The 144,179-nt window shown below is 45.1% G+C and overlaps 3 protein-coding genes across 5 annotated transcripts; all 3 read right to left on the bottom strand.

Moving 5' to 3' along the window:
• Positions 1 to 28,444: 28,444 nt before the first annotated feature.
• CHSY1 (chondroitin sulfate synthase 1) lies at positions 28,445 to 101,237 on the bottom strand. Its single transcript, XM_032175552.2, has 3 exons — positions 100,876 to 101,237; positions 84,747 to 85,242; positions 28,445 to 30,422 (listed from the first exon to the last, which is right to left on the bottom strand). The coding sequence occupies exons 1-3, from the start codon at positions 101,193 to 101,195 to the stop codon at positions 28,830 to 28,832; spliced, it is 2,409 nt and encodes an 802-aa protein (XP_032031443.1). The 5' UTR covers positions 101,196 to 101,237; the 3' UTR covers positions 28,445 to 28,829.
• Positions 101,238 to 118,243: 17,006 nt separating this feature from the next.
• On the bottom strand, positions 118,244 to 125,119 carry SELENOS (selenoprotein S). Of its 3 annotated transcripts, none has more exons than XM_032175548.2 (7): positions 124,982 to 125,119; positions 124,181 to 124,315; positions 122,932 to 123,038; positions 122,267 to 122,356; positions 122,097 to 122,172; positions 120,451 to 120,543; positions 118,244 to 119,334 (listed from the first exon to the last, which is right to left on the bottom strand). In XM_032175548.2, exons 1-6 carry the CDS (start codon positions 125,055 to 125,057, stop codon positions 120,464 to 120,466), a joined length of 564 nt encoding a protein of 187 aa, XP_032031439.1. In that variant the 5' UTR covers positions 125,058 to 125,119; the 3' UTR covers positions 118,244 to 119,334; positions 120,451 to 120,463. The 3 variants fall into 3 exon arrangements, with proteins under 3 accessions (XP_032031439.1, XP_058283659.1, XP_032031438.1); XM_058427676.1 differs by having other exon boundaries at positions 119,197 to 119,330; positions 124,982 to 125,095; XM_032175547.2 differs by lacking the exon at positions 118,244 to 119,334 and having other exon boundaries at positions 119,883 to 120,543; positions 124,982 to 125,095.
• A 4,456-nt stretch (positions 125,120 to 129,575) lies between these two features.
• Positions 129,576 to 143,963, bottom strand: SNRPA1 (small nuclear ribonucleoprotein polypeptide A'). Its single transcript, XM_032174809.2, has 9 exons — positions 143,809 to 143,963; positions 141,365 to 141,512; positions 140,210 to 140,288; positions 135,860 to 135,906; positions 135,108 to 135,210; positions 134,264 to 134,343; positions 133,776 to 133,851; positions 133,013 to 133,106; positions 129,576 to 129,848 (listed from the first exon to the last, which is right to left on the bottom strand). The coding sequence occupies exons 1-9, from the start codon at positions 143,888 to 143,890 to the stop codon at positions 129,790 to 129,792; spliced, it is 768 nt and encodes a 255-aa protein (XP_032030700.1). The 5' UTR covers positions 143,891 to 143,963; the 3' UTR covers positions 129,576 to 129,789.
• Between the last annotated feature and the right edge of the window lie 216 nt (positions 143,964 to 144,179).

The raw sequence follows: 144,179 nt of genomic DNA, 5'->3' as shown, positions 1-144,179 counted from the left end.
AGATAAAAAGTCAAAGCTTTATTGGAAGAAAGACCACCTTTGTCCTGTCTCTTCCTCCTTCCTCTTCTTCCTGCCTGGAAAGGAGACACGATGCCGGTGGTGGAGCAGTCGTCCTGTGACCATGTGGCGTGAAGAGATGTCACTCACCAGCAGAAGGGAGCTGGAGGAGTGAGGGAGGTTAGGAAACAGGAGAGTCATGCAATGGTGCAGCTTAGGAGAGCAAGCTCACCTGGGAAATCAGACCTGGCGCTGCCACAGAGGCACCAAGGCAGGGCACGCTGAGAGAGAGGAACACAGCCCTAGGGGAACGTAGAAGGAAGGAGGACAAGGAGGGGAAGGAGATTTGTCTTTCCAAAGAGGGTAGTAGCCCAGAGAAACAGCCTTCAAGGTGCTTTATTTTCTGTTTTCTCCTTTTTCCTTTTTCTTTTTTTTTCTTTTTTCTTTTTTTTTTGGAGACAGTCTTGCTCTCTCTCGCCCAGGCTGGAGTGCAGTGGCATAATCTCGGCTCACTGCAACCTCTACCTCCCGGGTTCCAGTAATGCTCCTGCCTCAGCCTCCCAAGTAACTGGGATTACAGGAACCAGCCACCACGCCTGGCTAATTTTTGTATTTTCAGTAGAGACAGAGTTTCACCATGTTAGCCAGGATGGTCTCGAACTCCTGACCTCAGGCAATCCGCCCGCCTAGGCATCCCAAAGTGCTGGGATTACAGGCGTGAGCCACCGCGCCTGGCTGAAGGTGCTTTCTAATATCACCCATCATCTATTAAACTGAAATCTAAATCAGCATTACATTGTTGTAACGTTAGCCAATATTTCACTATTGCTTTGGCCAGGCAGACTGACTTTCCCATTGAACATGGAAGTCATGAAGATGATGAAGTTCCCAGACAACCCATTTTGGAATTCAGAGGTGAATCCAGAGGGGAAGCTGATTACTGACTCAGGACACATGCCCTGGGCTTGCAGGCTGGATAGTCCCTGGGGCCACCTGAGAGCGGAACATCAGGCGGTGGTGATTGCAGGTGTGAGCGGAATCACAGGGCTCCGCGGTGCACAGGAAAGGGTAAGGACAGCATTATTTGTTCCCCCCAGTTTCACATCTTTTGAGAGGCCATACACAGAGCACCGGCCTTTTGCAGCACAGTTCTCTGTTGTTTCATCCTTTTGCATCTTCCAAGAGGCTCCTGTAGCAGGATGAATAGAATCATCACTTTTTTCCAAATGCCATCCCTGCACCCAGGACAATTATGGGACTTTCTGAGGCTCTCTGGGAAGGAGGAGGACTGGGGATGGGAACTCACACTTCCTGCATGTCTACCATGGCCGGAGAGGCCACAGTGCCACACATGTTTGTGAATGTGACTGATCTCCTTTCATTCTCACACCTCCCATAGGGTTTATTCTCCTGTTTCGCAGATGAAGTAACAAGTGAATAGAAGTAATGAGCTGGGCGCGATGCTCATACCTGTAGTCCCAGTGTTTTGGGAGGCTGAAGTGGGAGGATCACTTGAGGTCAGGAGTTCAAGACAAGCCTGAACAACACAGTGAGATTCTATCTCTACAAAAAGTTTAAAAACCTAGCCAGGCGTGGTATGCACCTGTAGTCCTAGCTACTTGGGGGGCTGAGGTGGGAGGATCGCTTGAGCCCAGGAGGTCAAGGCTGCAGTGAGCTATGATTGCAACCACTGCACTCCAGCCTGGGCGACAGTGTGAGATCCTGTCTCTAAAAATAAAAAATAATTGACCAAAGTCACCTGCCTGGGGATCAGCAGTGCTAGGATGCAGTCCTAGGTGTTCTGGCTTTGGAGCCCTGCTCCACCCCCAGCCCCAGCCCGTGGGTTTCTTTTGGTGGGCGCGTGTGTATGTATTTGTCATCTCACAACATGAAAAGCCTGTACAGTGCAGTGATTAAATTCCGGCTCTGGAGTCAGCCTGCCTCCCTCTGAGCCCCGGTTCCACTGCTCACTGGCTGTGTGACTTGGAGCAGGTTTCTTGACCTCTCTGTGCTTCAGTTTCCTCATCTGTAAAATGGGAGTAATGAGAGTAGCATCTACCACAGAGCTGGGATGGGAAAAGTCCTATGTGAGCTATTTTTATCTGTTGTTGTTGTTGTGGATGCTGGAGTGGGTACCGGAGCCTGCGAGCCTGCACAGCTGGGAAGGGCAGTCCCAGGGAAAGCGTCCCGAACCCTGCTGACCTTAGGAGCTCCCAGAGCCCACTTCAGTGAAGGCAGGCGTGCAGGGCAGCGGTGTCAGGCTCTGACACCCTAGACACTGTCCTCGCAGGAAGTGGTTTTGGTTTTATCCCACTTTTGGTCTGAGTGAGCAGACAGGCCCTTTTGGGCTCCTGTCCCCAAATAGCCTCCCACCCTGTATCTGAGGGAAAGTGAAACTGTCCATCCTCAAGTCCTAAGCAGGCCCCTGCTGAGGCCCTGACCTCCCTCTGAGGTGGTCGGAAGAATGGGCTTGGGTTCCGGCCAAGCACCCAGAGAAAGGTCAGCCGCACTTGCTGGATGCAAGTGGGTCAGGGGCCGTGCTAGTGTGGGGACAATGGATCCCTCAGCCCTGGGCCGTGGGGCTCTGTCCGCCCATGGAAAGGCCCAGACCCCAGTGGGCAAGGTTCTGGGCTGGTGGCCTGGGGGGTGCCCTGCACTGTCTGCCTGTCCTTGGGGCTTTACTGCCACCGGACTGGGCGTCTCTGTTGTTTCCCTGAGGGCACCTTTCTACCTACACCTCCAGCCTTCAGGGCCTGACCACCCTAGCTGGGCTTCCAGCCTGAACTGACAGGCCCACCTTCCCAGGGCACCCTCTGGGCCTGACCAAGCCAGTCTTGCCTGCAACCCCTGAGAGGCCAAAGCAAGGCCCTGGGTACTTGAGGCTTCCCGACTCTGGTTAGAGAACACCGGTTGCTTCATTCCTCCCCCACCTAAAGTGTGAGCTCTGAGATGGCAGAGGCAGGGTCTGAGACAGTCAGAGCCCCCATAGCTCCGTGCCAGGTCCCCAGACCCAAGCCCACAGCAACAGGCACAGAAACCAGTGGTATACAAACAGTCCCCAGACACCCTTATCAGTCAGATACCACAAAGCCTTCCTGTCTGTCCCAGCCTGGCCCCATAAAAACAGAGCTGCTGATTAGAGCCTTCCAGACACCAAGGCTAGAGCCTTTCAAGGGCTGAGAGACATTCTGGTGAGCTTTTCCTGCCCCACTCTATCTTTAAAAATTACAAGGGGTCAGGCACTGTGGCTCACGCCTGTAGTTTCAGCACTTGGGGAGGCCAAAGCAAGAGGATTGCTTGAAGCCAGGAGTTGAAGACCAGCCTGGGCAATATAGCAAGACGCCATCTCTGATAGATACATATATTTGGGGTTTTCCAAATTAGCACCTGTCCTTGAAAAGAAATTTGAAGCTGTCTTTTTAAAACCATAAAAATATTCATCATTTACCCAGAAATTTCATTTATGAGAATGTAGCTTAAGGAAATAATGGAAAGGAAGGAATAAAGTGCTATTTAAAGCTACCCACTGCTGGGTCTGTCTAGAACATCTAACCTGACCCTGGAAATGACCCCATGTCCAACATCAAAAAGATGGCTAGATTAGTGCATGGCTGCACACCGGCACGGCTAGATTAGCGCATGGCTGTGCACCCACATGGCTGTATTAGTGCATGGACGGCTGCTAAGGATGGCTATATTAGTACACGGCTGTATTAGGCACTCGACGGTGTCCTGGATGGCTGTTGAGAATATAAGTGACCGGCCGGGCGCAGTGGCTCACGCTTGTAATCCCAGCACTTTGGGAGGCTGAGGCGGGCGGATCACGAGTTCAGGAGATCGAGACCACAGTGAAACCCCGTCTCTACTAAAAATACAAAAAAAATTAGCCGGGCGTGGTGGCGGGCGCCTGTAGTCCCAGCTACTCGGAGAGGCTGAGGCAGGAGAATGGTGTGAACCCGGGAGGCGGAGTTTGCAGTGAGCCGAGATTGCGCCACTGCACTCCAGCCTGGGCGACAGAACGAGACTCCATCTCAAAAAAAAAAAAAAAGAAAAGAATATAAGTGACCAAGGTACACAAGCGGCCTGTGCCCAACGGGAGTGCAACGTGCCTGCATGTGACCAGGCATGAGGGCACATGTCGGGATGCCGGGATTGCAGCTCACACTCCCTCCTGGCCCCCTTTCTTGCTTTCATTCGTTTCTTTCTCTCTTCTTTCCTTTAACTGAGGCCACAAGGACTTCTGCCTGTCCTCAAGAGGCTGGGAAGACAGCCTCCGAGTGGCACTTTCTGGCACGTGGAGAGAGGAGGAAATGCATGAAACCACTTCCCAACTTTCTTCCTCATTTGCAAACCCTTGCTCTTCCTCTCAGCTCCTGTGAGCCCCAACACAACTAAATAGCATCGTCATTATCATCATCGTCACCATCGTCATTGTCATCAAACCCAGAGCCAAGCTAAACTTCCTCCCTAGTGAGTCCACGTTTTCCTGCAGGCCCCGCCCTGAGGCCCCAGCTCCTGAGAGACCTGTCAGTCACTGGAAAGTGTCTCAGAAGCCATCTCCACCACTCGCTGGGGCTCTCCTTCCCTTCCTCAGGGGAGCAGAGGAGCTAATTGTCCCAAGGCCAAGCCACCTGCTGGGTCACCCAAGGAATACAGGCCAGTCCAACCGGGGACAAGCAGGTTAGACAGAAAAATAAAATTCCAGGCCCAAAGGGGAAGCTGACAGCAGTGCATCAGGGGCACACCCACCCAGGGTGGGCAGCAAAGTAGGCATGGGGGGGCTCCAGGGCAAATCAGAGCTGAGTGTTCCTGGCAGGTGTGGGCAGGGACACGCATCTCCCAGGGAGAAGACTGGGTGCCAGTCCTTGACCCAGAGCTCACTACCCAAACATCCAAGTCACTGCCTGCTCTGGGTGAGGGGTGCTCAGAACCACAGCTGGGGGAGGGTCCTCGAGCACAAAACCAAAAAGCACCAACCCTAAGGACGAGATCAACCAGCCTGACCACGTTACATTTATGAACTTCTGTTATCAAAAGACACCAGAAAGGCCGGGCACTACGGCTCATGCCTGTAATCCCAGCACTTTGGAGACCAAAGCGAAGGGATCACTCCAGGCCAGGAGTTCAAGATCATCCTGCCCATGGCGAAACCCCATCTCTACTAAAAAATAAAAAATAATAATAATAAATAAAAAATAAAAGTAAAAAAAGACGTCATAAAGAGGGAAAAGACAAGTCACAAGCTGACAATATTTCAACAATTATGAGCAACACAGAATTTGTATTCAAACTACAGAAAGAACCCCTCCAATCTAATAAGGAAAAGATAAACAATATAATAGGAAAATGAGCAAAAGACTCAGAGGGGCATTTACAAACGAGGAAACTCAAATTGCAAAGATGTGAAAAGCTGCTTAGCCTGAAATGCAAAAGAAAGTCAAGAGGAGAATGGGAAGCAACAGGAAATACATACCTGTCCTGAGAGGAAGCACACGTGCTGTCGGGCGTAACCATAGTGGAAACGCCTGCACGCGGGCACGAAAGGACAGAGAGTGTCTGTACAGCACGGTCCAAAACACAAAACACTGGCCATGGTCCAAAGAACCCTCAAAAGGAAACTCAACTATTTTTCCAACTGTACAGTCATCCAATGGAGTCTAACATTCATTCAATAGATACATGTCAAAAAACATAATTTTGAGCAACAGCGAGGAGAACACAGAATTTAAAAGAATACCTGCAGCCAGAACCACCACCCAAAAGAGGCCTCCAGTCTCAGTAATCTGGGAGGCTGAAGCGGGAGGGTCACTTGAGCCCAGGAACTGGAGACCAGCCTGGCCAACATACTGAGACTCCATCTCTACGGAAAAAAAAAAAAAAAAGAAAGAAAAAGAAAACGTAGAGGGTGTAGTGGTACATGGCCGTAGTCCTAGCTACTCGAGAGGCTGAGACAGGAGGGTCACTTGAGCCCAGGAGTTCGAGGTTGCAGTGAGCCAAGATTGTGCCCCTGCACTCCAGCCTGGGTGACAGAGAATGATCCCAAATCAAAAAATAGAGAAAGAAAAGAAAAATAAACAAACGAATACCTTGAATCTGATCTTATTTATATATTAAGTACAGAAATAAGAAAAACGCTATAATGCATTAATTTGAGATGCATATGTTCACCGATGGTAAAGGGGTAAGTGTTCATTTCATGACTACTACACTACTACTATTTATTTATTATTTATTTAATTTTTTTGAGATAGAGTCTCACTCTGCTGCCCAGGTGGAATGCAATGGTGCGATCTCAGCTCACTGCAACCTCTGCCTCCCGGATTCAAGCAATCCTCCTGCCTCAGCCTCCCGAGTAGCTGGGACTACAGGCACACACCACCACACCCAGCTAATTTTTGTATTTTCAGTAGAGACGGGGTTTCACCATGTTGGCCAGGCTGGTCTCGAACTCCTGATCTCAGGTGATTCACCCACCTCGGCCTCCCAAAGTGCTGGGATTACAGGCATGAGCCACCACACCTGGCCTACACTACTACTATTTAAACTGGGCCTAAAATGATGTCTGTGCATATAAAACACCGCACCATCGTTTGGGATGGAAAAGACTGAAGTGATTTGTGTCCATCTGTAGGAACTGGCTCAATAAACAAAGATGCATTAAGGTTCATTGTGCAAAAGTTAAACAAAAACAACCACTCAGTAGAGGCTCTCTGCATAAACAGATCCCCAGGTATATTGACAAGTGTGAGAAGTAAAACCAGACATAGAATAGGCCAGGTGCGTGCCTTCCTCTTCTCTAGGCAATGAAGAAAATAAGAACACCGTCTTGTTTGTCTTCGCCTGTTTTTGCTCACAAACCCAGGGTGACCGTTTGTCCTGTCTCAGTTGGTGCCTGCCTTTCTGGCACAACTTGATCACACCTTTCACTCTTAGCAAGGTCCTGGTTTGAAGGATAAATTACATGGGCCACCCTAATCAAAACCCATTTCACCTCCATCCCTAGCACACAGCTAGCCTGCATTTTCCCATCTGTCTTGCAGGGGGTCTGGCCATGGGCGCCAGCTCTAGGCAATGGCGCCTCAGTGGAAGTTACGCCATGGCTCTCGGACCTGGACTGGAGAGCTCTGCCCTGTGAGATCCTTCCTCCTCCAGCGGTCTGGGTGCCAAGGCCCAGGGCAGCCTCAGAAGCCCTGAGCTGAAGCTGGCAGAGTACCTGGCAGCCGGGTCCCGGAATGACTGTAGGGAGCTCGGCCTCCCGTCCTCGCTGCCTGCCTCTGCTGATCTGCACTGTCTAGGATTGTTGGGGTGGGTAGAAATCAACTTCAATTGTTTTTGAGCCATCAAGCATTTGGGGGGACTATTTGTTGCAGCAGTCACCCTAACTAATACAACTAATTTTAGTTTTATTTTATTTTATACTTATTTTATTTATTTATTTTATATTCTTACTTGAGGACCAGGATAGCTGCCTTTCATTAGGCTTAGCGTCCCTGGGTTTTCCCTCTGCACCCAGGAGACCATGGGGCTGGAACGCTCTGCAGAGGGGGATTGGGAGACTAAGAGAGAGGTGCCCACGTCTCACCAGAAGAAACTGAGTCTTGCTAGCCAAAGGACAGAGAAGCTGCAGGGAGCTGTGGTCTCATATGTACACGTATGTGCACATACACACACATGCCCCTGGTGCACATGTGGACCTGATTCATCCGCATGTGAACTTTCACCTACACACGCACCTGTGCACCCATACACAAACCCCTGCACCCACACACACCTGTATACCCCCGCATGCTCCTGTATACCCCACACACACCTATACACCCCCACACACCATGCACACATACACCTGCGCACCCACACATATACCCCTGCACCCACACACACCCTTGAAGTCACATACCTGTTTGCACCCACACGTGCCTCTGCACACTCACATCTGTGCACACCCACACACCCCTGCGCCCACATGCACTCCTGTTCCCACATGCACACCCGTGCACCCACGCACACACACTCCCTGTGCACCTACACACACACCTCTACACACACATACCTGTGCTACCACTCACGTGTCCACGCACCCACACACACCCGTGCACCCAAACACAACCATGCACACACACTCCTGCACCCACACATTCCTATGAACTCACATACACACACAGCTGTGCACTCACACATATCTGTGCACCTACACACACACTTGCACACATATGCGTGTCTCTGCACCCACACACGCACCCACACATACCCCCTGCCCCATGACTACAGAGGTGACTTGGGCCATCCCTAGAACCCCAGGTGGGAAGCACCGATTGGATCAGCCTGACGAGTCCAGGTTTGGCAGTTGTTTCCCCCCTAATTTGAGCTGCTTGCAAACAGGAACTAGTTATCTCTTCTGGGGTTGGTGAGGAGTGCAGATGAGGGGTGTGCAGAAGGAGCCCAGCCCTTCTTCATAGGCCTTTCTGGGAGCTGCAAGGACCCAGGTGCCAGGTTCCCTTGGCAGCAGACCCATCAGGGTTGGGCTGGGTGGGACAGAATCTGCCAGGTCTTCCTCCGGCAGGAAGTGCCCTTCTCCTTGGCCCCCCAGCATCTCCGCCCGCCTAGAGGAGATCTGGGCCTTGGGAGGAAGAAGGATGAACTCTGACAACTAACCACCCCACTCCCACCCTTCTCATTTTCTTTAAAACTCTCAGCAGGCCCTCCTCCTCGACTCCCCCACTATGAAAGTAATAGGTGTTTTTTGAAGGGAATTGGGAAACATTAAGGTTCAAGGAAGAGCATGAAGATACCCACATCCCATCCCCAGAAGCAATCAGGGCACTTCCCAGGGAGGCCAAGCACTGAGGGGCAGGCCATCGCAATGCCAGGGTTCTTTTTTTTTTTTTTTTTTTCGAGTCTCGCTTTGTCGCCCAGGCTGGAGTGCAGTGGTGCGATCTCGGCTCACTGCAGCCTCTGCCTCCTGGGTTCAAAGGATTCTCCTGCCTCAGCCTCCTGAGTAGCTGGGATTACAGGCTTGCACCACCACGCCTGGCTAATTTTTGTATTTTCAGTAGAAAGGGGGTTTCACCATGTTGGCAAGTCTGGTCTCAAACTCCTGACCTCAAGTGATCCTCTGGCCTCGGCCTGCCAAAGTGCTGGGATTACAGGTGTGAGCCATTGCGCCCGGCCTATTGCTGAGGTTCTTTTGTTTTTGTTTCTGTGATGAGAGATATAGAGCACAGAATGCATCACTGTAACTACTTCTTTAGCTGTGCAGCGCCGTGGCCTTGAAGTCTACGCACGCTGTTGTGCTGCCGTCACCACCATCATTCCAGACAGAGCCCTTCTGGCCGCCATGCCGTTCTGCTGCTCAGAACTATTCCTCCCATTGTTCAGCCTCGTCCCCACTGCTGGAACCCACTGAGCCTCACTCAGTCCTCTGACCCTCACCTAGGAAACGGGGACACAGTTGTTGAGATGATGAAGCAATACTGTGAAAGTGCTTGGGGTAGTGCCTGGTGCCGGCTGAGCCCTCTCTAAGGTTAGCTGTTGATCCAGCATCAGCTTCATACCTTCTGAGCATCTCTCCCAGGCTGAGCTCCAGAGTCTGTGGGCAGTTCGAAGCTGCAGAAGTGGCCCTCTGAGAGCACGCTGGGGAACCGGGACACCCACGTACGCAAAACTAACATGGCAACGACTGGCAGAGTAACGCGGGGCACGCAACTTCCTGTGGGATACCTGGGTGTGTGAAACGCTTGTTTTTCAAATAAACGTTTCTAAACTTTAGCAAATCTGTCTTGGACTGAGCAAGTAGTATCAGAACGCGCTGCTCCTCAGTGCAAGCCCAGCGCTACACAAGAATAGGGAGTGGGTCTCCCCGCCCTCCCAGAAGGGGTGCTGTTCACAGCTGTCTGCTTTTCCATCCACACACCCCTCCCCAGCTGTGAGCCAGTTCAGCCTCAGTCATGTTCAGGGTCACACGGGAACTGGGGGCTGATTTTTTCTGTACAGTTTGGGAAGGGTCTGGGTCTTTGTCCACTGCAGCTGCCACTCTGGGGCTGTGCCACGGGCGAAGGGATCCAGCATTTGGGTACATTGTGCACACCCCCTCTTGGCCCACAAACTGAGGCCCCACACTTTCACACTGAACCACACCCCTGAGCAATGCCCAGCCCCCTCCCCTGTCTCAAGTGTCTCAATTCCAGGGCCAGCCATTCCCCTACACGCACCCCCCACAAAGCATGCATCCTGTTCTCTGTTCCACTGATCCACCCCCCACCCACCACCCCACCAAGAGACTGAACCACCAGGGCCAGTGGCTCCCCACGGACACCCGGAGGCGGCTTCCCCTTCCTGGGCCGGGGGTGGAAAACCCTCTAGAGATGTCACAGCTGCAAAAGAATAAAGCCACACACTCAAAACCAACAACAAGGAAACACCAAGTCATTTTTTCCATCGCCACTCACCTTTTCACACCCTCTCTCTGGAAGCCCCTGTGGATCTCCATGCTCCTTAGCCGGGGCTGGGCCTGTGCCCGAGGCTGCCCCGGAGGTGTGGGTGGAGGATGTTGTCTTGGGCTGCCCCAGGGGCCTTGGTCAGGGGCTGGGCAAGGAAGGGGATGCTGGATGTTTTCCTGGGCAGCTCATATCAGCTGCCACAGGATAAGCTTTCTCAGAGTGTTAAAAGAACACTCTGACACACAAGCTACACACAGAAGTGTATAGTACAGAGGTTCCCAAAGGGCACAGCAGGCAGGAGGTTGGAGAGACCAGAGCACGTGGAAAGCCCCCTTCTCACCCCCTGACTACTGGGGCTCCTTAGAGGGACCAGCTCTTCAGGCCAGATATAAAACAGAAAAGAGCAGATCTGAGCTTGGCAGGACGAAAATTGGAAGGACAGACAGTTGGATGCATGGAGAGATGGAACTGGGAAGAGGGATTTGAATTAGTCAGAATGTTTTCTGTTACCAGTGACAGAAACACAATTCAGGCCAGCTTAGGTGGGAAAAAAGAGGGTTGGGGGATGTTGTGGAATCTATTGGCTAAAATATCCCCGGGTGGGCTGGTTTCAGGTATGGCTGGATCCAGGACTCAAGCAATGATCTCAGTCTCTCTCTCTCTCTCTCACTCACATTCTCTCTTCACTTTCCTTATCTTGACTTAGCTTTCATTTGTGCGTTGACCTTTCATGTCTTCCTGCAGATGGGTCATGCTATCAAGGAAGAGACCACCAGTAGCCCAGGCTTACATCATCCCAGCGTGGTAATCCAAGCAGAAAGAGACATTTATCTAATAGCCACATAAGGGCCTGATTGGCTTGGATCACAGGCCTACCCCTTGAGGCAACCCCTGATACCAAGGTGACGAGAGCACTATCTCTGGGCAAGCCAGGGTCATGTTCCAGTGATGTGGCCAGGAGAGAATGAGACCATGACCCACAGTCCCACCAGAACTATTGCTGGAGATGGAGGAGGGTGGTTTTGTGCAGACAAGAAAGAGTCAGTCTGCTACAGCAATCCAAGCTGATGGTATGGAATAAACAAAAGGCCAGAGATGGGAACAGCCAGCCAGGGCAAAGCATTCTTGCTGGGAGAAGCAGGAAATGAGAGGGAAGGTAGGTCAGGCCACCCACAGAGGGTCCCGGACACCCCACAGACAGCTCATCCTCTCCATCCACCACTCTCTCACTTTCTATCAAAATCGCCTCTGGATACAACTCAACAACAACAAAAAAATAAACATCCCAACTCAAAAGTGAGCAAAGGACTTGAATAGACATTTCTCCAAAGAAGATATACAAATGGCCAATAAGCACATGAAAAGATGCTTAAATCACTAATCATTAGGGAAATGCAAATTAAAACCATCTGAGATACACTTTTCACTCAGTAGGTTGGCTACTACAAGAGAACAAAAAGAAAATAACCAGTGCTGGTGAGGATATAGAGAAATTAGAACCCCTGTGCCCTGCTGGTGGAAATGTGAAACAGTGTAGCCACTGTGGAAAACAGTACGGCATTTCCTCAATAAAATCAAAATAAAAGTACTATGTGATCCTGGTCAGGCGCGGCTCATGTCTGTAATCCCAGGACTTTGGGAGGCCGAGGCGGGTGGATCACTTGAGGTCAGGAGTTCGAGACCAGCCTGGCCAATATGGTGAAACCTTGTCTCTATCAAAATATACAAAAATTAGCTGGGCATGTGCGCCCCTGTAGTCCCAGTTACTCGGGAGGCTGAGGTGGGAGAATTGCTTGAACACAGAAGGCAGAGGTCACAGTGAGATGAGATCTCACCACTGTACTCCAGCCTGGGTAACGGAGTAAGACCTTTTCTAAAAAAAAAAAAGAAAGAAAAATTACCATGTGATCAAGCAATTTTACTTCTGGATATATGCCCAAATGAAATGAAAGCAGGATCTCACAATAGCCAAAAGGTGGAAGCAATATGCATATAATATAATATTATTCAGCCTTAAAAAGGAAAAAGATTCTGACATAAGCTATCACATGGATGAACCTTGAGGACATTACGCTAAGCAAAATAAGCCAGGCACAAAAGGACAAATCCTGTATGATTCCACTTGTATGAGGTACCTGGAACAGTCAAATTTGTAGGGACAAAGTAGAATGGTGTTGTCAGGAGCTGGGAGCAGGGAGAATGGGGAGTTATTATTTAATGGGTATGGAGTTTCAATTTTGCTAAATGAAACAGTTCTCTGAATGGATGGTGGTGATGGTAGCACAACAACGTGAACGCAGTTGTCTGAGTCAGCTTGGGCTGCTGTGACAAATACCATAGACCCAATGGCTTAAACAAAAGACACTTATCTTCTCACAGTTCTGGAGGCTGGAAGTCCGAGATCAGAGTACCAGCGTGGCTAGGGGCTGATGAGGGCTCTCTTCCTGACTTGCAGACAGCAGCCTTCCTGCCTTGTGCTCATGTGGACTTTCCTCAGTGCAAGCACGTGGAGAAATCTGATTTCCTCTTCTTATAAGGGATCTAATCCCATCATGAGGGCTCCACTCCCATGATGTCAACCAAACCTAATCACCTCCCAAAGATCCCACCTACAAAACCCATCATATTCAGAGTCAGGGCTTCAACATGAATTTGGCGGCGAGACAGTCTGTAACAGTACTTAATGTCACTGAACTACACACTTAAAAATGGTTACGATGGTAAATTTCATGTTATGTATATTTTACCACAATTTAAAGAAAAACTATACAAGTAAAAAAAAATCACCTGCGGAGTGAGTTAAAGATTCAGATCCTTGGGCTTCATCACAGTGATCTGATGACTGGCTCCGAGCTGCAACTTCGGAGGGGCTGATCTTTTATGAGCTACAGGCAAATTCAAGACACAATACAGTTTGAGAAGCACACTTTAGGCACCAGGGAGCCACGGAAGGTTTTCAGCAGGGTGGTGGCAGGATGCAAGTTGAGGGTGATATGATGGTGTGCAGAAAGAGGTTCTAAAACTGTCCTGTCCACATTGGATAAGAGGGGAAAGGTGGGGAAAAGAAGGGAGCAAGTTATGATGGGGATGGGGTGAACAATCTCCAGAGCAGAGTGAATGCTCCCCAGAGCAGCACTGAACAGAAACCCGCTGACCTCAAGCTCATTGCCAGCCCAGCCAGCAGCCCCCTCTTAATGAAAGCGGAGCGAGTGCCTTCCAGCTGGCTCTCTCAGAGCCACACTGACAGAGGTGTCTTGCAGCAGGACCATCTGCAGACACAAAAAGAGCAGCTTCTTCCGCTGGAGGAAACCAGCCGGCATCACTGGGGCCTGGCCAGGGACAGAATCCAAGTTTCGGAGCAACCAGCAGGGACAAAGGCATCTGCACTGTCTCAGCCAACACCTGCCAGGAGGGAAACAACAAACCCTCACTGGGAACTGCATGGCTCTGCTCCCAGCCCTCTGGCCACTGATGACCACTTATCATTCAAGGGGACAGACCCTACGGGGAGGAGCAGAGCTGGGGCCCTCCAGAGGCCAGCCTCTCAAGAGCCATTTCTGGTGCTACTGGAGGAGCGAGGCCCATTCTGATCCGGAGACACCGCAGCATCTGTAGAAGGAAGAGGCCTGTGGCCCCGCTCTGAGGCCCAGCCTTTGCCAGGCGAGATAAAGAGATCAGTTTCTCCTGGGGCCTCTCTCTGCTCTCTGAACACTTTCCAAGGCACCAAACCGGCTCTATCTAGAATGATAAGGAAGTGTGTGAACTCCAAGCCCCAAGGACAGGCACCCTCCTCCCCTCCAAGGTGAGTCCAGCCAGGTGGCAGTTGGATGCAACCGGAGAATGGTAGCAGAGGCAGGGGGCAGGGCAGGGCGTCTTCTCTGCCATATAGAGAACATCAGATGGTGGCAGGGGCAGATGGGAGTTTATGTTGGCTCTTGGGTCCCACTGCCAACAAAGTGATCACTTGGAAGAATGATTTCAGAAGGCCGATGTCTGTGCACTTTGTGGCAATCTTCAGCCTCCGATGTGCCCCTGAGCATCCCTGCCTCCAGAAGGCACCTGTCCAGGCCTCCACTATTTATCTCCAGATAATCTTAGGTTTCCTTTTCTCTCCCCATTATACGTGCTTTCTGTAAAAAACCTTAAACAGTACTGTTATGGATTAAATTGTGTCCAACCCCCTCCCCAATTCATAAGTTGGAGTCCTAACCCCCAGTACCTCAGAATGTGACCTTATTTAGAAATACAGTCATTGCGGATGTAGTTAGGCTAAGATGAGGTCATGCTGGAAGAGAGTGGGCCCTAATACAACATGACGATTGTCCTTATGAAACCGCCTTTGCAAAATTATGACTGAGACAGTGAAAGAGATCTAACTTAATCAACTCCATCTTGCTTCTAACTTCCAAGCTGTCCTTGTTCATTCCTGGACATAGGCTGAACTAATGGGAGAAACTTAGTTTATGGTTTGAAACAAAGATGATGGTAGGCTTTTCCCGAAGTGGACTTCCTTCTTTCCTGGGGACCAGATGGCCTTTGTAGGACTAACATTAGTCAAAAGATTAGAAATTATGGTTTAGGAGCCATGCAGCTGGAGGCTACAAGATTCCCACCCTCCCTAAACTGCTCCTAAGATCAGTGCTTGAGATATTTTGCTGACCCTGCACTTGATGGATCAGCTGGCACCACCCAGATCGATAAACTGGCTCATCTGATCTTGTGGCCCCCACCCAGGAACTGACTCAGTGCAAGAAGACAGCTCTGACACCATTTGATTTCATCCCTGACCAGTCGGCACTCCCAGCTCACTGGCTCCCCCAACCCACCAAGTTATTCTTAAAAACTCTGCTCCCTGAATGCTTGGGGAGACCGATTTAATAATAAAACTCCAGTCTCTTGCACAGCTGGCTCTGCACGAATTATTCTTTCTCTATTGCCATTCCCCTGTCTTGCTGAATTGGCTCCATCTAGGCAGTGGGCAAGGTGAACCCATTGGGAGATTACACTTGTACAAAGCAGAAATTTGGACACAGAGACATGAGTCAAAGGAAGACAATGTGAAGACACAAGAGAAGAGGGCCCTTTGCAAGCCAAGGAGAAAGGCCTGAAGCAGCCTTGCAGGCCCTGGAGCAGCCTTGAAGACCCTGGAGCAGACCTTGCAGACCCTAGAGCAGACCTTGCAGACCCTGGAGCAGCCTTGAAGACCTTGGAGCAGCCTTGAAGACCCTGGAGCAGCCTTGCAGACCCTGGAGCAGCCTTGCAGACCCTGGAGCAGCCCTTGAAGACCCTGGAACAGCCCTTGCAGACCCTGGGGCAGCCTCGAAGACCCTGGAGCAGCCCTTGTGGACCCTGGAGCAGCCTTGAAGACCCCGGAGCAGCCTTGCAGACCCTGGGGCAGCCTTGAAGACCCTGGAGCAGCCCTTGCAGACCCTGGGGCAGCCTTGAAGACCCTGGAGCAGCCTTGTAGTCCCTGCAGCAGCCTTGAAGACCCTGGCTTGCAGACCTTCCCTCACAGCCTCAGAAGGAGCCAGTGTACACTATGAGACAGTGTATTTCTGTTGTTTAAGCCAGAGGTACCCAGCCTTGGTACTGTTTTCAGCAGCCCTAAATCCCCTCTATTAAATGCCTTAGTGCTGAAAATGCCTGAAGTGGTCGTCTTTTTTGTTTGTTTGTTTGAGACGGAGTCTCGCTCTGTCACCCAGGCTGGAGTGCAGTGGCGCGATCTCGGCTCACTGAAAGCTCTGCCTCCCAGGTTCAAGCCATTCTCCTGCCTCAACCTCCCGAGTAGCTGGGACTACAGGTGCCTGCCACCACGCCCAGCTATTTTTTTTGTATTTTTTTAGTGGAGATGGGGTTTCACCATGTTAGCCAAGATGGTCTCGATCTCCTGACCTCGTGATCTGCCCACCTCAGCCTCCCAAAGTGCTGGGATTACAGGCGTGAGCCACCGTGCCCGGCCATGAAGTGGTTTTCATTTCCCTCCCTAGATCCTGAGTGATAGAAATAATTTGGTAAGTCTTATTTCAGACCTTTCTGCAGAGAACTTAAACACCATTTGTTTCCTATTTAGGACTATAAAATTGACACCTGTTCATTGTGAAAAATTTGGAGTTACTTACGAGTATACAAAAGAAAATAATCACTTAGCATTTCTAAGGTTTTTCCATTCAGTCTTTTCTCTGTGGATGTCTGTAAATATATATGTTCTCTTCTAAGCTGGGATCATAATGTGAATACAGTTTTATAACTTGCTTTTTATTCTTTTTACTATGCGAGCATTTTCCCATGTTGTAGAATTGTCTTCAGGAAGATAATTTTGAATGAATACAGAATATTGTACTATAGTTCAGTTTATGTTTTAACTCATTTCTTTTGTGAGGTAGCTCATAAATACAAAAGAGGCCATTAACATATGTACAGTTTAAACAATAATTATAACATGAACACCAGGAAAAGAAACAGAACAGACCAGGAACCGTGGCTCATGCCTGTAATCCCAGCATTTTGGGAGGTTAAGACAGGAAGATTGCTTGAAGCCAAGAGTTTGATACCAGCCTGGGCAACATAGTGAGACCCCATCTCTACAAAACAGTTTAAAAGTTTGGCCAGGTGCGGTGGCTCATGCCTGTAATCCCATCATTTTGGGAGGCCAGGCGGGTGGATCACCTGAGGTCAGGAGTCCTAGACCAGCCTGGCCAACATGGTGAAGCCCTGTCCCTACTAAAAATACAAAATTAGCCGGGCATGGTGGCAGGTGCCTGTAACCCCAACTACTCAGGAGGCTGAGGCAGGAGAATCTCTTGAAACTGGAAAGCAGAGGTTGTCCTTGACTATTTTATAAGAGCTGTTTTAAAGTTCTTATCTGCTAATTTGACCTCCTGGTTCATCTCAAGGGTTTACTTCTATTGCCTGATTTTTCTCTTGACTATATGTTCCAGTTCCCTGTTTCTTCATATGCCTTCTAATAAAAAGTTAATAGTCTTTCATGGCAGCCAACCAGCAGATCTTGGCAAGAAGTGCTAGAATTTACAGGGCTTGATGCAGAGTCCAGAGTGAGGACGGGAAGCTATGACTAAAACTCTGCCCAAGGCACTAAGAAAGGCTTGACTAAGAAGGAATTCTGAACATCATAGATGATCTGTTGTATAAGCTCTGGATTATGTTATCTTCCTCTGAAGAGTATTGATTTTTGTTAAATTCCTAACTAATCATCTTGATTTTTGTGGAGGCTTGGTTTTCACACTTTATTAGGGAAGGTCTGTTTTGTTTTTGCCATTGGTCTTAGATAAATATAAGACCTAGTCTTTGATCCTAATATATAACCCTCTTGGGGTTTCAATGGAAATCCAAAGGTGTTTATGAAGCCCCATATAATTTAGTGGGACTCTAACTCCAAACTCTGACTTTCTTGCAATGGGAAATCTCCAATTGGCTTTTTCCAGCCCCCCAGCGATTACTTTCTTCTGGGTTCCTTGAAGTCTCCCCCATGCAAACATGGTTAGGAGTTAATTGAGACTGAGAAGGGGGTTAATATGCAGACTTGGGAGTCCCACCCTTTAGTCTCCCTTCTTTTTGGGATTTCCCTCCTCCACTTCCAGCTACTCTGGCAGCTTTAAACCCCATCCTACAAGATCTCAAGCCAATAATAATGGAACTTTTTGAGTTCTAGCTCCTAAGTGCTATGGACTAGAAAGTGCCCTCCAGGAAGGGGCCGTATAAGTAACATGCATCTCACCCAATGCAGTTCCTTTTTATCAAGCATCAAATTCTCTCCAGTTTCTACCTGATCTTCGTTATTCTCCAGGGCCTTCAAATAGTTGTTTCTTTTTGTCGTGGTGGTTGCTACTTTGTCCATAGTTTATAATTGCTATCTGTGGGAGGAGTAGTCTGATATGAGCTACTGCACAATTCCTGAAACTAGAATCTTCTGAATACTATGTATTTTGAAGAAAAACGATTTTACTGCCTCTATATTGAATAGTATGTTTATGGAATCTTAAAAAAACAAACTTTTAAAAGGCAGAGAAAAATTAAACAGGTAAACTATGAGCTTTACAGTAAAACATCCTATTCAAGTGGCTGCCATTTCTTGGTACCCTGCCAGCAGTCTAAACTGAGGATCTTAAATCTCTCTGGCACTGCATTTCCCCTCTCCCCCCAACATGGATTTTGGAATAAGGCTGATCTGGTATGAATTTTGGATCTGCCATTTATTGGCTCCATGACCTTGGGCACGTCACCTGAGCTCTCTGCGCTGCCAGTCCTCATCTGTAAACTGAGGTCAAGAATTCTGATCTCACAGAGACAGGGGGAGCAGTAAATGAAGTAACTTATATGAAGTGCCTGGCACTTAGTAATGGTTCTGTAAATGTTAACTTTATGATTCAAGAGTGAAAGCATTCCATATCTGTGAAGTCAGGATCTTGTTCTTACATTGAAAGCTATTTGATTGTTTTCACCTAAAAACTGAATGTCCCAGGCTGTCTTTATAGAAATATCTAATTTTAGCTGTTATTTTCCTTTGGCAAACCCAGCTGAGAGGCTAGAACAGAAGTGAAGGGTAACTAATCTTGGCTGCACACCATAACCTACCAGACCCCCGGGGGGGCCACAAAGCTGGGTGTGCATGGGCCTGGCCAGCCTGGTGGGGCAGCAGGCACCCAGTAGATCAAGACACAGTCCCCAGCTGGGAGTGAGATCCAATCACGGCCAGTGGAAAGGGGCCTGGGCTGAGGGTCGGGGAGGCACGGCTAAAACCCTGCCTAACATGCCCAGAGAGAAGGTCACATTGCCACCGAATCAGGAAGTGCGCCCAGGGTGGCGAGGGCCGGGCATTCCAGGCACAGGAAGCCCCGGGGGAAAAGCATCGCTTCCAAGAAGTGATTGCCTGGCTTCCTCTTCAGGAGGAGGAGGGAGTGAGTGGGGGGCTGTGGTGATGGGGTGGGGGCTGTGGAGAACGGATGAGGTCAGAAATACAGGCGGTGCCGGTCAAGAAGAGCCTCAGCCCAGTTAAGCCAGGAAGTCTGGGCCTGAACCGGTTCAGTCTAAGCAGGAGAGTCCAGATAAGATTTGTTTTTCTCTTTTTTTAAGGAAGAGGCTGGACTGGAGGAGCAGGAAACGGGCAGGGCATGCCCTGTAAATGCAGCTTCGTCAAGAGATGAGGGGGTGGGCGGAGCATCCTAGGACCTCATCCAGGAGGGTTTGTGGGACCTGGTGACTCATGGGATGTGGGTCTGGAAGGAGTTCTGAGCAGCTGATGCTACCAGGTGGGGAGATAGTGGGGAGGTGACACCAAACTGAAATGAAGTGACAGGAGGAGGGCCAGATTCTGTCAATTCTCCCATCAGTCTTGGGAGATACTGGTAACTAAGCCCATTTTGCAGAGCAGGAAGCTGAGCTCTGGCACATGGAACTTGCCCAGGGTCACACAGCTGCAGGCGCACTGGCACAGGGCCTGGCCAACTGCCTGTGGAGTTGATCCAAACCAATGCTACGCTGCTAAGTCCAATTAAAAAAAAAAAAGGCTGCTTTGAAGCATGTGCCATTTCTTGTGGTGTAAATACTCCCACCTCAGCCAATTTCAGTGACCAGTATGATGTCATCGAATGTGGAGCTGGGGATCCATTTTCATGAGCCATTCCCTAGCTGGCTTCAGAACACCACTGACTCCAACTCAGGTCAGCCTGGTTCTGAGGCCCCTTCTCCTTCCACAGTGCCAAGCACACAGCTCACAACTAATCCAGGTCTTGGTATTTGTATTCACTGCCCTTTACCCTAGTCTCTCATGGGTTTTATATACAGGTTGGTGTGTACAGTGGGGTACAGGAAAACATCTGACCGTATAACAGAATCACTATCTCTCACTCTGCCCCCAAGCCCAGGCCGCTCTGTGACTTCAGGATGTACAATTTAGTTAATTCTTCTGGGGCCATATTCAAGCATCAAGCCTCCTGCAGAGGGACATTCTGCTGAGAGCTCACAGCAATCCCTGCAGCACGGTTGGATTTGGTTTTAGTGCTCACTGAGGTGGCTGCAGCTTGGTGAAACTCTGACATTAGCCATAACAGCTACCTGCTCATCATTCAGATCCCAAACACAGTGAGGTCTTGTCCCAAATAGGAATTGTGTTTCTGATGTCAAAATCTGCAAATGGATTCAATTTGCACAGCAGCTGTCCTCAAAGTTGGCAACTCGACATCCTCTCAGACAATTCATTTTAAGACAATGTGCAGTGTTTTAGTCCCAAACCTACAAAAGTCTATATGCATCACATTTTCTCCCAAATCCTGTGGCCTGTGGATATTTTCCTTCTAACTTGAAACTGACTGCTGTGGAGGCAGAAGAAAGGCAGATCCACGAGGCCAGGCAAGGCGGGTAAGTGGAGCCGCGCGCGGACAGGGCCCTTGTGTGGGTGGAAAGGGACAGGGCACGGGGGCAAAACGGAGCCATTCTGTGACAAACTCACCTCCCAACGCCACTCAGGGCGGTTGGCTGCAACAGCAGCGACTCAGAGGGAAAGGCCACTGCACCAGCCCTCAGCTCGGGGAGAAGGTGGTGAGATGATGCCACAGGGCATTGAGCCAGGGCCCCAGATCAGGTGTGACGTGGAAACCAAGCATCCTTCAGGGACGGCCTGGCAGCACAGACCCGGCCTCTGGGCAGGCAGAGCAGTCAAGGCCGCCCAGCAGCTGCTGGTGGACCCTGGGAAACCAGCTGGGGTTGCACAGGGCCCTCCCCTCCCACCGAGCTGATGGAACACGTATGTCACCTCCTCCTGAGGATGCGGCCCAGATGGTGAATGCGCTGACACCCGCCTTTGAGAAGCCGGGCTGCTGAGTTCCTGCTGGAAGGCACATCCTCTTGGTAGAGAGGCCCATCCCCAAATCTAATTTTAAAGAAGGCCCATGAATCATTACCCTAACTGCTCATTACCCAGGGGCTGCGTGGGGAGCCGCCTCAGACCTTTGGGCTGCTCTAGCGCTGGAGAAGCCGGGAAGGCACGTGTTGTTAACAACTGCTCTCCTGGAGCCCACGACCCTCTCTCAGAAACCCCCAGCTCACTGGTGCTGCCCTTTCTGCCACAAGATGCACCGCGTCTTCCCTTCATCACCTGATACTCCTACAAAAGTGCTCATTCACAGCGTCCCCAGGCCCCTGGACTCCAGTCCACCCACAGCCAAACATCATCTTCAGATCTAATAATGTGCCGTGCCTTCCAAGTAGCACAGAAACCACATGATGATAAATCATAACCAATATATATTTTCTATACAACATTATATAAAATATACCAATCTTCAAAACCTGCCTAGAACATAGGTAAAGGTGGTAATTCCATCTATGCATATCAAAATGTATTCCCATCTGTTTGCAAGTGTATACTTTTCCCACTAGGAAATCACTCCTGGTTGCCCAAACGGAGGCCCGGTGCCTCTGGTCATGTCCACATCTCGTCCAGTACTTCCGCCACCTCGCCAAGTCTGGAAAGAGCTGCTCTTATCTCAGGCTACCCACTTCCACTCCACACCCCTGCCTGTCCCATCTCTTGGAATGAGCGCCAGCTTCCTGGCAGTGGAGTGTACCTCATTCCCGAACAGGCCCTCTGTCTGGAACGCGCCTCTTCTCGCTCCCTGAGTCATCAATAAATCTGTCTCACTTTGTCCTGACTCAAGCTTTGCAGTCACAGAGTTGGGTCTGTGGAGTTGCCGTCTTCACAGGATGGGGGATCCAAGACACTGTGTGCAATATTCTCACAGGATGAGGGATCCAAGACGCTGTGTGCAATATTCTCACAGCATTTCTTAAAAGTCATTTCACTTTTCAGGCTTATTTTTAAAAAGGTTTTATTAGAACTAGCTAGTAGGTACAAAATGTCAACATTGACCAAATAAAACAAAACGCCAGACGACTTAGTGTTATGTCAGAAATGGCCAAGCCCCAAAGTCCCTCAGCCCTGGAAGAGGATGATCCAAAGTACGAAAAGGGTGAGGTGGAAAGATGCTCCCTGCATCCTGTGACTCAGGATGGAACCACAGGACGCTGGAGATGGCCAGCAGGAGGGGAACGCCCAATTCTAGGAGAGAAGGCAGCCTTCCCAGGCAGTCTCACAGTACCAATGTGTTTTAAATGGATGGAAAAAAAGCAAGATGTCAAATTGTATGGTAGGTGCACCCTTACATCAAACGGTACCTACCGCAGGCCCTGACGGGAACTTGCCAGAGTGGGAACAGGGTGGTACAGAGGAAGGGCCTGGTCTTTCCTTTCCCTTCTCTACTTCCCTATATGGATATCCTCTGCTGCAGTTACATTGTTATTTACCATGGAAGAAATAGAATCCATTCAAAAATCCAAACTGCAGGCCGGGTGCGGTGGCTCGTGCCTGTAATCCCAGCACTTTGGGAGGCTGAGGCAGATCCATCACTTGAGGCCAGGAGTTCAAGACCAGCCCGGCCGACATAGTGAAACCCTGTCTCTACCCCGTAGAGGGTTTCAACATAGTGAAACCCCATCTCATTTTCATAAAAATATGAAAAATCAACCTGTGGTGATGGCACATGCCTGTGGTCCCAGCTACTTGGGAGGCTGAGGCACGAGAATCGCCTGATCCTGGAAGGTGGAGGTTGCAGTGAGCCGAGATTGCGCCACTGCACTCCAGCCTCGGTGACAGAGGGAGACTCTCTCTAGAAAACAAACAAACAAACAAACAAAACAAAAAACAACATCCAAAATGCTTCCGTCACAACACTAATGGGATCACTTGAAAGTGCACTTTTAGAAATGATTCGTTTCTAGCTTCAGACCTCAGGGTGTGCCCAGGGCTTTTGAGGCTATAAATGAAATTCCTCTTTCTGAGCTTTTGCCTAAAACTCAACCCAAACTTAATTCAGAATGAATGAATCTGAAGGTAGCTCTAAGGCTTGGCTAGAAGCATTTCTTTTCTCCAGTAGGGTCACATGTGGAGCAGTGAGCGAGGCATGAGCCAAGGGGATGAGTCGTGGTAAGTTGGCAAGGGGAAGGGGGCAGCAGCAGCCTGGGAGCATCGCCGACTTAATTGTGATGAAGAGAAATTCATTACAGATAAGCCAGCTTCATTTAAGCATTTTCCAGAGCTTGCCCAACCACTTTGCTATTAAGTGATTTGATCAATTTCTTATTATATTTTCTCATTAAAAAGCAGTCAGGCATAACTGACTACTCTTACAGTTTTAAAGGAAATGTAGCTAGAATGTTCTTTAAAGGACATTTCATTTTTGTCTGTATTAGTAAGAAATGAAGAACCTCATAACTGAAATATCATGAATGGCAAATTAAACGTATTAAGAAATATCTGACAAAAGACATTTAAGTGGTTTAACTGCACTGATGACAAGCCAACCCCTAATCTGTTTGACGCCAACAGTTTCCGGTGAAAATCTACACCCCCTCCCTCACCCCTACATCCCTGCAGAAAACCAAACCAAACTCCGAGGCATCTGCTCTCTACCGGAAGCCATTCAAAATGAGTTACTGTAACTTGATCCACTGCATTGTAACCTTTACATTTTCATTGCATTTATAACGTTAGATTAAGCAGATTTGGTGCAAGCATTTTCATTTCAAGCACAACAGAAGGGGCCATCTTTCAAGGGTTTAGCAAGCACAGCGGGACCCACCGTGGCAGGCCCTGTGCAGCCACTTGAGCTGACAGACCACCCCCCCCTCCAGCTGAAGCACATAAGCTCTTTTGCAGCAGAGATTACAGCAAGTTATACAGCAGTAATGCAGCCTAATTCCCCAGGGCGGGCGTCCGTGCAGGCACAGGGAGGGCTGGCTCTTGGCTTCCTCCGTGATGAGGGCACAAGAGGAAACCTTACCACCTGGAGCCTGGGCAGGAGCCCCTCAGTGCAGTAGGCAGGTGTGTCACCTTCCTGGAGTATGGGTCTTGAGAAACTAGACCCTAAGGGCAGGGAGAATGCCTCTGGAAGCCGCCGGTTCCCATAACCTAAGTGTCGTCCTTACGAGATGGAGTGTGGTGCCCGCAACTCACTAGCGTGTACATTTGACTCGGTGAACACACTGAGTAGTGAATGGAGGTGGCTGCAGGAACACCTAGACCTCTAGGTGATCCTTCAAGTACATGGCAAGGAGGCAAACATGACAATCATTTTGCTCAGGTCAACTGCTATGTAGATGGCCAGTGAGCGCTCTGAGCCTGCCGGGCTGGGGGAAAGAAACCCGGGTCCACTTCTGGGCTCAGTCAGGGCCTAGGCTTTGATGCCTTTGTGAAATAGCAGGAAGGGGCTCAGACATACTTTGCCTATAGGCCTCAATAACTTATCAGCAGGGCCATGAAGGCGTGCTGGGGCTGGGGCAGGAATAAGATGAGACATCCGAGGGTCAGAGTTCCTTCCATCATCTGAACTGTCGAAGGGCCCAAGCTGCAAGTTTGCGAGCACCCTCCCTGGCCCGCACACCCCGGAGTGGAGGGAATGCACCACATTTGCTCCCGAGGCCTGCCTGCTTTTGCAGCCAGGAGGGACTGTCTCATGACCTTGTGACACATGGCCTCGTCTCCACAGAAAGCCTTGGAATGCTAGGCCCACATCCATGCTCTGGTCTCATCCCAGCCTAGAACAGCAGTGCAGGGAAGGTGACCCACCTTCTGGAAGCAAGCTGCAGGTTCCCCTGGTTTGCCTGTGCTGTCTGCCCTATCAGGCTCTCCTGGTTCCACTCCAGGCAGGGCCCCTGGCATCCAACCACAAGGCCGGGATCCCACTGGCAACCCCTCCCCACACACTTCACTGGGTCATGAAGCCACATCCATCTTCTGCCCTGAGGCTCCCCGCCAGGGTCCACATGCTCAAGAGAGAGGGAATTCCCTCTCATTTGTGTGCAAAGTTCAAAAATGTTGTCTATGCATCTACACGTACACTTCTGCCTTCCTGGCCAGGACAAACTTGGTGGCTCTTTGTGGGAAGTCCTGAGCTGGCGCTGGGAAGAAGGAGGGAGGTTCCCCTTCATGCTTTTGTGATTGTGCCCTTCTCCCCTTCTTCAGCCACATTACACACTAGAATTTTAACATACTGTTCACAGGAGTCACAAAGCAGGAAGCCACAGTGGAAGGGTTAAGTAGGAAGCTTCCAGAGATTCAGGGGGAAGGGATTAGTTCCAGGCCCAGTAGGGGCCGCAGGTCTCAGCCTGTGCAATGGCAGGAGTACTCAGTGCAGAGGGCGGGAGGGCATGCCTTTGGCAGGAGGCACATGTGGAGAGGGCGCTGGAAGGAGTAGGGCAGTGTGGTTCCCAATACGCCCGGGGACTGGCAGGAACAAGAGCCCCAGGCCTCCTTGAGGGGCTCTAGTGAGACAGATACTGCCACATGGTCACAGAAGGAGGTCCAGCTGTGTCATCCCACAGAAGGGTCAGGGTGGTAGCGGAGTGGACAGTGGGGTGTTTCAGCTGCATCCTGGGAAAGAGTCAGTTTGTCCAGATGGAGGGAAGTGTGTGCCAGGGCCACAGACATGGATGCCCCCATGACCTGGGGCGCAGCGGCTGGAGGAGGTGCCCTGTGGAATGGGGGATGACAGATGCGGGGACAGTAGCCAGGCTGAGGAGGGCCCGGGTGCCAGTGGAACTGATGAGTCTACCCTCTGGGCAAAAGAACAGCCAGGTGCCCGAGAGGAGAGTGGAACCTGGAGGCCAGTATGCGGAATGCAGGCATGCCACTGCCAGGGCGGGGAGCTACAGGAGAGTTCCCACCGCGTTTCTGGAAACCGAGCCTGGAAGGGAGGCGGCACTTCCACGAACACCAACACTGCTATCAGGAAGAGGGACAGCACTTCCATGAACACCAACACTGCTATCAGGAAGAGGGACAGCACTTGCATGAACACCAACACTGCTATCAGGAAGAGGGACACACTTGATCAGGAGTGGGAGCAGGGAAGGAAATGGCAGGTTTAACCAAGGTCACCGAAATGCTGGATGCACACTCAAATGTGTCACTCACACCACCTCCCAAATCCCCACAGTTTGTTACTATGGCAAACAGGAAAGAATTTATAATACTTTGTCATTAAGATGCATATTATGCTCTTCCTTGCCGAAGAATAAAAATGTCTCTGCTTTTTCTCCAAGAAAAAACTGAACACTCCCACAGAGTAAATGGCAATTAGGCTGAATTACGGCAATTCTTTCTGTGAGTGCAATGTCATTCTGCTGGGACTTAACTGTCATTACACTGTAAATATACCTATCCTGGGGGCAATGCTTGTCCACACGCGCTTGCTACCTTGGCATCAAAGATCTCACTTCTTTTGATTCTTGGGTTATATTGCAACTGTGTTGATTTATCCTCTAACTAGATTGATCCTGGAACCCCAAGTTGTGTCACAGCCCCACGCCTGGCACTTGTTAAAATGCAGATTCTATGGGGCCTGGGACAGGACATTTCTATCCAGGAGCCAGATGGGGCCTGGGCCTGGTTTGAAGATCTTTGTTTTGAAGAATGTGGAGTCAGCGAGTTGATGAGGAACAAAGGACGAGCTCATCTGAGAAAAAAACGGAAGGAAGCACTTGAAACTGGGTTTCGTTTCACTCCCAAACTGCAGTCCACAGAAGTATTTCCCTCAAATAACTTGAAAAACTTTATGAATTGTGTTTAAGTTTTTTACTCTCCAAATGTAATACAATTCTTCAGCTAAAACAGAAATAATGAGACAAAATGGTTCTGAAAAGTACAATAGAAAAATATTGTTCACTGGTTTATTTTTCCAAATGAGCATCAGGCTATTTACAAATACGCAGATCTCCAATGATGTGTATTAAAATGGCAAGTCTATCACCGTTTGAAATCTAAATGAAAAAAAATTTTATTAAGGCACATTTGATCTGAGAATTTAAAAAACTAACTTTCTGGTATAATGACAGATTCATTTCATTTTCGTCCCCAAAACACATGAGCACCAAAATTGTCAAAGAACACTTAATATTTAGTAAAACAGTAAGGAATATAAAAATCAAGGAGGGGAAAAAGCGTTTCCAAAAGGAAATCTTTGGAGATAGGTTTACTGCAAATAAAACAGACTAAACACACTCCTGATACACATAAATAATACTAACTAACAGGTATTCAAGAAATGGCAGAGCTCTGAACAACAGATATTAAATAAATTAAAGGTATTTCAGATACAAAGGATAAAACAAAACAGTAATGAAAGAATGAAAACCATCTCCACCCACACAACACAGACAGGATGAAAGGAACAAAACCAAATACATTTTTCCCCAATGTTTTGATTGGGGGGGTTGTGTGTGTTTCAGTTTGTGTACATCAGATTTATTGTAATAATTCATCTTTGTCATTCTAAACATTAATATTTTACCCTTTAAAGAGAAGGGTCAAGAAGAGAAAATGCCAAATCCTTCTTGAAATTTAATGCCAGGTCTATTTAGGCCGAATGAACTACCACGAGAACGGCCACATATCTCACTGTGCTTTCTTCACGCCCCTCGCGTTAAAATCTATGTGGCCAGCTGGGCTTGGTGGCCCACCCCTAGCATTTGGGAGGCCCAGGTGGGCGGACTGCCTGAGGTCAGGAGTTCATGACCAGTATGGACAACATGGTGAAACCCCATCTCTACTAAAAATACAAAAAAATTAGCCGGGCGTGGTGGTGTGTGCCTGTAATCCCAGCTACTCAGGAGGCAATGGCAGGGGAATTGCTTGAAGCAGTGAAGTGGAGGTTAAAGTGAGCCAAGACTGCGCCACTGCACTCCAGCCTGGGTGACAGAGCGAGACTCCGTCTCAAAAAAACAAAAAACAAAACAAAACAAACAAACAAAAAACCTACGTGGCCATGCTGAGCAGAGTACCACTGAGGGGAAATGATCAACTCTGGAAAGCTCTCCGGAAGACGACGATGAAACAGCTATTATCACATTTCCTTATCTTACAACTGGAACGTGAAATGGCTTTAAAACAATTGTAAAAAAAAAAAAAAAAAAAAAAAACCACACACAAAAGGTAGAATCTGTGGAATGTTAACAATCACAACAGAACATTTACCAGAGTTACAGTGTTTTGTTACAATAATACTTTGCAGGAATGTTCACGTTTTCTGCCATAGGACTGGAGCAAAGGGTCTCAAAAGAAAACATTTTTTTTAAAAAGTTTTGTTCATCAGGTACATTTCAAGTCAAAGTTAAGCAGGTCTGCTACATAATGTTCAGCAAGAAGATGTGTTCAAAGGCAAACATTGATCACATTCTTGTTCAAAAGCTCAATCTTAAAGGAGTCCTATGTAAGAAAACCACTTGTAAAATATATCCTTGTATACGGACTTCAAAAACTGATCATACAAAAGATTTTTGAAAAATAAATTAGATAATTAAAAATGTCTTTTCCAGCAAAGCTGGACATTAGGCCGTCCTCACTGAGCCATTATTATTGCTGCTTTTACTGTAACTTGGATCATTTTTTTCTAGCCACATCTCAGCCAGCTGCTGCGTGGACCCATAGGTCGATGCTTTGGACCCCAAGCACATTTTGTACTGTTTGGGGTCGAGATTGGGATCACAAAAGACAGGATGGTGGACGTGGACTACTCCTACTTCTTGGCTCCTAAACGTCTTCAAACCTGCCTGGACAACCTTGTTGAAAAGGTCCACATCCTCCAGCCCCCAGCCTTGGATGGAAACATCAAAGCCGCCCACTCGGACAAGATCTCCCTTATAAATACACGTGATGCCAAACCCATAGTTTCTCCAGAAGCCAGTTTTCTGAGTAAAGGCAAAATGGTTGTCACTGGGAACTTTCCCACTATAAACGATCTTTGGGTCATACTGGCTGAAGATGATTGGAAAATAGATTTGTTGGCCCAGAACTGTATTTGCTCGACATCGCTGAAGGAATTCTGTAGTAAACACGAGGTCGACGTCGCAGAAGAAGAGCAAAGATTCATTGTTAAACTGGGAAGATCCTACTTCCAGGGCCAGAGCTCTTGAAAACTCCCCAGACACAGGCAAAATCTGCATGTCGGCTTTAGGGTACTTAATGCGGTAATCTCTCATCAGTTCAACTTGTTTGGCCTTGTCAGGGTTGGAGTCAGAATTGAAAAGCAGAACCACCAGCTTGACGTTCTGATTAGGGATAAGACACGTCTTCTCAAAGTTTCCCATAAATCTCATAAACATGTCGAAACGCCCAGACAGAGGAATCAGTATGTTTATCTTTTTATCTTTGGGTTCTTTGTGCTCACTCTTGGACCCAGGGAGCTGAAAGGGGACAAGCTTCTTCAGGGAGTTTGAGAGAAAGGACAAGGATCCCGATTCCTGATTGATTCTCTTGGCCAACTCCTGTGCATCCAGCTCCTCGTGCTCCACAAACTGGATCTTGCTGAAAGTCTGCTGTAAATACGCGTGCCTCCTCACAGGGACCGTCATTTTCTTCCCTTTGTGCTTTTTGTACAGAAGCAGCAGGTCCAGGATGTACTCAGCCCCGTACATGGGGTTCACCCGGCGGTAGCCGTACTGGATCTCCTTGAAGTCAATGATGCGCCCTCTGGTCTTGGCGTTGGCATTGATCATCTCCATGACCTGCATGACAATGTCGTCCAAGGCTTCCCTCTGAGCAGAGTCCATGCCTCTTCGAGGGGGCTGGCCGTCAACTGCCGAATACAAGTATTTTCCAGTCAGAAACTCCCATTCCAGAATCTCCTCTCGCTGGCGGGGCTGAAACCTCATGAAGGAAGGAGGGATTCCCAGCTGGAGGTCCTCTTTATGAATCTCTGTGTTGCTGTATTTGCTCATCAGGACAATTTCGCGGTGCAGCTGTATTGTGCGATGGCGGAGCTCGGCTATTTTGCGGCTCAGCATGTAGCTGTGGAGCCTGTACTGGTAGGGTGGGTTTTTGTTGGGGTGTAATGTGATAGCTTGGTGAATTTTACTGTTATGGAGATCTCTAATGTACCCCTTTTTGTTCTGTTCATAATTCTCATAAAAAAGCTGCTGCATCTGTTACGGGAAAAAAAGAGATCACAAATTTAGTATTGTATGATTGAGTGCCAGCACATGCTAAAGAAAATGCAAATACTAGAAATGTTTCTGAATGGACCACAGCACACAAAAGGCCCTAGATAAGGCCCAATCAACAGCAGTCCAATGTGGTTAGAAGAATTCACAGATAGAAACTGCTTAAGGAAATAAGGGTTAATAACCAAAGTTGGCCAATATACTTTTACAGGCAAACAGAATTATGAAGAAGTTGTCCTATAATGAAAACGTATAAAATTGAGATCACAGCACACCACATGAGCACGCCTGAGAGATAATGCCACCCCCGTCCCACTACGCCTGTGAAAGGGACCCACAGAGTCATGCGTCCCTGGCTGAAGACCTGAATAGCAGACCCTGCGGCTTCTATCTATGGGAATAAACTTCCTCCTGAGAGCCAGAAGAACTCCAGGCAAACAACCTGAGCGAAGGAGTGCCCTGCTTCCAGGGAGCTAAGGGAAAGCCAAGCAGAAGCAGGAGGAGGCCTGGCCCTGCGAGGACGCTCATCAGAGGCAGGAGGCGGCCTGGCCCTGCGAGGACGCTCATCAGAGGCAGGAGGCGGCCTGGCCCTGCAAGGATGCTGTAGGATGAAGCAAGGCTCGGTGAAGTCTCTGGAAGCAAGCACACACTGAAAATCCTCTTCACGCTGCTGGCCTCCCAGTGTACGAGGAAGGTGCCCCTCTCCCAGGGCTTCTGTGGAGGCAGGAGAGGTCCTGCCTGCTCAGCATGGGGTCTCTGGCACCAGCACTGAGCTTGGTGCCTGGGGGATCAGAAAATGCTGGCAGATGGGAAACATGCAGGACGCACAGGACTCACCATTCCACCAACTCTGCTTCGGCCCCGTGGCACAGATTTTGGGACAGCATAAGCTTACGGGCCATCAGCCAAAATGGGTTCCCTCAAGTTACGAAGGGAACGTGCCTAATGCCTCGGTACATCTGGGCAAGGAGATGAACGTTTTTACAAAGCATGTTGGAATGTAGAATAATAGTTTGCAAAAAATGTTCAGTGAAAGCATTTGAGGTTAGTATCTGGCAAATTAGTCTTGTTTCTTTCAAGTTCATGGTTGTTTTTTGTTCATATCGTTAAATACTAACTCTTGGTAAGGGATGATACGCATTCTGGCTGACTGGTTTATTTGCCTCTGGACAATCATATGCTGACTTTTTCCTGAGCCACTGCAGCTACCGTAATAGTAGAGAAATAGAAATTGGCACTTTTATACCTTATTTCTTTCTCTCATAAGGTAAAAAGAAAACAGGGAACCAGCATGCCTGCCAGGCCCCGCACAGAGCTGAGGTCTGATGAGCGCTGATCTTTACCTCCTGGGCACCCGCGAGTCCGGTCTTAGAGAAAGAATTAGAGCGGAATTATAGGTCCTCCAAAGTGCCGCCGCTGTTTCCAACTTTCCCTCCCACACTGCTTACGCTCCCCACATGGGAGGTGCACACATGGACTTACCACTGAACTCACTGCCACACTGTGGCACACTTTTCTAATTAATTAGAAAAGGTGGTCAGGTTTTCTATGGGGTAGGAAGCAGGGCCTCCCTAGGCTAGGAGGAGGGACTCTGACTCTGACTCCATGCAGCACACAGGGCACACTTTATATGGAATTTTACACGCCCCTTCTGCTACCTATTATCAGCTTTACTGTCGACTACAGGAAAGCAAATCTCAAACTCTTGTTTTAAATAAACTGAAGCCAAGAAGTAACCTGGGGCTTGCTGAGAGAAGGCAGTAAGCGATGGCGCAGGGACTCCTTCACGCCCTGATGGGCGGGCCAGATACAAACAACATGAAGATAAAGGCCCTGCCACAAGGCTTGGATGAACCATGTTACGTATCTCTCTTTTTACTTTGCTTCTTCTGTGGGTCACAACAAAAGAAGCCTTATGAACTTCTTGCCCAAAGCACCCTTACTGTTCACTTTCTAGCTGGGCTGATTCTTGGGTACAAACGGCAGGGCTACAAGGTGGCAAATGTAATGTGAGGACTCAAAGAGAAGAAAGGTTTAGAAAGATTCTTTGCAGGCTCTAAAACCTTGAAGCAAATATAGTCATTTTACAATCTTGTTGGGGCATTTGGGGGCACAGCAGTTACAAGGACCTGCTATGGTGCCTCAGAAGATGCTCCCAGGGTCCAGGAAGCCACGCTTCCTGTTTCACCAAGGCCAGCCTTTGTAACGTGACTTAAGTAACTGTGCAGGCCACCAGACCCCACCGCTGACTCCACCTGAGTATCTCATGGTAAGGAAGGCTCTACCATGGCAGAGAACCCACAAACCTACATGCTACCTAACTGAGAGCTAGCACAATCATGACTGTCTGCTATATGATAAAAAGCTAGATAACAACTCTGGCAGATATTCTATATATATTTGTTTCAAGTATATATTGTTTCCATTTCATCTGCTCATAATTTCCAAATTCTTAACAATGAACATGAAGAACCGTAATATTGTTTGTGGAAGGTCTCTCCATTTCCAAGAGTGTAAACGCACATTAATTTGGCCTTACAAGCTGTCTTCTACAGTGAGGTGGGAACAGTCTGAAGCATGTGCTGTTCCTTCTTTGCCCTGCAGGAAGCTCATGCTGCCAATCCCATCTCCCCATGTGTCTCTGACCCTTCTCTCTCCAGCCCCACTGGGTCACGCCACAGCTTCCCCGTGGGTCTGCTTGCAGAATTCTGTTCCTCCCTCAACCGTGCTTCAAGACAGTAGCACAGAGGTATTCTTAGAACACGCACTGGAGACTTTCGGCTAAACAGGAGTGGTGGAACTCATGATTTTCTCCTCTCTTCCCAAATGCAGTGGATCCTTGAACAACGTGGGGGTTAGGAGTGCTGACTCCTCATGCAGTCAAAAACCCATGTATGAGTTTTAATTCCTAAAAAACTTAACTACTAATAGCCTACTGTTGACTGGAAGTCTTACCAATAACAATCAATAACACATCTTTTGCATGATGTGTGAATTATATACTGCATTGCATTCTTACAATAAAGGAAGCTAGAGAAAAGAAAATGTTACTAAGAAAATGTCATGGAAGGAAGAGTAAATATACTCACGGCACTGTATTTATTAATACTGTGAGTTTACACTGTCTGTTTACAAGATCAATTGTCTGTATCTGAAATGGATGGGCAATTGCAGCCGCAGACCTCAATCTACAGTACCTAGCAAGCAATTCATCTTTTTCTTGTAATGTCAAGACTTTTCTGTTTCTTGGGAGCCACTTCAGTATGGTTAGTGGTACTTCATATGGGTCCCACGGTGTTATTCGAAGTTCACAGTATTGCACTAAACCTGATGAAAAATACAATTAACTGCAAGAGATCGCTTTTTACGGCAATATGCAATTTTCTGGAGAGACGAACTGTTCAGGTGGGGATGATTAGTGTCACCCAGCATTTCAAGCCTATATTTGCAACACCTGAGCTCACCACGGCAACAGGAAGTAGCTGTGAAGTCACTACAGGAGCAGAGTATGTACTACAGTTGTTTTATAGTTATGACTGAAAATACTGCATCTTAGTCCTCTGGGTTTACTTCCTTGATAAATACATTTCCAGAAATTATACCCAAGCACAAGGTAGTGAGGTGCAAGTCTGATAATGGGGAAATGGAAATTGCGGGACTTGAGCAGGACCCTGCCCTCATATCCCACTTGCTTCCCAGAAAACTTATCCCACTCCCCACCCCAAGCAGGAAACCAGAAGAGTCTTTTGGATTAACTGAACAGTACCATAGATACCTAGAGTCTGCCAACAAAAACATCAACCAAAAAGCTGGATCATTACAGCAAAGATACTAGTTTTAAAAGCCTCTGCTACACAGCTTCTCATCAGCTTCTCAATGCTTCACTCTTAAATGAGAATCAACAGTCAAGGATCATCAGGCAGCTGAAAAAGGGTTCCAAATGGGAATGATGAAAGCAAAACAAAACAAAAGCAAAAACCTTGGCGGAACAGAAACAAACGCAGTGAACAGAAGAAAAACTCAACAACAAAAACAAAAAGCTACAATATAGTCAAAGGGAAGAAAGACAGTGCATCCATGCAACCAAAACAGAATACAATAAACATGAAAATCAGAGGAAAAAACCCTTGAAACCAAACACAAAACAGCAAAACAAAGGAGTAGAGTTTGAACATAAAGCTGAAGAAATCCCTAGAAGATCACAACGATAAAAAAAAACAGACAACAGGAGAGAAAAGTATTCATTCTAGGAACAAAAAGCACATAGGAGGGAAAACAACAATATAAAAAAATGGATCCAGAATTAAGGGAGTCAGGTGCCTGGGTTAAACTCTAAGTATCCAGTATAAAAAGTACAGTATAAAAGTATCCAGTATAAAAACTACAAGAAAAAGCAATCTAAAAATTTCCAGAGGAGGAAAAAGGGCATATACAAATAATCAGAAATGGAAATGGCACCAGACACAGATAACACCACTGGAAGCTGAAGAATGATGCCTTCAAAAGTAGGAGTGGAAAATTATTCTCAGTGTAGAATTCTCTTCCCAAAATATCCATCAAGTGAGAAGAGTGAAAGATGCTCAGATACTCGGGACTCAATTTTACCTTGCATTCATTCCTTCCCAGGAAGCTACTGAAGGGTATGTTCCCCTAAAGCGAGGAAAGAAAGCCGTAAAGAAGATGACAGGATCCAGGAAACTAGACGCATGGGCCAGAATGACCATGCAAGGAGGTACCACACGGACAGACCTGCAGCAGCTGCGGGAACATGTGCAAATGGGGGAGGGTGTGGGTGCTCACTGCCTCCATCTCCAGAGTCCAGCTCAGTGCTTGATACATCGAATTCATAACAAGTGAGGCCTTTAAACAGAACAAGTATGGAGAAATTGTTGAATGACATCAATACAGAAGGAAACAGCTGATGAGGACAGACACGGTATCTTATACATGGTAAACAGTATACAAGGATAAGGCTGGGCTCCTCTGGCCAGGATGTGTTTTAAAATGCAAAAATCAGTAGCATATTTAAAGAGAAAATATATACTACTCTGGGGAAATGATGTAGTGGTCACCTTTTTTTACTCCCTAGACCAAATATGACTGCACACTTTATTCCTGGCCATCCATACCCCACACAGGGAGGGCAGGCCCCCATGGGAGGCCTCTACATGACTGATTACTTCTCACACACACACTAGGACAACAAGTCCCCACACATTTTCAGGAATCCATTTCACAAAATGTTTTAGAAGCTGCCTATGGTTGTTACTTTCACAGAGTGTGTGTGCTAAGGGGGTAAACATGGAGAAAACAGGCTGGTAGAAGCTGTAAAACAGGCTGAGGGTTTTAACTACAGTGAAAGTTGCTGTAAGTACCTTCTGGCTAAACTCTAAAAGTTTGAAATAAATGTGACATATACATATATATAGATAGACAGATAGATAGATAATTTTTTTTTTTTTTTGAGACAGGGTCTCCTTCTGTCACCCAGGCTGGAGTGCAGTGGTGTGATCTCAGCTCACTGCAACCTCCACCTCCCAGGGAGCTGGAACTACAGGCGTGCACCACCACATACAGCTAATTTTTGTATTTTTTTGTAGAGATGGGGTTTCACCAGGTTGCCCAGGCTGGTCTTGAACTCCTGGTTTCAAGCAATCTGCTTGCCTCGGCCTCCCAAAGTCCTGGGATTACAGACGTGAGCCACCGAGCCCGGCCATTTTCTTTTTTTAATGAAAAAGAAATCTGTTATAAGATAAAAAGGTGTGTGTGAGTGGTGTGCATGCACATATGCTTGGGTGAGGGAGCACCTGACAGAAAGTGAGCTTAAAGCCAAGTGTATGCCCAGACTGGCTGGTGGCCCCTGCTCTGTCCCAGAGGATTTACTTTTATTAATTTATTATTTATTAATGTTGCTACGGTATATAAACAATTCAGACAAAGAAGTTCCTACCTGAAAGACTGGGTGGAACACATACCTGTAATGATCTCTAAAAAAATCTAAACTGACGTCAAGGAAATAGCTCCCTTTCTAAAAGAGGCTGATGCGGGTTTAAGCAACAGGTGAGCAGACACTCTGTCACAGGTAAGGACGAGTACCTCCACCTTAACCAAGACCTGCCCAAATGGGCTTCAGGTGGTGCCCTTCAGCCAATTTCTGTACAAAGCCTTGTCATAAATGGCTTTGGTGTAGAGGCAGGGAAACATTTTCTTGTTACCCTCAGTGTGTGGAATGGGAGACGGAGAGGCAGAAATCAAATATGCTGTCTTTAGAGCTCTTTAAGAACAGGAAACGTGAAGTATAATGCAAAGCAAAAATGTCAATGAGATATTAAAGCCAGGTTAGGAGAGAAATTCATACATCATCTGTGTTTCTGAATGGAGCAGGAAGGAAACCTCGAGAAGCCCTGACCGGCCCCACCAGGCTCCAGGGCCATGGGGCCCCCAGGCGAGCCCCTGCTGAGTGTGGATGCCCTCCATCCCCTTCCCCGCCTTCCCAGGTGCCCCTCCCATGTGACCACATAAAAGATCTCAGTGCTTGTGGATGGAGTCTTTGCCTCTGGGGCACTGCGGCCATTTGTACTGAACTTTGGAATCCCCTGCAATGTTCTCCTCAAAATATCTTTTTTTTTTTTTTTTTTTACTTCACCAAGTTTCTAGCTTCTCTGCTGTGATTTGGGTTTTCCCTATTTCCTACCTTTCATTTTTTCTTTGAGGATGCCTATTTAAGAGACATGCTGTGGGTGAGATGAAACTGAATCATTTTGCTCTAGGCACGTCAATGAGAAATGGTGGTCATTAAGCGTTTAACGCCTACATCTCCAACCATCTTCCTGCTTTCCCTCATATTATGGGCTACGTCACTGCTCACCACTGGAATGCCATTAAGTAGGAAAGACACAGGTAACATTTAATTACTGAGCTCCAGGCAATTTCCTGCATTCAATAGGAAATTGTTGAAGTCCCTGACCCTTAAGTAGTATAGTCCGGCCAGGCATGGTGGCTCACGCCTGTAATCCCAGCAATTTGGGAGGCCGAGACGGGTGTATTATTGAGCTCAGGAGTTCCAGACCAGTCTGGGCAACATGGTGAAACCTTGTCCCTACCAAAAAAAAAAAAAAAAAAAAAAAAAAAAAAAGCCAGGGGTGGTGGCACATGCCTGAGGTCCCAGCTACTTAGGGGGCTGAGGTGGGAGAATCACTTGAGTCTGGGAGGCGGAGGTTGCAGTGAGCCGAGATCGTGCCACTGCACTCCAGCCTGGGTGACAAAGTGAGACTCTGTCTCAAAAAAAATAAAAAATAAAACGTATAGTCACATACTAAATTGCAATTTTCTTGTAACAGAAATAAAGCTACTATTTCTCTGGAAGAAAGTTTAGAATATAACAATTTCAAGAATAAAGCTGTAAGACCTTGGACAAGCTACTTGAATCAGTTGAGTCTCTCAAGTTTTCTCATTTATAAAATGACTGGGCTGGGCAAGGTGGCTCACGCTTGTAACCTCAGTGCTTTATGGGGCTGAGGTGGGAGGACTGCTTGAGCCCAGGGATTCAAGATGAGCTTAGGCAACATAGTGAAATCCTATCTCTACAAATAATTTAAAAATTAGCCAGACGTGGTGGTACATGCCTGTGGTCCCAGTTGCTCAGGAGGCTGAGGGGGGAGGATCACGAGCCTGGGAGGTTGTGGCTGCAGTGAGCCATGATCGCACTACTGCACTCCAGCCTAGGTGACAGAGCAAGACCCTGTCAAAAAAAAAAAAAAAACCCACAAAAAAGTGACTGCATTGTACTAGACAGAGGATCTGTGAAGGTAAAGAATTCAAAGATCCTATGTGACCATGTCAGAACGAGCCACAAATCCTCTAAAGCCCTGCTCTGACATTCTTCTGCCCACCTACTCCTGATATGGCTGAAGCTGCAGCAGTATCTTCATTGACTAAAACTATATTTGAAGCATTAAAGGGTAGTAACACATCCCTATTAACTGTTTCTATCCTGTGAAAATTAATCTCCAAATCTTCTATAAAATTAGTTAAAAATATGAGATTCTTAACAGTTCATTTTAGTAACTCCAGGAATAACAAACATGTAATGACATTTTTGTTATAAAGAATATTTTGGGCTGGGCCAGTGGCTCCCGCCTGTAATCCCAGCACATTGGGAGGCTGAGGCAGGCAGATCATTTGAGGTCAGGAGTTTGAGACAAGCCTGGCCAATGTGGTGAAACACTGTTTCTACTAAAATTACAAAAATTAGCCAGGCGTGGTGGCGTGTGCCTGTAGTCGCAGCTACTCAGGAGGCTGAGGTGGGAGAATCGCTTGAACCTGGGAAGCGGAGGCTGCAGTGAGCCGAGATGGCACTACTGCACTCCAGCCTGGGCGACAGAGCAGGACTCCATCTCAAAAAAGAAAACAAACAAACAAAAAAAACCTCCAGAATATTTTGAATAGTACCAAATTCAAAATTTAAGAGGATTTTATTATCATAAGGTATTTCAATAATCTATAATTTGGCAGATCACTTAGAAGAATATTATAAAACAGAAAGTTAGAAGTACTGCAGAAGAAAACACAAGTCAATATAGACAGGTTAATTTAATAATCACAAGAGTATTCCTTGCTTAAAAAAAACTCAGTAAAGAAACCTTAAGATGCTTTAGTGGCACTGATGACTTCATTTAATTTCCACTGTCCATGAAACAACCCTTAATCTTTGTTATAAAAAGTGCCTCCATATCCTTCAACTCCAGCAAAGCCATCTCCCTTCCTGTGAGATGTTTCAGGGCTCTGCGTCATTCTCCAGTAAATCTGAGAGGGGCTAATACCAAGGTCACGCTATTCCCAGGAACTTCTAGCCCAGCTGGGAATAACCATCAACTACCCATATCTAATCTTTGCTTAACAAATACCTTCCACAGTCTTCATTAGCAAATGTCCTTCTTGTCCTCTGCAAGGAGAGCCAGCATTCTCATTAAGCCCTCATTCTTCCTGTTAACTGTTTACATGACTGTCCTTCAGCACATACATAGCTCAGCCTCAGCTACAGACCGTCACTGCTGCAGAGCAACAACTTCCCATTCGGACTCAGGCAGTGTTTCAATTCATTACAGAGAAGTGGTTTTCTCACCCTTTTGTCCTGAAAAGTGGTTCAAAGAAAGTAAGCGTTGTCTAAATGTCAAGAGACCGTAACTGCTGGTAGCCAGAGTCACAAGTTTTTAAACATTTAAATGACATTCTCATATGCTTCTAGGTAGGCTTTACAGGTAATTTACTGTCCCAAGCAGGACCTTTTGAGATGAAAGAGTGGGTCTGTTAATAATTAGGCCAAGACCACCAGCATAAACTGGGCCTGTCCCAGACTCTCAGGACATATGGTTATCCTACTGTCCCTACTAGGTCTTTCCTAATTAGTTTTGTGTAGGCTTTGCCAATTTTCATCTAATTAAGTTCAAGGATTACGTTTTTGTATTTTAAAGACTCCATTCAAAAAACTAAAATTGTCATGGAAATTAAGCTGGGACTTTAGTGGTTAAAAAAAAATGAGAATTATTATGAATGATTCCTGAATGGTTAGTGACTAATTCTGAAACCTAAACACCTTTTAGAGAAGCCTGACTCATTTCAAAATAATTGAGAATTAAGCTTAGCAAAGTAAAACAAAAGCTGTTGATAGTAATTTAAGGCTTCTGCATAAGACTATAAGTAAAGTGATAAAACTGAAACAATAGATTTTGCAAGTGAACATTCCATGTCTAAATAATCAGCAGAGACTGTGGTAGGAGACCCTTATCTGCAGTCAGAAAACTATCTAAACTCCCATGTCTTCCCTTCACAAACATCTGATCTGGGGCAATCAGTTGAGTGCACCAGGCATCACCTTAACAAAAAAAAATAAAGTGGCAGACGTGGCAGCATTATGCAGGATGAATCCATGCAGAACCATCTTTAAATGGATAAAGTCCTGTGCACATGCGGCACTCAATATTTACTGATCACTCTTGTGACAGGCGCTGTACCAGGCAGTGAAAGCCCAAATGTCATGTACAAAGAAGAAACAAGCATGAACACAAGACAGAACCGGCGAGCGTGGCGTTAACCGTCCCAGCCCGCGCCTGCCTCGAGGCAGCCACCAGGCTTCCCTCCAAAGGCGTTTCTAAAACCTGGCTCACCCAAGTACCAGGTATGGCCCTCTGGCCTCCACACCTGTGCTTCTCTCAGCACCCTCCTCACTCCAGTCAACACGGACCACACACCAACGTCACACATGACCCAACATATCTCTATGTGAGAATGTGATACAAGCTCTAGTCTAGGGGACTGCCAAAGCACAAACTAAATCAAAAATAAAATTAAAAGCAAACTTACAGGGACGAGGTGGATGTAAGCCAGAAGGGATGGAACTTGGGGGGACCAGGACATGCCACACAGGCTCAGTGCAGCCGGGTTTAAAGGGAAGCTAGAAATCCAGCTGTTCTGTGTCAAGTCTAACTGAAGTGCTGGCAACCAGTTCAAGTGAGAGAGAAAGGGAAAGGGACCAAGAAAAGGAAAAGAGAGAAAAAAGAAACACAAGCCCAAGTATATCTGTGGGTCAAATATGACCTAAATATGACCTACAGATTCTTCCTTCTAGGATACTTTTTCATCTACGCCTGACTTTTTGTAGAATGTTATTCGACATAAAGACATTCAACGCCGTGTTAACGTATAGCATTTAATGAAGCAACGTCTTACTTAAAAAAAACCAACCACCCCCACCACCACCTAAGACTAAAGCGGCGCTGGGACAGTGGAAGCCTGGTGAGTGGGGACAGCGCAGTGGCGCTGTGGGCGGGGGGCAACGGCTCCTGCAGCCCGGCTCCACCACTCGAGTCCTCCGAAGAACAGCAACTGCTCTAGAAGCCTTGGGGTGCCCAACCCAGCTTTGGGTCATGCGTTACACTCAGAACTGTCAGTGTTTCTGTCATTTACACAGTGTTGAGTGGGATGGGGGTTAAATGCCACAGGTTTGGACCCTGGGTTTTGAGCACGACCCCTGTGAGGCTGAAGACTCCACGTCTGCCATCTCCAGTTCATATGAAGTCTGAGGGGGGACTCTCACTTCACACCCACCTCACAAAGGCACCATTCTGAAAGTTTTCTTTCAAAACAGAGGGTAAGAAAAACACTGGCGAGGGGACTGAGGGAAGAAAAGGGAGTGGGTTTTTTTTGGGGGGAAGGGTGGGTGGGGAAGGGAAGCCAGTAAAGCTTTAAATTCCACAGTGTCAAATTCCCAGGGAAGCAATATGGACAGTTTTCAAAGCATAGGCAACCAACACAAGCAATCCCACGGAGAAGTGACAGGTTTTTCAACCCTTGGGGCTCGAACAACTGGACATCCAAATGCAGGAAGATGAAATGAGACACAGATCTTACCCTTCACGGGATCACAGGCCTAAATGCAAAAGGCAAAACTACAAAACTCCTAAAGGAAACAGGAGAAAATCTAGACGACCTTGGGTTTGGTGATGACTTTCTAGACACAACACCAAAGACATACTCCATGTAAGAATTGATAAACTGAACTTAATTAAAGTCAAAAACTTCTGCTCTGCAAAAGACACTGCCAAGAGAATGAGAAGACAAGCCACAGACTGAGAGGAAATATTCACAGACTTATAAGACTTATCTAAAATATACAAAGAACTTCTAAACTCAAAAATACGAAAACAACCCAATTAAAAAGTAGCCAAAGGCTTTAACAAGCACCTTGCCAAAGTTATACAGATGGCAAAAAAAGCATGTGAAAGTCATCATATGTCGTCAGGGAGATGCAAATTCAAACAACGAGATGCCACTATACACCGATCAGAAGGGCCGAGAGGAGTGACGTGAAATGCTGGTGAGGACTTGGAACAAGACGGACTCTCACTCACTGCCGGTGAGAATGCAAAATGGTACAGGCACTTGGGAAGACAGTTTGGCAGTTTCCTACGAAACTAAACATACTCTTATGGGATCCAACAAGTGAGCTCCTTGGTATTTACCCAAAAGAGCTGAAACGTTAGTGTCCACACAAAAATCTGCATATGGGTGTTTCCAGCACTTTTATTCATAATTGCCAAAACTCAGAAGCAACCAAGATGTCCTTCAGTTGGTGAATGAATAAACCGTGGCACATTCAGATAATGGAATACTATTCAGTATTTTTAAAAAATGAACTATCAAATCATGAAAAGACATGGAAGAAAGTTAAATGCATGTCACTAAGTAAAATAAGCCAAACTGAAAAGGCTACATACTGTACGATTCCAACTATATAATACTGTAAAACAAAACAAGGCAAAACTATGAAGACAGTAAAAAGATGACTGGTTGCTAGAGGTTAAGGGGAAGGAGGGATGAACAGGCAGAGCACAGAGGATTTTTAGGACAGTGAACTGTTATGTATGATACATGTATGAGGGTATTTGTTATAAACTTGTTTAAACCCACAGAATGTTCAACACCAAGAGTGACTCCTATTGTTAACTGTGGACTCTGGGTGATAATGATATGTCACTGCAGGTTCACTGATTGTAACTAAGGTACCACCACTCTGGTACAAGGTGTCCATATTGGGGGAGACTGTGCATGTGTAGGGGCAGGGGCCACTTGGGAAATCTCTGCACATTCCACTCAATTTCGCTGTGAACCTAAAGCTGCTCCAAAAAACTTATTTTTTTTTTTTAATGCAACCTATTAGGGAAAAGATGTCCTCAAATTATCTATGTTAAGTAGATTGTAGGGGGAAACTGGTAGTACTTTTTCTCTGGCTTCTCATTTATAACAAATTCATTCATTTTCCTTCATTCATCCATCTACTCACTGCTCTAAGCAAAAAAAAATTTTACAGAAATATATAAAATACACTAAACTTCAGATCCTTTGTGGAAAGAGGTAGGTGGAAATAAAATGCAAGTAATTAATAATTAACAGTGAGTAGGACTGTTTGTTCTTTAACACAGTATTCTAAACTAAAAAGCCCTATACAAAAAGAATAGAGAAATATTTTTAAGCATCTGCTATGAGATACCATACTTCTCTCTCTCTCAACACACTCATTTAATCCTCACAATTTTAAACTCCTTGAGAGCAAAACTCATTTTGTTCTGGGTGCCAAGCACTTAGTAATTGCCCTCTAAGTACTTGCTGAATAAATGAATGAGTAGATATTATACAGGTAAGGACAAAAAGATTAATCACAGATAACAATGTAAGTTGCTCCTGTCAATACATAAACATTACAACAGAAGAGATGTGCCACGCTCAATAAACAAGAGCTAAGAGAACACACACTCTGCACAGGGCCTTTGCCTGCTCAGAAAAGACATCCCCATCCCCACCCCCACCTCCTACCCCTCAGATTCCCAGACAGCCAGGCAGGGGTCTGGGGCAGACCAGCCAAGGCAAGACAGCCAACCTCAACCCCAACTCCCCCCACTCCCACACAATACGGCAACATGAGCTAAGACAAGGGGACTTTCGAATACAGAAGAACAAGAGCTAAGACAAGGGGACTTTCGAATACAGAAGATCAGCATCTTCAGAAATACGAGAGGAAAACCATCCTTCAAAGAGGATCGACTAGAATTCTCAGAATTCAGTTCTAAACGCCTCCCTAGTGGCTCCACAGAGGTTCCCTGAAGGTAGGTCTCACAGATTCTTTCCACACCCATAGCACACAGCAGAGCCTGGCATTAATATATTCCCTTAATAAACATTTATCCAAAGGATAAGATGTAATAGCTGAGGGTAATCATCCTATATGTATTTCCAAAATAACCTACTTCCCTGCACAATCTTTCAACTATACTTTTAGCTAAACACTAGGCAACATGTTTAAACTGACAGCCAGCCCTTTCACCCTTCAGAGGCACCTGATTGTAAAAAATGCTTATTACCACTCCTCTCCCATTGAAGTGAAATAATTTGTGTGATTTTATATAATAACATTAACAACCAACATCTCTCGGAAGCTATACCAAGGACCTACCCTGTATGCACTGAAGTAATCCGACGAGGTGGCTCTGTTACTATCCACATTTTACTTTCAGGGATACTCTAGTTTGTGTGTTCAGTGACTTGCTCACACCCCACAGCCACTGCACACAGCAAAGCCCAGGTGGGCTCTCAGCTCTCTCGGGCCGATTCTTGACAAGACAACTAGAAATGCATGCCTGGCAAGCAGGCAACAAACAAGGAATGTGTCAGACTGAGAGCTTTGGAGAACCACAAAGCTGGGGAGACAGCAGCGAGGGCAGGGCTGCAGCATCACATCCTCGGGTCAGGGAGGGCCTGAGGGAGACCAGACAGCAATGAGGGGGCCAGGGAAGCTCTCCAGAGGGAACCAACCTTGGAGCAGACTGAAGAATACGCTGTGCCCCTTCAGAACATTCATCTCTTCCTCTGGGCAAGGGGCCACACTCTGGAGCAAGGAGCAAGCATAACAGCTGGGCCACCAGCCTGACCAGCTGCCCGGGAGCAGGTGAATGCTCCTTCCTCTCCAGCCGCAGTCACACTGTGTGCACGCACATGTGCGTATTTTAACGGCATCATCAGCAAGAAAGGTTTAAACGCTGGAAATGACTATTCACAGTTTCTGACCAAGTATGTTTACTCCATGGAACCAAATTTGGGTCAGATAATGCATAAGAGTAAAGAGAAGAGTGGGAAAGTCCTCTATTTAATGTGCACACAATCCCAACACTCCTGGCACCAAGGAAGACAAGCTGGGGACAGCACCGTGTTCCAGACCAGGAGACTGTGCATCTTCACGCTCCTTCCTTGCCTGACAAAACCTGCTCTCTCGGCCATGGAGACCACTCTGAGATCACTTCTGCTTGGTGAGCAGGTGGGGCACCAAGTCCCAGCAACAGAGGGCACCAGCAAGGGCAGGGCCATCAGCGTGGATTTCCACACCTCCCTCTACCACCTCCTTCCTCTATGTGCTTAGGGGCAGTCAGATGCCCTGGCCTTGGCCAAGCACCAGGGCAAAGTGGGATCCAAAGGCCACCAGCATCTTTTAAAAGTGAAAGTGACTCAAAAGCATCAAGTAACTTTCTCTGTGCCCTCTTCATGCAGCTATGGAGCGCCTTCAGCAGGAAAGCCATCACTAGTAATAGCAGAGTTAAGTAATCTAAGAATGGGCAACTTTTGTTTTATCATTAACATTAACACATAGACCACCACGTGCTACAAACTGAAAGAAAAGAAAAATTTCATTGGAGGTAAACCTGTTTCAACTAATTAAATGTTTCTACTCAGAGCTCTGTTTCTTTCTTAGCCTGTTTGTGTGTCCATGCGTACGCACACATTTTACATGGGTACCTCAACTGAGAAACATTTCAGTAGGCTAGGCAACATTTTAAAGTATTTCAAAATGGTATTTCACAATTGCATTTTCAACTGTAATTTCTAAATTAATTTTAGATCAGAATTACGTAGCCACAACAGCTATCCAGCCATTAATTTTGCCCTTATATTCCTTGTTCTCTATTTGGTATTTTGCACCATTAAATAAAGCTATATAATAATCAGGTGCTGAATGGAAGAGGATGCACCAGCTGCTTCTAAACAGTGCAGTGGTCTTCAATCACTCACAACCAGAGCTTCCTACTTTTCCTAGAACAGATCTGCTGCATGCTACATGATCTCCAAGTCTCCACACAATTCCATTTTCTAATCTTGCCTCTATTTCTAAATTAAATCACAAACCCTGACTTTTTGTATGCATGGGTTGGGTTGGGAGACGGGAGACAGGGAGAGCTGTGAAGGGTGGGAGGATCAACAGTGGCGTCTCAAAAAGTCACAATTCTATTTTCAAGAGTACACTTCTGATGCCAAGAAGATGAGATCTCATGCACTTCTTCCCCAAGTTTTGAACAGATTCCACAACATATGTCTTATAATAGACTGGCTACAATGAAATAAAGACGGATTCATGAATGAAAAGTAGTCTTAGAAACAGCATTTCATAAGCTCACCCATAACCCACGTGACTCAAAATGTCATCGAGTAGAAACATTTACATCACTTATGATTAACTATTTTTAAACCTTCTTTATTATTACAAAACAATATATACTTATTATAAAATTCTGGAAATGGGAGGAATCACTCATAATCCTACTCTGACATTTGAAAAATATTCCTTCTAATACAACATATTCACATATAAGATTACAAAACTAATTATACTTTGCAAACTATACAGTACTTACATACTTGTATATCACACCTGAGCAATAATCGTATTTTGGATCATCTTATTTTCCTGAAATAGTTAACAACATTAACTGCTAAATAAAATCAAGCTATCCTATCCTACTATTTGTGTCAGGATTTCAACCAAACAAAAAGAGCCATGAAAATTATAAGCTATAAGAACAAAAATTTCACAGATGTGAGAAAGCTTAAAGGCTAACGGTAAAGGAATAAGTCATGTGTCAACCAAAGGCTAAAAACGTTTTATTACATTTTTTATTTAAAAGCTGGCCAGGCGCAGTGGCTCATGCCTCTAATCCCAGCACCTTGGGAGGCTGAGGCGGGCGGATCACGAGGTCAGGAGATCGAAACCATACTGGCTAACACGGTGAAACCCTGTTTCTACTAAAAATACAAAAACAAAATTAACCAGGCGTGGTGGTGGGCGCCTGTAGTCCCACCTACTCAGGAGGCTGAGGCGAGAGAATGGTGTGAACCTGGAAGGTGGAGCTTGCAGTGAGCCGAGATGGTGCCACTGCACTCCAGCTTGGGTGACAGCAAGACTCCGTCTCAAAAAAAAAAAAAAAAAAGCTGTCTCCTGGGAGGAGGTAATTGCAGGAGAGACTATCAAATCAAATAGATTCAAATTCCAGTTACATAGTATCAATACCCCAGTTAGTCAATATAAATTATATATAAATATTAAAAATGGACATACAGGCCAGAACAGTGGCTCATGCCTGTAATCCCAACACTTTGGGAGGATGAGGCAGGTGAATCACTTGAGGTCAGGAGTTCGAGATCAGCTTGGTTAACGTGGTGAAACCCTGTTTCTACTAAAAATACCAAAATTAGCCAGGTGTAGTGGAGGGCGCCTGTAATTCCAGCTGAGGCAGGAGAATGACTTGAACCTGGGAGACAGAGGTTGCAGTGAGCCAAGATCACAGCACCGCACTCCAGCGTGGGTGACAGAGCGAGACGCAGTCTCAAAAACAAACAAACAAAAAAAAGACATATATGTAAAATAAGCATACCCTAACTAAACAACGTAATTCTCATGAGATCCATAAGTATAAATTACACTAGAAGAAATGAAAACATTTTTCTTTGCTGGCTCTTGTTCAGGCACTTTCTGGTGTCCCATGCTGATGGGAAGGCCAGGTGTCAGAAGTGGGAGGGTTTACTGCACAACCCATGTTTACTGCAGAAACCAGGAAAACTCAGAGAGGTAAAAAGAAACATTAAGCCTATTCTGTCTACCTAGTGAAAACTACTGTTACTATCTTAGGGTACAACTCATGTCAAACTAACTTAAGAGAAGCCACAACACTGTAATGCCACCAAGCGGGATTACAGCCCGAGATCCATGACTAAGACTATCAACTACATACACTAGGAACCATATACACTATGCGAACTACAGGACGATTAGCCAACACGAGCGATAAAGCCATAATTTAAATGTAAATGCCCTGGCTTCAAATGTATTTGTCAAACATTCAATATAGGCTGGGCATGGTGGTTCATGCCTGTAATCCCAGCACTTTGGGAGGCCAAGGTGAGGGAACCACTAGAGCTCAGCAGTTCGAGACCAGCCTAAGAAATATAGCAAGACCTCATTTGTATTTGAAAGAAAAAATAATTTTTAAGAAACCCTTCAATATACCACATTGGGTATATGTGACCCTAGCAATTCAGTGAACTACTGGTACATTCCTAGAACAAAAAGGGGCATAGCATGTTTGGTCTTAATTCTTTTATTCTTTGTTTACCTAATTCACAAGTACACATCTATACAGATATTCAAGAATCACAAATTTTGCTTGATTTCTTCCCAAAGAAAGTGACATTATGCAATTTGAGATTTTCCAGCCAGGTGCAGTGGTACAGGCCTGTACTCCAAGCTACTCAGGAGGCTGAGGCAGGAGGATCACTTGAGCCCAGGAGTTCAAGGCCAGCCCCATCGGGTGGAAGGAGTGGGGAGAGGCAATGCCTGGCAATTTAAGGTTCTTCCCTCAAATTATTGATATATTTGACTGGAAGCCCATTAATTATGTTCCTTATTTAAAGGTCACGTTAAGCTTTGGTAACTAATCACAAGACATTTCCATACCTGCCCAAATGTAAGTTTAATCACAAATGCATTCCCAAGCTCACCTGTTATGGCACAGGAAGAACTAAAAGCCATGTAACACAAATTTAAAGGAAGGAACCCTAAGGGAAACGTTTCCATCTGGACTGATCTGCTGGTTTATACTCTGAGAAGATTCCCAAGTCCTTCTATCTACTATTACAGCCAGAATGATTTTCTAGGAGAGACAAATTCAGGGCAAACATCTAATAAGGACACCCCAAACTATGGCATTTACATAATGTTAAATTATAAACAATTTATAATGTTAAATGATAAATTCCTTACATAATGTAAAGCTATAAATTTATATAATGTTAAATTATAATACGGCAAAACCAAAACTACAAATACAGGTGACCGATGCCTAAGAAGCCAGGATTCTTACGAATGGAAATACTTGTTAGACGCCTATTTGAATTTCAAATTAGGAGCTTTTTAACCTAAAAGTCATTTAAACTACAGTGTGTAACTGCATTTCTTAAACATCTGACCTTGGTATACGCTAAGAATTCCGAAAGTGGTATTTGGATGCCTTATATCTGAAACCTGAGAAACAAAAACCCAGCCCACCAAAGACAGGAAAGGCTGCTGGGGACTCACTCTGGGACGTAAGGATTTATTTCCGTCACGTCGCACAGACTGCGACCTCGTCACCAATGTATCTGTCCCCCTTCCCCTGTCATGACAGACTGTGGTCTGACTCCGGCTATGCGGCCTTCTGTCCAGTTAGGTGTGAACCAAGACCCCCAGCAGAGAGTGAGTGAGAGACCTGCTCCCCTTTCGGCTTGTGCTTAAGACCTGGCTCTGAGCTCTGTGTCCCCAGGCCCTCTTTCCTCTCCTGCAGCTGTCTGTCACCTGAGCACAGTAGCCATGCTACTGATGGGTCAAGGACAATGCCACAGGAGACAGAAGGAAAGCAACATGGAAGACCCTGGACCCCTCAATGACCACAAGGAACAGAGTCCCCTGAAATCCTGGAAAAACCATCCTGTTACTTCTGGACAGAGAAATTAACATCTATCTCTGCTGCATCCTCTCAGGTGTCTGTGACAGTGGTTCAGCCCTCTCGTAAGTCTTAAGTTGGCTACTATATTAAACACAGGAACCCATGAACAAACTATGATTTAAAAGCCACTTTTCAGAATCACATCTCACAAAAAACACATTAGTAACTTCTACTTTCAGAGCGGCATTTTACGTATCATTTCATGTCACTGCATGCCAGGCACAGGTTTTATAGGTATTGCTCCCATCTTACAGCGGAGAAAGTATACTTTGAAAAACTGGGTAACTTGACAGAAAACAGCAGTCAGTAGTACCAGGCCCAAAACAAAAAACACTTCTATCTGTAACTCAGGGCAGGGGCCGGCACACTATGGCCCACTGGCCAAAATCCCCCATTAAAATTTTTACTGGGACACAGTTACACTCACTTTTGTTACTGTCTACAGCTGTTTTTGCATTACAGTGGCTGAGCTGAGTAGCTGGGAGCGAGATCCCACAGCCTGCAAAAACCCTAAAACATTTACCCGCCAGCCCTTTACACAACACAGAGAGTCTGCTGGCCCTGATCTAGCGCCTTCACCTTTATGCTGGAGCCCCACTTACTGGAGGTAAACCAGGCACGTGCAGACTTTGCCTAAAGAAACTCATTCCTAAGTGTGGCATCCTCCTAAGCAGTTTGCCTTCCTATCTACCACTGAACTGCTCCCTGCTCCCACTCCTGCTGCCCAAACCACCATGTCTGACCTGTGCCCTGTTGTGTCTTCCTGACACCAAGACACTCTGTTACATTTGTGGACCCTGCGCCTCCGGCTTCCTACCTTTTCAATTCTAACAGAACTCCTTCAAAAAACATCATTGCGGCCGGGTGCGGTGGCTCATGCCTGTAATCCCAGCACTTTGGGAGGCCGAGGTGGGTGGATCATGAGGTCAGGAGATGGAGACCAACCTGGCTAACATGGTGAAACCCCGTCTCTACTAAAAATACAAAAAATTAGCCGGGCGTGGTAGCACGCGCCTGTAGTCCCAGCTACTTGGGAGACTGAGGTAGGAGAATGGCTTGAACGCAGGAGGCAGAGGTTGCAGTGAGCCGAGACTGTGCTACTGCACTCCAGTCTGGGCGGCAGGGCGAGACTCCGTCTCAAAAACAAACAAACAAACAAACAAAAAAACACATCATTTCAGATGAAGCAATTCTGGAGACTGGTTGCACAACCTACATACTTAAATGACGGAACTGTATATTTAGATGTGACATGTATTTTACCAGTTAAAAATAGATTTTCTGAAAAGTAACTTCAAAAATAAAATTTTGTGGAAATTCTGTAAAAAATAAACATGTTTTATTCAAGTTAGATGAAAAACCTGGAAGTGGCAACGCTGGAGCAGGAAACACGACGCATCAGATTCTGCGTGGCTCTGTGGTTATTCAGTCTACTTTGGTTTTGTGCATAAAAGGCAGTTTCAAGAAACTAAAAACAGACATAGCACTCCCCAAAATAGAACCCCGAAAAACCACGAACAGCAGAGTATGTTCATTTTATCCCTGTGCCTAACAGCATTACAGCTGCAACTGGAGCTAAGTGAGTCACAAAAGCCCTGTGAAGCGTCATTCTGAATAAGATACGAGAAAAAGTGACTTCTTTCACACAATTCGTTTCACCCAACAAATGTTTTGTGAATACTCACTATATGCCCGGTACTGTGGCACAGTTATCCAGTCTTCTACAACATAAAATAAATACTTCATTCCAAATATCCCTCATCATCCAGGAACTAAGATGACATTCTAGGTTGAATAAGACGAAATGCTGTCACCATATGTCATCATTTCATGAGCCAGTTTACTTCTAGAATAAACTTTTTTGATTTTCATTTTAAAGAGTATCCACGTAAAAAATAAGAGATGTCTTTATGCAAAAATGCTATCTATTAACAAAATTATTCAGGTTTGCAGTGCTACTGCATTTAACATGACTGGGAAACACAACGCGAAGAAGACACGGGCTAGAGCCTGCCCTGCTTCTCACAGGCTGTGTCCTTGAGCAAGTCTCCTGACTAATTTGGTCCCAGTTTGTCTCCTGCTTGATTTGGACCAGAAAAGACACGGAAGTCTTTTCTGGGGTTACAATTCTTTTCTGGGGTTACAATTCATGGCAAACTGACAGTACTAACAAGGTTAGGAGAATTGTTCAAGAACGGTTCTTAAGTACCATGAAAAGATGCACTGATAAGAACACATGGCTGCTCCCTGCCAGCCCCTGCACCCCCAGATGGGTCAGGGACCAAACGCTTGCAGATGCAGCTCCCGAGTCTCTCCGATGTACCCACTCTTCTGCAGCCCGCAAGCAAGCCTCTCAGCTATGATTCTCTTCATTTCTTACCTGGCTGTTGCAGAAATCTCTTATGTCTCCTCTGCCCCAGCCTCACCTTGCTCTGAACCTGTCAGGGTGGTCTTTCAATATGGAACCCTGGTCATGTTGCTTGCTGGGAATAATTCGATCCACTCCACCTGCTCTGCATACCTCCTATGTCTCCTCACATTCCAGCCACCCCTCCTCCCTCTGCCAGGCCTGATGTTGCCAGGCCACTGCTCTGTGGCTGAGGCAGGAGGTTCTCCCTCGCCAGGTGTGCGAAGTCAGGTACCCTGGGTAAATCCTGTCCTCCTTTCCTGCCTGGGCCAGGGTCTGTGGGAGCCTGTACACCTTCTGAGACACAATATCCAATATCCCACTGCCCATTGCCCTCCCAGGGCATCCCAGAGTGTGTCTATAGGTGGCGGTGGCGAGGTGGCCAGGGGCAGCAGGGAGAGACAGAGAGAGAGCAAGTCAGAGAGAGAATGTGAAATCTCCTTTAATTCCTCTTAGAGAACAGTGATTCCCCACAAATGGGTATAGAGTAGAATCATCTGAGATTGTAATGCATGTCTGGCAAAAATCCACTACGTAAAGAAAATAATGAATAATGAGGCTGGTGGTTAAAGAAGGAGTTGCCTATTACTCCCCCGACTCTCAGCCTTCCGTGAATATCAACGTTAAGGCACCCTGGCAGGAGGAACCACCAAACATCCTATAGAACAAGGCGGGAACGAGTGAGCAGAAGAGAAAGGCTCACATAAGAAAGATGCCTAAGAACGAGGAGGAGGCTGATGAGCCCGCCCAGCCTAACTCCTTCCCATCCTTCTGGGGCTGATCTGATCCATCTGATTGGTGGAGTGGCAGGGCTCCTTTATCCAGCAGGCGGCTGGGCAGCGCAGTCGGAGGGGAGGAGGCAGGAAGACTCTAAGAGGAGTTAAACCTTAGCTAGGGCTGCAGCTGTGAGTCACTGGATGGCGAGATGACAGAGGATGACAGAGGTTGGAAGTACCAGCAGCAGGGAAGAAACACAGACAGGCGTTCCCTGGCAGCTCTGGTGGCCCTGGGCTGGTAGGGGCTGCCCTTCTTTCATTCCAGCCAATGTTTCTTAGAGAGATCAGCCTAACCAGATGGAAAGGAAGGCTGTTACCTTCCACCTTTCCTGAACTGTGTTCAAGAGAGAACTGGAGGCTGCCTTCTTGTTCTCCCGGTAGGTGTCCGGGAGGGGGTTAGAAGGAATCTCAGGCCAGCAGCAAGCCAGCCAGGGAAGGGCCCACTACAGCAGCTAAGGAAGACAACCCTCAGCTCTCAACACACTTCAGCTTTCAGTCGGGGCTAAATTATGGGTCAGACTGCATTCCATGAGCTTTAGCAATTTCAGAAGCTGCTGATGACAAGCTCTGGTCCTATCAAGCTTGCCAGGGTGAAAGCAGCAAGGCTGCAGGAGGGGCAGTGGGATCTCAGACACAGCAGAGGCTGAAGGGGAGGGTGCAGGGCATTTCTGACCCCTTGCAGCACTCACTGGCAAACATGGAATAAGGTGGCTCTCATTCAGGATTTTTTTTTTTTTTAACTTTAAAAGGCTAACATATAAATAGTAGTTTGCAAATTTAGGGATTTTGGGAGAGGTGGTTAAGACTAAAAGATTATAAAATGAGGACGAATAACTTAAAAGGCATTATGTAATGGTAATCAAACAAGAAAAAAAAATACCATCATGAACCAGCTATAATTTGGGGAGCATACCATGGTCTTTGGGTTTTATACTGGATGTAGACCTAAATTCCACATTTCTTAAAATCCATTCTGCACTGCTATAGAGAGGTCACTTGTTTCCAGAGAAAAACATTACTAGTGCTGGTTAGCATATAAAAATAAAAATGTGACAATGGGATTCAGTAATGGCTATTTTCAAGTAAACAAACAAGAAAACAACCACAAATCAATTTTATTAACAACTGATTACACCTAAAGCCAAGCTTGAAAGTAGCAATGTACTGGGTTGCAGAAGCCACAGGCCCCTGAAATAGGGGGGGTGAGGGAGTATAAAGGCAGCGCGGGCACCCACAGCACAGTCAGTAGACCCTGTCCACAGTCCTGACAGGCCACGGACCTTTTCCCTAGGCTGCCCACTCCACAGGTCAAGGCCATACATCCAAGTGTACAGGAGGACAAAGGAAAAGAGACACACTAATTTCAATACAAAGGCTTCCCACAACTACAGTCATTCAAACTTCTTCTAAGAATGGAGAAACAGAATTCTTTAAGAATTACCAAAAGCCCCCATATACGGCTGCTCAGTATAAAAATCACCATCTGGTGCAGTTAACAATCTCATCATTTGACAAACATCATTAACTCAGGTAAAAACCATCAGTGGGTGCCAAAATTAGTGGATGATGCTTACGGGAAGAAGGATATCTCATGGCCTCAAAACATCTCCTTATATTTATTAGACAACAAAGGGAAAAGTAGCGATTTTACAGAGGAGAATCATGGCAGGAGATCAAAGTTAACACTGCCTGTATGGATCATACACCAAAATCATGTGCTCCTGATGTGAGGCACTGAGGACACATCATTTAGCCTGGGGAAATGTCAGATAAACCCAGACTGAAGGACAAATAACTACAAAATAACTCGTCTGTACTTTTCAACAATGTCAAGGTCATGGACAGCAAAGACGAGGTCAAGGTTAAAGGGCACTTAAAGAGACATACCATATAAATGCTGCATGTGACCCTAGACTACACTCTGGAACACCTCAAGTTCTTTATTTTGCTATGAAGGACATTACTAGGACAACTGGTAGAACATGACTAAAGTCTGTAGATTACGTAACTGTGCTATATCAACGTTAATTTCCCTGATTTTGATTACTGTGTTGTGTTTATGTAAATGAATGTCCTTGTTCTTAGGAAATACACACTGATTTAAGGGCAAAAAGAGCATTATATCTGCAACTTCCAAATGGTTCAGAAAAAAATAATGTAGGCCGGGCACAGTGGCTCACGCCTGTAAATCCCAGCATTTTAGGAGGTCGAGGTTGGATCAGCTGAGGTCAGGAGTTCGAGACTAGCCTGGCCAATATGGTGAAACCCTGTCTCTACTAAAAATACAAAAATGAGCTGGGCATGGTGGCGTGCACCTGTAATCCCAGCTACTCGGGAGGCTGAGGCAGGAGAATCACTTGAACCCGGGAGATGGAGGGTGCAGTGAGTCGAGATCGTGCCATTGCACTCTAGACTGGGCAGTAAGAGCGAAACCCCATCTCAAATAATAGTAATGTACACTTATAGAGAAAATGAGAAAGCTGATGTGGTAAATATTAATAATCAGGGAATTGGGGTGAAAGACTTATAGCAGTTTTCTATTAAATTGAATTTTTTCAAAATAAAAATTGCCCCCCAAAAAACAGTGGTTAAAAATGACCATCCAGCTGGGCATGGTGGCTCACACCTGTAATCCCAGCACTTTGGGAGGCCAAGGTAGGCACATCACTTGAGGACAGGAGTTCAAGACCAGCCTGACTGACATAATGAAACCCCATTTCTACTAAAACTACAAAAAAGTAGCTGGGCGTGGTGGCACACACCTATAATCCCAGCTATTTGGGAGGCTGAGGCACAAGAATTGCTTGAACCCAGGAGCCGAAAGTTGCAGTGAGCCAAGGTCACGCCACAGCATTCCAGCCTGGGCGCTAGAACGAGATTCCATCCTCCCTCTCCTCCCAATCCACACACAAAAAAAGACCATCTGGTGGAGTTAAGAATACTGCCACTTCGCGAACATCATGGTAATTAATTGTTCGCAATACTACATACTCTATCCACCAACAAATCACGAAATTATGGCTAAGAGATTTCTAAACAGCTCTTTAACTACTCAGAGAGATTTTCAGACGCATAAAGCAAGAAGTTTTTCCTCTGTAATCTGTTTTTATTAAGCTTAACGTTCTAATATTTTATCTTTTTTTTTCTTTTTTTAAAGTAATTAACATGGCAATACCTCATATGCTTGAGGTTTCCTGGACAAAAAGCTATTACTATTTCTGTCTCTAATTCATCCTTTTTGCTTGCTGTGCTGTGGGCATGACATCAATTTACTATAACCAATAATTTCCAGTGCCTCCCAGTCACTAAATTGCCACCACACACACATGATTCAGAGGAAAGAAACCAGAACCAGCATACTCTTCAGTTGTTTAAGGAAAAGCCTGGTCTTTGTATCTCCCCATTTATATAAACAAGCTAGTCATCAATCGACATAGACTCCACGATGTTTCCTGATAACTAGAGAAAACACACAGGTCTACCACATGTTTATAGCTACTTGTTAAATGACACATACCCAAACCTGAAGAGTGCTGTGATCACAAAACTGAGCTTGACATTTCTACTAATGACTATCAGTATAAGCAGTTTGACATTTAAACACACAAACCCATACACGCTTATTCTGCTTTAAGTGAAGAATTTTAATCTTGAAGATTGTTGGCCAGGCACAGTGGCTCATGCCTGTAATCCCAGCACTTTGGGAGGCTGAGGCGGGCGGATCATGAGGTCAGGAGATCGAGACCATCCTGGCTATCACGGTGAAACCCCGTCTCTACTAAAAATACAAAAAATTAGCTGGGCGTGGTGGAGGGCGCCTGTAGTCCCAGCTACTCAGGAGGCTGAGGCAGGAGAATGGCGTGAACCCGGGAGGCGGAGCTTGCAGTGAGCCGAGATCGCGCCACTGCACTCCAGCCTGGGCGACAGAGCGAGACTGCGTCTCAAAAAAAAAAAAAAAGAAGATTGTTTATTAATTTGCTCTACCCCATGATCCTGGTATGCTAGTGTTTTCTATTTCAAGTTCCTATAGACAGTAATATGCTCCATCATTAAGGCAGTAGGATTCAAGGGCATTTGATTTTTGATATATGCTTCATCATGTTTGCAATACTAAATGAGAAGTTTAATTTCAAACTCCAATCTATGTCTGTTCTCCTTTCTCTCCCCCTGGGTGAGCCTTTGAGGCAAGAGGTTTGATTTAGGAAAAGAGCTAAGGCCACACAGGCATGCTGTGCCTCGTGCACCACGGAGTGAAACTAGACAGGCAAGGGAAAACCCACCAGGTCTCGAGCCGGCAGGAGAACCAACGACCAGGCATTTGTTTCTAAAGACTCATATGACCCACTGAAGAGAGCCACTGAGTCAGAGGCAGGGGTGGAGGTCGCAGTGAGGGAGGACATGGGGCAGCAGCTCCCACTGTGGGGTTAGTCATCAGCTGGGGCTCTGAAGGCAGTGGCCTGCTAAGTGACAGATCACCACCAAGATCCGTCTCCCATGAAAACACTTCGGAAAGAAGCTTTTATGTGGGCTCACTTTATACAAATAATACTTCAGAAAATAAACGAACACTCATTAAATTATGCACCGAAAGAAAGTAAACTGTGGAAGCTAGAAGAGACAGCAGTGTTAGATATTAATTAACAGGCTACAGAGAAGAAGAAACACATTTATCATCTGTGAGAAAACATGTAGGTTTGTCATTTTATTTTCCCTACAGAGAAGTAGCCGTAACGGCAGAGAGAGTGAACAAATATTCCCAGGGTTTTGGGGCACAGCCTAAAATAGTCCTCCAAAAAATACCAAATTTCTTTTCTCATTTTTAATCATAAAAATTCACACTAATTTGCATGATACTCTAGGACACCCATGTTTATCTCATAAAAAAAAGTCTCTCTCCCTGATCTCAGGTAAAATTAATGTTCTAGGAACGTATGCCACGCATTTCCACTGGCTACCTGGTACCACTCTCGCGTGTCAGCACATTCCAAAATTAGTTTTATTTAAAAGAAACAAGACCAAACAAAACAAAGCCAAAAGGAAACAAACAAAACCTAAAAGGGGAAAAATCCTAAGATAACTGAAACAAATATTGTCTAATGTATTTCTCAGAAAGGGTCTACTCTTGACAAATGTTTTTTATATTAACACAGCATTTGCAGTCAAAAGAAAAATAAGCCACTCACTACCCAAAATGGGAATAAAAGTCTTTTCTTCTATACCTCATTTTTGGAAATAAAAAGTCTTTGGCTGAAAGCAAAGGAAAGAGTTACACCCACATAAACCTTCAGAATGGGAAGAATTAGCATCACCGAGTGCTTCTTAACTTCGCCAACTAACAACAGTATTTTAAAAATTGTTCATGCCAATTTTTAGAACCAACTCATGATGCTGGGTATCTGTGAACAACAATACCTTCTAGTACTTTATATAATATTTCATTTCAATGTTAACAGAATATTTTTCTTAAATTTCCAGGTACCTCTCTCATATGCTCTATATCTGTTAATTTATCAAACATTCAAGTGCCTCATATGTTAACCTCTAAATGGAATACAGAAATAATTAAGACAAGATCCAATCTACCAGAATAAAAAAGCTGAATATTTGGCACAAATAAACACTCAAAGAAAATAGATCTTCAAGAATATACTATCCGAACAAATATTCAGTCTTGCTAAATTTACCAATAGGTTTTTAAAATACTCTGAAAATAAGGGCTACGTTGCCATGTGACACAGGTAGTACGTGGAATCTAGTAACTAAAATTAAAAAGCTTATTTCAAGATGGAGTTAGGCTTCTTGCCCCCGCCCCACCCATCGTCCTGAAGTAGAAAGCCACTAGTGGGGTCAGGCAAGATAGGGTCCCCAAATGGGGTGAGGGTGGGCTGGCGCAGTGGCCCAGCCTTGGGGCGTCAGGTAGGCTGCCAACCCTTGAGTTGAGTCACATACGGAAAGCACTGGGAAGGAGGCATTGCAACAGAGGATTGCTCACTTACAGCGGAAACTGATGCAGTAAGTAAATGTAGCTGAGGCCAATGGGGAGCTAGATTTCTCAACTGTCAAATAAAGCAATTACAAACACAGAAAGGGAGAGAAGAGGAAGAACCCTTTGGTGTTGAAATGGGATTTGGAGTCTCAGGGGGAACCCAAGGACACACACAGACACGCACATTTTCCCTTGGTCAGCCCACTGCTCAGGAGTGGGCCAGCAAACACCCACAGCAACGAGCACACCCACAGTCTAGATCTTGGCTTCTAAATGTTTTCCACTAAAAAGAACCAGAGACTCTTCGAGAAATGGCAGACTGCAAGGCTAGGGCAGGGAAAAAATAACAGCCTGAAACATCTTAGTATGCCAGAAAGAAATTGCTCAAGCAAGTATAGGGGCCTATCAAAAAGATACAGAAGGCCAGTCGTGGTGCCTCACGTCTGTAATCCCAGCACTTTGGGAGCCCGAGGTGGGTGGATCACTTGAGGTCAGGAGTTCGAGACCAGCCTGGCCAACATGGTGAAACCCCGTCTCTGCTAAAAATACAAAAATTAGCCAGGTGCAGTGGCGGGCGCCTGTAATACCAACTACTCGGGAGGTAGAGGTATGAGAATTGCTTGAACCCAGGAGGCGTAGGTTGCAGTGAACCGAGATCGTGCCACTGCACTCCAGCCTGGGCGACAGAGCGAGGCTCCATCTCAAAAAAAAAAAAAAAAGATACAGAAGTCTGCAAGAAACAGCAACCACTGGACAAGTCTAAGGTGATGTAAACATGGAAATGTATAATAATGGTAAGAGATTATAACTCATTAAATAAAACAGGAACACAAGAGTGTATACTCATACAAGCACACACATAAATAAATGGGAAAAGGAACAAGCTTTTCCTCACTTTCAACTAATAAAAGTAGAAGGAATAACTGGATTAGAAAATCACCATTTAGCAACCATCACAGTATTCATTTATTCTGCCAAGAAACATCAATTAATGCTAAAACTATTGGGTGGGAGTTTGATGAGGGACAGGATATTTAGTCTCTCCACAACGACACTCACTAATTATAAAAAGACAGAGAGTAACTTTACAGTGGAGAAATCTGGCCAGGTTTTCCTGATCACTCTACCTTAGTTAAATGGTCAAAGTTAATACTACCAACAACAGAGCAAACCAAAATCACAAACTGTTAGGATACAAAGAGAACACAGCATCGCTTCTGTAATATCTGCATACTTGAATCTAATCATGAGAAAATAAATCCAAACTGATAAACATTCCACTGGCCTGTAAGCTCCAGAAGTGTCAAGGTCATAAAAATCAAGAAAAGAATGGAGACCTGTTTCAGACTGAAAGTGACTAAAGACATACTACCAGTGCTTGTAAAATGCCATCCATTTTAATAAAACTTCAACTTATACACAGACTTACATAAGAATAATAAAGCGATATATACCTGTATGCCATAAAGCTTTTTGTTTTAAGGAAAAAGGGTTAAGTAAAAACCTTCATCACTGAGCTTAAGAGACTGGAAATTGTGATATGAATTCAATATTCCATGGGAAAAAAAACTGCTAAACAAAAATAACAAATACAGGATGAGTTGCTATGTAACAATAAGAAATGTTTGCATGAAGTCAACAAAGGAGGAGAAAGGGCAGTAAAAATGAATCTATATTTTCTATGTTAAATTCTCAGGGCAGGTTATAAATAGCGATCAGAAACTGTTCCAAAAGACAGGTATTTTCTTAGAAGATACACAGTGGCATTCTTCAGTTTCTTAGTGTGGAGGATGTGAGGACAACACTATAATGCTAGAAAGAAATCCACTGGCATGTGACTGATCTGTAATGAATGACAACTGAAATGGCAAGTTCAACACAGAAAGTATACAAAAGTGCCTTAAATTTTGTAATGAAGACTCTTTGAGGTTACTACAAGTTAGTGTCGTTAAAATACTGAGTAAGTTTCTTGAAGTACTTGTCTTCAACTCTTAGTCCACTATTTCTCTTCCTGCCTACTGATTAACCCTGGTAAAACTTTCTGAATATTTCTAGGAAAAAGCATGGAAAAGAAAAAAACAAAGTTCAAAAACAAGATCTGTAACCTTGGAATATGATTTGATTACAATCACTCACTAAACAGTTAGATTAGCCAGTACCTTTTATTGTCAGGTTTTAAAAATACTTGGCCACAGGGAGTTAGTAAGGCCTATTATAGCCACAATTTTGCATAACGTGCAAAGCAGAAGTGCTTAGCAGAAAAAGAGGCTGAAGGCACCATCACACCTTAAACATAAACCTCTTAAGACTTTATCTTCCTGTCATTGCAAAAACACTACATTTAATAGAAAAACTAATCCCCATTTAAATAACATCTAGAAGAGATACAGAGATACCTAGATGGATATTGGAAAAGTAATGCTTTGAATCTCAAATCCTATTTTCTTGAGTTTTAAAATTACAAATAGTTTTTTTGAGTCAAAGAAAACTAGAATCTAAGTTGTGATTTTAAAGAAATCATAATCAAGAAGACTGCAAAATGGAGGAGAGTGGAGGGAGAAAAGGAGGAGAACTGCATCTTAAGAGCAGAGTGGACCAGAAATAGAGCAAGTCTTAGAAAGACGAAGCAGCTGATTCAGAACTCTGCTCAATATCTGATTGGATTAAGGTTACATGGTCCAACCTTAACTGTCTGCCAGAAGCAAAATTATATCCTCACTGGAGGACAGTAATCATATCCAAAGACATTCCAGTTTTTTTAAATACAATGTTTGTGATTCAGTCAAAAGCTACTAAACATGCCAGCTGTTTAAGACCAAGTGACTGAAAACCAAGAAAAACAGACAAGAGAAACCTATATTTGTCAGATATGGGCTTTGAAATAATGTGATTAGTATGTCCAAGAAACAGATGATAAGATGTAGAAGTTTAGCAGACAACATTAAACTATTAAAAATATCAAATGAAATACCTAAAATTAAAATATACAGCTAAAAGTTAAAATGCAATAGGTTTAGGCTGGGTGCAGTGGCTCACGCCTATAATCCCAGCACTTTGGGAGGCCGAGGAGGGCGGATCACCTGAGGTCAGGAGTTCATGACCAGCCTGGCCAACATGATGAAACCCCGTCTCTACTAAAAATACAAAAATTAGCCGGGCGTGGTGGCGGGCACCTGTAATCCCAGCTACTTGGGAGGTGAGGCAGAAAAATCACTTGAACCCAGGAGACGGAGGTTGCAGTGAGCTGAGATTGCACCACTGCACTCCAGCCTGTGCGACACAGCAAGACTCAGTCGCAAAAAACAAACAAAACACAATAGGTGCGATGGCAGATTAGATACAACTGAAGAGATATTAGTATAATGAAAGGTGTGTCAGACGGAAAAAATCCAGAGATTTTAGAGTATAGAAGAATACTGAAAATAACATAAAACACATACAGGACTCAGTGAAAATGTGTAATATATATGTAACTAGAGACCCAGAAACAGATGCAAAAATGGGACAGAAGCAATATTTATAAAAATAATGGCTGAGAAATTTCTAATACTGATGAAAGATATAAACCCACAGATTCAAGAAGTTCAGTGAATCACAGCTGAATAAATACAAAGACAGTATAACTGGGCACATCATAATAGGACTACTCAAAATCAAAGAGAAAAAAATTTCTATTATTTGACTATCAAGGGAGATATAATCCTAAATACAGAGAAAAGATAAAATACTTTCAAAGAAAAAACAATATGACTTGAGAGGTGATTCATCAGAAAATAACTGAAATCAGAAGGCAATGGAATGATATCTCCCAAGTGCTCAAGAATAGTAAGATGAACAAACAAAAAACCCCACCAATCTGGAATTCTATACCTAGAAAACACATCAAAAAAAAAAAAAAAAGGAGGTGGCTTAAAGACAGGAGAATAACTTCAAGACTTGGGGGTAGGCAAAAGTCATGGACAAAAGGTGTGAACAGACACTGCACAAAAGATAGGCACATGAACAATAAGCACACAGAAAGGTACTCAGTATCACTCGTCACAGGGAAAACGCAAATTGAAATCACAATGCAGTAAATACACTACAGACCCATCAGAATGTCTCAAACCATAGAAGACTGAGAATGCCAAACAATGATGAGGACATGAACTCACCAGAACTCTCATACAGAGCTGTTGGGAGTTAATAAGATACAGCTACTTTGGGGAAAAACACATGGCAGTTTCTTATAAAATTAAATATATACCTATCCTCCGATTGAACAATTCCACTCCTAGGTATTTATTCAGAAAAAATATTTAAAAATGTCCACAAACAAAATCTTGTTCAAGAATAGTCAAAGCAACTTTGTTCATAATAGTAAAAAAACTAGAAATAACTCCAGGTGAAGTTTACTAAGCAATAAAAAGGAATGAGCAACTGATACACACGACTGCATGGATGAGTCTCAGAAACATGCTCAAGTGAGAGAAGCCTTATACAAAAGAGTACATACGTACGATTCCATTTAAATTAAGTTAGAGGACAGAATCAAACTCTGGTAGAAGAAAATCACAACAGTGGTTGCCTTGAGCTGGGAGATTCATTGGGAAGGACAGGAGGAACTTTCTGAGGTAACAGTAATATACATCTCACAAGAAGTCTGGGTTACTACATGTGTATGCACTTATCAAAACTAGGTGAATGCAAGCTTAAGATTTGTGCATTTTGTTGAATATAAACATGATCTAAAAGAATAGCAAACTGTAAGTCAATATGCAACTCTAGGTAATAATAAGCATGTTGAAAACACTTGAAGGAAAGAGTACCAATTAACTCTGAAATGCATCAAAAAATAAGACGGTTGGACAGATATGTAATAAAGCAAGTATAATAAAGTATTACTGGTAGAATCCAGTTGGTAAGTATATAAATACTGACTGAAAACACTTTCAATTTAAAAATTTTTCAGAAATATTGAATAAAAAAAGGAAGGTGAAATTAATACTTGACAAAAATGAAGAAAGCATCAATAGAAAACCTATATTAAAGGAAATCTGGAAGAGTTAATTCTCCCGAAAGGAGGAAAAAATCCAGATGGAAGAACGGAGATGTAGTAAGGAAAACAGAGTAAGAGGAAGGGCAACCATGAATATAAATCTAAATAAAAATCAACTGTATGGAACAGTAACAATGATGTCTTGTAGGAAATGCACACACTTGACAAGTATAACCTAAAAGGAGAGGGGACTTCATTGAGCTACAGTGTTGTAAAATCCTTGCATTTTTTCTGGGAAGTGATACTAGTTTATAGTCTTTAAAAAGTCAAAACTGGATGAGGTAATCTCTAGAGCTTACCATTAGACAAATGGTAGAGGAAGGAAAAAAAAAGCATCTAAACTGGAAAAAAAAAATTAGAAGAGGCTGACCAACGGAAAACAAACATAAGTATGGTATAATTAAACTCAAGTGTCAGTTATTATACTAAAAGTAAACAGACTGAATACTCTAAGACTATCCTCAAATTTTAAAAAAAGGAAATGTGCTACCTGACAAAATACTGCTGAAACCAGATAAATCCTGTTTATCAAATGTATTCCACACAATAGCTAACATAGAGACCCAAATGAACAAGCAACTAGGATGGTATAAATTACACTAAAGTCCCTCAAACGATTCCAAAATACTACAGCAGCACAGCAGCACAAAATATGTCTTTGTGATTAATCACACCTTGAAGCAAGATGAAACAGAAGATACAGGTACAAAGAAAAGTGAACTCTCACATTACATATTTACCTAGTTCCTACTGTGTGTAATTTCCTAGACTTGGTGTTCAAGTCTTACTCAATCGTACCTGAAAAATCACGAGGCTTTTACTTTTCCTAATGTGGTTAAAACAAAAACACAAGAATGTGGCAGACTAGCCACTGTCTCATTTTCCCTCCAGTGAAAACCGGCTCCTTCCACCTTAAACAGATAGCCCAGGTATGGAAAACTGGTTAAACCTGGGCCAGTCCCAAGTGACCTGGATCCATCACCTGTGGGGCTGGTGGGGCAAAAGCCTGTGAAATGGCATCTGGCCTTGTGTAGAGAGTCCTCATTGCACAAACTGTTTCCGTGCTGTGTACAGACATCAGGGTATGTGTGTCTGCTGTCTGTGTGTGCAGAACTTACACCCCCTATTTGCCAAACCCAGCCTCATCTTGCATTTGGTGAAGACACAGCAGCTTCACATTACTGGGTGCAGCACATCTCACCACCCACTGACCCTGTCCCTCACATACCCTGAACGCCTACTTACCAGGGCCTGTGTAAGATGCAAGGATACCCATTTCACTACAGTTACGTCATAAAAGCACCTTAGGTCCTTTTTTTAGGAAGACATGGACTAAAGTAAGATCTGCATCAACCTCACCCCACAAGTTGTGTCTGCATCTGCCATCTTAAAATAGTAACTGAATTTTCACTTGTGTACATCCTCAATAACTGTAACAGATGCTTATATACTTTAGTATATGAATGCTGAGTGATACGGCTTGGATCTGTGTTTCCGTAAAATCTCATGTCGAATTGCAGTCCCTAATGTTGGAGGGGGGACCTGGTGGGAGGTGGCTGGATCACGGAGGTGGATTTCTCATGGATAAGGTTTAGCACCTTCCCCTTGGTGCTGTTCTCGTGACAGTGAGTTCTCGCAAGATCTAGTTTTTTAAAAGTGTGCGGCACCTCCTCCCTTCGCTTTCTCTTGCTTCTGCTCCCACTATATGAGACACCTCGCCCCCACTTTGCCTTCCACCATGATTGTAAGTTTCCTGAGTCTTCACCAGAAGCCAAGCAGAAGCCAGGATCACACTTCCTGTACTGCCTGCAGAACCATGAGCCAATTAAACCTCTTTTCTTTATAAATTGCCCTGTCTCGGGCATTTCTTTATAGCAATGTGAGAACTAACACAATGTGTAAAGATCTGAGAATACTAGATAAAGACTGTAAGTTACAGAGCTTAAAACCTTAAAAGGTTTTCCAGGGTATACTATCAGTATGAGCCTACATCATTAGATACAGCAAACTTAAGTTTTCAAGGCCATAAAAAGACGAAGGGGTAGGATACAAAGTTTAACAGCTACTGAGTAAGACCTTCACAGAGTTGCTATGGTACAGAATCTTCTATAATTTTTAAATATAGGCCACATGTGGTGGCTCATGCCTGTAATCCCAGCATCTGAGGAGGCCAATGTGGGTGGATCACCTGAGGTCAGGAGTTCAAGACCAGCCTGGCCAACATGGCAAAACCCCGTCTCTACTAAAAATACAAAAATTAGCCAGGCATGGTAGTGCATGCCTGTAGTCCCGGCTACCCAGGAGGTTGAGGCAGAAGAATCGCTTGAACCTGGGAGGTGGAGGCTGCAGTGAACCGAGACTGCACCACTGCACTCCAGCCTGGGCAACAGATCGAGACTCCGTCTCAGAAATAAATAAATAAATATAGAGAAAAGTAAATTCTTCCCAAATAATATTTTAATCAAAATAATTTTATATTATAAATAGAGCATTCTTATGACGTGCTTCTAAAGCGACTACCCCATGACCTTGGCCCTGTCTTCTCCTTCCCTTGGAAGGCTGGTCTGGTCTTAGTCACCACATACATGGTCTTCTCCCTGCCACTCCAGGCAATCCGTCTTCGGTTTCCTGTAACTCTGTACCTAGCCCTGTTAGTACTTCTCGCTGAAACGTCTTATTATATGTGATTTCTCTCCTACGGGACAAGCTCCTTGAAAGTCGGGTTCTTGTTTGTTCATCTATGATCCACTTTGATTGGCTAAAAGGAGGGGAATGCTTTTTTATTCTATATTTCTCTGTACTGCTTCTATTTTATGACAGTAAAAATGTAGTCTCAAAAAAACCCATTCTCTGCAAGAGTACATTGACCTATATCATCAGTACTTTATTTACCTGTGAAGGGAAAGGACTGAGATAGGAAGCACAAAAACAGTTCTTGCTGGTGGAGGACTATTTTATCCCAACTAAAGCAAGCTGATGACATAATATCCACAGGCTCTGCCATCTGACCACTGCCTACATTTATTATCCTCACTTCTTTCTACCGCCAAGTCAGCCCCCTTCCACGGTCACGCTCCTCCTCTCCACATCTCCTCCGCTCAGCTTCAACCTGTCTCACTGCACTCGTCCTTCAGACCAGTTGTTCTCGGAGGCCGGCCTGCCCTTGTAGTCCAGGACAACTGCATTCACATGCTCACAGCTCCTTGCACTTTGTCTTCCTAGGAGTACCAAAGCTGAAATTAATGAAATAATCCCCTACAAGGACATCCACTCCAGACAGGCAGGGACCTAGTCTGTTGTTCTGCGCTGACTCCTCTAGGGCCAGGCCACAGTGCCCAGCACAGAGCAGGCACACAAGTATCTGTTGAACGCTGATTCTGCTGAGTGCTGAACGAAACACAGAAATACAGGTATCATCTGTCTCTCCCATTAGATAAATCTCACAACAGCCAGGATAGGTATATGCTTACTTACCTTAGTACCCTGCCACACAGCACCACTATCACATAGTAGGCATTTAATAATTACTTGTTGAAGAACAAATGAATGAACAATTCATGTACATCTCTTCAAGATCTTTTTCAGCTTGTTAATATTCATCTAGGTAGGAAACATGGAATGTGATAATCTCCTGTAAGTTGTTCAGACTTGCCTTAAAAACTTTTGCCATTACCATTAAGGTTAAGTAATCCATATTATTAATATTCTAGATGCCTGAGGCACATGAACAATCATAAAAAGAACATTAAAAAAATCAAACCCAACCTCAGAGAAGATCAGTTCAACAATTTTCCATATGCTCATTATAGTCAGGCGTAAACATGCCTAACTTTAATATTATAAAAATGGAAAGAGCAACTTGCCCAAATTATAAACAGCTAGAAACACAGTACCAAATAAAAGCACCTCAGCCTGGACTAAGCCATCAAGAAGGCATTAAAAACCTCTTCCTAAAACAAAAATGAGACACTGCTATATAACTATTAGAATGATTAAAATCCAAAACACTGATGACACCCAGTCCTAGAGAGGATGCAAAGCAGAAGGAGCTCTCATTCGTGGCAGCTGGGAATGCAAAATGCTACAGACACTCTGGAAGAAAGTTTGGCAGTTTCTTACAAAGCTAAACATAGCCTTATATACAATCCAGCAGTCATACTCCTAGATATTTGCCCAACTGATTTAAAAATGTACGTCCCCACAAAAACATGCACACAAATGTTTACAGCAGCTTTATTCCTAATCGCCGAAAACCAAATGTCTTTCAGTGGGTGAACAGATATAGTACATCCATACGATGGAATAATATTCAGTGATTAAAAGAGAAATGAGCTATCAAGCCACAGAGAGGCATGGATGAATCTTAGATGCATACTCCTAGGTGAAAGAATCCAGTGTGAAAAAGCTATGTATGGTATGATTCCAACTACATGACATCCTGGAAAAAGCAAAACTATGGAGACAGTAAAAAGATCAGTGGTGCCAAGGACTTAGCAGTTGGGAAGAAGGAGGGAGAAGCACTGAATAGGTGAAACACAAGGATTTTTAGGGTAGTGAAACCATTCTGCATGATACTGTAATGGTGGATACATAACACTGCATTTGTCAAAACCCACGAACTTTACAGCACAAAGAGCTAACCTGGATGTATATAAATTTTTATGAAATCATCTAGGAGGTCAGGAGCGGGGGTCCCAGGATGGAATGCAGAGTGTGACAAAACAATCTAACTGCATTACAGATGTATGAGACAATCTCACTGAAGTGGGCAGGGCAGAAGGTGCTGACCTAAGTAACTGTGAAAATAAGTGGAGACTGTAAGACTAAAGGCAAAAGGTACATAAGCACTGGACTCTGTTTGCTGAAGTTGTTTCCCAAAGAGATATGTGTTAATTCTGAAACCACCATGCTTGTACACTGAAATTACAGAATTAAGTAAATGGATGGCAGGTGGTACAAGCCAGGTTTCTCACTGTTTGGGAGGTTACAGTTACAGCAAAGGAGGCTAGAACGATCCACATGGTAATAATTAGAGCTGGAGACATCACTATCAATTCATGCTTAGCTTAATATAAATACAGATCGTCACATACAGAAGTATTTATAAATATGTGTATACACATGGGTTAGTATACACACAGATATTTCCATGCTCTGTCATATGAGGGGGCCAAGCAAGTGACACCCCGATAGCAGCAAGCATACCTAGCACCCAAATCTTGCTTTCTAATACCATTCTCCAAGAGAAGAGCCTGGATTCCTTGAAGAAATGGCTGATTCTAGGCCTTGGGCAGGAAATATACAAGATGAGCCTGGAGCATCTTCTACTGCCAGAAAGAAAAGAGGTGCAGGAGTGCAGAAGGAAGGGATGGAGGGAGGAAGGACCGACCAACTGAAAGAGCACCCAGTGGACAAAGGTGGAACAAGTTTAGCAACAAAATAAAAGTGTATATAATCCAAAATATAAATACGCATGAGACCATATTGACATAAATATATAACTGAACAAATAAATGAGGAAGAACAGACAAATTTCCCTCCTGAACAGAAGAAACCACATAGATATTCCAACCTCAAGGAAGGAGAGTGGAACTCCCCACCCATAAGTGTGAGCTGCATATTAGTGACCTTCTCCTGAAGAGCACAGTATGTAAAGGAGGGGAAAGAGTAACTCTGCAGTGAAGAAACCTGAAAAACACTCCCTTCAGCCAGGTGATCAAGGTCAACATCAACAATGATAAATCATGCTGACAGTACGTACCCTTGATATGATGTGATGGAAATGACATTTTATCTCTACAGTCTTCCCCTCAGAAATCCATAACACCAATCTAACCATGAGAAAAACATCAGACAAATCCGAATAGAGGAAAATTTTACAAAATACCTGACTAGCACTCCTCAAAACTGTCAAGATCATCAAAAACAAGGACTGCCTAAGAAATGGGCACAGACAGGAGAAGCCTGGAGACATGACAACAGAAAAAAGACAGCAGGTCAAAGCTAAGGACATCTAAATAAAGTACAGATTTTTATCTTCATAATTTTTCTGTAAATCTAAAACTCTCCAGCAGCTGGGCACAGTGGCTCATGCCTGTTAATCCCAGCCCTTTGGGAGGCTGAGGCAGGTGGATCTCCTGAGGTCAGGAGTTTGAGAACAGCCTGGTCAACATGGTGAAACCCCGTCTCTACTAAAAATACAAAAAATTAGCCTGGTGTGGTGGTGGGTGCCTGTAATCCCAGCTACTAGGGAGGCTGAGGCAGGAGAATCACTTGAACACAGGAGAATCGCTTGAACCTGGGAGGCGGAGGTTGCAGTGAGCTGAGATCGCGCCACTGCACTCGGCAGTGCATAAAGAAAACTCTCCTAAAGTTAAACTTCTGTTAAAACAGGCCGGGCATGGTGGCTCATGCCAACAGAAGGCTGAGGTGGGAGGACTGTTTGAGCCCAAAAGTTTGAGGCTGCACTGAGCTATAGTCATGCCAGCCAGGGTGACAGAGCAAGACCCTGCCTCAAAAACAAACCCCTCTATGAGGTCCAGCAGCTGTCACTTGAATATACTCTTAAACATATGAGTAGACTGACAGTATCCCACCAAATGAAGACATGTAAGAACCATGAAAATTTTCCCTTTGTCAAAAATTCTCAACGTTTCAACTTTACTGGTTCTTTTCAAACAAATACTGGCGGTATTTACAATAAAAAGGTACAGTGCAGTGTCATACAGAAAAAGAAAATGTGATCATTAGAGTTCAAACTGCAGGCTCTGCAGTCAGCCTGCCTGGATTAAAACTCTGAATCTATCTCTTTACAAGCAGTACAACCTTGGACAAGGTTAAATAATCCTGTTTTAGGGAAGAACTGAAGCAGAGGCTTAGAAGAATGCAGTTTAAATGGGGTTTCTCTCTATACCAAAAGTATAAGATAACCTTAAACCTCATCCACCTCCAAAAAAATCTATTTATTACAAAGGCTTAACTGAATCAGTGTTCAATTATAACTGCCTCCTGAAGTTAACAGTGATTTCTGCCAAGTTAAGTGTCCAGTTAGAAATCTTAAGTACTACAGAAGGCTTAGATCACCAAGTGATCAACAGCATTCAGTCTCTTAAAGCTGATGGACTGCAGACTGCAAAACAAAGGCTGAGGCCCTGGTACATTTCTGTGCAGCTGGTAAAGGTATGAAGCAGCTTCACGAGGACGCATCCAGTTCCATGGCAGGGAGGGGTGGATTATCTTTTTAAAAATAAACAAATCATACATTTTTAAATCAATATAAGCAAACGTCAAATTTCATGGTAAATAAAACCTCTGTAACACAGGGCCCACACTCCACAGCTTACTTCTTCAAACAAACACCACTCAGCTCTGCCCAGGTGCTGACCACCAGCCGTCTGTGGTTCACTGGTTCTCAGGCTGCCATTGAGGTTTATTATTTAAGTACTGTCTCGTACACCAGTCATCAGCAGAGAAAAAAGTTTCCCATTGTTATGCCAGCACATACCCCATCCTTGTCCACTCATACCAGAGGATTCTCTTTTTCTTTTTTTGAGATGGAGTTTCGCTCTTGTTTTGCCCAGGCTGGAGTGCAATGGCGCAATCTCGGCTCACAGCAACCTCCACCTCCCAAGTTCAAGCAATTCTCCTGCCTCAGCCTCCCAAGTAGCTGGGATTACAGGCATGTGCCACCATGCCTGGCTAATTTTGTGAGGGGGTTTCTCCACGTTGGCCAGGCTGGTCTTCAACTCCTGACCTCAGGTGATCCGCCCACCTCGGCCTCCCAAAGTGCTGGGATTATAAGCGTGAGCTACTGTGCCCAGCCTAGGATTCTCTTTTTAAACATAATATTCACTTTTGGTAAGAATCTCCCAAACACCTGCCTTCCAAGTCAACTATTAATGTAATAAGTACCCAAATGGTGAGTGTTCAAGCATTGCAAGTGCAAACTAAGCAAACATAAATCAAAGTTTCCTCCTATTTCATTGGCCTCCCCTGCTCAGTCTCCTCAGCTGGTGCCCCCTCATCTCTGACCTCTAACCCATTGGAGCCTCAAGGCTCAGCCCTCAGACCCTGCCTCTATCTCCCTAACTCCCCGTGTACTTAAATATCATCAATATGCTGACCATCTCTGGTCTTAAATACCATCAATATGCTGCGGATGGTATTTGTATATCAAGCCTGAACTTCCCCAGTCTTCCCCTTCACCAGGAACCCTATCCCTGTGAGTTCCCTGGGAATTCAACTGCTCAGGCAACCTGCCTCTCTCCCCACATCCTATCAACTCTACCTGCAAAATTTATCCATTTATCCACCATCCAACCACTTCTCACCATTCACCTGGTCCCAGTCACTTTCCCTCGCCTCTTCTCAGACGTATCCAACTCTGCTCCAACTCTGCAGCTGCCTCTCCATGAGCCAAGCAGAGGGACCCCCTGGAAATGGAGGCTCGTCTGCCCCAACTCTCAGGGCCCTCTCAGCTCCCTGACTGTAACCCTCAATGTTCTTATCACAGAAGGGGACAGGCCTCACAGGACGCGGCCCCTCTCACTCACGTGCTCTAACAACCCAGCTTCCGTGTTTTCTTAGTCATGGACATATTCCACTGCCTCAGGGCCTCTGCGCGCCCATTCTGTCTGCTTGAACTGCTCAAGAGGTCCTTCCCCAGATACGACCATGGTTTGCCTCTTGCTCTCTCAGCTGGACAAGCAGCTCCGTCCCTCCATCAGTCTACTGCCTTGTCATGCTTGCATTTCTTCAGACGCAGTGCCACCTGCCATTATTTATTTATTTGCCTCCTTATTTTCTGACATCCCCATAGAGAAACAAATGCATTGTGAGAATAGGAGCTTTGCTGTGTTCACTGTGGCAGCCCCTATGTCTAGAGCAGGGCCTGTCACACACAGGTACACAGACAATTTTTTAAAAATATATATTAACAGGCTGGGTGCAGTGGCTCACGCCTGTAATCCCAGCACTCTTGGAGGCCGAGGTGGGCAGATCACTTGAGGTCAGGAGTTCAAGAACAGCCTGGCCAACATGGCAAAATCCTCTCTACTAAAAGCAACAACAACAACAACAACAACAACAACCAGCCAGGTGTGCTGGCGTGTGCCTGTGATTCCGGCTACTCAGGACGCTGAGGCACAAGAATCTCTTGAACCTGGGAGGAGCCAAGCTTGCCCACTGCACACTAGTTTGGGTGACAGATTGAGTCTCTCTCAGTCTCTCTCTCTCTCCCTCTCTCTCTCTCTATATATATAAACCAAAGTTTTAAAAATTAAGTTTGTATTATCTGGGATATTCAATATCCATGCTCACTTTACCCTAATAAAGTAACCAGAATTCTAAATTATTACAGAATCAATATATAAGCACCTAAAAAGCAAACAGGCATTCCTCGGGTGGTAAAAATAAATGAAACCGTACTCAACTTTCTGCCTTAAATAAACCACATCATTTTAAGTAAAAGTTTTGTCTTTAAAACCAGTGTACCTGTTCCAGGAGAATGCACAGACATGTTAACATATGTGAAAGAAAAACTAGCATCTATAGTGTTTTTCTGTCACAGGTAGTTTTTCTGTTTTTTGGTTTTTTTTAAAGAAAAGGCTATGGAAATAAGTGCTAGACATCAAAGAAAATAGCTTTGTACTTTTTTTTTTTTTAATCCCTACAAGAGTTTAATGAGAGAAAACACAGAAGCCAAACACTACAGGGTTAAGCAAGATGATGTCAGCAAGCCTGAGCGTTAAATTGCTGAGTGAATGCTGAAAGATCTTTTTAGCCAGGGAAACGTTTTGCTGTAATGGTACCATTACAAATTTTCTACAGTAATAACACAGCACATTATAAGCTTGCTCAACCGATAAGCTCTTCGTAAGGGTTAGAAGTCTGCAGCCCTCACACACAAAGACCTTTCTGTCTGAGAGTTCTTAGAAGTCAACAAGCTAAAAATCACATCCTGCACAATATCCACTTACAGTCACAGAGGATCTAGTCTTCTGTTGCTTTGCCTAGTTTCCCCTTGGCATGGAGAAGCCATCAGGATACAGAGGCAGAGACAGCGACATCACTTTTGTGTCCAATTGTCTCTTGGTTCTTCTAGCCACTTTGTACTTCAAGACGATTTTAGATTTAAAGAAGAACTGTAAAGATGGCAGAGAGTTCCCACAGCTTCACCCTGCTTCTTTCGATGTTAACATCTCACTTAACTATGCTACACACAGCAAAACTAAGAAACTGATATACGTACACACTATTCCCTAAAGTGTAGACTTTATTCAGATTTCACCAGTTTTCCCACTAATGTCCCCACAGTACATTTGGTAATCCCACCTCCTTGGTCACCTCTAACCTGTGACAGTTTCCCCGTCTTTCCTTGCTTTTCGTGACCTTGACACTTTTGAAGAACACAGGTCAAGTATCTTGTGGAAAATCCCACCCCTTGGGTTTGTCTGAAGTTTTCTCCTGATTAAACTGGGGTTGTGGATTTGGGGAAGACTATGCAGAGGTGATGTGTCTTTCTCACGCCATCATGTTGGGGGGGGGGGGGTACCTGATACAAACATGACCGACTCCTGTGACGTCAAGGTTGTGTCCACCAGATTCCCATTCTCCACTCCATTCAGGAGACTCCAGTCACCCTGTCCCTCCACAGTCAAGAGGAGGGAAATTAAGCTCCACTTCCAGGAGGAAGATTATCAACGACTTTAAAACGAGCATTAAAACCACCACAGTGATTAACAAATACTTTGTTAACTACTTTATTTGAGACAGTTTTGCTCTTTGCCCAGGCTGTAGTGAAGTGGGGTGATCTGGGCTCACTTCAACCTCTACCCCCCAGGTTCAAGTGATTCTCCTGCCTCAGCCTCCCGAGTAGCTGGAATCACAGGCGCTCGCCACCACGCCTGGCTAATTTTTTGTATTTTTAGTAGAGACAGGGTTTTGCCATGTTGGCCAGGCTGGTCTTGAACCCCTGATCTCAGGTGATCCACGCACCTCGGCCTCCCAAAGTGCTAGGATTACAGGCGTGAGCCACCATGTCCGGCGAACTACTTTCTTTAAACTATAATTTGTTTGATAAATAAATCTGGAGTTACAGTTCATGGCAACTAACAAAAGTTGAGGCTTAAGAAGGCTTATAACCAGACCACATGAACATTTCTGAAATCATCAATTACAGAAACAAAAGATGTTTTAAAATTTATAGTTTTAGCTTTAAGGTGTTTGTCAGTTTAACCCCTGGCCGAAAGTTCTTTGTTTTCATCATCTCATCTAATACGGATATACCCAGTGGTGAAACCATTCCAGAGATGTTCATGTACCTGGAGGAGGTTTGTTTTGCCAACAAAATAATCACAGATCCAAAGCAACAAACACATCCATTTTAGGTAAACCATGATTGGTTCTGTCAAAATAGTCTTCCCTAAATTGTAAAAACAAAAACATGAGATTCCAAGACTACAGTGTTACTACAAAGCATATTCAAGCATTTGTTTGTATAGATCGAAATCTATGTGGTGGTCTCAGGGAATGAGATCTGAAGGGCTTTGCTTTTCAGATACTTGAGGATAGTTTCCGGTAGCCCTCACATTTCACAAGCAAGCACTCACCTGTCCCAAACATGAGCTATGGCAATAGGTAACATGCATCATCTCAATTTATCCTTGGAACCACCCTATAACGTAGACAATTTCTACCCTCACCCCATCTCTAAGGAAATTAAGGTTCAGGGGAGTCAGGTAACTCGCTGCCCAAGACCACACAGCTAGTGAAGAAGAAAGCTGAATGAAGCACCATGATTCAAGTCAGGCCTATTTGTGCCCAAACCAACGTCCTCAGCATTCCCTGCCTCCCCTCAACTCTGGTGCTGTCTGGCCTTACCCCTTCGCCCCACTCTGCCTCGTCACTCCACTCATGCTGGCCACTGTGCTATGTCCTAAACATACCACACATACTCCTCTGTACTGTCTTGTCTCATGGCATCCCACCTTGCTCCACCAGCATAGAGGAGACCATGGTCTTGGCTTTCTGCACTGCTGTGTCCCCAGCTAGCACAGTGTCTTGCTACAGATGTCCAAAATTTATTTTTGAAATGAATGTATGTGAATATTGTCACTAATTGGTTGGAAGTCTTTCTAATTTTTAGAGCACAATACCCTGACTTCTTAAACAGAGTATAAGGCAACACTCAGCGTAATTCATCTAATTATAAAAAGCACCATTCAAGCTGTGGAGCTAAGGCCCCGTAATGGATGCTCTTAGGTGACATCAGTGAAAATGGCAGAGTGAAGACCTCCAAAAATTCTGTCTGCCCTGAAAGTAAAGCAAACACTGACAAAAACGGGCAGAAACAACTTTTTCAGGACTCTGGATATTAAAGATTTCCAGTAATCCAGACAGTATTTATGCAAAAAAAAAAGACAAAAATTTTGGTAACAGTAAGCTTTGTGGCATTTTAATTTGCCCTATTTCCGGTGTGTTTTCTGCCCTAGCCTTGAAAACAACAGGCTACAATCACAGCAAAAACCAGCAGCCTGGAAGCCACTAGAGGGGCCAAAGAGGGGCTGGAGCTCCTTCAAAGCCCCATTCCCAAAGAACTGTCATTATCTGACCTATCTGGTGGTTCCCTGGAAGACCCTGCAATGTTGTCTTTATTTGACCTGACTCAGAATGTTCCTACTGCAAACAGCTTCTTGGAAGGGGAAAGGGGGCTGGTCAAAAACAATCACAGGCAATTGTTGAATACTGCACTGCCCAAGGGGATGGCTAACCATAAATGCGGGGGTGGGGGAACAAACAAACAAAAAAAACAGGCTAAATAAAAAGCTTAAAAAGAAAAGCAGGGAATAAGATGCGATATGGGGTTTTGAAAAAGCTTCAATATATTACTCCTGGGAATCTACAAGGTCACATGCATGTGTGGGGGTGTGGGCAGGTTCAGCAAAGATCCAAGAAGGCCGTAAGCTCTGCACAAGCAAGTAGTTAAGTGAAGGTTAAGGCAGGGTTGTCAAATGCCTGGTGAGTGTTCAGGGCAAGCACCAACATGTATACATAGCCCCTCAGCAAACAGTCAGAAACTTTTTAGTTCCAGGCATCTAAGGAAACCTCTGTCCAGTCATTAGCTAAGCACTAAGCAAATCATGTAGAGATTTCAGTGGCCACATACAAAAAAAAAATACACTGTACGCAACTGGTTCTGAAAAGACACTAAACAAACAACAAAACTCAGCAACAACATCCCTGAAGAAGGGGTAGAATGTGATTTCAAGAGTTGTCACATTTAAGTAACAGTAAGTAAATGTCCAGTTTCCAAAAAAAAAAATTATGAGATATCAAAGAAACAAGAAAGTACAGCCCACACAAAGGGGGGAAAAGCAGCCAACACGGAGACAGAAGTTATTTGTATTTTTAATGAGCCAAACAGAAATTATGGAGTTGAAAAGTACAATATCTGAAATGAAAATATCACAACAGATTTGAACAGGCAGAGGAAAGAATCCATGAAACTGAAAGTAGGCCGTTGCAATTATCTAGTGTGAGAAAGAAAACAGGAGTAAAAATGAGTAGAACACAGCATGATGGGCATTCCAAAGGAAAACAGAAACAGAAAGGGGCAGAAATACTCAAGAAATAATAAGTGAAAAATCTCCAAATTTGATGAAAAACAAGCCACATATCCAAGAGACACAACAAACTCCAGGTATGATAAACTCAAAGGGATCACCTAGACACATCCTAATCAAACTGTTGAAAGCCAAAGAGAATCTTAAGAGAAAAGCAACTCATGACATACAAAGGATCCTCAATAAGATTAACAACTGATTTCTTATCAGAAACCATGAAGGCCAGAAAGCATCCATTCAAAGTGATAAAAGGAAAAAAGATTGGCAACCAAGAATTCTATATCCAACAAATATGTCCTTCAAAAGTGAAGGAGAAATTAGGAAACAAGTGAAGGAGAAATGAGGACATTCCAAGAGAAATAAACAGAATTCATCTCTAGCAAACTTGCTCTATGAAAAATATTAAAGGAAGTCTTTCAGGCTGAAAGGAAAGAACATTATACAGTAACTCAAACAGGCATGAGTAGGAAGCCCCATGAGGGTAACTCCACAGGTAAAAAAGGGGGTAAATGTATTTTTTATTTGTAATTCCTTTTTTCTCTGATCTGATTTAAAAGACAAGTGCATAAAGCAATTATTATAAATCTCTGTTGACTGGCATACAATGTATAAAGATAAAATTTATTCGACAACAAAAGCACAAAGAGAGGACACAACGCAGCTACACATGAGCAAATCTTGTGTTTACTGTTGTTATTAAGTTGGTATTAATTGGAACTAAATTACCAGGTAAGATATTCATCCCCAAGGCAACTACTAAAAAATACAGTAAAAGAAATGACAAGGGAATTACAATGGTACACTAGGTAATAAAAAAGGTAGTATTGGAGTAACAGAAAAACAAAGGTATGACATACAGAAAACAGCAAAATGGCAGACATAAGTCCTCCTCTATCAGTAATTATATTAAATGCAAATTAATTAAATACCCCAATTATTAGGCAATATTGGCAGAATGCATTTTTTAAATGATCCAACTATATACTGTCTTCATGACAGACACACTTTACATTCAAAGACACAAACAAGTTGAAAGTAAAAGGATGAAAAAAGATATACCATGCAAATGGTAACCAAGAGAGCTGGAGTCATTATACTAATATCAGACAAAACAGACTTCAGACAAAATTTGTTACTAGAGACAAAGAAGGAATTTTATAATGATAAAAGTGTCTATCCATCAAGCAGGTATAACAAATATAAACACATATACATCCCAAAACACAGCCCTGAAATAAAAGGAGAAACACCTGACAGAATTGAAGGAAGAAACAGACAATTCAACAATAACATTAGAGACTTCGGACTAGGTACAGTGGCTCACACCTCTGATCCCAGCATTTTGGGAGGCTGAACCAGGCAGATCACCTGAGGCCAGGAGTTCAAGACCAGCCTGGTCAACATGGTGAAACCCCATTCCTAATAAAAATACAAAATTTAGCTGGGTGTGGTGGCACACTCCTGTGATCCCAGGTACGCAGGTGGCACACTCCTGTGATCCCAGGTACGCAGGTGGCACACTCCTGTAATCCCAGGTACGCAGGAGACTGAGGCCCGAGAATTGCTTGAACCCAGGAGGCAGAGGTTGCAGTGAGCTGAGGTCATGCCACTGCACTCCAGCCTGGGTGACAGAGCGAGACTCTGCCTCAAAAATAATAATGATGATATTAGACACTTCGATATCCCACTTTTTTTTTTTTTTTTTTTTGAGACGGAGTTTTGCTCTTTGCCCAGGCTGGAGTGAAATGGCGTGATCTCAGCTCACTTCAACCTCTGCTCCCCAGGTTCAAGTGATTCTCCTGCCTCAGCCTCCAGAGTAACTAGGACTACAGGCACCCGCCACTATGCCCGGCTAATTTTTTTATTTTTAGTAGAGACGAGGTTTCACCATGTTGGCCAGGCTGGTCTTGAATTCCTGACCTCAGGTGATCCACCCACCCTGGCCTCCCAAAGTGCTGAGCCACCACACCCGGCCCTAATAAATACCCCACTTTTGATGATGGATAGAACATGCAGCATTAGCGCTCACTCTTTAGGACACCTAGCCACTGAGGGTCTGCCTGGTTCTCAGGCCTGCGAGTTTAATGGGCAGCCTAAATGAGTGAGGAAGGAACTACTGGAACACAAATCATCTCCATGACAACCCAACGTCAAGAAAAATTATTTCTTTGTGGAGAGAACATTCAAAAACCTCTCCTGAGGTGATGGACATGTCAATCTTCCTGATTTGATCATTATACAACATACACATGAATACATTAAACCATACTCCATAAATATGTAAGTACAGTTATAATGTGTCAATTTTTTTTTTTTAAAAAGAAACACTGGCCGGGCGCGGTGGCTCAAGCCTGTAATCCCAGCACTTTGGGAGGCTGAGGCGGGCGGATCACGAGGTCAGGAGATCAAGACCATCCTGGCTAACACAGTGAAACCCCGTCTCTACTAAAAATACAAAAAATTAGCCGGGTGTGTTGGCAGGCGCCTGTAGCCCCAGCTACTCAGGAGGCTGAGGCAGGAGAATGGCGTGAACCTGGGAGGCGGAGCTTGCAATGAGCCGAGATCACGCCACTGCACTCCAGCCTGGGGGACAGAGAAAGACTACGTCTCAAAAAAAAAAAAAAAAAAAAAAAAAAAAAGAAACATTATTTCTTCTATTATTAAAGGGAAAAATACCCCAGGCTTCTGGTATACGGATGTTCAACAGTCCTTTGTAAGACAGACTAACAAGGAAGATTTTATCTTTTTACACATTTTGCTGCAAACTCCAATTTCCCTTGATGATATATGCCTCCCCATAAAAAGAACATTATCCATTTCAGCCTTCCCTGTACTGTTTTATATTTAAAATCAGTATCACAGGGTTTCATATTTTTAATTTCTCTTCAACTGTTTCATGAACATATGGTCTTTGTCTCCTCAACTACTCTGAAGTCCTTGAGGGAGAAAAAGGCGGCCATTCATGTTTCAATCTTTTGCAATTTCCCTACCAATTCGGAGGGCAGTTCTGGGCTCATTAATGAACCCTTAACAAGTACTTACTGGCTAACTCAGAGCTTCATAGCTGGTATATTTTGGTGTGCGGGCGTAACACGAACAAGTTCCACGTGTGCCCAGATAACAATCCTTCCAGGTCTAGAGTGGTATGGGGCTGTAGGGGTGTGGTGGAGGCGACAGGAGCTAGGGATTGGGGTAACAGCAGCCCGTGGAGACAGGCTCCTCAGCGTGAGTGAATTGAGTCAATGTCACGATCTGAAAAAGGCTGAGGAGGCTTGGGCTCAATGACTGCCTAGAAACACTGCTGAAAGAACTGGAAATAGCCTGAATGTCCATCAAAAAGACGAAGTTCTTTTATTTACCAAATGGGAAATCTTCCAAGACATAGATAGTAAGTATTACGCTACCATTCATGTAAATGGGGAGAGGCGTAGAAACTTGTTTGTATACAATACGATACACAGGAAACCTGAGGCACCGTGGTGGCTAATTCACAGTGGAAGCCCAGGGGCTGGAGGCAGAGGAAGGAAGACGTGTTGCTATAAGCCCTTTGCACTTCTGAATTTTGAGCCACGCGACAGTGTTGGCTGTTAAAAACAATTAACATTTTAAAGTTGTCAAATCCACCTTTGCCTATCTCCACATTTCATTAATAATGATTACTGTCTACACCCTCACCCCAGTGAAATATGAGAAAATAATAAAAGAAAGATCTACTGGTTGCCTGCGTGCAGTCTGTGAAAATCCACTGAGCTCTACGCTTATGACCCATGCACTTTTCCATACGTATAGTACACGTCAGCTCGAAAGTTAAAGACAAAATGAGTAGGTTTACTTGTCAATTTTCTTTTTGTTCCCTCTAAAGAGTAGTATAGCTTTTCATGTATTTGCCTTGATAAAATGAATTCCTATTTCAAATTTTTCAATAATAATTCTCAAAAAAACCTCACCTGAGTTGAGTCAATATTGCTGACACCATGTGGCAAGGGGAACCAGGAGCTGAGCTCCTCTCAGCTCTTCTCCAGCCTCAAGGCCTACACTCTCACTCTCCTGTGACTTTTTGTGAGTTTAACGTTATTTCCAAACAAAGTTCTCAAGGCTATTTAATAACCACCAATAATTATCAAAGCAAGTTTAGAAATGAATCTAGACTTTGGTTTTGACAGTTGTTCCTCACAAGTCATTTTAATTACCTAAGTGTTATTCCAAGATATTATTTCTACTCGCCAAAAACAACTATACCTTCTGGCTAGGCTTATAACAGGGCAAAATAAGTACCTTCCAAGTCCCAAAGCTTAACATAATTGTCTTTAACATAAGACTCCACCTCAATAATTTCCCATAATGTGAACCTTAATGGGGAAACTAGATTTACAGGAAGTTTAATAAAAGTTCCTCATCCACACGAAGGATTAATCTTACCTGAGTGGTGAACACAGTGATAAACCTAGTTAACGACTTAGGTTAGAAGCACTTAAAACTTTATAAAAACAAAAAGAAAAAAAATAGAACTCAAAGGTCTAATAAGATGGCAAGTGTTCCAACAGATGAATTCTTAAAATTATAATGAAGAACTACACGTGAAAGGGAACACTTTAAACATACAAGAAAACACACAGGAGAAAAAATATTCGTGACCTAAGGAAGGGAAGAATTTCTTAAGGCACAAAAGCATAAACCATAAAGGAAAAGAATGATGCATTAGATTGCACTTAGATTCACTATTCGTGTACAATAAAAATCCCATAGTTAAGGTGAAAAGATAAGTCACAGTCTGAGAAAAGATACTCTATCCAGAATAAAGCACTTCAACAAAACCGTAAGACAGACAACATTTCAGCAGAAATATGGGCCAAGACTAAGAACAGGCAAGGCAGCTCACAGGAGAAAAAGAGAGCTCTGGGCACTGCAGGTGGGAGGGCCCTGTGGCACAAGCCCCTGAGGAAAAGCCTGCAGCATTCGGTCAAAGTTCTGTCACCACAGGGCATTTAAAGAAATGCAGAGCGGCAGCAGGCCCAATAACCACACTCCCAGGGAGAGCCTTGCTGCTGCTGTCCCTGACCCACCTCCCAAGGCAGGGAGACAGGGAACTAGCCAGGGAGGAGGCCTCCTCACCAACCAGGTCCCTTTAGCTGATGAGGCCACTGACAGGATGCACCAAGCCTAAGAGGGGGCTCCAAGTGTCCAGACAGGATCATTCCATGCACCCCTTCGCACGCCATCAGAAACCTTTTGTAATTACCTCATGTCAGAAGAAAACCATCTCCAAAATGGCCTCCCACCCCTGCAGCCCCAGGATGACACTTTCTAACTGCATCTTGGCACTAATGCTAAACCCAAGTTCTTGATCAAACTCAAGAGACTGGCTCTGTTGGTGTCTGTCCAGCAGTATGTAACAGCACGACCACACTGAGATACACTTTTAAAAATTCTCTCCCAAAAGAAGGTCTGTCTTCTATGATTCCAGCAAGAAAGTTGGCTTCTCCCAGATGATGGTCAGGGGAAAGTGTTCCAAAATATACAATGTGTTACATATTTTAACCATAATGAAATATGTCAAGGTTATAACTACTTAATTAGGATGGGGAAAAATGCAGAAATATTGCCAGCTGTATTCTGCTTAAAACAGCGTGAAATCCTCAAACGGCTTTCCTCGCTGCAAAAATCCGTGACAACAGAGAGATCCCGTAGGCCCAGTGAGCCATCCCCTATGTGCTGGGGTTGGGGGGACAGTGTAAGGCACACAGGGACTGAAGAGTTCACTCAAGATCACATTTAGGATTTAAAATGTATCTTTGTGACTTTATAATTAAAAATTACATGACCACTTCCGGTATGCTTGAAAATGTCCACTTCCCTAAAGTTCAAACAAAAAAAAAATAAAAGTGATTAGCAGACATTTAAAAGCAAGTCTGGGGGTGGACAAGTACAGACAAGAATACTGCTCTTTCACTCAAGTACGTGCTTTAGAAAATTAGTTCAGAAAAAAAGCTAACAGTTCATATTAGAAAGTGTATTTTTTCTTAGGCAAAAGATCTAGCAATTCCCTCTGCTCCTCACAACTGCCAGGAGTTTATCAACCTAAAGACAACACAACCTAAATAATTTTTTTCACCATTAACTGGTATCAGATTCTGCAAACTGCAGGCAAAGGGAGCAGTAACAACAGAGGAAAGTCCACATCTACAAGCAGACTTCCTTCGGCAAATTTCATTTATGTGTCACAGGTAACTCAGGAGCTGCGTGACAAGTATTCTGAAAGCAACAACTATATTGTAAACTCGCAGATTAAAGTAACTATCTGAAAAGTCAAGGTACACAACAAATGCAAAGTCAAATGCTATTGGCTTTTTTACATCATGATTCCTTTTATAAATTCAAAACACGAAGTTTGTAATCTGTGTAGGTCATTACGACCAGATGAGAAGAGCCAGGCCTTTGTGAAAACAAATAGGGAGATATCCTACATTCTTGCAATTACATCTGTGGAATCAGAAGAAGTCAGACAAGATGATTTTCTGGATAATCAAGAAAATATCACCGTGACCATCAGCAACCCATTATCTTTTCTTTAGGCCCCAAATGCCATTATTTATTAACTAAGTATTAGGACAAAAGTATGGAAGAGCCGGGCGCAGTGGCTCATGATGGTAATCCCAGCACTTTGGGAGGCTGAGGCAGGCAGATCACAAGGTCAAGAGTTCGAGACCAGCTTGGCCAGCATGGTGAAACCTTGTCTCTACTAAGAATACAAAAATTAGCCTAGCGCTGGTGGCGCCTGCCTGTAATCCTACCTACTTGGGAGGCTGAGGCAAGAGAACTGCTTGAACCCAGGAGGCAGAGGTTGCAGTAAGCCGAGATCGTGCCACTGCACTCCAGCCTGGCAGACAAAGCAAGACTCTCTCTGGGGGAAAGAAAAGTATAGAATATATGCACTCAAAGCCAAGAAAAGGTAATAAAGGGGAAGTGAATTTTTTTTTAAATCTAAGGCTAAAAATGTAGAATAATACCAACTTTAACCCTTGAAGAGGATATCAGCTCTAGTTTCCTATGATACGCTCAGAACTAATGACAAAACTGACAAAATTAAGTTTTTCCCATGGCGAAGAATTCTGTTCTTACCTCATAAGACCAGACACACTGCACCCCCGCAAACCTCCGGACACATCTTCCCACCTCCACGTCCTCATGGGTGGTGTACATCTCCCGGAGACACTCGCCAATGTGCGGCACCATTCTCCGAAGCACCTCCCGGCTCATGATCACGCCAGGTCCCCCCATGCAGAAGTTCTCACCAGGCTCGAGGGCCAGTTTTCCCATTTCTTCCGTGGTGCCCAGACCTGTCTGCCCAAGAAAGAGGGGCTCGCTGCTATTCAAACTCCTCAGGAAGTTCTCCAGACGGTCTCCTTTGATGTACACGTCATCATCTGCTCTCATAAACCATTCATACTTGTCCAAGTAGTGGTCGTGCATGTACTTGAGCATCATGAAGGACTTCTTCTGGGGCGGGTAGGAGTCGTCCACACCCCGTAGTGGCACTACTGGAATTGGTATAGATGTGTCAGAACCCTCACTTGAGAAGAACTGAACTTTCCCAGGAATTGTCTTGGACCACGTTCTGGAATTAAAATAAATATCAGTTAGAGAACCATTTATTCCAAGCTGATTTTCAGGAATTCACGTATCTGCTCATTTTGTATCGCTGTGTTCAATGGAATGATAAAAAGCTACTTGGCCTGCTTGGTTCCTCTTAATGAAAGCCCAGGTTACCGGGTATTGCAAAGTCTAAATTAATTTTCAAAAGAACCCCAACAAAAAATGAAGAAGTGTTAAAACTGTTCTAGAATAACTAAGTTTTAGTCATGGCTGAAAACCAAACTGCCAGGGGACCAAGGTCTGGGTATACAGATTAATTTTGTGATACTATCAACTCCCTACCTAAAAACTTCTCAGCTCTATAAAACAAAAAACAAAATCAAATGGTTCACTCAAAAAATTTTCTTTGAACAAAGTGCCAAGTATGTGCTAAGCTAAAGGGATGCGGTGGTGAACAAAAACGTGGTCCCCAACTCACAGAGAGGACATCAGGAGAGACAGACACTTACCAGAACCATGAGACTAAGGTACATATTATTATGAACGAAGAGAAGTACTCCCAGAGGGCAGAGCACAGGACATGAGGTAGACCAACAAACAGGGAGCCTTCCCCTGAAACAGGGTAAACATCAAGGAAGGCAGGGCACAAGAGCGCTGTCATGAGGCGAGGAAGAAGGCTGATACCATTTGGCTGTGTCCCCACCCAAATCTCATCTTGAATGACAGCTCCCACAATTCCCACATGTTGCGGGAGGGACCCAGAGGAAGGTAAGTGAATCACGGGGGCAGCTTCCCCCACACGGTTCTCATGGTCGTGAGTGAGTCTCATGAGATCTCATAGTTTTACAAGGGGTAAATGCTTGGCTCTCATTCTCTCTTGTCTGCCACCAAGTAAGACGTGCCTTTCACTTTCTGCCATGATTGTGAGGCCTCCTCAGCTACGTGGAACTGTGAGTCCATTAAATCTCTGTTTCTGGGCCGGGCGTGGTGGCTCAAGCCTGTAATCCCAGCACTTTGGGAGGCGGGCGGATCATGAGGTCAGGAGATCAAGACCATCCTGTCTAACTCGGTGAAACCCGGTCTCTACTAAAAATACAAAAACAAAATTAGGTGGGCCTGGTGGCGGGCGCCTGTAGTCCCAGCTACTCGTGAGGCTGAGGCAGGAAAATGGCGTGAACCCGGAAGGCGGAGCTTGCAGTGAGCCAAGATTGCGCCACTGCACTCCAGCCTGGGCGACAGAGCGAGACTCCGTCTCAAAAAATAAATAAATAAAATAATTTTAAAAAACTCTCTGTTTCTTTATAAATTACCTATTTTGGTATGTCTTTATCAGCAGTATGAGAATGGACTAATAGAGAGGCAAATGTGGCCGGGCACAGTGGCTTATGCCTGTAATCCCAGCACTTTGGGAGGCTGAGGCAGGCAGATCACAAGGTCAGGAGTTCAAGACCAGCCTGGCCAACATGGTGAAACCCTATCTCTACTAAAAAAAAAAAAAAAAAATACAAAATTTAGCCGGACATGGTGGCGTGTGCCTGTAATCCCTGCTACTTAGGAGGCTGAGGCAGGAGAATTGCTTGAACCCAGGAGGCAGAGGTTGCAACGAGCCGAGATCGCACCACTGCACTCCAGCCTGGACAAAAGAGCAAGACTCCATCTCAAAAAAAAAAAAAACCAGAGGCAAATGTGCAGGGCTTGGCAGAGTACACTAGAGATGCAGGCCTCTATGATGCAAGAGCCACAGGAAACCTCTAGAGGGAATGTGGCAGAAGACAAGATTAAGGCTCACACATTTTGAACTCCCTAGGAATGGAGACGAGGGCCGAAGGAAGCCAGAGTGGACACAGGAAGGCCACTGAGTAAACTACTGCAGCAGCCCAGACCCGGGTTTAAGAGACAACGGTTGCCCATCAACAGAGGGAAGATGAGTGGTCAACTGCAAGGAAACCACATAAAGGCTGCTTCTGCTGAGCAGCTAATTTAAGGCTATCGTGTCGCACTTTCCCAACTACTTTCTTCACATTCTGTATTAAGATCTAAAGTTGTTTGGCTACAATAATTCATTTATACAGACTACTTCCAAGAAAAATGTATCATGGAGAATAAATAAAATAGTAAATTTAATCCTAAAATCAAAAAAGCAGTTATCAAATGATGTTCTCTCAAATATTTTTTATTTTACCTGTTACAAGTGTATTTATTATAGTGAAAAATTACTTGAAGGATCAATGAAACCCCCACACATCTTTAAGGGAAAGTCTTAGGAGAGAAATATCTGAAAAGATACACAACAAATCTCTGGGGAAGAGGTACACAAGGAGGAAAACTGGGAGGAGCTGGAATGTGTGTGGACAAAGGTGACTTTCACTTTTTATTCTATGCATCTCTACATTGAAGGACAACTGCATAAGTATCATATTACTTGTTTTTTTTTAAAATTGTGATAAAATATACATAAAACTTATCATCTTAACCATTTCTAAATGTAAAGTTCAGCAGCGTTGAGTGTTGTGAAACCATCGCCACCATCCATTTCCAGAACTTTTTTCATCTTGTAAAACTGAGATTCTAAATATTTTACTTTTGTAATTTTAAAAAGAACTTACAATGAAGTACTTAGAAAACAAATGACTGGCTTTTATTTCTCTTCCAAACCCAAATATGAGGAATACAAAACAACTTCGAATGTATCTCTTTCAAGTAGAGGCAAAATTCAACGGAATTCAACTTTCTGCCAATACGCCTCTCAACAAGTGCAAGGATTAAATATATACCTTTTTTCATCAAATTTAGGATGTTAACTGGAAGATGCACCATTGTTTTATCTATCAACAAATTTAAAAAATACTGCCAATCATAATCCCATAAAATGCATCCTAATTTCTGAGATGTCAAAATCACAGAATGGATACAAGATGGTGTTGTTAATGTTTTCCCTTAGTGCCCATGGATTTAAAATGGACCCGTATTCTTACGCCACTTAAATAACTCATTAACAAAGAACAACAACAAAAAAAACCAAATTCAGCCCAGACATTCATTCCACGGTTATTAACAGATACTGTTCTAGGTACTGCACTTCATCTTCACAAAGGGTATTCTCCTGAAGAAAAAGGATGTAGAATAAACATAGAGATGCAGCAATTAATTTAAAGAAAAACCAATCCCACCTACAAAGGGACAAGTCCTTTTGCAAATGCGACAACGTGTGAATGTGTGACACGCTATACATAGTCTTCTGATGCGGTGACATATGGAGGGGAGATAACTTCTCAGAACTCCTCCAGCCTTGGGAAGTTAGTAAGGACAAAATTATAGTGCAATGACCCCCCATTCAAGTCGAGGAGCCCGATAATGCTCTCTTTATAGAGAAATGTTTTTTATTTGGCAGTCACAACAATTCTTTGAAAATGTAAATAATTTCAGTGCTTGGCACATAATAGAGGTCAATAAATGTGTGGATTGAATACTGCCCACTCATGTACAATAAGTGACTTAATGGTGCCGCATGTGTTTGCAAAAGGTCAGAAATCATTTCTATCTTGTATCTTTGAGAAATTTTCAACCTAGGAAGCCATGAAAATACTAAAACACTATAATGTTATTTGGGAGATGGGGTGGGTGAGACAATTCCTGCCTTCAAAGAACAACCAACTAAGGAGGCAATCTACAGCATTGCGGTCAAGAGCTGGCTCTGGAATCAGGCCATGGGGGTGAGAATCCCAGCTCCACTTTGGACAAGTTACTCTGTGCCTCAGTTTCCTTGTCTGTAAACGGGGGTTGCTGTGAGGGTTAAATTGAGTTCTCTGTAAAGAGCTTAGAAGCCTGCCTGGCACTGTGTAAGTATGACTTATTATTAAGGAAGACAAGAGTTTGCAAATCAAATAAGGTAGTGAAAGGAAAAGGAAGACAGGAAAGCGTGGGCTTCACGTGAACTAGTCAGTCTCAGGACTACACGGAGCAAAGGTAATGTGGAAAATGCTTCTTACATTTCTGGCTAAAAACCTGAACCTCAAGCTATGTATTGAAATCCTGTTTTACTATCAACTTCAGACAATGTTACCGGAAAGAAGTCTAAGACTTTAAATTTCACAAGTTTTTTTGCTGTAGAACACCAGAAACTTTCCTATTAGACTGAGGATGAAACTTCCTTTTAGTCTGGCCCTGCTTCCCGTGTGTCCCCCCAGGAAGAATACAGTGAAGGAGGCCCCAGCAGTACAACCAGCACGTACGCAATTAATGCCTCAACTATGACTGAAACGGTGTAATTTGCCCAAGAAGAGAAACCAATTAATTTTAAAAACAGTCTAACCTCAACCCTACAGTTTTATGGTAACTCCACCCAATTATTATCTGTTCCTTTTTAGGTAACGCAGGGAAAAACCTCATGTTGTCCTTTTCTGTTCTAAATGACTGGTGGTTGGTTTGAGGGAAATCTCTCAATGTCAAGTCTTTGTAAACCCTCCAATCTTAAGAAATTATAATCTTTTCAATTAGGGTCCTTTAACTTAAAGAGCTCCACAAAGTGAACAAGTTCTGGAACATAAATCGTGATTCACCGCCATCCTGAGGAAAGAGGAGGGGATGCATTAATAATTTCAAATAATTGAAGGGAATGCTCCCGAAGAAACAAGCTGTCCCCTCTTCTGCAATATCAACAGGTCCAGTTCCTTCATTTTCATAAGCAAACGTCAGCTTTGCCATCAACACATTTGCTACCAGGAGCAAAGAACTCTCACTTAATTGAAACAACAAAACGTTTGCAGAGCCCTTGCCAGAAAAAGCTCATTTTCAACGAACTGATATCCAACTCTTGCTCAAGCCCAGATAAGACAGCTGAAACTTGAGAGTGCCAAGTGAATCTTCCATCACTCTAGGTTTCTAAACGCTATTCCTACACTGAGTTAAATCACAGTTAAGTAATTCAGCTGGACCAATATTAGCTTAGCTAAGGAATGCCTTTGCTGGTTAGGACTTAACCCATTTACGTTGGAGGTTGCGATTTTTGTGTGTGGAAAAAAATCAGACCTTAGTGATGACCCTGAGCAGGATATAAATAACTCCCACAAGCTTAGCGTTCCAATAGTGGAACTCTAGGCATAAATGGGTTAATATCACAGTCTCCGTTTCTATTCAGTGTCGTTTTAAGAAAAACTACATAAAATACACTTCTGTACAAAACTGCATCTATAGCATGACTCTTGTCCTCGGTAAATACTCATAATATACGGGTAAGTTTAAAAAGCAGGCAACAGTATATACTTGTGATGTGGCTTACCAAGGGAACAAAAGTACATATACAAAAATAAAATAACGTGCAACTCCGCCCTCAAAGTATTCACCGTGGTTATTTTTGGATGGGAAAACCAGAAAGGATTTAATAGTCTTTTTTTTTGTTTTCTGAGACGGAGTCTGGCCCTGTCACCAAGGCTAGAGTGCAATGGTGTGATTTCACTGCAACCTCCGTCTCCCGGGTTCAAACGATTCTCCTGCCTCAGCCTCCCAAGTAGCTGGGATTACAGGCACCTGCCACCACGCCCAGCTAATTTTTGTACTTATAGTCAAGACAGGGTTTCACCATGTTGGTCAGGCTGGTCTCCAACTCCTGACCTTGTGATCCGCCCGCCTCAGCCTCCCAAAGTGCTGGGATTACAGGCAGAAGGCATCGCGCCCGGCCAATAGTCTTCTTTGTGTTTTCTAAATTTTCTAAGTTTTCTGCAACAGGTATATTTAGGGTTAGAAAAAAAGTTTTAACTGGGCAAAAGCTTTGAGGCTAACAAGCAACCAAAGAAATCAAAACATGTAACAACAGAGAATTTTTACTTTCGTAATAAAACATTATTTTATCCAACAAGAAAAACTGAAAGAAAAATGGAGTAAGACTGAGTCGTTTCGATTGTGATTTTTAAGCTTTAATAGTTATTCTACTATTTACCATTAAAAAGGTGGGGAGATTTTCTGTGAGTTCCCCAAAATCACTATTACGTGTGCTGTCTGATGGATACATGGCAGTAAGTTTGAAAGGACTCATGATAAAATCATCTTGGAAGTTAAAGAAGGGAGGATATGGGTTTTTCTCTGTGTAGAACTGATGGATAATAGGAATTAAGTGTATATACAGCTGTTCCTTAGTATCCAAGAGGCAATGATCCCAGGACCCCAAAATCCACAGATGCTGAAGTCCCTGATATAATATGGTGCAGTATTTGCTTAAACCTTCACATATCCTCCTGTATACTTTAAATCATCTCTAGATTACTTGTAATACCTAATACAGTGTAAATGTTATGTAAATAGTCGTTATACTATATTGTATTTATTTGTATTATTTGTATTATTGTGTTATTTTTTATTGTTTTTCCCCCCAAATATTTTCAATCCATGGATGGTGGAATCCACAGATGTAGCAGATAACAGGGCCAGCTGTATTTGCATTCTCCCCTGTTACAGAAGGGATTTACAACTTAACCAAAATGCATACAGGATGAGAAAAATCAGCAAGAAAAGGAGACCAAAGAAAAGTAAGAGTAGAAAACTCTTAAGCAACGAACAAAAGGCAAATCCTGGTGGGGGCTGCCCTGCCCGGGGCAAACCCTGACTCAGTGAGAGCACTCTCAGGAGTCACCACTTCAACTGCAAAGTGCTCATGTGCTGAGACCTACCTGCCGTCATGTGACCTATGGATTTGCTAGTGGTGGGCCCAAATTCAGCTACAAACTATTCAGCAGGCAGCCATGAGAAGTCATGAGACTGTGTCCTACTGTTCAGGGTTAAGTGTGGAAACTCTTTCAGATACTAAGGTCTGAGGGAAACTTCTCCCGAGGTCAATGATGGAGGCATCCTTACAGGAAGCACAGGGTGACGGAGCAGCAGTCCAAGTTCATCCTCCAAAAAGAGGCCACGGAAGCCACGACTGTGCTGCCAGTCAGAGCCACAGCCTCGAGAAAAGGCAGAGGTCTTTCAAGGCCACCAAGTGATGCCAGGGACCTCGCCTCGGCTGGAAGGAACCCCCCATGGCAGGGTGTTGCAAAGACTGTGCAATCCCTCATCTCCGTCTTCTGCCTTGGTCCCAAGAGCTCTGCAGCAAATGCATTCAGCTGCAGTTTCCCACTTCTGTGCATGTGGTTTCCGGGTATGTGGTTTCCTCTTTCAAAACCTTTAACTGTCTCATCGTGCACGTCCTTATGACCTGTCCAATCTCAAGTCCTTTTTGAAAGGAGGTGGGAAAATAGAACAGAGGTTGTGAATGGTGGGAAGATTATTTTAAAAGAAAAACCAAATTACACTCCTTACTGTCCATCCTGAAAAACAGACTTGAGGGGAAAGCAAGCAGTGAAGAGCCCTTTTTTCTTAATTAAGCTGTTGGCAGGGTGGATTACAGCTTCCCACTTCGACAATGGCCTGGGCACAAGCCCAGATGGCCTTCCAAGGTATTAAGAGCTACGAGAAGCCTGCCCTGTGAGCCCAGGTTCACAGCAAACAATGGGAACAGAAACCACAAATAGGCCACTTTTGAAACATAAGAATTAAAATTTGGAGTGTAAATGAGAGAAGACAAATTCTGATCTCATGAGACATTTCCAAAGCTTGAAAGTGTTGGAGAGCTACTTTATATAATTTGCATATCGCTGCTGTACCCTTAAAAGTATAAATATGCGACTAATTCTTAATGATCCACATGAACCAAAAATCAGCATTGTTTAACGCAAACAATTAAACCACCCTGAACTTATTCTGGCCAATCACTTTGCAAATCACCGTCTTCCTGGACTGAGGCACTGCCCTGTATGAAGCCCACCTAACCACGGTCACCAGCCACCCTAGCCCTACAGCCTCCACACTGGCTTTCCATCCCACACACGCGCCTCCCAGGTGATCACCCACATCACTTTTCCAGTCTCACGGACACTGCTAAGGCTGGACAAACAGTCATCGTGGATAAGGAGACCAGCCTTACACACACTTCAACCACTTTCAGACCCACTCTCAGTATGCATGGCTTGGCGACTTGAAAACCTGGACAAAACCTGCCGGTCAAGGACAACTTTGCAGTGCTTGGGCTAGATTTAACTGAAGGCCAGAAAACTTGATTCCAACGTTAGCTTCTGAGGCCACATTCTGTGTCTGGATCCGTGTGCTACTCTAAATTTTGCCCAATTATCTGCAGACACTACCATCAGAAACACACCAAGCAAAGTATAACAGCCTTTGCGCCTATGGTCCACCTAGAAAACCACAACTTCAATGGCCTCAACACCTACACTGTCAATAATCCTCAGGCTTCTGGTTCACAAGCACCAACTTGACACCAAATCAGAGTAGACGGTACCTTACTTTTAACCATCCAGAAAATGTACTTGTCTATAGAATAAATGCTGTAGCAGCCGGGCGCGGTGGCTCACGCCTGTAATCCCAGCACTTCGGGAGGCTGAGGCGGACGGGTCACGAGTTCAGGAGATTGAGACCATCCTGGCTAACACGGTGAAACCCCATCTCTACTAAAAATACAAAAAAAATTAGCTGGGTGTAGTGGCGGGCGGCTGTAGTCCCAGCTACTCGGGAGGCTGAGGCAAGAGAATGGCGTGAACCCGGGAGGCGGAGCTTGCAGTGAGCGGAGATCACACCACTGCACTCCAGCCTGGGCGACAAAGCGAGACTCCGTCTCAAAAAAAAAAAAAAACACAGAAAACAGAATAGATGCTGTAGCTATAAACGCTTCAGAGACGACACTGAATTCAGGTGAGAAGATAGACAGCTTGTATACTTGTAAACTGTAGCTAGCTTTTCTTGTTCCCCCAATGCCATCTGGAACCAGAAGCCAAAAAGGCATCAACAACAGGTGGAAGCACTGAGTATTTACATTAAGATACAAAAGCTGGGGCCCCTGCATTGAAAATGCTGCCAGCAGATTCTTCCTAGTATCACCTGGAAGCGTGAAGTTACAGTAACTGAGGAAAACAGTCGTTACACTAACCAAGTAAATGTGCGCTAAACTAATTCTGTCACTTCAGGACAGAATTAATGGTAACTGACTGAAACAAGAATGGGCTGCAGCTCTGTGCCTAGCGGACCTCCACACCAGCAGCCTAACGTGCTCAAAATGGAATGCGGTTTCTCTTAGAGCTGACATCTTTTTGTGGTTTTACTGTAGCTTTATTACAAAATAACTGCTTACTGTAGGAAAACTAGAATATATAGAAAAGTGCTAAGAAGAATATAAAAGATCATTTGGCATCACAGTGAGTACCTCCTTTTATGTTTCCTTTCCTATGCTACACGAACATACACTTTCGTTTTACTTTAAACACAAAGGGCTTTGTACTGGCCACACCATTTTACAGCTTACTTTCACTTAAGTATATTCTGAACCTCTCTTCATGTCAATAAAAGTATTTCAGCCACACCATTTTTAATTGTTAGAGATGCAGACCACAGTACGATGAATCAGTTAGTCAATTTTGGTCCTTATCTCCTAAAGCAGGACACCTAAGATACCTGAAATTTCCACTTCACATGTACACATTTAAGCACACCTTTAAAATTCCTCTGGAAAAAATTCTAGAGGAATTGCTAGACCTCAAGAGAGCTGTCTTTTAGACTTCTTGATAAATGCTACCCAAGTGTCCCTCAACAGGTACCGGTCCTGTCCAACTCTAGCTAGGTACCGGTACTTGACCAACTCTAGCCACCCTCTGCAGTAGCAATACCGCTGGGCTGATCTTCCAAAACACACATCCCATCAGGCTACTGTCCTGCTGAAATGTCACCAATAGATCTGGAGAGTAACCACATAGAGCGTGGGGCGCAGACCTTCCCTCCATGTCCCTGCCCACCACTCTACCACCCACAGCCTACACCCAGCCCCAAGGAGCTGGCCTTTCCCATCGTTCATTCACTAATTCCTGCCATATCATGTTGTAGAAAACCTGTAGTTGTCTCTGCCTCAAAAACACCTCTTCATCTTCCAAGACTCAGCTAGTGGGTAAAAAAAGGGTGGGAGTGTGGGTGAGGCATTTCTTGATCCATTCACCCACTGGGTGTAAGCCTCCTTCTTCTGTTCCCCCACAGTGATTAGTTCGGGCCCCTTGACAGCCTCATCAACCAATACCGTCACTCGTTTCCTTCTGAGACTATGAACTCTGCAGAGACTAGGGCCCTGTATTAGCAATCTACTGTTAATAAACAGCAGCTTAGTTCATGGACAGGGGAAAGTGAAGCTGCCGATGCAATGAAAACAGTCATGCACAACCCCCTACTGACAGCCATAGCTATCCCTGGAATATTCTGTTTGAGGGTATCAAGATCTTGAACCATGACATAAAAAACTACACTCATTTTCAGAGCCACATTGTTCCCTAGTCTCCTACAGGAAATTCATACTCTGAAACGACTTGGCGCTCCAAAAGTTCACTTACAGGTTGATTATTTGGATTTTATATGGAAAAGCCTTCCGTATAAATGTTTGCCAAGTTGAATTCTACCTAAGAAAGTGAGGACTGCCCTGAACTGTTTCAAGATAAACGTGGTTTACTCAGCTCAAGAAATAAGGAAACGAATTCAGATTTATAAGGTAGGAGGATCTCATTAAGGTTGGTAAAGGAACAGTCCGTCTTCATTTAAAGCATTAGGAAGAGATCATTAACTGATAACAGTATCTTGATATAAGATTCCTATATCTCAAGGTAATGCTTCTCAAACTTTCTTCCCACAGTCCCCTACAGACTGATGCTAATCTTTAATGGTGCCCTTGTTCAATCTTGGTGCACAGAAGGGAAACCATCCACCTCTTTCTTCTGACAACATAAAAAAGAACAAAACTATTCCCCATCTTCAGCCCAGAGAGGGTAAGAACCAAAACAAACAAAAGGTGTTGGATTAGCTCAAGGTTCTGGGCATAAAAATGGACGAATAAGCAAAATATGTGTGGCTTTTTCTTTTTATCAAAATGTTGATTAAAAAAAAATCTAAATAGCATAAAAACTCTCTCAGCAAGAAAAGGTAAGTGTAGCCAAGAAACGTTTGAAGCAGATGAATAACAAAGGGGAACTTGTCCACCGGATATTAAAATATTATTCAACCTCCAATAATTCCAATGGGTGGTACTGGCACAAGAATAGACAAAAAGATCAATGGAACGAAACACGAAGTCCAGAAACATACCCAAGAATTCTGAGCATGATGAAGATGGCATTTCAAATTGGTAGGGAAATGAGAACTTAGTCAACGGTACGTGGTGCTGCGACCACATACTATTTGGGGGAAAAAATAAAGTTGAGATGATTTCTACCCTTTCTAGAATTAGGAGGGAAATGTTATCTTTAAAAATCTCTCCAGGGCAGTAACTGTGAACCTGGGGTAGAGGAAACTAAAATCAGAAAGGGAAAGACATAGACTGAACTACATCAACATTTCCCTTCCATATATCACAGAACACAACTAAGAAGAAAACATTTAAATATGGTAAAAATATGAATTGCAGCTGGTAACACAAGACACAAGAAACCCAGAGGTTCTGACAAGCTGTCCTTAATTCCCATAATAAATGACTTCAGAGGAATCACAGTACCATTTTAAAGCAAAATTACCTAGAATACAAATTTGCAGATGAGTCAAAATAAATTATTTTATGTGTTAATTTACAGAACCCCAGCTACTCACCTCCTTTTCCTGCATAAACCCTCCAGTGGCTTTCTAATTCACTTAGAATGAAACTTTACAAGACTGGATACTAGCAAGCCCCTTCCTTTTCTTTTATTGGCCTTCTTGGTGTTCCTTTCCAAGCCGGTCCCTGCCTTGGGACTTCCCAGTGCTTCCTTGGCCCTGATGCTCATCAATGATATTCACACAACTGGCTCTTCATGATCAGATCTCAGTCCAAATGCCACTCTCTCCAAACTCTTCCCTAATCACCTAACACAGAGAGGACACACCTGCCCCGCCGCAACCCTGTTCTGTTTTCTCTACAGCACCCATGACTAGCAGAAACCCTCTTTTTAGCGCTGTCCCTCTGACTAAAGAACATGACAGCAAGCCGTGTATTGCAGTGTCCCCCAGGACTCAGGGTCGGGGCCCAGACGGGCCATGCATGCATATGCTTTACAAAGAAATGGATCCTAAGTAATGAATCAGGATGACTCCTATTAACAGCTACTGTGTCACTCAGGGCCTCCAAAGGTCAGCCCTGGCTGGTCTCTCACCTGCTACATTTTGAGTTTTGTCTCGCCTGCTTTGAAAAATCTGTTTCTTGTCTGCTATCAGCTGTCACTGCCGTGCTATATTTTGGTGGCCCCCATCCACCCCTCAAGCAGACGGCAGGTCTAGAAAGTAAAAATGTGTAATGATGGAGATGTTCTATCATCAAAGTGCAGTGCCTTTGGTATGGACGGGCGTATCTCCTTGGATTTTCAAAAGCTTTTTTAGCCCCTTTCTGGATCTCAGAGTTGTTGGAATGAAGAGGTTGCTAGCTACTAGTCCCTAGACCTAAATTCTGACATTTTCAGTATTCTACACCAAAGTATCATCTTACTGAAAGTGCTGGCATCTCCTTCATCTATAAGCCAAACATCAGTTGTTTGTTTTTCTTAAAAAACAAAACTAGAGTTTTCTTTAAGATAAAGAATGAATCTATCTTTCAGGAGAAATGTAAGGCTCAGCACATCGATTTCCAAACCTGAGTTCTGCTTTGTGCTAGAAGAGTCAAGCTTGCTTTTATACTGAACTGCGCATGGAATTTCCAACTTAAGAGCTCACTGCGGACTTTCGGCCTGGGCTGCAGAGCACAGTAAAACTGTAATCATATGTTATACCCTGTAACCTCCATCCCAATTGAGGCCTTCCCCAAAAGTTCCTTAACTTTTAGCCTTAAGGCTAAACTCGTCTTGTGCCAACTCCTGCAGTCAGTCTAAACACAGGGTTGGCAGGCGAGAGGCAAAGGACCCTAACAGGCAGGGCAGGTCCACCTCCAGGATCCACGCACTCTGACTTCTTAAGATCTGAGAGAGAAAAGGAAATTTATGTGAGAAAGCTGGAGTGACAAGTGACACTAGCTGGACACTATCTCCTGGTAGGCGTTTTCCTTTCTCAGAAAGGCAGAGGTGTCAAAATAAAGGGAGAACCTGGCCTGGGGGCAAACTTGTTTCTGCTTTCCCCTAACTACCTGAAAAAAATAAAAATAAATAAACAATGAGATTAAATCTTACATCCAGAAAAAGATGAGGGAAGAGATGTGGAAAGGAGGCCAAAAGTAAGAGCGTTAAGCTCGAGTTTGGGAAACATCTCCAAGTGTGAAACAGTAGCTCTAGTTTGCATTACATTTTCTTTTTCTTTTTTTTTTTTTTTTTTTTTTTTTGAGACGGAGTCTCGCTCTGCCCCCCAGGTTGGAGTGCAGTGGCGCAATCTCGGCTCACAGCAACCTCCGCCTCCTGGGTTTACACCATTCTCCTGCCTCAGCCTCCCAAGTAGCTGGGACTACAGGCGCCCGCCACCACGCCCGGCTATTTTTTTGTATTTTTAGTAGAGACGGAGTTTCACCGTGTTAGCCAGGATGGTCTCGATCTCCTGACCTCGTGATCCGCCCGCCTCAGCCTCCCAAACTGCTGGGATTACAGGCGTTAGCCACCGCGCCCGGCCTGAATTACATTTTGTGAGTATTGCTGGTGCATTAGGCCCCCCACTGATTTGAATATATTGATACCGTAACCATGAAAATGCATTTGTTCAGGGGGCATGGGGGAGATAAGGGAGTCACCTAATTTACTATTTGTACTAACTAGTTTGGTAACTGTCCCCAAAACTGTGATTTCACATGGTCTATCACCACACTAGAGTCATGTGGATTTACTTTCAACACCATGCTGTAAATAATTTATATGGCTCATCCTCGATTTCTGATGCGGCTGTTTCTCTGGTCAAAAAAAAAATCCCATAAAACCTCAGGTAATGCAAAGTAGATCTGGGTGAGAATCCTGATCTGCTGGTTCCCAAATCGCTGCATTAGTCTATGTATCTCTATCTATCTATCGATCAATCGATATTTTTTTATTTATTCATTTTTTTTGAGATGGAGTCTCGCTCTGTAGCCCAGGCTGGAGTGCAGTGGCATGATCTTGGCTCACTGCAACCTCCGCCTCCTGGGTTCAAGCGATTCTCCTGCCTCAGCCTCCTGACTGGCTGGGACTACAGGTGCACACCACCACGCCCGGCTAATTTTTGTGCTCTTGAGTACAGACGGGGTTTCACCATATTGGTCAGACTGGTGTCGAACTCCTGACCTCAGGCGATCCGCCCGCCTCGGCCTCCGAAAGTGCTAGGATTACAGGCGTGAGTCACAGCGCCCGGCCTGCATTAGTCTGTATTTACAATACCTGCATTCTAAACTTTTCAAGCCACTCAGGACCCTTCCTGGCGGAATGTGGGCTCTGGACTTAAGCAGGACCCTAAAGGAAATGTGCAGGAATGGGGATCAAGCTATTCAAGGGGCGGTCACTGAAGACCACTTTCACCTTTCTCAGTCCTTTTCTTTCTCCCTTAAAGGCAAGGGAAGACCATATATGCTTTTCCCCTCACAACATCTAGGGCCTGAAAAATCTGACCAAGACTGCATTTAAAAACTGAAGTGTAAAGGTATTGGTTATAAGAACAAACAGCAACCAGCTTAGCCTGGCTCAGCACTGGCTGCTCTGAAATTTCATTCCCAGACCATTGATGCTCTAAAACCATTCCCCACGTGGGTTTGCTCTGTGGCTGGATAAGACCCAAACTTTATCCATATAGTAAGTGTTTCTATACTTCACACATACAGGGTTTCCATCGAATCCCTTTATTGAGTCTACAACCCTCTCCAACTTCAAATTCACTCCAATACAAATCTGATTCTAACCATGCCAGCCATTCCAAAACCATCTCCCTTCTAAAGACTACATTGGCTAATCCCTTTGTTAAACCTGAACACGATTCCAGCTGCTTTTATGACTCATTTGGCCAACTAGAGCCTAGTTACTGGATAACATGCATACACCACCAAGCTGAACTAATTAACACCAGAATGCAGTTTTCCACTGAATCTACCAAGGGCCAAGAACTGCTTTTCCCCAAGGTTCTCTCTCTCTTTACTCAACAGACTGGTGTGGTCCAATGTGCTGCGGGCATTCTCTTTCATTTATAGGAGTGCCTCCAACTGCGAAATGTCAGAGTATGATGTGGAAAGGTTCTAGAACTAGATTAACGTACACGGGCTCTAGCTTTGCAAGGACAAAGGTGCACATTTTAGGGAATCCAATATCAGCCCCAACTGCCTCCACTATCAGGTACTGTGCTGAGTTCTCCAACATTATGAGGGAGACCCGATCTGTCGAGCCCTTTTAGCGAGAAGCTTCGATTTGTAAAGCTAAGTGCCTTAATCAAGGTGAGAGGCACACCCAGCGAGGCCACACTGGTCCATCTGACCCCAAAGGCCATGATCTCGAGCGCTGCGCTCACCATCCCGCCTCTGACCTTTTCTCCCTCGGCCCGGCATCTCCCGAGAGGCAACCCGATCCCACCGGAAGCCCGGGAAGGGCCTAGGAAGCGGGCGGAGGCGAGAGCCAGGAGAGGACCCGGGATGCCAGCCGCCGGGATGCCGGACGCAGGAGGCGGTGCCCGGGGAGCAGGGGCTCACCTGTAGGCGGCCACAGCGCGGGTCTGCAGGTATTTCTGGGCGGTCATGACTCCCACGAAGAGAAAGTTCCTGTCGCGCGGGCCGCCCTCCGGGTCCGAGCCGGGCGGCCACAGCTGCGCCCCGCGCGCATCGCCGCGCGCCCCGCCGGCCTGGGAAGCCGCCGCCTGCCCGGACCTGCAGCCCTCGGGGCTGGCGCGGCGCCGCGGGCCCGCTCGCTTCAGCTCGGAAGCTCGGGGCAGGACGAGCCGCGACGCCAGCACGAAGCCCAGGACGAGCCCGAGCAGCACGCTGAGCCAGGCGCGCCGACCCCGCGCGGCCATGCCTTGCCCCTCCGCCCGCCCGGCCGCAGCCTCCGCGCGCCCTCAGCCGCCACCCCCTACCCCGAGGTTCCCCGGCCGGCACCCCCCCCGGGCCCCCCCCCATCCGACCCCGCCTTCCCCCCGGCCTTTGTTCCACCCCCCCCCCCCCTGCTCTTTAAAGGGACCATCCGGGCCCCTGGCGGCGGCTGCGGCGTGAGGTGGCGGCGGCGGCGGCGGCCTCCTTCGACCGGGGCCGGGAACCCACGGCACCGATCCACCACTGGGGCCCCCCCCCCCCTCCCCGGCTGGTTCGGGCATTCGTGGCCGGCGCCGCCGCTGCACATCCTCCGGCTCAGCTCGCCATCGCCACAGGAGCCCCTCACGTCACGCACAGCGCGTTATGAGGCGGCCCCGCCGGCGGCGAACCGTGGCCCCTCTCGGGATCCGTCCGCGCCGCGCGATTGGCGCAAAAGTGAATGAGGGGCGGTTCACGTGGCCAAAGTTTGACCAGAAAAAAAAAGCCTTCCCGGGCGCCCCGCCCGCGCGGTCTGGGATCGGAGCTGGCGGGCGGAGGGGGCGTGGGCTCCGGCCCGTTATCCGCACCCAGCACCCGGCGCAAGGGCGTCCCCGCGAGGGCGGCCGGTTCCTGCACAGCGGCGCCGGCGCGCGAATCTCAGGAGCCGGCCTTGCGCTGGGGGCTTCTCGGCCTCCAGACTCCACGCTGCGCACGTTCGTCCCGCGGTGACCGTCCGCGCTGCACCCCCACGGCCACGCCCTTCCTGCCCCCGGGCCGGCCTCCCGCTCCCGGCCCCGCGCTCCCGACCACACTGCAGCTTTGTCCGCGGTCTCGCGGCCGCACGCGGGGAACAGCCGTCCCGGAGCCGTGGGGACGTGCGCGCCTGCAAGTGGACCGTGAATTCAGTTACCTTGTTCCCTGTCGCTAGTTTCTGCGCTAAATAAGAAGAAGAAAAAGCCATCTTTAATATTTAAGGTCCACGCTTCTCATACAGTACTAGCATTTAATGCATCTTGAAGACAAGGAAGATGATGTGACTGCCCTGGATGGTAAACTCTACTTTCATTTACATACTGCGTGGGCAGATAGCCGGCTAGTACCCCCAGCCTGGGACTTCGTCAGTATTTTAATATAGTCTGTCTGTAAAAGTGCCGTGGATTTCTAAAGACGGATTTTGGGTCCCAGATTCTCTACTCTGGATTTTAAGTTTTATACATTTCCTCTACAGTACTTCAGCGAAGGCAACAAAAGCGGAGGTCTCCATACAACAAAAGTTTGTGTGGAGTTTCAATCTGGTTACTTAGTCACCAGTATATTGGGGTTTTCTAATGAAACTTTTGAAGGCCAAAGTGTTTCCCTGGGCCTGAGAAGTTACCTTCATTGAATCAAATAAACACGGGAATTAGGACAGAAAGTAAGCATGCCTGGGGAATCCTTGGATTTTTCTTCATTTTGACCAAATGGTTGAAATACTATCACACAGTTTAAAATGCCTGTGGGAGCTTCAGATACCTTCTCAGCACCTGAATGGTGGTCACTCTTGTTTATTCTTTGGATATTACCACTTTCTTTGACACTTGTGATTTATATTAAAAATAGTTCATTACCTACCTTCCCACAGACTCCCTCCCTAAGAGGTGATCCACATCTAAAAATAAAATACTCATTATGCAGTGAATACAGCATTCTGGCGTGGTCTTGGGAAAAATACAGAACATACAACCATGAATTACAGGCTCGAAAACCATCGAAAGAGGTTTCCAGTAAGACCATAAACCACAAATGCCGAGGAGTCACCAGATCCCCCAAATTCAGCAGCAGCCCCGTCATTCACAGTGATTTACATGAAGCACAGATCTGGCAAGATTCAGATGTTCAATTTTGTGGCATATTCAATGATTTCAATATTTTCTAACCTGCTTTAGACTTACCTAGTTTTCTTCTAAACTAGTGTCCAGTGAAAAGTTGGCCAGGTGCCGTGGCTCACGCCTGTAAACCCAACACTTTGGGAGGCCGACGCGGGTGGATCACCTGAGGTCAGCAGTTCGAAACCAGCCTGACCAACATGGAGAAACCCTGACGCTACTAAAAACACAAAATTAGCCGGGCATGGTGGTGCATGCCTGTAACCCGAGCTACTCGAGAGGCTGAGGCAGAAGAATCGCTTGAACCCGGAAGGCGGAGGTTGCTGTGAGCCGAGATCGTCCCATTGCACTCCAGCCTGGGCGACAAGAGTGAAATTCCATCTCGAAAAAAAAAAGTATATAAATATGTGATGGGAATAATATTTTGAGGATGCCAAATATTTTGTCCTCCTCAATATCCTGGTTCCTAGTTGTCCCTCAGTTCCTAGGTTAACAGTCTCACCTGTCTCACCTGCAGGCTCAATGGGGGTCTTTCGTAATGTGGAAAGGATACCCTTTTCTTCGTAAAGGCTGAGGCTGAAGGCTTACAATTCCCTGGAGGAGAGTAAGACATAAGGGAAATCCCTCTGGGAGAAGAGGGATACGCCAAGCCAAGAGAGGGTTGGAAGGAGAGAGAGAAACAGGTCCTATAGAAGTCTGCCAGGGGCAGGGACCAATTCCGGCATGCAGCCTAGGAGCAGGAGAGCAACCTCTAGCACGGCTGGAAGGAGCAGCCGGATTGTTGAGCTGAGGCAGTTCTCCTGGGGAGGAATCCAAAAGTGTCCCAGCAAGGGGCCTGGCTCAGGAGACAGGGCTGTCCTAAGTGGGGATTTCACAGCCAGTAGCAAATACCTGGAATCAAGAACTTCAGTGACAGCCAGAGGCCTAAACAGCTGGACAGGACTGGTACCCCCAGTATGAAGGCCTGTCCCACGCCCAGCCCCACTAGTCAGTACCAGCAAGGAGCCAGGGAGGACAGCGAGGGTCTGGAACATCTGCCCCCAATGCACACACATGCATCCTTCCCCGAAGCCCCCTGGGGGCCAAGGCTGCTCCTCACCCTAATTTATTTTTAAAGGTAAGGAGAAGGCAGGGTGATTTCGCATTTATAGGGATTTCACTGCAGTGAGCTGAGGAAAGACTTTCCATGATTCCGGGTTTCTTGATTTCACTGTGCTACCGCCTTTCTCTGTTGAGGGAATCACTGACCATGTTTCTCATCATAAAAGAGGGGGAGGGATTAACTGTTACCAGGAACACCTGTAAGGAAGCCCGTAACTGTAGTTATTCCATGAAAGTCCCAGTGGCACAGGACTGGCCCAAGAGGTGGGCTGTGATGGATCAGGGATCAGGAGTCTGAGCTCCGTGTGGAGTGAGTTCCACCTGGAGGGGCTCCGGGAGTCCGGCTCTGTCTCCAAATGAGTCTTTCTGCTGGATCACGTTAAATGGTCCTCCACAGTGATTCCAGACCAGTATCAGAAATTTGTTCAAAAATCCCAGATCACTTAACCTCCCTTCTGTGTTCGTGAGTGTGACTCTTCATCAAAGTTCATCGCCACCTACTTACTGAACGTTTTCTCACAGATGGCAACTTTGTTCCCACACACTTTACATTTTTTTTCTGTTGCTAATACATTGAACGTCTGTTACCAGTATAACATTTCATATAATTTGCAGCAATTTCTTGGAAACTCTTGGTAAATACCTCAATTGTTTGTTGGCAGCAAGCCTCAAACAACCGACAGAGTTCCCTGTAAGGGCTTCTTTAGAGATGAAGCCTGTCCACTCATGCCTCAAACAGGGGTCGCTGGAAAAAGTGGTAATTTTTATTAAAGAAAAAAAACTTTCAGAGAGGCCTGTTTTAAGAAACAGTGAATGCCGAGGAGTTATAATCATCCATCCTTTCAGAAGGTTCTGTTCACTGCCTGCAAAGAAGAAAATCTATAATGACCACTTTACTAATATTGCCACTTAACCTCTGTTAACCCAATAAAACGCTGCTTCATTATTAATGCTGCTGTTAAACTTACAAGCAAGATCCTCATTAGGTTATTAATTTCGCTCAATATTTCCTTCTGTTTGTAGCGTTTCCAGTCAGATGCAGGAAAGGGCAAGTGAGCAGGGCTTATGTTCTGGCTTCACACACTGGCCTATCCAGCCCTGGGTGTTCTGGCATGTCCTTCAGCGCCTCGTGCTGCCGGGATCTGCTTATCAGCTGTGTACACTGTTTCCATCAGACATTGAGTCAGTGTGAGTGCTTCTCACACAAGTGTGTGTGTGTGTGTGTGTGAGCGTTCATGTGTATGACTGAGACACAGAAGAAATTTAAGTTTAGTACAACTCTGTGGACCAGCCAGATGGGATGTGATCTTCCTAACTAGAAAATGTTGGGTGCCACCAGCACAGGCACTACTGGGAAACAGCCTGAATGTTCTTTGGGAGATAACCTCACTGCAGAGGCTGAGGACAATTGGCTTCTGGTGTAAGACTTAATCCTTGCGTAGAGGAGTTTGCCTTTCCCATCCCTTGCCAAGAAATGCATTGATCTTTAAAGCGGTGCCAGAGTTTCCACAGCTGGGAAGTTTGCACAAAGACAAAGCTCCCATCCACAGGAGGGAACTCCCTGTAGGAACCCAGGCACTGGACAGCTGGGCAGCAGCATGGCCACCTGAGGGCTCAGTGCAGCTGGGGCCAGATGTGCAGCTCAGACTCTATTCCCACTGGAGGCCTAATGAAGCGTAAAACTGGGAAAAACATTCACACTGCAGAAGACGGTTTAAGCTACAAATTGAGCAGCAGAAATAGGGATCTACAAACACCTGAAAGTACAATGCAAAAGAAAACACTGTCACCGTAATACTCACAGCTAAATGGCCCCAGGTCACTGATCCTTCACACACCCTGTTGTTATGCTGTCAAGCCCATGCTAGGGTCATAAATACTTCTAATGCACACCTCATGGGTGATAAATGTTGTTATACAAACTTGGCAATTAAGGCCTCTCTAGGAATTCAAAATAATCACCGTATGTATATTCCCTTGGAGGAGTCTGTGGAAATACAGGCTTTCCCAACATGCTCGCGGGAGAGCAAAGTCATACAAACCCACTGGGAGGGCAGTTTTGTCTGAATATAAGTGTGAATTTTTATTTTCATTTTGTTAAAAACAGGGTCTCACTCTGTCACCCAGGCTGGAGTGCAATGGAGTGATCCTGGCTCATGGCAACCTTGACCTCCCAGGCTCAAGCCATCCTCTCACCTCAGCCTCCCAAGTAGCTAGGACGACAGGCCTGACTTTTTTTTTTTGAGATGGGGTCTGGCTGTGTTGCCCAGGCTGGTCAAGTGATCTTCCTGCCTTGGCATCCCGGAGTGTTGGGATTACAGGTTCGTGAGCCACGGCACCCAGCCTTATTTCTTTTGTTTTATATGTGTTCCTCCTTGTACTTTATTCTCGGACCTTCCATAATATTAGAGCCTTGTGTCATGTCTTTTTTTAACCTTTTAACATAGAAAAATAATTTTTCAAAATTTCCTTGGATGGCGTATTGAATATAACAAAGGGCTGGAAGGGCAGTGCTACAACTTTGCGACAATGGCGCCCTCTTGTGGTATACAGCTAATTTCTGCAAAGTGAGGATTTCTTTAATCTTCGACTTAAAGAACAACGGTCAGACATTTTACTTTATGGTTAATAATAACCTACTTCGAATTATCGCCTATTCCAGCATTTTCCAAGGTGACACCCTGGTTCTGGATTTGTGGTTCTCCAGCTGGTGACACTGTAATGTGAGAGAAGTTGAATTAAAAGCTGCCCGCTGGAAACTCACCCTAAACTATGAGGGAAGTAGGTAGGTTTAGCAAGCACCCAAGATGATTCTGATACCCAGAGTGGTTTGAGAGCCACAGTCTCTGCTTTCATGTGAGAAATGGGTCGGTTATCCCCCAACAGATGCAAACTGTCAGCCAGCGTAAGTTATTGCGCATGGCTGTAGGTGCTAGCTGAGAAGCTTTTGTCTTCCTGCATCTGCATGGGCATCTCAAGCTGCAGAGGAGGTCACCCAGGACAGTTTGTCCACAGGCCCTTGCTGCTGAAGTCTGAGCCAAATAAGCACTATGTGGCTATACAAAATCCGGAGTTGTCCAGGATACTCTTGGGCACACTGCCTCCAACGGCATCAAACATGCTCACAAATGCAGAGGGTCATCAGAGTGCCTTCCCTCAGCCTGGCAAATCTTGATGTCCCATGGGGGCTGGTGGGCATGGAATCTGGGGCAGTGGGAGGAGGGGCCAGGGTTAAAGGTCAGAGAGATTGTTTACATCATCGGGCTTTCATTAGCCCCCCAACACCAATGCAGAGGGAGTGAGCCCCTCTTCCTCCCCGTGAGGGGCTGCTGACCTCTTTGAGACTTCTATTTTCTTTGCAATTCTCCTAAAACTGCCACCTTTTTTTTCTGTATTTTGAAAATTTTTGTGGATATGTAATAGTCATATATATTTATGGGTACATGTGATAATTTGATACAAACCTACAATGTGTAATGATCAAATCAGAGTAACTGGTCACCTCAAACATGTATCATTTCTTTGTGTTAGGAAGATTCCAATTCTACTCTTCTAGTTACTTTGAAATACACCACAAATTATTAACTGAAGTCACCCTATTGTGCTACTGAACACTAGATCATATTCCTTCTGATCCATCTCTACTTTTGTACGCATTAATCATTCCCTCTTTATACTCCCTGGTAATCACCGTTCTATTCTCTATCTCCATGAGAAAGATGGTCTCACCTATGAGTGCAATATTTGTCTTTCTGTGCCTGGCTCATTTCATTTAACATGTCCTTAGTATTTCCATTTATGTTGCTGCAAAGGACAAGATTTTATTCTTTCTATGGCTGAATAATATTCCATTGTGAATACCTACCACATGTTAAAATCCATTCATCCATTGATGGGCACTTTTTTCTTTTTCTTTTTTTTGGGGAGGAGACAGAGTCTCACTCTGTCACCCAGGCTGGAGTGCAGTGGCACAATTTTGGCTCACTGCAACCTCTGCCTCCCAGGTTCAAGCGATTCTCGTGCCTCAGCCTCCTGAGTAGCTGGGATTATGGGCACCCACCACAACACCTGGCTGATTTTTGTATTTTTAGTAGAGACTGGGTTTCACTATGTTGGCCAGGCTGGTCTCGAACTCCTGACCTTGTGATCCACCCGCCTCAGGCTTCCAAAGTGCTGAGATTACAGGCGTGAGCCACCACACCTGGCAAAATGTTTTGTAGAGATGGGAAATTTTTGAGTCAATGTTTTACTTCGTTAAAAAAAAAATGTATGCCACTTAGCATTTGTTAACTCAGAAATGAACATTTATGCCCCTGAAAAGTACAAGTAATTTAAAAGTATTTAGTAGTAGTGAGGCCCACTGCTTCACCTGTGAGACAGCAAACATCAGAAACAGGGGTGAGAAGCTGTGTCACTTCAGCTAGGGCACTGGAACTGCCCATGATGCTTGCCCGAAACATATTCCAGGCCGAACCACCTCTGCTGCACTTTTGGTCAACTTTTATGATGTCAAAGAAGCAAAGTTCACAAGACCCCACAGGAAGTTCTGACCCTGAACCAGAACCACCTGTGTCACGAGGGGACAGAAACTTTGCCACTTATTTGAAGAGAGAGGATTTTTTTTTTTTTTTTTTTTTTTGAGACGGAGTCTCCCTCTGTCACCCAGGCTGCAGTGCAGTGGCACGATCTCGGCTCACTGCAACCTCCGCCTCCGGGGTTCAAGTGATTCTCCTGTTTCAGCCTCCTGAGTAGCTGGGATTACAGGCACCCACCACCATGCCCAGCTAATTTTTGTACTTTTAGTAGAAATGGGGTTTCGCCATGTTGGCCAGGCTGGTCTCGAACTCCTGACCTCAGGTGATCCACCCACCTCGGCCTCCCAAAGTGCTGGGATTACAGGCGTGAGCCACTGTGCCTGGCCGAGGATTTTTAAAAAACAGTTGTATTGACGTATAATTGATATACGATAAACTGCACATGTGTAAAATGTACAGTTTAAGTGTTGACATATACACCTGTGACACCATGTGTGAAAAAATGAACGCCATCTGTGTTTTTCCCCTGCTTTCACACCATAACAATCAACACAGAAGGCTTCTGTGATCAAACGTGTTGGGGGTTGTGTTTTCCCCACCAAGAAGCAACCAATCAATTCTGCAGCCAACATCAGCTAGGTGTCCTCCAATTCAATTCTGACACCATCTACCTGGAGAGAGCATCAGATACAGGTTGAGGGCTCAGTGCCCAAGATGGCTCCTGTCCACACTCAGGCACGTATAAATCTGGGCCTTTGGACCTTGTGACTATGAACTGGGGTTCCCACAACCCCTCTTTCGTTCAGTGAATTTGCTAGAGTGGCTCATGGTACTCAGGGAAACATTTATGTTTACCAGTTCATTACAAAGGATATTTTGAAGGACACAGATAAACAGCCAGATAGAGAGAGACATAGGGAGAGGTCTGGAAGGGTCCTGAGGACAGAAGCCTCTGTCCTGTGGAGCTGGGACGTACTACCCTCCTGGCACATGGATGAGGTGTTCTTCAGTTCCCTGTAAGCCTCCAGATGTTCACCTGCCTGAAATCTCCCCAAATCCAGTCCTCCTGGGTTTTTATGGGAGCTTCATTACACAGGCATGATTGATTACATCATTGGCCATTGGTGATCAACTCAACCTTCAGCCCCTCTCCCCTCCCTGAGGTTGGGGAATGGGGCTGAAAGTTCCAACCCTCTCATCCTTCCTGGGTCTTTCCGGTACCAGCCCCATCCTGAAGCTACCTAGGGAGCTACCAGCCACCAGTCAACTCGTTAGGACAGGAGAGGACATCACTTGAAGATTCTGAGGATTTTAGGAGTCGTATCCCAGCAAAGAGTTGAAAACCAAATATATGTTTCACAGTATCACAGACACCATCCCCACCAAGACAGCAGAATTGTCTATCACCCTGAAAAGTTTTCTTGAACCACCTTTTCCTCCTTCCCTCCCTGTTCCCCACCTCCACCTCAGGCAACCACTGATCTGCACTCCGTCACTATAGATTAATGTGCGTTTTCTAGATTTTTGTAGAAATGGAATCTTATGGTATGTAGTGGTTTTTTGTTGTTGTTGTTGTTTTGGCCTGGCTTCTTTCACATGGTGTAACTATTTTGAAATCCATCCACGTGGCATGCATCAATAGTTCATTCCATTTTGTTGCTGAATAGCGTCCATTCTATGAACATACCACGATTTATCCATCCATTCACCTGTTGATGAGCATTTGCATTGATTTCAATTTGGGCCACTACATGTAAAGTAGCTGGGAACATTCATGTGCACGTCTTGGTATGGACAGATGCTTTTATTTCCCTTAGGTATTTATGGGTGGAATGGCTGGATCATATGGGAGGTGTAATGTCACTTTTTATGTACTGCCAAACTGTTTTCCATTTTCTGTTGCTACCAGGAGTGTGTGAGTTCCAGTTCATCCACATCCTCATTAACATTTGGAATAGTCTTTCTAATTTTAGCTGTTTTTTTTTTTTTTTTTTTGGCAGAGTGTCACTCTGTCATTCAGGCTGAAGTCAGTGGCATGATCTCAGCTCACTGCAACCTCCACCTCTCCGGTCCAAGCGATTCTCATGCCTCAGCCTCCCAAGTGCATTACAGGTGGGCACCACCATGCCCAGCTAATTTTTTTTTCTCTTTTTAGTAGAGATGGGGTTTTGCCATGTTGGACAGGCTGGTCTCAAACTCCTGACCCCCAGTGATCCGCCATCCTCAGCCTCCCGAAGTGCTGGGATTACAGGCGTGAGCCACCGCTGCACCCAGCCTGGCCTTTCCAATACGTGTGTAGTAGTATCTCATTGTGGTTTTTAATTTGCATTTTCCTAATGACTAACAATGTGGTCTTGGGAAACATACTCTCAAAATGGGACTGGGGACAGGACCGCTCAGCTATTTAATAAGGAATGAGCACAGGACTCTGGTACTTACGCCATGGCAGGCAGGGGCATCATGGGCATTCAAAGTACCCATGGCCATGGCTGAGGAGAGTGAGCGAGAGCAGAGCGAGGCAGTGGAGGCCAAATGGCTGTGAAGCAGGCACAATGGCAACGAGGATGACTATGAAGAGGGGGGGGTCACCTGGCTTCTTCCGATGGGCCTTGAGTGTGTACAGGGAAAAGGACAAGTTAAAGTTACCTAGGATCCGATGTGGAACACAGACGAAAACTGAGGTCAGGAGTTCAAGACCAGCCTGGCCAACATGGCAAGACCCTGTCTCTATTAAAAATACAAAAATTAGCCGGACATGGTGGCATGTGCCTATAGTCCCAGCTATAGTCCCAGCCTCCCAACTGGGAGGCTGAGGCAGGAGAATCGCTTGTACCCAGGAGGCAGAGGTTGCAGTGAGCTGAGATCCCACCATCGCACTCTGGCCTGGGTGACAGAGCAAAACTCTGTCTCAAATAAGTAAATAAATAAATAAAAAATAAGAGACGCAGACACTGAAAGGTGATCACATGAAGCCCATGGCAGAGACGAGTGATGCAGCCACAAGCCAAGGAAAGTCTGGGGCCACCAGAAGCTGAAAGAGGCAAGGAAGGATTCTCAAGGCCAGCAGGGAGCATGGCCCTGCTGACACCTTAAGTTTGGCCTCAGAAACTGAGAGAGAAGCAATGTCTGTAGTTATAAGCCACCCAGTTTGTGGTCATTTGTTCTAGCAGCGACAGGAAGTGAATACAGTGAATTCTAGCCCTGCTGGAATTCCCCCATCCCCTGTAGTTGCAGGAGAGAAATGGCTGAAGCCCAGCCCAGGCCTGGCTTTAAGGTCTGCAGAGCAGTATTGCCAATGAAATGCTGACCCCTGTCAGGTCTCTAATGCTAAGGCACTGATGGGAAAGGAGCAGGACCCTGAAATATGGGTCGACACAGAGAAGGCTGAGAATTGAGAACGCTGAGCCTCCAAATCCCTTCATCTCAGCCCCCTGCCTGCTTCCTCCTGCAGAAACAGCTTTCACTTAAGGTACTGGGACAATTGTCTCTCCGGCGGCTGCTGATCCTGCAGGCCTGACTCTCATCGCCCCTCACAACCTCCAGGCAATGGAAAGAGTCTGATTCCAGAAAATCCCAGATCGAAAAGTACAAGGCTCACTGTACACAGCCATCACTGAAAATGTAGTGTGACTCCATCCATCCCTGTGGCAGGAGTCTGGGAAGAATCACGGCCACGGACTCCAAGGGTGTCAGCAGGAGAAGAATGGATCCTAAGGCTTTGCTAGAACCCAACTTCAGGAAAAGGAATTCAGGGTTTACTGTGCTGGCCGGAGCACCTGGGGTGGTGTTCGTGTCCATTGAGAAGTTACCTATGCCTGCAGTCAAGGTGGCCTGGGGACAGCACCCCAGGAGAGGGCCTGGATGGACTGCATAGAAGGGCTCCCTGCATGCATACAGGTCAGCCTCCTGGGGCAGGAACCGGGTGGCGAGTAGATGTGGAGGCGCAAACAGACCTCATCCACATCCAGCACTGCGCAGTCCCACTGCCCTCCAGCCGGCCTTCCTCCCATGCTGCTCGAGTCCTGGTTCTCCCACCAGCACTTGCTTTATGCTCTGATGAAGGAACGTCCTCTGGACCATCTCTGGGGAGCATTGTTGGGGAGGGGTGCCGAGCAAGCTACACGTGGTACATCCATGCAACTTGCGTGTGCCCTGAGCCTTGGGACCACATCTCGTCACACGCGAGGGAAATCCCGATAGTTGAACTGTGCTTGCCAAAGGCCACTGCTTTCACTTCCTGTGGCTGCTACAACAAACGACCACCAACCGGGTGGCTTATAACTACAGACATTGCTTCTCTCACAGTTTCTGAGGCCAAACTTAAGGTGTCCGCAGGGCCATGCTCCCTCCTGGCCTTGAGGGGAGAATCCTTCCTTGCCTCTTTCAGCTTCTCGTGGCCCCGGGCTTTCCTTGGCTTGTGGCTGTGGCTGCGTCACTCCAGTCTCTGCCATGGGCTTCACGTGGTCACCTTCAGTGTCTGTATCTCTTTTATTTAGACAGAGTCTCGCTTTGTCACCCAGGCTGAACAGAGTGTAGTGGCGGGATCTCGGCTCACTGTAACCTCCGCCTCCTGGGTTCAAGCGATTCTCCTGCCTCAGCTTCCCAGTTGGGAGGCTGGGACTACAGGTGCACACCACCATGTCCGACTAATTTTTGTATTTTTAGTAGAGATGGGGTCTCGCCATTTTGGCCAGGCTGGTCTTGAACTCCTGACTTCAAGTGATCTGCCCACATCAGCCTCCCAAAATGCTGGGATTACAGGCTTGAGCCACCACGCCTGGCCTCTTCTCTTCTTTTATAAAGACACCAATTGTTACGAGCTAAATTGTCCCCCCTAAAATTCATATGTTGGAGCCTTAACCCTCAGTACTCCAGAATGTGACTATATTTGGTGACAGTCTTTAAAGAGCTAAGAAGAGGCCATTAGAGTGGGCCCTAATCTGGAATGACTGATGTACTTGTAAGAAGAGATTAGGACACAGAGAGGCAGGAGGGGTAACTGTGACAAAGAAAAGACCCTGTGACCAGGCAGCAGGAGGGTGGCCATCTGCAAGCCAAGAACTGAGGCCTTGGAGGAGAGTCCTGCAGCACCTCCTCCAACTTCCAGCCTCCACAACTGTGAGGGAACAAATGTCTGTGGTTGAAGCCACCCAGTCTGTGGCATTTTGTTACGGCAGCCCTTAGCCAACTCATACACTCATCACATTGGCTCAGGGCGCACCCTCTCAGCAGATCTCGTCTTAACTGGATTACATCTGCTGGGATTCTATTTCCAAATAAGGGCATATTCACAGGTACTGGGGGCAGGACCTCAGCACATTCTGGGGGACACAACTCAACCGCTAACAGTCACCTTGAGTGCAGGCATTGGTTAATGAGCTTAGCAGATGTTAAAGCCGGGCGCAGTGGCTCATGCCTGTAATCCCAGCACTTTGGGAGGCCGAGGCGGGAGGATCACTGAGGTCAGGAGTTTGAGACCAGCCCTGGCCAACAAGGTGAAACGCTGTCTCTACTAAAAATACAAAAATTAGCCGGGCGGGGTGGTGTGTGCCTGTAATCCCAGGTACTCAAGAGGCTGAGGCAGGAGGGTGTCTTGAACCCAGGAGGCGGAGGTTGCAGTGAGCTGAGACTGCGCCACTGCACTCAGCCTGGGTGACAGAGTGAGACTCCATCTCAAAAAAAAAAAAACAAAAAAAGAAACAAAGAGATATTAATGCCATCCCCAGAGGCTCACGCCTTCAGCTGGGCTCAGCCAATGGGAGGCACAGGAAGAAGGCTGGTGGGTGGGAGGAGGCTAAGGTCATTTATCGTGGTCCTTCTCACTGGGTCCCTGAGAGCTGGCTGTCTCTATTGAAGGCTGGTCTCCCCAGGTCCTGGTAACTGCTCTCAGGTTTGGGGGCATTAAAGGCCCCCGGATGTGGCCAGCCACCCGGATTGCATCATGCCTAACCCTGTCTGCACCCTGGCAAACAGCTCCTTTACTAAACGCTCCTCAGCTAGCCAACTTGAGCATGCCACTTCCGGCTGATCCCTGACCGATACAGGCCATTTCCTGGGCTCTTTTGGGATTCAGGTGGAGTGTACTGGTCAGAGCAGGAGTCTTCACGTTTGCCGGGTAATTCTCTTGCTTATAAATTTTGGGGATGATCCTCAAAGATCAAGTTGGGGCAGTCCTGATCAGATGGGGAGAAGTTTCACAGACGCAAAGATGTGTACCAAGGCTGTGTGACCCGGAAGACTCACTTCTGCTGCAAATGGCCAGTTTCCTCCCCTCCCTGCATCTACGCCTTTGCAATGTGACTCGACAGCTCCTCCCACGGAGAGGCCGTGCCTTCCTCCAGCCTTTGCACTGGCACTGGCCTTATGAATTGCGTTGACCCATGGGATGGTAGCAAAGTGTGGAGCAAGCAGCAGCTTGAAAAACTTGGGCGCACTGTTCTTGGGAATGAACCGCATGTGAACAAATCTGGTTTAGCCTGCTGCAGATGGAGAAACACACAGGCCAGCCGCCTGTCGCCCAGCTTAGCACCAGCCAGCCGGCAGATGTGAGGGAGGCCACTGGGCCCCGCCGGCCACCAGTTGACCACAAGCATGAGTGCGGAGCCAGCCCAGCCGAATCTTAGGGATAAATGGTTGTTTGAAGTCATTATGTTCAGAGCAGTCCAGATGCTGGAGACACTGAGCTGACCGTCTTCCAAATCAGAGGTCACCCTGGCAAGCTCACTTCTCTTGCATCTTTTGATGACAAGCCCTTTTTATTACAGGGTTTGCCACTGTTTGGGTGATGACGAAGAGAAGGCTGAAGTGAGCTGAGTGGAGGCTTGGAATAGATGCTTCAAGGAGGAGGCGGCTTAACCTGCACCAACATCTGCAGATGTGCTCTCCGGAAGCTGGTCTGGTGGCACGGGATGACCCCTCAGGATGCTGAAGGCAGCAAGGGGCCAGTGAAGGTTCCTCAGAACCCGCAAAGGACCACGTAGACCCCAAGACGGACATAGCTACTCAGGAGTGTTAGGAGCTGGTACTAACACTGAACACTGGAGTCTCCTGGTTTGTGGTTGTTATGGATTGAATGTACGTGTCCCTCACAAATTAGCATGTTGAAATCCTCACCCCCAAGGTGATGGTATTGGGGGGTGCCTTTGGAGGTTAACTAGGTCATGATGGAATTAGTACTCCTATAATGGAGGCCCCAGAGTTCTCTCCACCACGTGAAGACACAACGGGAAGTTAGCCGTCTGCAGCCTGGAAGGCCTCACCAGAACCCGGCCACGCCTGCACCCTGATCCTGGACTTCCAGCCTCCGGAAACAAATGCCTGTTGTCTATAAACCACCCAATCTATGGTACTGTTACAGCAGCCAGACAGAGGAAAAGGTTGTTTCATCTCTAAATTATTTCCTGCCACTTCCAACTCCTACTTCCACAGAAGTGGAATCTGTAGCTACAGAATAAACCTAAGTTAGGTCTTCGGATGTCAGATCATTTCTTACCGGAATGTGTATTTCCCATCTATGGGCCTTCATCAGCTATCGTCATCTACTTCTGTGACCACGCAGTGCTCGTCTTCCCCGCCAGATCTCAAGGCCCCCAGGGCGGGGCCTGTGTTTATACCGCCCACAGCATCCTCGGCACCCCCAGGCCCATTCTGAGCCTTTAGTTCCCCAGAGCCCACCATTTTCTGTGAGTTCTTCGAAATAGAGCATTTGAATTGGGGTATGAGACACTGATATTTTATCGTAAGCCACAATTACCCGTCTACAGAATCACTAGAACATGCGTTTGCACATATGTGGTATCCACGATGCCACTTTCGTCACTAATTTCCTTCTTGCCTTTTCTAACTCCATGAGGTGGGCGCTTATGTCAGGCCTTGTTCTGGTTGCCGGGGATGCATCCACACACCAGACAGACAACTCCTTTTGTCTTGGAGTGAGGAAAAGACACAATTACAACGAAATGTGACAGTTGTGCCAGAGGAAGACTGGATGCTCCCAGCACACGCAGCAGTCACTGCAACCTGACTTCTTTCCCTTACAGCCAGGGGAGAAAGGGGGAGGGAGTGGGATCCCCTCAGCCACTGTATGAGACTGAGGACAAATGTGGCCGAGAGAACAGGTCTAAACACAGCTCTGGGCACCCCACGGGTTTCAGGAAGGTGAGAAAAAGCAGCAAAAGAGAACGAGGAGTGGCCAGAAACATAGGAGAAAACCAGGCCAACTCGGCGTTTTGGAAGCCAAGGGAGGTGTTTCTTGAGGAGTGCTCAAGGACCACAAAGGATGCTAACTTCAGACGAGGACCGAGGCGACCCATCACTCCCCGCCACAGGTGACCCGAAGAGCAGCGTCAGCAGAATGGATTTAACAGCAAATGCGGGAAGAGAAATTAGGGAACACAGAACACTTTTTCAAGACTAGAGACCATGGCACAATTGGCAAAGGAGAGAGGTGTGGGCTCTCACGGGGGCTAAGATCCAGTGTGTAGAGTGTTCTAGAAGGAAGAAGAGAGGGCTGCAAGGAGGGGCATGTAGGAAATGTGCTGTCAAGTCAAATACAGCGAGACCAAAATTCCACTGGCATTTGAAATGGGATGAACTCAGTAGGAGCACCTTCCACGTCCCTAGGAGTAGGGTGAGGAACGCCTACCCAGAGGCACCCAGGGCTGCACACTGGACGGGGCCTTGCTCTTTCCAAGAAGAGACAGACTTGGCATGTTACCTATCTGATGAGGAGCGGCCAGTGGAGGTGGCATGAAGGAGAGGAGAGGAAGGGGGTGCAGAGTGGAGTCCCTGAGGAGAGGATGGGATCCGGGCGGTGATGGGATCCAAACGTGGCGGTTCAAGTCTTTTCTCCTCAAACATCTGGCCAAGGGCACAACTCCATCTCCTAAGCATTCCAACTGAAGACGTGTGTGTGTTCTGCCCCACCATTTACTCATGCTGCTCCATGATTAGGATGGGGTGCGTCACACATTATCTAAAACTTGACAGCTCCCAGTGTCTGTCCCAAACTCCTGCAAACTGCCAGGACACACCGCGAGCCCCACAGCAGCCTCTGCTGGTGGACAAGGTGAGCATATGGCCTAGGTTTGAAGCATGGTTTTTATGGCTCTGGCCGTCCCGTCTTCTCCAGGGGCCTCAGCTTTGGCATTTGCACCTCTGCCCCCAATTTCTCATTTTTTCAAGAAGGGGCCAAGACCCGCTTTGCCCGGCAAGCTCAGTCCACCTTTCTGAAATGCTTAATGCCCTAGATCTGTAATGTGATTTTCACTGTATTATTACTCCACATAACTTTTTTTTTTTTTTGGAGATGGAGTTTTGCTCTTGTTGCCCAGGCTGGAGTGCAATGGCACGATCTTGGCTCATCACAACCTCCACCTCCACCTAACACGTTCAAGCAATTCTCCTGCCTCAGCCTCCCAAGGAGCTGTGATTACAGGCATATGCCACCACGCCCAGCTAATTTTTTGTATTTTTAGTAGAGACAGGGTTTCACCATATTGGTCAGGCTGCTCGAACTCCCGACCTCAGGTGATCCACCTATCTTGGCTGGTGGGATTACAGGCGTGAGCCACTGTGCCCAGCCACATAACTGTTTCATTAGCTACAAGAAGCTTCCCACACCTTGATGACCTAAGGCCTTTGGCTAATATGAACACAAGGATGAAGTAGACTACAGTGAGTAGGGTTGTGGACCAGTTACTAAACCCATTTAAACTTCAGTTTCTGAAAACCAAGGTTAGTAACATACCATTTCATAGGATTCTAGGGGGATCAAATAGAAATGGACACTCCTGCCACATGGTAAGTGCTCTTCAAATGCTATTACACAATGCAAGTTTCCCCTCCCCTCCATTATCTCCTAATCATTCTCCATGACACCCTCCTTCCACCCCCACCAAAAGGTGCTAGATGCAAGGGGGGGCATGCAGAATTCAAGCACTGTTTCTTCCCATGAAAAAAAAATCAGGTTTCAAGGTAGTCAGTCACATCTAATAGTATACTTAAACATACCCCTCTACTTTTTTTTTCCTACTTTTCGTAGTTGATTTCTATTTATAACAAACGCTTGTGTTGAGGGCTCTTGATGGACGGCAGCGAGGGAACTGCTCTGCTGTATATGAAACCCTGACCCAGAGCCCCTCTACTTATGAAATGTGTAGTTGGCAGCCACTTCACATACATTTTCAGCTACAGAAAATATATTCAAGGAAGAATGTTAAAGTTTCCTTATATCCTACAAGGGGTTCTCTCTAGCTGTAAACAAATCTGGATGAAATATTGTAATCCGAGTATACCATTTCCCACGTCGTCAATCTTCTGTGCTGGTGGGAGCCAATCCAGTTACACACTGGAAGGGGAGTGAAGGTCCCAGGGCTTCTCCACACCTCACAAGGCCCACCCTTGTTTCCACCGACCCTCTCTTTGACCTGAAACCCCCAATTTCCTCCACGGGCAAAATAAAACTCAAATCTCTCTAGACTCAAAGACTTAAGACTATGCCAACCTATTTGTTTGTAATTGCGCTGCCCAAGGCTCCTGTTTCCTCTCCTCCAGCCACTCTCCAGAGCGCTCCTCAAGATTTTAAGTCTCGCACAGCCAGACTGTATTTCCCTTGGTCAAGAAGCAACCACGGAATATTCTACCTGCAGGAGATAACAAATGTTGACTAATTTATGGATGAGAACATTCTAGAGTACTTTTGTAGCGAATTACCCCCATTCTGAAGGTTAAAGTTTTTCCTTCTGATGATCTAGATGGGGTCCACACACTACAGCATGCAGCCCAAGTCCAGCCCATGAGCAGAGATTCTTTTTTAAAAACGGTCCTTTAAAAATATAAAAACCTAAGGCTATGTGACAGAGATCACATGTGGCCTGTAAAGTCTAAAATATTTACTGTTTGGCTCTTTATCCAAAACTGCTGATAGTCCCTCTCGACAAGCGCGTAAAAGATGAGTCATGGCCTAAGGGAATAACTGAGAGGATGCGTAGAAACCTGGTCAGCCTATGAGGAACCTTGAGGGGCGATGTTTTTTTATCCCAGTAATTTGGCAACTCGACTCCAAGCACCCAATTTTGTGGATGAACCCCAAGGAGTCTGTCAACTTTCGAAATCACCGCAGCTGTCTGCCACTTGCCAGACTTATTTTGGGTAAGCAATAATAAATAGAGAAATAAGTAATAGTTGGAGGTTGTGAGTAATAAAAAGCTATTTAATGTTTGATAGACAAAGTCCATAAATCTCCTTGAATAAAGATGCTAAAAATGTTATTCTCGTTTTTTAAATAGTTTCATTTTTACAAAGTTCTGTACATAAAAATAAATATACAGAAACAAACCCCATCAACTGTCTGCATCAGTAATCCTCACTGGTGGGCTCACCATTGATAAGGAAGACATCATTCAACGCAACCTGTCACAGAGACTGTCCTAGCAGCAAGGATTTCTAACTTCAAAAGAACATTACTAGGCCTCTTTTATCAAGATTGCTAATCATCTAGAGGCCTTTACCTACCAACTAGCAATTAGCCATGAAATCAATGAATGCAATCACTGTCTCCAAGTAGAATGTGACCAATGACCTAATGCCTGGAGGCAACATCTATACCTTTTGCTGACTGGAGCCCTGACATATGCAGGTGTAGTTAGGAACAGAAATCAACCCCACCTCCCCTTGGCTAGTCACTGTGAAAAGCGTGCGTAAGGCAATTGAATCGAGGGTTAAGGATTCATCTTGCTAATGTCAAAAGCGACACTAACAAGATTCTTAGCTTCATCCGCCAGATGACGGGCCTCTGCGTCCAGGTCTCCAGGAGCAGGCTCCACCTCCTTCACCAGACAAAGGGTTATAACCTGGGATGACAGAAAAGAAGCACAACAGTATCGGTAAAAATCTGAAAATCTGGGAACATTGTATATCCAAAATAAAATTATGAGAGTGACATGCAAAGCACTGCAAAGATACGGATTCTAAGGGACATTTAAAAAACCTTTTAGCTACATAAAAAAAAAAAAAACCTTTATATTGTGATTGCCGTTTGAATTGATTTTCTGGTGGGGAAAAAAGTCATTCAGCTTCTTTGTCCTAACCTCCAAAACACATGCAAAAGGGTCACCAAAAACTCTCTCAAGATGGCCTGATTTAAGTATATGAATCCTCCTATCACAGTGCTTACTGAAACTCATACATTCAAATAAGGGCTGTTCAAGCTACAGAAAACGGATTAAAAAAAATCAAAACAGAGTCAAACTTGTCACTTCTACCAGTCAGAACGGGGTCATCTGTATCCTTCCCTACCCCCCACCACCCCACTTCCTCGTGAGCTTCCCAAAGTCAATGGACAACTGGTGACCTGGTTGAGTGCTAAGGTTCTGGGGCCAGCCAGAACTTAAATGTTAGTTTCACTCCTTACTTGCAGTGGAATCGCTGGGCAATTAAACCCTGTGCCTCAGTTTCCTTATTTGTAAAGCCAGGCTAGTCAAAGCCCCAGCTCAGAAATGCTGGGGACACTGAAAGAGGCCGTGCATGCCCTGCATTCCATCTTCTACGATTTCCATTCCTCTCCTAAATATCACCTCTACGTGTCTAAAAATAGGCTTCCGGCAGGACCATTTAAAAATAGCCTTTTCTTTCCAGATGCATCACCTTCTCTACAGCAAGCCAGGTTTAGTCTTCTGACACAAAGGGGATTATAGCTCAGCGTTTAAGGTCAGCCAAGTTTGTGGCCCTGCTGCCTTGGAGCCCATGTCCCACTCTTTCCTCAGTCCTCAAAGACGCCATCGGGGCCTCTGCGATGCCCCTCTCCTCCTGTGGAGGATACAAAGGCTTCCGCCTTGGTTCCTAGTGTTCTAGTGTCTTTGATCTTTCCTTCCTCAGCAGTAACTTGCAACTCTTAGCCAGAATCACAAACGACTGCTTATTTTCGTTTGTGAGTCCCATCTTCCCAGATTTGAAATTCTCAGGGATGGGATGAAGACAGACTGCTGTGGCATCATCCAGAGTCCCTGGGGCAGCGCTGCACACAGGAAAAAGCTTTGGATGAGCATCTGTCTGCTACTCCTTGTTATTTGCAAGAAACAAGGTGGTCCCGGCCAGAAAGACCAAAACCGCTGTGTTCCAGCTCCTTGACACTCATGTGAAGATTGGCAGACAAGCCCTCATCCTACTTAGCTCTCCCCTATGGGGCTGCAGAAGGATCAAGTGAGAATACTATAAGTACAATCCTTCTAAGTACTTAGTGAGGACCTAGGAGGTGATTTGCATCTGTTTCCTTTATTGAATCTTCACAATCCTAAGGAAGTAGTCTTAATTTATGGACAAAGAAACAAACAATCTTGTTCCTAAAAGGCAACTATATCCTGTAAGTGTTGAAAAGTTGTTAACATTTGACATCAGTGGTGCTTACCACCTCCCCGCAAAGGCTTTCTGTCCGATTTCCGTTTCAGGACAGACGAAGTGGAAGGCCCAGGACTGTCTTCCTCCTGTTTGAACACACACAGTAGTAAGAGGCAATTAAAACATTCTACTTGGCAATCTTCATCTACTGCCTGCCAGCTGGCCGAGTTCTCCAGTCACCTGGGGCTTCTTTGCATTTCCTTTGTAACTTTTTCCTTCTTGCATGCTTTCCCACATTTCAATCTTCTGTCTCCTTTTCTCTTCTTCAAGCTGAGAAACAATCACAGTTTACAGAAAGAATTCAGAAGCTGCCATTTCTCTCAAAGACAATGCTAACTCTGATAATTCTTAACTTAAATGTCTTTCAGAACAAACTTCACCCTCGTTTTCTTTAGTTAATAGAACTGTTGTGATCTGGTGGTGTGAGTTTAACTCACATGAGCAGCTTTGGTTTTTGTACACTATTAAAGAAAGCAAAGTGTTTCATGAAAAAACTTACTGACTCCATTCTTCTGAAACTCACTCCTGTCAGGACATTTTTGGAAATGTGGCAGACACAGGCACATGCACACACACACACTCACATGCTCCCTGCTCCAGCCTGTCCCTCTTTTTGTGCTCTGGACCTTTCATTGTAATATATTCACACATCCAGTGTTCCCTAACAATAGTGTATTCTTCTTGATATCACCAATACTTAACATGGTAGGAACTGAAATGCTTATTGAATCTAATGGGATAGGACCTGGTCCTAGAAGCTTATAGACAACACACACACACGCATCGTTATCCACTAAGCCTCAGACAATTTCTATGTACACGTTCAAACTGAAACCAGTTCATACCTGTTTCAGTTTCTCCTTATGCTTTTCAACCTGCGCATTTAGTTCTTCCTGCATTTTCAATCGAGCAGCTGCTAAAGCTTCCTGTCGTTTAACAACAACATCAGGTTCTAAAATTTCAGGAAAAAATGGAGATAAAGCACTCTGTACAATATAAAATAGAAACTTTTGAGTGTCCATGTTATTAAAAGTATAAAGAGGTATGGACATCAGACAATGAAACAATATATTTTTACACGAGTACTCCTAACCCCTCTGCATATATTTTACTGCTTCAGGAGGCAGGGGTCTGTTGCTGAGCCACAGATTTTAGCCCCAAATATCTACATCACCAGAAATCTGTTAGAAATGCCAATTTCTGGGTTCCCCTGTGCAATTCCGATTCATAAAGCCTGGGATAGTGGCCACACAGAGCACATCTTGGATACCTTAGTGACACCCACAGTCTCTAGGTTGACTAGAATCCTGGAAGACTACCAAGGAAATATAAAGTTTTCTAAATCATTATCCATCCCTTAATTAGCGCAGAAGATTCTTATTTCTACAGAAAAGAAAAATCCTTCCAAATAGCATTATGAGTAGAAATGAACTCATTTCTACTCATAATGTCTACTCATAGAGTCTCGCTCTTTGCGACAGAGCTAGACTCCATCTCATAGAAAAAAAAAAAAAAAAAAAAAGAAAGAAAAGACAGTCTCACTCTGTTGCCCAGGCTGGAGTGCAGCGGCACAATCTCAGCTCACTGCAACCTCCACCTCCCAGGTTCAAGCGATTTCTCCTGCCTCAGCCTCCCTAATAGCTGGGATTACAGGCGCCTGCCACCACGCCCCACTAATATTTGTATTTTTAGTAGAGACAGGGTTTCACCATGTTGGCCAGGCTGTTCTCGAACCCCTGACCTCAAGTCATCCGCCTGCCTTGGCTTCCCAAAGTGCTGGGATTACAGGTGTGAGCCACCGCGCCCCGCCGAGAACCATATACTTCCAACTGCCCAGGCTGGAGTGTAGTGTGTGTGGCCCGAGCATACCCCACTGCAGCTTTGACTCCCTGGACTCAAGTGATTCTCCCGCCTCAGCCTCCTGAGCAGCTGGGACTACAGGTGTGTGCCGCCACTCCCGGCTATTTTTTTTTTTTTTTTAAATACAGACAGGGTCTTCCTGTGTGGCCCGTCTTACTTTTAATAAGAGACTAACTCTTAATATAAAGAAGGAGGTGCAAAACCACCGCTTGCATTTCGGTTATCAGGACTAACCCACAGCAGCCGCAGCTTGGTCCAGCTGCCTCTGCCTCGAGGCTCTTAGCCGGGCGGAAAGCTTCTGAAAGACCACGTAGAGAAGGATGCAGCTGAAGACGATGTACCAGCCATAGGTGGCCAGCAGGGAGCCCACTGAAAAGAAAAAAAGTTTTCAAAAAAAATAAAAATGACGCTACCAGTTGACCTTTCCGTAAGACTCAACAAACACAAAGCCTAACTCCTGCCCTCCAAGCCTTCGTGGTCTAGGCTGAGGAAAACAGCCTCCTAAGTAGATCGTTAAAACATGAACAAGAAGCGCGACGATTCAGGGATCACTGAGAAGTGAGACTTCCCAACCATCTGGGGAGTAGGGGGCAGTTAAGGTGTGGAGGGCACAGCAACTGGGTTTTGAAGAATGAAGAGCGACTAATCTGAATCAGGAAGGCAAAGGCCTTTCAGAACCACATATAAAGGGGTGACAGCGCGGGGAGTTAGGAGTGTGTATGGGGCTGTGTGGGGCAGGTCCCAGAGGCAAACGCCAGGGCACGAGTGACCCCAGGAACTACAACAGGAAGGCCTTGGTTCGCAAAACAGACTTGCGCAAACAAGGGCCAGCCGAGCCGCCCTGGGAAGTGCGGCTCCCGAGAGGCCTCCGCGCAGGGTCCCGGCCTGCTGCCCAAGGTCCGCGTAAGCGCCAACGCCCGACCGTTCCCAGGCCTCCCAGGCTCCGGAGCCCGGTGCAGCGGAGGACGACCCACCGATCATGGCTGCGCGTCGCAAAGGTGGCGGCGCGCGCCCTGCTGCCCCGCAACGACTCACCCGTGATGTGCAGGAAGCGCAGCCCCTCAGTCTCCAGGGCCGGCCGCGCGAACAGGGAATCCTCTTCCCGCTCCATGACCGCCGCCGCCGCCCAGCCCTGCCGCCGCGCCTCCAGCCGGGCGCTTCCGGTGCGCTCCTACGCACACGTGGCGCGCCCGGACGCGGTCGTGGTCCCGGCCAATCGCAGGCCGACCCCGCCCCGTCGCTGGGCCAATCGCAGGCCGACCCCGCCCCGTCGCTGGGCCGAGCGCAGGGGGGCGTGGCCGAGGGGCGTGGCGGGGGAGAAATCCCGGCTACACTCGCTGGGGCCAGGACAGCGCGTGTGGGAAGGTTCTGTGCTATCTCTTGGCTTGAGTCGGGGTGGAGGACGGATCCCTTTCACGAATTTCTTACCGAATTTCTACTTTCTTTCTTTTTTTTCTAATTGGACACTGAAGCCAAGGAGGTCAGTGGTCGCCCGGAGGCAGGATTTGCACCCACATCCTTGCCCGGGGCACACTGGACAACAGGGCTCAGTAGGTTGACGACTCCCAGCATTTGAGGGTTGCAGCCAACGTCCACCCCAAGTGAAAATACGAAATGTGAGCAGCCTCCTGCTCCTGCTGCTGGTGATACCTTTCAGGCCAAGAAAGTCCCCACCGATCCTCAAGGTTCTTTCTCCAAAATCAAAGCCTCTTAGGAAAGAACGATGATAGTAACTGCTCTAACCTGTGTTGAATTGTACTGTATCACCACAAGACACGATCAGAGTTACTTATAATAGTGTCCTGGCTGTGTTCCTCTGCCTGCAATGCCGTCCTGCACCCTCTTCCACCACTCAAATGTAACCACCTTTATGGTGACTATAACCATCCTATTTGAAATTTGACCTTGGGTTTTTCTGGAGCATTTGAAGTGCACATACCTAGCTGTGTCTCAAAAGAAGCGCTGGGAATTGGGAATATAACTGAAAAAATAATGAATAAGTGACAACATCCGAGTGCTGCGTCACCACTGTCGCCAGGAGCAGTGTGGGGAAGGCAAACCATGACATGAAGCGTGAATGCAATCAGTGTTTCTTCAATGCAGGTTTGCCAAGAAGTTCCTCAAGGGGGACAGCTGCAGGGATTTGAGCACTGACCTCATCAAGCTTTCCCAGCAGTGTGTTCAGAAAGCAATAAAGGGGACCTGGCATTCATGAGCCATAGCAAAGAAAAGCCTGAAAGCTCTTCTTCCCTGTTGGCCACCTTGAAAATGGACTCCTCAAATGAACCGAGGACTCTGAGTGTTATCCATAAAGGCTGTGAAGATAGCTTATCGATTTAATGAGGAATTTTAGGAGGGAGAATTTCCTTCTCCATGTTTGCCCTTCAGTTGTAAAAGATGATGAACCATCATCACTCTAGTTTGCTACAGAGTGATTTCTCACTTGCTCTGGCATCTTGCAGGAACATTTATGTGCTAAATTGAATGACTTCTGTGGAACTACAGTTGCAATTCTCAGTCCCAGATTAGCTTTAAATCCGCCTTACATCTAAATACTGATAAACTAGACAGGATGAGCAGGGTTGACTGAACTCTTTTGTTAGGCTGTGAAAGACATGAGGTAGACTGTACTGGGGTCATAGTTCATGGAAAAAAATGGTTAGGGCCCCACGTTTCTCTCAGGAAACTCATAGCAAAACAGTTTCAATCAATGCTTGGGAGCAGTTTTATTTTTATATAGTAACTTAACAGGGTGGTTTAACACAAGAGTTCCCCATCTTAACAAGGTGTCAGATGAAGAGTTGAGAGCTTCAAGAACGTTGCAGTGGGCCAGCAGTGGTGGCTCTTGCCTGTAATCCTATTGCACTTTAGGAGGCTGAGGCGGGAGGATCACTTGAGGCCAGGAGTTCAAGACCAGCCTGGGCAACACAGCAAGATCCCATCTCTACAAAAAAAATTGGCCAGGCACGGTGACTCATGCCTGTAATCCCAGCACATTGGGAGGCCGAGGTGCATGGATCACCTGAGGTCAGGAGTTCAAGACCAGCCTGGCTAACATGGTGAAACCCTGTCTCTACTAAAAATACAAAAATTAGCCAGGTGTGGTGGTGGGCGCCTGTAATCCCAGCTACTAGGGAGGCTGAGGCAGGAGAATCACTTGAACCTGGGAGGCGGAGGTTGCAGTGAGCTAAGATTGTACCACTGCACTCCAGCCTGGGTGATAGAGCAAGACTCTGTCTAAAAAAGAAAAAAGAAAAGAAAAAAACCCCACAAAACTTAGTTATGGAAGATCCTAAATTGCAGATTTGTTGTTGCCGGCTTTCAATCCATGTCAATGAATTAAAGTCAACATGCACAGTAAAAAAATGCCAAAATGTTGCATCTGATTAAATGAAGGGAATGTTTGCTTTATTTGCCTTGTTTAGCTACCTTATCCTGTAATGTCTGTAATCACAAAGATGGAATAAATTGTAACATTTTAGGTTCTATCATTAAAAAAAGGCACCAATCCTTTTCACTCAGGACTTCGCGATATAAAATGGAAACCAGTATTAACTCATGAAAATAATGCACATTCTAAGCATATAGAAAACCAAAGTATCCTTGTAAACTATTGTGAACTAGTGTTGTATACGTATGTACATATAATGCATATATTCCACTAAAATCTAATAGATATTAAATTATTTGAATGCATGGATGATGGCTTTTCAGTTCCTGGCACATTGATCTTATGGTCCTATTGATAGACGTTACTCATCCTAGCCAGGAATTTGTTACCTTTGTCCTTCTAATCAGGTGTTATAACCTCACCTGGCTTGGCTGTCTACAACTGGAAAGGTATTTCAGCAAACACTTTGCTCAATGTAATTGCTCAGGTATTATTTGCAAAAAGAGGACAAAGGTGGACAGTAACCAGGGCTGCCACCTGTCACTGACTGTTGTAGGCTAAATGATTGGCCTAGGCTAAATGAGTGGCCCTGATTTGTCATTCCTTCTCACAGCCATATCCTTGCTATGGCAAGGTGAAAGGAGTATATCTCCCCATCATCCTTTGACTGTGTACTTGGCGAGGTGGCTTGCTTTGGTTAACAGTAATTGGGCAGAAATAAGTGTGTCAGTTTTGAGTGTAGGTAGGCCTTAAGAAGCTCCTAGTAGCGCCTCTGCCTGGCCGCCCCGTCTGGGAAGTGAGGAGCGCCTCTGCCTGGCGGCTGTGCAACCTTCCAAGTGTGAAGTGACAGCCTTCATTGTAGAATGAATGAAGACACTGGCACTGATTATATAACACCTTGGCAGCTATCTCAAGTCGTTGATGGTGGAGGTATTGGAATTATAGAAGAAAGCAAACACACAGATTTGACTAAAGGCGATTTTGTGACTTCTTTCTATTGGCCCTGGCAAACCAAGGTTATTCTGGATGGAAATAGCCTTGAAAAGGTGATATATATATGAACGTATCTGATTTTTTTTCCCCGTATAATTCTTACTTTGTGCATTTGATATTCAGTTGTGTTTGTAATCACGGAAAAATAAAAGCATATATTAAAAAAAAAAAGAAGCTCCTAGTGTTTACTTCCTGTGCCTTTGCTGGGTGAGCTGGCTCATCTGAGACCTGTAGAGAAACCAAGCCACCCCAGTTAATCCAGACCTACAGTGATACGCAGAGCCAACTATAGAGTAGTGTTGTTGATTAAAACCCCTGAGTTTGGCCAGGTGCAGTGACTCACACCTGTAATCCCAGCACTTTGGGCGGCCAAGGTGGGCGGATCACAAGGTCAGGAGATCGAGACCATCCTGGCTAACACGGTGAAATCCCGTCTCTACTAAAAATACAGAAAATTATCCGGGCGTGGTGGCGGGCACCTGTAGTCCCAGCTACTCGGGAGGCTGACGTAGGAGAATGGCGTGAACCCAGGAGGCGGAGCTTGCAGTGAGCCGAGATGGCACCACTGCACTCCAGCCTGGGCAACAGAGCAAGATTCTGTCTCAGAAAAAAAATAAACAAAACCCTGAGTTGTCGGGTGGATTGTTATACAGCATTATTGCAGCAAGAGCTAACTGATAAAGTGCCAAGGTTTTCACAAAAGTATATGCAACAAGATGGGATTAAGACTGTCGTGGCTAAGGGAGATCAGAGAGATGGCAAACAGTAGTGTTCTTCAAATATGAATAACTTACGCCCCTTTCAACCACAAATGTTCTTGTAGACTCTCCATATGACCTTTATGTTAACTATGTACATATATAGAACTAAAGGCTGGGTATGGTGGCTCAGGCCTGTACTCCCTTGGGAGGCCAAGGTGGGAGGATCACTTGAAGCCAGAGTTGGAGACCAGCCTGGCGGGGGGGAACAAAAAACATAGCCAGGTTTGGTGGGACACACCCATCAATTTCAAAAATGGAATCATTTCAGTTGTCATATCAGAAGCTGGAGCGACAGGTAAGTCTGCATTAACAGAAAGGCTATGTGGGAGTAGAAAAGGTGGCCTCCCTGGCATGTGTCATGACACTGCAGGAGCCAGACTCTCATCCAGCCCAGGAAGGCTACCGAGAAAACGCTGCCCTCCTGCATTTCCGATTTAAACATGTCCTCAGACCTCACTGCAAATGCACCACGATGACACACAACTTGGTAGCACAGTGAGTGGAGTTTATTTTTATAATTTGTAGAAAATTGACATTTAGATTTCAAAACTTATATTACAAAATTATCAGCAGCAGTCTTAAGCATTTCAACAATGCTGACAGATTCCACTTTGCTAACACCAACAAGGCTATTATGCCATGTTGGAAAAGCAAGACTTGTTCCAAGAGGGCCTATTATTATGCACCTGCCCCACTGCTCATGACCCGTTTGTGACCGTGTCTTCTTCCATCTCTTCTTCACCATCATCAGTGGGCCCTAAAGAAAACACCAAAGCAAAAGTAGCATCAGTTTTAGAGAATCCATTCCCTTAGCATGCGAGTGTTCATTCTGTGGCCGCTGTTTGTTAGGCACTGAAGTAGGTACAAAAAGAGCAAAAGCAGCCCCTGCCTTTGAGGAGCTTATCGTCCAGGGACAGCCTAGTCTGTCTTTGGCAGGTACTGGAAGGGATGGTCAATTTCAAAGGAAAAGGGTCACAAAGGTTTCAGAATTGCTGCCTCCCACTGTAGTTGATAATAATTCATTTTTGGTGAAGGTAAAGCCTATACTCGTGCTTTTCATGGCACTACCATAGGCAAAGAAACCGGAAATACTCAAAAACATTTGGGTACCTACTACATGCCAGATACTGGCAACAGTTCAATGACTTTATTGTCTCTAAATTAGGGAAATATGGCAACAACTACCAAAAAATGTTACATTTGTTTAACAATTTATGGCAGATATTTTGCTCAATGTATTCCAGGGGAAAAAAAAGTTGTAACTCCTTCAATTGTTTGGGAAACAATTGTAATTGTTGACTTAATGTCTGACTTAACATCAGTCAGCTGAATTATTGTATTGGTTTCATCATTCCATCCGTTGCAATATGGTATTTTGATTGACGGGCATGAAGAAAATCTGGCCACACAGGCATATAGTTGGAAAAAGTAAGATTTTAACAGCCTGTGCAGATAATGATGGATGCTGTTTCTAGATACTATGCTGAAACTTGACAAATGGTAGCTTCCTCAAGGTTAGATGGCAGTGTAAAAGTCTGAAACCTTATCAATGAACTTTTCATACTCTTACTTGGTTTACCTTGTACTTTGAACAAATCTTTTACCCGTACATGATTTTGTATCATTTGGAAAACTGTGGTTCACCGACTTTTGCAGATCTTCCAAACGTTGAGCCGTGTAATTACACAACATCACAAATGTCACACCCGTTAATTCGCGTGCACATAACATTACTATTGAGTTCCCCAGAAAAGTCTTAAAGTACTGGGAAGCTGGCAGGTTACGGCAGTGGATACAAGTTTTCTAAATTTTAATTTTTGCTTCAAACCTTGAATTTTCAATTGTTTTCCCTGAAGTGACAGGCTCAGTTCATCATGTTTGAGAAGACAGGTAGCTGCCTCTCAACTGAAACAACTGCACCAGTGCGTGGAGATAACCACCTAACTCAAGAATGCAGACATGTGCACCCACTTTCTGTCACCCAGAATATCAAAGAGACGTGTGCTCGAGGAGTGATATTTAATTATCTTTACTGCTGCATCCAGGACACTCTTAAGTGAAACTAGTCTGCACTCTACCGGGAGTGCAGAGCAGGGAAGAACATAACAACTATTATTTAGGCTGCTACCTTGACTCCTACTGAGGCACCTGCAGTTCTACCCACTATTGCTCCATCAGTGCAAATGTTCATACAAAAGCAAGTAACACCTTGGTGTTACTAGAGAAAAACAGTCTTCGGCCAGGCACAGTGGCTCACGCCTGTAATCCCAGCACTTTGGGAGGCCAAGGCGGGTGGATCATGAGGTCAGGAGATCGAGACCATTCTGGCTAACATGTGTTTTTAGTAGAAACTCTGTCTCTAGTAAAAAAATACAAAGAATTAGTCAAGCATGGTGGCGGGCGCCTGTAGTCCCGGCTACTCGGGAGGCTGGGGCAGGAGAATGGCGTGAACTCAGGAGGTGGAGCTTGCAGTGAGGTGAGATTGCACCACTGCACTCCAGCCTGGGTGAGAGCGAGACTCCGTCACGAAACAACAACAACAAAGCCAGTCTTCACCTTACAGACTCCCAGAGGCCCACAAACCACAGAGAATTCCTGGTCTTAAAAAATTTCTTCTTGGCCGGGCGCGGGGCTCACGCCGTAATCCCAGCACTTTGGGAGGACGAGGCAGGCGGATCACGGGGTCAAGAGATCGAGACGATCCTGGCCAACATGGTGCAACCCTGTCTCTACTAAAAATTAATTATCCAAGCACGGTAGCAAGCGCCTGTAATCCCAGCTACTTGGGAGGCTGAGGCAGGAGAATTGCTGGAACCTGGGAGGCGGAGGTTGGCGTGAGCCAAGATCGCACCACTGTACTCCAGCCTGGGCAAAAAGAGTGAAACTCCGTCTCAAAAAGAAAAAAAAAAAATGTCTTTTTCATTTTTAGCTCCCAGCTCAAACATTATTTCCCTAGGAAACTTTCCCCAAGATAGCAGTCTAAGTGGCAGTCCCCAGTTACAATCATATCAAAACTTGTATTTCAGTATTTTTTTAATTTTATATCCCTAGTGCCCCACATGCTGCCTAGCATAAAGTAGGCATTCAAATGTTAGAACAGTTACCACTTATCAAAAACTCGCTAATGTTGAGCCTTGTGCTAAGTTCAGTCTCTTAGCCTCTCGGCAACCTTTTGAGGTTTGGTACTATTATAATCTCAGATTTAAAGACGAGGAAAGACTTGAAGAAACTCGTCCAAAGGCAGAGCTGGTGAAGCTAAGATTTGGGCCTCGGACTGCTTGGCTCTAGAGCCTGTGTTCCTAACTACTGAGCTATTATGCACACACACAAATATATATAGGGAAAAGTCCACATGGCTATCTCTAGTGTTCAGTTCACTCCATGGCTGAAGTAATGCTAGCTTCAACTTTTACATAAAACCCCCCACAGTGCTGTGACTTAACTTTCTTCATGAAATACTTTTTTTTTTTTTTTGAGCTGCAGTTTCGCTCGTTGCCCAGGCTGGAGTGCAATGGTGCGATCTTGGCTCACCACAACCTCCACCTCCCGGGTTCAAGCTATTCTCCTGCCTCAGCCTCCCGAGTAGTTGGGATTACAGGCATGCAGCACCATCCCCGGCTAATTTTATATTTTTAGTAGAGATGGGGTTTCTCCATGTTGGTCAGGCTGGTCTCGAACTCCTGACCTCAGGTGATCCGCCTGCCTCAGCCTCCCAAAGTGCTGGGATTACAGGCGTGAGCCACCGCACCCAGCCCATCAAATACTTTATCTTCAAAGAGCATTTAAAGAGATTTCATATATTAGATTTGATGTAAGGAGGCACTATTCTGGCATTCCGGAGACACAGCATCTAAATGGTTATGAGAGTTACACTTTGAGTGTAACATTAATTTGAACGTACAAAGAACACCATTTGCTCACCCGATCTGCGTTCTCTGCCAGGGATCTGACCAGACTGCAGCAACCCCTTCAGCCTCTCCACTTCAGCCAGAGTTGAAGCATTTGCTATAGCATTCTGGAGGACAGAGGGCAATGGAGATGGATGATTAACTTCAACCAAGTATCAGCTACCCAGAAAACTAAGTATCAATCACCTACAGAAATTCACAGCAACTTCTCCATCTGGAATATTAAACACTTTGGTGTTGGAGGAAGAATGTTATTGGCCCACAAAAATAAAACTAGAAGCCAAACCACAAATTTCTAAAATTGGTGAAGAGATGCAGGCCTTCTTATAAAGTAAATAATCACTCCACATGTTCTAAAACTGCAGCTAAGTGAAGTAACTATTTGGAATTATGTTACTGAATAATTTAAGGAGGCAATATTATAAAACTAGGGTCCCTAGTGATCAGTCAAAAGGATTTGCCAGACAGCAAATATTTGAAAGTAAAAATTAAGGCAAACACTGAGACAGCATACCAAGGTAAGTAACTGTTCAAAGTGATAAATGCACCCTGGAAAATGAGAAAGACAAAGCTGCCTCCACATTAATTAGCTTGTGTAATTTCAAGTCTGATCAAATAATAACTTTATGCTAGTTTTTCCTTAAACAGAAATATTGCTGTATGCTAATAACTGTGGGAAAATGAAATCTGCAATGTTCAGAACATGTTTATTATCAGCATTGTGTTCTGAACCCATCTTAGCTCGTTCCAGTCCAAGAATCCTAACACATGATTACCTTGATTGCTTCTACATCCCCTGGAGATGGCCCACCTTTCTTTTTGTCAGTTGGCAAACCAGCACCTGGATTAAAACTTAAGAGGGGGAAGAACATAACTGTTAAACCTAGACCAACAGAAGTTGCTTCTCTTTTACTTTCAAAAGCTTTTGAAAGTAATTCAACCAGTGTAGTATCTTATCTTTGTTAACAAACTGATACAAGAACTCTCTCCTTCAGAAACACCATCCAGTTCATCTTCCTATATAGAAAATAGGAGGTACATGGTATCACATGAAGACGGACTACTGAAATATTTGCTCTGCTAAGCTGGTAGAAATTTCTTGTGATGTATGGACCATTGATGTACATGGACTATAAGCACTCAAATTTAATACCACATTAAGATGTCAGAGTTTTTGGTTAATTTTGCAGGAGACGAACTGCCAGACAGATCAGATCATGTTTCTGAAGGTGAAGTAGAGTTAAGTTGGATGTCCGTGTCTTACGTTTTGCTTCTCCTGGCAATATCCTTTGCAAGCTGTGCACCCCGTTTGCCCTTGAACATTTTCTCTGCTTCCTGACGCTCCTACAGCGACACCACACACAGAGTTAATGGAAATAGGAATACCACATGCATTTAGATGCATTCCTCAGAAGACATGGAAGCCAACTCTCCTACAATACTGCGGGCTGGTGAAAATACCAAAAAGCAATTTCAAATTAAAAGAAGACACAGTGGTCTTCTTTCTTTGGTAAAACTCCCTGAAGAAAGTTCACCCTCCTAGTTCCAAGGAGGGGATCCCAGGGAACTAAGAAGGCAATAAATGAATAATAAAATAATGAATTCCTAATAAAGGGAAAAATCATTCTAACAAACAGAGCTGCACAAAAGTGGGTTACATTAAGTTCTCCACTGGGAATGTATCTAAGCAAACAATCCACTGTTAAGAATGTTCACCGTGTCCCAGCTACTCAGAGAGGCTGAGGCAGGAGAATGGCGTGAACCCGGGAGGCGGAGCTTGCAGTGAGCCGAGATTGCGCCACTGCACTCCAGCCTGGGCGACAGAGCGAGACTCCGTCTCAAAAAAAAAAAAAAAAAGAATGTTCACCGTGGCCTCAACATTTTGCAAACTTTGGAATAGCCAGCATTACATAAAAGAGCTTCAACTTAAAAGTTCTATCATAAACTCTGCTATTAGAAAAAAATTTGATGTAACATTTTCCCTCCCACTTTTATTACAAACTAATGGTAAAATTTACTCATTTAGACAATTTTAATAATCAGTAATAAAAATATAAAGAAAAACACACAACTCTATAATGACTCATAAGCACCAGATTACTACTTACTTTTAGTTTCACTTTCTGGAAATCCAGTACTCTGACTTGCGGAACTTTATAAATCACATACAGTCTGTAATGCTTCTTATTGGTTACCGGATTTCTTAGGATACTACAAGAAAAGGAATAACACAATGGCAAACTTGTTCATGGCACAGCACTCAAGAGGTCTGTTTGAATAGTCTAAGGAACCTATAAATCAACGGAACATTCACATTCTTCACATTTCAACATTGTAACAATTTAACATTAAGGAAATATATTCAATCTTTCTTTGTAAAAGGCACTTTTTTTTTTAAATTATACTTTAAGTTCTAGGGTACATGTGCACAACTTGCAGGTTTGTTACATATGCATACATGTGCCATGTTGGTGTGCTGCACCCATTAACTTGTCATTTACATTAGGTATATCTCCTAATGCTTTCCCTCCCCCCTCCCCCCACCCCACAACAGGCCCCGGTGTGTGATGTTCCCCTTCCTGTGTCCAAGTGTTCTCATTGTTCAATTCTCGCGTATGTGTGAGAACATGCGGTGTTTGGTTTTTTGTCCTTGCGATAGTTTGCCGAGAATGATGGTTTCCAGCTTCATCCATGTCCCTACAAAGGACATGAACTCATCCTTTTCTATGGCTGCATAGTATTCCATGGTGCGTATGTGCCACATTTTTTAATTAACTGATTACATTAAGGTCAAGGCTGGTAAAAGTAATGTTATTTCAAAGGGCTTCATTCATTTTGTCACAATATGTAATTCCCATACCTTAGGTAAGTCAGCGATTTGAGAGATGCCAGAGGGTCCAGATCACCCTGCAAAGTAACAGCCACAGGTAAGAACACGAATACCACATGCTATTTTGAGATTCTGAAATGGACAGTGCTTTTGAAGCAAGTTGTCTTTTAATTATTTACTTAATTTTTACTCTCTAGCACCAAGCCCAATACTAGCACATCACAAATGTTTAAATAATTTCTACTGGTGAATACATTTGAGCTTCTTAAACTTAAAATCTTGGCATTAACAGCTTCTGTCTCAATAGCAGGAGATAAAAAATTGCTTTCCTACAGGAATCTCAAAGTGGCTGCTGAGCAATGATTTGGAAAAGAAAACAATGGCAAAGCCGATAGGACTCTGGAGCAACCTATTCACACTGGGAACTGCAAACAAGAATCTTGGTGTAAGGTGGGCTTTCCTGCTAGCGCCAGCTTCAGTGTCTAAGAACGACAAATGCATACTGTCTTTTGAAAGAAGGTACATTTATCCTAGCTGCCCCTGCGAATCTCTTTAAATAAAATTTGCAAGGACAAGGAATAGTATAGTTTAAAAATGACTGAATTAATGGAAAGAAGGCAGGGTGATTTTTTTTTTTTTTTTTTTTTTTGAGATGGAGTCTCACATTGTTGCCCAGGCTGGAGTGCAGTGGCGCGATCTCGGCTCACCACAAGCTCCGCCTCCCGGATTCACACCAATCTCCTACCTCAGCCTCTCGAGTAGCTGCGACTACAGGTGCCTGCCACCACGCCCGGCTAATTTTTTTTTTTTGTATTTTTAGTAGAGATGGGGTTTCACCGTATTAGCCAGGATGGTCTTGATCTCCTGACCTCGTGATCCGCCCACCTTGGCCTCCCAAAGAGCTGGGATTACAGGCGTGAGCCACCACGCCCGGTTGGCAGGGTGATTTTTTAATCTTCTCCAATTGTTCCATAAAACATAGTGCAATAAGGATAGCAAAAAACCAAAAATCTATGGTCAACAGCTACAACTAAGCTAGATGGCAAGACATTCTCCAACAACTCTAAAATAGGAACAAGTAGAGACAACCCATTTTGAGAGCAACAAGGCTTGCAGGGTGACGGCCTTTGTATAGGAAGAAGCAGAGGGGAGGTGAGGAGCCATCTGACAAACTGGAGAACGCCAGTGACAGAAAAGCAGGCCCAAGACCAGCATGTTCCAATAATGACTACAGGGGTCTGTGATAAGGGCTGCAGGGGCAAGAGCAATTTGGGCCCTCACTCTTAACAGATATCATGTCCCAACACGGCCCTGCCCTGAAGAGAAACTGCTGGAACAGACGCAAATTGGGTAGATGGTGGAGAAGGGGTGTGTGTGCGCAAGAGGCACAAGGAGAAAAAAAGTACAGATAAAAACAGGGAGAGCAGAGCCAGAAATTCTCAAAAAGCAAGCTGCCGTCTTCAAATATGTCACAAAAACCACCAGAGGGAGCTCTAGAGCTTGATACGGTTTTACCCCCACTGAAGATGATCCAAAAAGGAATAAAGAACAAAGTGGTAACATTTGTTACATACACAGTGTAAAACATAATGGTGATGTAGTGATGGGTTTCAAAAAAGAATAAATATGTAACAAGCTGAAGAGTGCTGAAATGTTGAAGGTCACTGTACTGTATTGTTTAGGAGGGTAAAGGTGTCAAAGTTTAAAATTAAATGTTGAAGGTCATGGTACAGTGATCTTAACATTTAATTTTAAACTTTTATAAATATGTGTGTTTTAATTCCTAGGATGCTAACTCAAGACTGAAAGAGAGTAAGTAATTTCTAAACCATTAGAAGGAAAAATGGAATGACAGAAGGAGAGCATGTACAATAAAGGAGAGAAAAAGGATTAAAGAATTGGTGGGACAAACAAAGCCCCAGAACAGAGAGAAGACCAACTGGAACACACTAGTAATTACAATAAACGTAAACAGACTAAATATAAGTAATTCACTTAAAAGAGCTTTCAGACTGGATTGTAAAAAATTCCAACCAGAGCCGGGCGCGGTGGCTCACGCCTATAATCCCAGCACTTTGGGAGGCTAAGGTGGGTGGATCACAAGGTCGGGAGTTTGAGACCAGCCTGACCAACATGGTGAAACTCCGTCTCTACTAAAAAAAAAAATACAAAAATTAGCCAGATGTGATAGCGCCCACCTGTAATCCCAGCTACTCGGCAGGCTGAGGCAGCAGGAGAATCACTTGAACCCGGGAGGCAGAGGTTGCAGTGAGCCGAGATCTCGCCACTGCGCTCCAGCCACTCCGCCTCAAAAAAAAAAAAAAAAGAAAAAGAAAAAAAAAAAAATTCCAACCATACAGTTTTCAAGAGATAAATCTAAAACACAAGAGGTACAGAAAAGCTGAAAGTAAATTTTGGATGGAAAAAGATTTATCATGCATATAACCAACCAAAACAAAGATTACCTTGAGGTAAAAGAAACCTCAAGGTAAACAGCATTAATAGAGATCGAGGGTCACAACATAATAAAAAGGTTCCATTCACCAGAAAGATATGAATAATTTAAAATTTGTATGTATCAAATAAGGCAACTTCAAAATATACAAAACTAAAATCGACAGAACTTCAGGGACAGTCAAATCCACTACCATGCTGTGAGACTCTAACACACCTCTCTCAGTAACTGATAAGCCCAACAGTCTTCATTTTTGGAAAGAGCTTTAATAAAATACAACTATTATTTCTCTAACAGCACCTATCATGAGACACATTGCCTATAAATATGTATTTCGGGTTGAATACTTCACACACTTCAGAAGGGACATGGCCATGGACCAGTGCCTTCTGATGTTTGTAGTCAAGCATCTCCTTGAGAATCTGAAGGATGCTATGGACCTTGTCCACAAGGAAAGGAACACAGTTCATTCTCAACAATCAGGAAAATACGGGAGGAAGGTTAGGTCACAAAATTCAGTTATACGATTTTTTTTCTTTTTTTTTTTTTTTTGAGATGAGGTCTTGCACTATTGCCCAAACTGGAGTACAGAGGCATGATCATGTCTCACTGCAGCCTCGATTGATGGCTAGGGCTCAAGCGATCCTCCCACTTCAGCCTCTGGAATACCTGAGACCACAGATGCACGCTACCACATCTGGCCTTTTTTTTTTTTTTTTGAGACGGAGTCTCGTTCTTTGCCCAGGCTGGAGTGCAGTGGCACGATCTCGGCTCATTGCAACCTCTGCCTCCTGGGTTCAAGCAATTCTCCTGTCTCAGCTTCCCGAGACGCTGGGATTACAGGCACCCACCACCATGCCTGGCTAATTTTTGTATTTTTAGTAGAGATGGGGTTTCACCATATTGCCCAGGCTGGTCTTGAACTCCTGACCTCATGATCCGCCCGCCTCGGCCTCCCAAAGTGCTGAGATTACAGGCATGAGCCACTGCACCCGGCCTTTTTAAAAAAAATTACTTATAGAGAGAGACGAGGTCTCACTATGTTGCCCAGGCTGGTCCAGAACTCCTGGGCTCAAGTGATCCTCCCACCTTGGCCTCCCAAAGTGCTTGGATTACAGGCATGAGCTACGGCACCTGGCCTACAATGTAAATTCAAGCATCCAGTGTTTAAGTGAAGAATTTAGGTTACAAAACAATATACAGGATCTCAATTCTGTTAAAAATTGGATACACAGAGCAGAAATTTAAAAAGCATAAAAACAGTTCCAAGTGGATTGTTCACCTCATGTGAAGAGTAAAACAAGGTTTCTAGACTAGAACTGTTCAGCAAGATTTAATGCACATCAGATATGTAATCTAAAATTTTCTAGTAGCCATGTTAAAATAAACAGGTGAAACTAATTTCAATAATATGCCATTTAACCTATTATCCAAAACATTATCATTTCAACATCGATATAAAAAAATTACTGAGTTTCCTTTTTTTTTTGCACTTAAGTCTTTGAAATCCAGTGTGCATTTTATAGTTCTAGCACATCTCAATTATGAGTAGCCACCTGTAGGTACTGGTACTATATTGAACACTGCAATTCTAGAAAACAACATAGGAGTTTATAACCCTGGAATGGGGGAAATTTAAACATCAAAAGGGCTACAATAAAGAAAAAGATTGATACATTGGACTGCACCTAAATTAGGAACTTCTCTAACAAGACATCCTAAGTCAAAAGGCAAGTAAGAGTAGGAAAATATTTGCAGTATACAGCTGCAGAACCCAAAAGGCCCAGATCCTGAATTAAGAAAAAGACAAGAGGATACTGAGATCATTTTCTATGAGATTTTCTAGATTTTGTAAATTTTCTGTAGGAAGCACATAGTACCTTTAACCCCACCCACCAAATACATTTACCTTCTGTGCAACTTACCAGTTCCACGAGACTATTATTGGTGAGAATGAGTTCTGTCAGACACGGCAGAGCCTGATCAAGTCCCTCACCTATACGGCTAAGATAAAAATAGAGTCTCAGTAAAAGTGAAAATTAAATAAGCTAACAATTTTATCTACCTCCTTGCTCAGAGGATCTCAGAGAGATACTTACAGATCCTTCTTCCAACACCCTGACAAAGAGGAAACAAAGCAAAAAGAAGAACCCACTTCTGAGGCCACAGGGTCGGCAACAGAAGTGGGATTTTAGACACTGCCTGGAGCTAATTCTACTGTCATACCATCTAGTGGAACCTGAGAAAAGGTGCAACTCCTGGATGGCACAAACTACTTAACTCACTTCATGATTTTTTGTGCAGGCAGCACAGAAATACAAATAATTCTGGATTCCCAGCTCAGGTACAAGACACAACAACTATACTATAGGGGAATGGTAACCTATGAGAAATATTTCTATCTGAAGGAAATCCCGCTCACCACCCAGTACTTTTAAAGACATTATCTATACACCAAGTGCTTTTTTTCCAATAAAGTTTACACAGAACTGATGAAGGCAGGGTCAAAAAAGATCTCAATTTCAATAAGTAACAGTCTAGAAATTAGTTGCTGTTAAAAAAAAAACAGCAGAGACGCTCAGTCAAAAGTACAATTGTTACCTTTATATATCCTTTTACTATGACCCCTTTAATAATTGTTTTAGAAGGCAAAATGTATACAAAGCAACATGTTTTTAATTAGAAACTTACCACGAAAATAAAAATACATGATTTCTGAACAGCACAAGTAAGACTAGACTAATGCCAGGTCCATCTTCAGATCTCTATAGGAAAGTTAAAGACTAGACTAATGCCAGGTTCATCTCTGGATCTCTATAGGAAAGTGAAAGACTAGACTAAAGCCAGGTTCATCTCTGGATCTCTATAGGAAAGTGAAGTTCATTTCTCATTTTAAGAAAAAACATGTATTGAATGTGGCTTCCATTATGGAAAAAATATTTTTAAAAAAAATATAAAAAAAAAAGAAAAAGAAAAAGAAACATGTAGGTTTAACTGGTAGCACGTGCTACAACTTCTTCAGGGAACACTGCAACATTTACCCTAGGTGGAAAAAATTACTTTCCCCTATGGACACTTACCATATTCTGTTGTTGTTCACTAACAATGTTTTCAGTCTTCTCAACAAAGGAAAACCATCCAGTTTCCTGATCTCGTTGTCAGAAAAATCAATAGCATCAAACTGGTCTAACGTAGCACCTAGATTTTCAATGACGGGAATTTTATACCCTATAAAATGGAGGAAAAAAACACACAAGAGGTATTAATATAACTAAATAGCTGCCCCTTAAAGCATTAGCAGTATTTCATAGTATCTGACTCCAGGCTTTGATTTATTTAGGAAGTATTACCTAGCACCTATGTCATGTCACGCATGACTTGCCGCTGTTTAAGATACTAGAGAGAAAACGCTGAACGAGTCTCAAGTCCCCAGTGCCATGAAGCTTACAATCTGATAACAACAAGGACAAGGACAATTAATAATGGGTGATATAGGTAGCTAGTATTTATAAGAACATTTACAGGGTGCCTCACACTGTTCTAAGTCGTTTGGGCTAGTTAAGTGGAATCGGCGCAACAGGAATTTACGCTTTGAGCTGCTTAGTCTCAGTGCCCAAACAGCGTTCAAACATTGTGACAACAGTTCTCCACTCTTGCATCTCCACAGGCCAGATTCTTAGAACCCATCAGAAGAGCCTCAACATATCACGACAGTTCTCCCTCCCCTCCCCCAGCTCTAATTCAGAATTGAAGATCAATGGTTTACATACAGTAATAAATCTGTGAACACTCAAATGTTAATTTGTCTAATTTGGGCATAATTATTGTGTTAGGAACTACAAGAAATATTCCGAAGAAGCAAGGTCTACTAAAAAAAGAACTTACCCAAAGTTAAAGGACACAATTCAGAGCTGTACTACCCGTACTGCATCAAAATACGTATTCTCAACACTGCACGTACTCCATAAAGAGAAATGGAAGATCATCAAAAGTGGTGAGTTGGGCCGGGTGCAGTGGCTCAAGCCTGTAATCCCAGCACTTCAGGAGACCAAGGCGGGCTGATCACCTGAGGTCGGGAGTTCGAGACCAGCCTAACCAACATGGGGAAACCATGTCTTTACTAAAAATACAAAAAATTAGCCGGGCGTGGTGGCGCATGCCTGTAATCCCAGCTACTCGGGAGGTTGGGGCAGGAGAATCGCTTTAACCCAGGAGGCGGAGGTTGCAGTGAGCCGACATTGCGCCACTGCACTCCAGCCTGGGCAACAAGAGCGAAACTCCGTCTCAAAAAAAAAAAAAAAAAAAAAAAAAAAAAAGTGGTGAGTTGCTCTTGAACTGAACCTTTCTCTAAGAAACTTAATTTCAACAAAATAAAAATACTGGAGGCCGGGCGCGGTGGTTCACGTCTGTAATCCCAGCACTCTGGGAGGCCAGCGGAGGAGGATCACTTGACGTCAGGAATTAGACACCAGCCTGACCAACATGGCGAAACCCCGTCTCTACTAAAAATACAAAAATCAGCCAGGCGCGGTGGCTCACGCCTGTAATCCCAACTACTTGGGAAGCTTGAGGCACCGGATCACTTGAACCGGGGAGGCGGAGGTTGCAGTGAGCCGAGATCACGCCACTGCACTCCAGCTGGGGCGAAAGAGCGAGACTCCATCTCAACACAACGCAACACAAAACACTGGGATTTCCCAAAGGGCAGTAAGAAATCTAAGCAGATCCCGCAGCGATGCTGCTTCCAGGCCATAGGTTCCCGTGGGAACAAATCTCAGGCTACGACAGCACGGTCTTATCCTCAGAGAAGCTGCTCTATCACGTCCTCTTTAAAGCCGCCTCCTGAAATGCCAACTAGCTAGCTGCCCTCCCAATATCTTACCAAGTCTTGCTAAAGTTGAAATAGTACAGGAATCTGAAAAATGGCGAGCGCTTCCACAACTTACGCACAGCACCCGGCAGTGCAAGCCTGGCTGACACAGTTCAATTTTTAAAACGTCTTCATATAGGGGAAACGCCAGACAATTAAAGCTACTAAGTAGAAAATACCGGAGGAAACGATCGCGTTGTTCGGGGACTTCGTTTCCTCCCTCATATTAGGAATAATGAACACATATCCTATCTACGCTCAAAATATCATCTGGCGGCAAGTATTAGGAACCCATCACTCGCCCTGCACTGGCGTTACAACCGTTACTGCGCCGCTCTTCCGGGCCCCCAAACAGAGCCAGCTGCGGACACCCAGGCAAGGCCTCACGGGGCCCCACGAGTCTGCACCAGGAAGTGATGAAGTCACCCGGGCCTGTCGAGGCACGGCGGTAACAGAAGCCTCCCAACAGCTTAACGGGATGCTCATTTGGCAACAACGGCAAGAATCAGGCCCGGCGTTCCCTGCGCAGCCCGGTCGGAGCCCAGACAACCGGCCCGCGGGCCAAGCTCCGGCCTTCGGTGCACGCGGCAAAGCGCGTATAACAAGGCGGCTCGGTGCCGCCTGCGGACTGGCCGCCCACGCCCCCGGACTCACCCCGGAGGTCCAGCTCCCGGTCGCGCACCGCGTTGGTGTACTGCGCCGCCTGCTCGATCAGCTCCGCCGTCAGCTTCACCATCCTGCAGCCTCCCGTTTCCCCGCTCTGTGGAAAGCCCGTAGCCTCCCGCCAGCGAGACGTCCCAGCGTGCCCCGCGCCCCGACGCCAGGCAGCACCAATCGCAGCCGCCGAGTGCGCGCGCAGCTCGACCGCCAGGCCGAAGCAATCGAAGAGCCACGCCTCCGGGGTCGTTCTTGCCGGAAGTCGTGGCGCGCGCGCAGGGGATGTGTCTGGTTCTGCGTTCTTTCCTGGGGTGTGTTTGGAGTCTGGAGGACCCCTGATTCCAGACGTTGGTATTTAAAAGTTAAGG

This window comes from Hylobates moloch, unplaced genomic scaffold, assembly GCF_009828535.3.
Source record: "Hylobates moloch isolate HMO894 unplaced genomic scaffold, HMol_V3 SCAFFOLD_14, whole genome shotgun sequence".
Lineage (NCBI taxonomy): Eukaryota > Metazoa > Chordata > Mammalia > Primates > Hylobatidae > Hylobates > Hylobates moloch.
Note: the sequence above shows the minus strand (reverse complement) of the source record. Positions and strands in the feature narration are given on the sequence as shown.

What these genes read in the sequence shown, in the direction of transcription:
- SELENOS (XM_032175548.2), bottom strand. Translation starts at nt 125,057, where the DNA reads ATGGAGCGGGAAGAGGATTCCCTGTTCGCGCGGCCGGCCCTGGAGACT. An exon ending in CCAAGCTGCGGCTGCTGTGG is followed by an intron (nt 123,039 to 124,180) that starts GTTAGTCCTGAT and finishes CTGAAATTTTAG; the next exon opens with AACCTGATGTTGTTGTTAAA. An exon ending in GAAATGCAAAGAAGCCCCAG is followed by an intron (nt 122,173 to 122,266) that starts GTGACTGGAGAA and finishes GTGTTCAAACAG; the next exon opens with GAGGAAGACAGTCCTGGGCC.
- CHSY1 (XM_032175552.2), bottom strand. Translation starts at nt 101,195, where the DNA reads ATGGCCGCGCGGGGTCGGCGCGCCTGGCTCAGCGTGCTGCTCGGGCTC. An exon ending in CGCGCTGTGGCCGCCTACAG is followed by an intron (nt 85,243 to 100,875) that starts GTGAGCCCCTGC and finishes TTTTAATTCCAG; the next exon opens with AACGTGGTCCAAGACAATTC. An exon ending in AGTGTGTCTGGTCTTATGAG is followed by an intron (nt 30,423 to 84,746) that starts GTAAGAACAGAA and finishes TTCCCGTAACAG; the next exon opens with ATGCAGCAGCTTTTTTATGA.
- SNRPA1 (XM_032174809.2), bottom strand. Translation starts at nt 143,890, where the DNA reads ATGGTGAAGCTGACGGCGGAGCTGATCGAGCAGGCGGCGCAGTACACC. An exon ending in ATAATAGTCTCGTGGAACTG is followed by an intron (nt 135,907 to 140,209) that starts GTAAGTTGCACA and finishes GTTACTTTGCAG; the next exon opens with GGTGATCTGGACCCTCTGGC. An exon ending in AAATCGCTGACTTACCTAAG is followed by an intron (nt 135,211 to 135,859) that starts GTATGGGAATTA and finishes CTTTTCTTGTAG; the next exon opens with TATCCTAAGAAATCCGGTAA.